Here is a 139348-nt window from a genome sequence, read left to right as displayed (position 1 = left end):
GCAGCAAAATCAATATTGACTAGGTGCAGGAGTGGCCTAAGGGAAGTTAGAGACGAGAGAGTGAGGTGTGGTTCGCACATTGCTGAACCCTTCCCTTGCTGCCCCACCCTGATCCGAGCCCCTCATAAAAAGGCAGCTGGAAGGGAAGTAAGTAGAGTTTTAACCAAAGAGTGACTCACTTTTGCAGTTCCAAGAGATTCTTTTGTTTCCTCAGTCTAATGAGAAATTCTCATGAGATAATTCTCAGTGTGAGGAGACAGTCCTCATTGTGAGTGGATGGTCATCAGTGTGAGGAGCTGGACCTTAGTGTAAGGAGAAGTTCCTTAGTGTGAGGAGATGGTCCTGTATGTGAAGGGATGGTCCTCAGTGGAAGACTTTCTCACTGCAGGGATGGTTCCCAGTGTGGGAACGGTCCTCAGTGTTAGGAGCCTCAGTGTGTGAAGATGGTCTTCAGTGTATGGGGACGATCCTCAATGTAATTAGATGGTCCTCAGTGTGTGAGGATTGTCCTCTATGTGAGGACATGGTCAGCATTGTGAAGGGACAATCCTCAGTGTGAGAAAATGGTGCTCAGTATAAGTTGATCCTGGGTGTAAGGGGATGGTTCACAGTGTAAGGATTCAGTCCTCAGTGTATGGGGACAGTCCTCAGTATAAGGGGTGGTCATCAGTGAGATGAGATGGCCCTAGTGTAAGGAGATGGTCATCAGTGTGAGGAGATGGTCATCTGTGTAGAGACGGTCATCTGTGTGAAGAGACAGTCATCATTGTCAGGGGAAAGTTCTCAGTGTGTGGAATGATCCTCAGTGTGAGGGGAAAGCCATCAGTTGAGGAGATAGTCCTCTGTGTGGAGGAGAAATCTTTAGTGTGTGGGGACGGTCTTCAGTTTGCAGAGACGGTCATCAGAGTGCAGGATCAACATAAGGAGCCTCACTGTGATAAAACAGTTTTCGGTGTGAGAATATGATCCTCAATGTGAGGGGACTGTCTTCAGTATGAGGGGACAGTCTACAGTATGAACAGTCACTCCTCAGTGTGAGGGGATTTTCCTCAGTATAAGGAGACTGGTCCCCAGTCTGAGGGGACGGTCCTCAGTGTGAAAGGACAGTCCTCTGTGACGATTGTCCTCAGTGTGTGATGATGGTCCTTAGCATGAGGGGAAAGTCCTCAGTGTTGAAGAGATGGTCCTCAGTGTGTGGGGACAGTCATCAGTGTGAGGTGATTGTATTCAGGGTGAGGAGACAGTTCTCACTGTGAGGGACAGTGCTCAGTGTGAGGGATCGATCCTCAGTGTAAGGGGAATGTAAGGGGAATGTCCTCAGTGTGAGAAAATGGACCTCAGTCTGAAGGGACTATCCTCAGTGTGAGAAGTTGGTTCTCAGTGTAAGGGAATGGCCTTCGGCGTTAAGGATATGGGCCTATGTGTGAAGGGGTGGGTGGTTCTCAGTGTAGACGATCCTCAGTGTGCAGGAACAATCCTCAGTGTTAAGAGCCTCAGTGTGAGAAGGTGGTGCTCAGTGTGAGGAGACAGTCCTCAGTGTGAGGGGACAGTGCACAGTGTGTGGGAAAGTCACAGTGTAAGGAGACTGTATTCAGAGTGAGGAGACAGTCCTTTCTCTGAGGAGACAGTCCTCAGTGTGAGGGGATGGATCTCACTGGTAAGGGCCTATCCTCAGTATGAAGGGATGATTGTCGGTGTAAGGAGTCGGTCGTTAGTGTAATGGGTGGTCATCAGTGTGATGAGAAGGTCCTTAGTGTGAGGAGACGATCCTCAGTGTGAGGGGATGATCCTCAGTGTGAGGGGACGATCCTCAGTGTGAGGTGGGTGGCCTGTATTGTGAAGGGACGATTCTCAGTGTGAGGGGACAGTCCTCAGAGGATGGTCCTCAGTATGAGGGACCGGTTTTTAGTATGTGGGAGTAGTTCTAAGTGTGAGGGGCTGATCCCCCGTGTGAGGGGCTGGCCCTCTATACAGGGACAGTCCTCGATGTACGTGATGGTCATCAGTGTGAGGAGATTGTCCTCACTTTGAGGGGGCTCCCCTTTGTATAAGGACACTGTCCTCGGTGTAAGGAGGTGGTCATCAGTGTGAGGATTCATTCGTCATTGTGAGGGGACAGTCCTCAGTGTCCAGCAGTGGTCCTCAGTGTGAGGTCCCCGTCCTCGTTGTGAGGGGACAGACCCCTGTGTGAGGGGACGATCTCACTGTGTGTGGGGGGGGGGGGGGTCAGTCCTCATGTCCTGCAGTGGTCCTCGGTGTGAGGACCTCAGTATGTCGGGATGGTTCTCAGTGCAAGGGACAGTCCTAAGTGGCTGGCACAGTGGGGGAGGGGAGCCTCGGGAAGGGGGAGATGGTGGGGGAGGGGACAGGAGCCCTGTGTGCCGCGTTGGCCCCCCGCCCCCACCCTGCGGCCCGTGGCTCCCCAGAGAGTGTCGTGGGTCCCGCCTCACCCCGCCCGCCCGCGCCCTGCAGGGAGCCTGCACCGGACCAGCAGCGTCCCCGAGTTCGTGTACAACCTGCACTTGCTGGACAGTGATGGCGGCGGCTGGCACGTCCCCGGGCCCAGAGTCTATGACACACCGAAGGTGAGGCGGGCGGGGCTCAGCTGGGCTGGGGTGCGGGGGGCTCCGGGGGCCAGCGGGAGTTGGGTCCTGGGGCTCGCCTCACCTGGGACCCCGTGTTCTCCCGCAGATGCAGCAGCTGGGCCCCTGGGACGGACGAGGCAGCCACGGGATGGCCACGTGGGGCTCGGGGCTGGGCTGGCAGCGCCAGGCGGAGGAGCGCGCTTGGCGCCAGCCTCTGCGCCGCCTGGAAGTGTCCCCCGACCGCAGCCCCGAGCGCCCGCCCGGGGAGCCCTGGGGGTCCGTCCGCTACGCGCGCTCCGAGGTCCTGGGCAGCTCGTCCCGCTCGGGCACCTGGCAGCGGCCCCTGCCCCGCCCCGCCTGGGCCCCCGACGGCCTCCCCGGCTGCGCACTCACCTGCCCGCGGCCCCCCACCAGCCGCAGCACCGGGGACCTGCTGGACAAGGAGAACCTGGGGGCCGTGGGGGGCGCGGGCCGCCCGCTGGGGCCGCTGGGCCGGGCCACCCAGAGCAGGGCTGCCCGCGCCTCCTGGCGCCAGAGCTCATTCCACAGTGCTCGCTCCGTGCGCACCACCAGCCCCGGGGACGCGGGGGCCCGGAGGACACACCTGACTGCCGGGCAGGTGGCCGCCGTGGGGGGAGGCCGCGTGCTCCTGGACAGGAGCTCCTTCTCGGGGCCGCAGCCCGGGTGAGTCCCCCTCAGAGCCGGCCGCTGTCCCGTCCTGACCACTGTCCCTGTCCCTTCCGGCCACTGTCCCGTCCCAGCCGCACTCCCCCATCCTGCTGCCCTCTGTGCTGCCCCATAGTGTCCCTGACCCTGCCACGGGGACGGAGAGGAGGGCTGGGGGCTGACCAGGCTGGGCTGGGCTTTAGCTGCTTCCCGTGAGCCTCACTTCCTTCCTGTGGGCCTAGAGGGCACGTCCTCTGCCACGGTGCAGACATACACACAGGCACACGCATGCACACATATGGCATACACGTGCACTTACACTAGTACACACGTGCACACACACTGGCACACATGGGCACACATTGGCACATACGTGCACACACTGGCACACACAGGAACACATACAAGCACATACAAACTCATGCTCACACACACGTAGACTCACACTTGCTCACACACGTAGACTCACACTTGCTCACTCAAGCACACTTACAAAAACACATGCAGACTCATGCTCGTTCATACATGCAGATTCATACCTCGCTCACACATGCAGATTCATGCTTGCCACACACATGCAGAATCATGCTCGCTCTCTCACAGACTCGCACATTGTGGTTGCTCACACGAGGCACACAGACTCACACTCACGCTCACCACACACAGCCATGCACCCATGAACACTCACACCCATGCACACCCCTCTTACAGCCCCTCACGCCCTCCTCACACCCACTCTCCCGCACACACTGGGGCCAGGCTGTTCTTGGCAGACTCCAGGAGCTCCTCCGAGGGTGGAGGTCAGTGCGGGTCTGTCTGTGTCTTGTGTCCTCAGAGCCCCTCCCGGCCTCTGCCCTGCACAGCCGCCCTGGCCTCTGCGTCTCCCGGCTCACAGCCGTGGCTGAGGTGACACGTCGCCGGCTTTCGTGCCTGTGGTACTGAGGTGCCGGGCCACAGCCTGGCCTGCCCTTCTCGCCCCGCGGTGGCACAGTGGCTCCGGGGACAACCAGACCCTTGGTTTCACCCTGTCAGGACGTGGCCTGCCGCCCCTGTGGCAGCAGGGAGGGGCAGGACCCCACCCCCGCCCCTTGGCCGTGGCCAGGTCACAGCGCGGGCCGACCGCCGGGAGGGGGTGCTGAGCGCGTCCGTCTCTCCAGGAGTGGGGGGGACGTGGAGCTGACCCTGGAGCGTGCCGTGGGCATGCTGGACGCCGACTGCCCGCCCGGCCGCCTGTCGGCCGCGGCCACCTTCATCCAGCATGAGAGTTTCCAGAAGGCGGAGGCGCGGAGGAAGGTGAGTGCCCGTCCCCCTGCAGGCTCCGCAGCGCGACCTGCTTCCTGGTGGGGGTCAGCAGGCGCGGGGGCGTGGCCTGAGTGCCCGGGCAGGACGGTGGGTGGAGCGGGACCGGCAGGCTCTCTCTCCTCTCACCGCTTCCTCCGGGGGCCAGAGGGCTAGTCCGGGGGTCAGGACGGGGCTGGCTGCCCGAGCCCCGCGGGAGGGCCCTGCGTCCCCACAAATCCACTCGCGGTACTTGTTCTCCCACTTCTGTTTCCTGGAGCTGCTCAGCGCCGCCGAGTCCGTGCACGGCTCCCGCCGTCTGCTCCCTTTGCAGGGCTGCAAGTGTTTGCGTGTCTCCGGGAAACGGGCGGCCGCGGCTTGCCCACCCCACCCCTGCACACGCCCCCCTCCCCCCAGCCCCGCCGTACCCGCCTGCTGCCCCCGCCCCGGCTCCTGCAGAGTCTGGGCTTGTCTGCCCTGGACGGCCCCTGCTGTCCCTCTCCCCCACAGCGGGGGCTCCTGGGTGGGCCCCTGGGTGGGCTCCTGGGTGGGCCTTCCTGGCTGCCACGGGCATGGAGGTCCCCAATCGGGCCCCGAGCAGGCGTGTCGGGTGCCCCGGGCACCCCGCAGGGCCACAGGGTCCGGGGTAGGCGACGGGGCTCAGCTCACAAGGGCTCCAGGAAGCTGCTCCCGCCGCCAGCCGGCCCAGAGGCCCAGGGCGCCCCCCAGAGGCTGAGGGGGGGGTAGCCGTTCCGTCCGGGACAGAGCCACCAGTGGCAGCACGCGCCAGCGCTGGACTCGTCGTGGGAGTCCTGGCTGGGCGTCAGCCTTGGTCTTTCAAAGTGCTCAGCATTTGCTTGGTTCTTTTGAGGGTGGGGGCCGCCAGGTGCGCAGGGCTGACTCCCGGCTCTGTGCTCAGGGCTGACTCCTGGCTCTGTGCTCAGGGCTGACTCCCGGCTCTGTGCTCAGGGCTCACTCCTGGCTTGGGGGGTGCCGTGGTCTCAGCAGGACCAGCGCGTGCTGGGTGAGCGCTGACCCTGCACAGTCCCTGTTTGTCTGCCATGGCACAGCTCAATACTGTCCCACGTGTCTCTGAACCACCGTCACCACCAAGAGCAGGTGTGCCCGGCTCCCCCCTGGCCTCAGGCCTTTGTCACCTACGCGTGCTCCCTCCAGCCCGCCCGCGCCCAACGGTGCCAGCCCGTGCCCCTGCTGCTCAGACGGCCCTGAAGTCCCTGTCACTGCAGATGAACACGCCGTCTGTCTGCGTGCTCTTTGGTCTGGACTCTCACTCTGCTTAGATCTTATATTGATCCACATTGTGTGTGTATACATGTGGGTGTGGTGTGCTTGGTGTGTGCATGTTGTGGCCAGTGGTTGTGCATGTATGTGCTGTGTGCATATGTGTATTGTGTATGATGTGTGCAGGTGTGTGGTGTGTGCATGAATGGTGTCATATGTGTGTGGTGTTGCAGGTGTGGACATGTGTGATGAATGTATATGTGTGGCATGTGCATGTGTGTGCATATTGCATGGTGTGTTGTGTGGTATGTGCATGTATGGTGTGTGGTGCTGTATGTGGACATGTGTGTGGTGTGTGTGTATGGTGGCATGTGCATGTGTGGCATGTGCATGTTGTACATGTATGGTGTGTGGAGGTGTGGTATGTGTGAACATGTGTGTGGTATAAGTGTAAGGTGGCCTGTGCATGTGTGGCGTGTGCATATTGCGTGTGTTGTGTTGTGTGGTGTGTGTGGACATGTGTGTGGTATATGTGTATGGTGGCGTGTGCATGTGTGGTGTGCACATGTTGTGTGCTGTGTGTTGTGTGGCGTGTGCGGGCTGCACGAGGACACCCTGCGGGTGTTTCCGTTTGCCGTTGGTGGACTTTGGAGTCGGCCGCCTCACACAGTTGGCCCTCTCTCCTGGGAGAGGCGGGGGACGCCTTCATGCCGAGAGGGGCTGCCGGGGTCAGTGCCCCCGACCCTGCCCGCAGCGGCCCGGCCTCCCGGTAAAGCCGAGAGTCACGCTTCCCCCCCGGCCCCTGTCCTGACCGTGGCCGCGCTGCGGGGCCGTGTGCTGGCGTGATGGTCCTGCCCAGCCGTGTGCGAGCGGCTGCTTCCGTGTCCCTGTGTGGTGAGACGTGCTCCGCCGCTCCCTCAGGCACCGCCGCGCGTGCACGCAGCAGCAGGAGGGAGGTGCCCAGCGCCCGCTGCCGCGTCTCCGCAGGGCGTGGACGCCCCGGGCCAAGCCCCCAGGCTGTGTCCAGCCGCCGCAGGCGTCTGTTTGCAGAGCCAGTGTGGGTGCGAGGCCCGCCCAGCAGTGCTCGGGGCCACTCCTGGCAGGGGACCGGACCGGGCTGTGTGCGCGGCGTCCTCCCGCCGTCCTGCCCCGTCCTGCCGCCCTGTCGCTCAGACCCGTGTCTGTCGGCCCAGGCCGGGCGGAATGAACATCGTCCGGGGGAGATGCTGCTTCTGAGACCTGGGGCCCTGTCGGGGGTCCCAGCCTCCCGGGCCCCTCCTGCCGCCCGCCCACACCTTCGCCTTGTCCCGCTTCCCGCCCGTCTCCCGCCCCCCCTCCTCCCCTCCCCTCCCCTCCCCGCCTCTTCCCTGCAGCCTCGCCAGCCCTCAGCGGGTGCCCCCATCCCTGCAGCCTCTCCCAGGCCTTCTGGGGGCCCAGCGTGTGAGCACGCAGCCCCCCCACCCCCGCCCGTCTCCCCAGGAGCCGCCTGACCCCTGCCCCGGCCCGCAGGTGCACCAGCTCCGCGGCATCCCGCGGCTCCTGCAGCTGCTCAAGGTGCCGAGCGAGGACGTGCAGCGGGCCGTGTGCGGGGCCCTGCGCAACCTGGTGTTCGAAGACAACGACAACAAGCTGGAGGTGGCCGAGCTCAACGGGGTCCCCCGGCTGCTGCACGTGCTCCAGCTGACGGGAGACCTGGAGACTAAGAAGCAGATCACAGGTGCCGCTCCCCCCCCCCTCACCCCTGCCTGCTCTCCTCACCCCCCTGCTCTCCTCCTCACCCCTGCCTGCTCTCCTCACCCCTGCCTGCTCTGCTCACCCCTGCCTGCTCTCCTCACCCCCCTGCTCTCCTCCTCACCTCTGCCTGCTCTCCTCCTCACCCCTGCCTGCTCTCCTCGCCCCTGCCTGCTCTCCTCACCCCTCCCTGCTCTCCTCACCCCTGCCTGCTCTCCTCCTCACCCCCTCCTGCTCTCCTCCTCACCCCTGCCTGCTCTCCTCACCCCGCTGTGCTGGCAGGGAGCGCTCAGCAGCCACCAACCTGCACGTTCACATGGGCCCCTCAGGAGAACCTCCAGCCGGGCCCTGCCCTGTGTCCCCTCACACAGCCCAGGGAGACAGAGATGGGACGGCCCCTGTCAGCTCTGGGGCTAACCGGGGGCGGCCCCTGCCCTGTGAACTGCTGTCCTGCACTGGAGCTGCCCTCCCCGCCCCACCCCACCCCCATCCCGTCTACTCCCCCACCCTGTGACTCCCCTCCCCCTCCCTCTCTCCATGTGTGTGCATGTATGTAGATGTGTGTAGATGTGTGCGTGTAGATGTGTGCGTGTAGATGTGTGCGTGTAGATGTGTGTATGTGTGTATAGATGTGTGTGGATGTGTGTGCATGTGTAGGTGTATATGTGTGTATGTGCATGCATGTGTAAACATGTGCTTAGATATGTGCGTGTGTGTGTAAATGTGTGTGTGTATAGATGTGTGTGCATGTGTGTGCATGCATCTGAGTTGCTGGCCGTGCGGCCTGCCCCTCCCTGGCTGGTCCTGCCTGAGCCCCCCACCCCCCGCAGGTCTGCTGTGGAACCTGTCGTCCAGTGACCGGCTGAAGCACCTGCTGGTGTCCGAGGCTCTGGCCACCCTGACCGAGAGCGTGGTGGTGCCCTTCTCGGGCTGGCCCGAGGGCGACTACCCCAAGGCCAACGGGCTGCTGGACCTGGACATTTTCTACAACGTCACGGGCTGCCTGAGGTGAGCCCGCCTGCTGGCACGCCCGGGGCCCTCGGAGACTTGGGAGGGGGGACACCGCCGCGGCCCCTGAGCTCTGTCCCGCGGGGGTGCCGAGACCCTGCCCATGATAGGCCCGAGAGCCGTGTGTGCCTGGTGAGTCCCACAGGCCCGCGTCCAGGGGCACCGTCCTGAGCTGGGCACAGGTCAGCTGCACTCCAGTGGAGGGACCCCTCAGGGATGCCCTGGGAGACACGGGGTCACGGGGACATGGGACACGGGGTCATGGGGGACACGGGGTCACGGGGGACACGGGGACGCAGAGACGTGGGGACATAGACAGGGGGACGCACAGACATGGGGACACGGGGGATGTGGGCGCTCAGGGGAGATGCACAGGGCCTGGGAGGCCTCGGGGCTCACAAGGGGCCATGGGGTCACGGCAGGTCATGGGGCACAAGGGCCGTGGCGGGCTGCAGCCCTGGGCCAGCACTGGCTCCCTGTCCAGCTCTTGGCCCTTCCCTCAGGCCGCAGGACGACCCCGTGACGCCCACTCAGCCGCTCTCACATGGTGTGTGTGCGTGTGTGTGCATATGTGTGTGTGCACGTGTGCGTGAGAGCGTGTGCACATGCGTGTGTGCATGTGTGCATGTGCATGTGTGTGCGTGTGTGTGTGAGCATGTGGACTCAGCACAGTGAGAGCCGGGCTGTGTTGGGGCCAGTGGCCGTAGAACCAGCCGTCCTGCACACAGCATCTTAGTCCCGACCCTCTGGGTCACAGTGGCGACATCCGGCTGTGGTCAGACCCAGACAAGGCCTCTGAGCTTGTGTTCTAGAATATCCATGCGGGTGCAGTGTTGGGGGTTTCAAATGGCAGAGCAGCCGGGGCCCCCGGTGAGCACTGTGGGGGGAGTGGGGGGAGGTTTCAAGGCAGGTGCCCTCCGTGGCCTCTCGGGGACTCTCCCTGACGCCCTCCATCTCCTCAGACACGCCCCCTCTCGTCTGGAGGGCTGAGGCCAGCCCGTGCTGCCAGGCCCCCCTCCCCCTGCCTTCCCCCGCTCTGCCTCTGCTCCTTCCTCGGGCTGAACACGCAGACGGGGGCGCGTGGGTGAGGACTCGGGTCTAAAGAATCAGATCGTTCTCCCCGGTAGCAAATTAGCGTTTCTCCTCTTGGTGGGAACACGGGTCTGAAGGCAGATCAGAGCTTCCGAGCGCGCAACCTCAATCCGGTCATTTACCTCCGGAAAATAACTCGGCCGGCCCGCCAAGGGAGAGGGGTGGGATTTCCCAGGGCCGCATGGTGTCGGGGGTGGGTCGCGGCAGACCCGGCGGGAGCCTGCAGGTGTGGGGCTCAGGCTGCCGGCCAGGACCACACGGTTCCGCGGGGAGCGGCTTTCCAGAAACAGGGACAGCAGCGTCGCCAGCTGGAGCCTGGGGGTCTGTGAATTATTTAAGCGCTCGCTGTTTGGCACGCCGGCAGCCGCGCGTGGGCGCCGCGGATAATGGATCGGCTCTGCTTCCGGCACACGCTCGTGGGCACGGCCACGGCGGGGACCTGGTCTCCCCGCGGCATCGCGGTGGGCACAGATGCTTCATAAGCGCCGAGGGCTGAGGCGTTCTCGCAGCTGTGCGGGCGTGGGGCGGCGGCTTCCTCTGCTCCCCGGGACCCTCGGGTGCTGGCACCCAGCCCGGGACTAAGAAACGGGGTGCTGAGAAACAGTAGGGCCCCCCTGCCTTCCCCCCACCCTCGGCCTGGAAACCAGCAGGGGGTCAGGAGTGTCGGGGCCCCCTCGGCACGCAGGGGCCTGTCCGCCCACACCCTGCTCCAGGCCCTGGAAGGTCCCTTCCGGGAGCAGAGGCGGGGGCCCAGGGGCCGCAGAGCCTTCCCACCGGCTGCAGGACCCGTCTCTGAGCCCACACCCAGCCCCAGCAGCCTGGTGGGGCCCCTGCCCCGGCCCTGAGCACACCAGATGTGGCCACAAGCACAAAACAAGGTCCTGACGTTTCTGGTTCAGGAAGGAGCTGGTGGGAGGCGTGAAGGCAGCCTCGAGGACCCCCGAGTCCCCCCACGTGCTGTGCGTGACCACGTGGGCACCTCGCTCTGGTCGCCCCTGTGTCCTGCGGCTGGAGGGCCTCTCCGACCTGCGGTTCCTATTTCTGGGTGCTGAGTAAGGCGGGAAACATGCCGCTCGGGCCCGCCCTGGCGCTTCCTGTCAGCTGCACCTCCGGGGGGCAGCGCCTGATAAGCCCCTTCCAGCCTGGATAACGCCGCGGCCCCTCGCCCAGAATAAACACCCTGACCCGTGCAGGCATGCGGGCGACGGGCCGGAACGTCCACGTGGCGCGGCTCCAGCAGCTGGAAAGGTCGGAGGGTCACGGGGGACGTGTTGGCTGAGTCGGACACGCCTGCCCCGCTCTCAGGAGGTGCCCGCCCCCACCTCGCCAGCCCCGAGTGACCCCCTGGGCGGGCTCTGTCCTGGGGGCTGGAGGAGCTGCTGTTTGCCCAGGGTTCGAGGGACCGCTTCTGGGGGGAACTGCAGCACATGGGTTTCTCTGCGGCTTGTCAGCCAACTCGCCATCTGTCAGGCAGCAGCCTGCTGGGTCTGAAGAAACGCGAGCAGAAAGGGGCTCTGAGAACTAGACGGAACCAAAACTCGCAGGAGGGACTTTTCTCAGTCTCCGAGGGGCCAGAGGCAGCACAAGGTTCAGGCTCTGCCCCGCACACAGCCCACCCGGACTAACCCCGGCATCTGCCAGGGCCGAGCCCCGAGTGCACAGTCAGCCCTGACCGAGCACGGGCCAGTGAGTGAGGGACGGGTCGGTTGAGCAGCCGTGAATCTGCTCTGCCTTAATCTGGCCCAGGCTGGTGGCGCGTCTAACCCGAGCTGTCTTCCCTGGTGTTGAGGCAGTGGCCTGCCGCTGGCCCTTCCCGCTGCCCTGCGACCTCAGGTGTGATCGGTCATTGTGAACTACCTGTGTGATCAGGTGTGCTGGGTCATCGATGGCTGTGACCGGCAGGTTGCTGAGTTATTGATTACCCATGGCTGTGATCGGCAGGTTGCTGAGTTATTGATTATCGATGGCTGTGATTGGCAGGTTGCTGAGTTATTGATTACTGATGGCTGTGATCGGCAGGTGTGCTGAGTTGTTTATTACTGATGGCTGTGACCGGCAGGTTGCTGAGTTATTGATTACCCATGGCTGTGATCGGCAGGTTGCTGAGTTATTGATTATCGATGGCTGTGATTGGCAGGTTGCTGAGTTATTGATTACTGATGGCTGTGATCGGCAGGTGTGCTGAGTTGTTTATTACTGATGGCTGTGACCGGCAGGTTGCTGAGTTATTGATTACCCATGGCTGTGATCAGCAGGTTGCTGAGTTATTGATTACCGATGGCTGTGATCGGCAGGTTGCTGAGTTATTGATTACCGATGGCTGTGATCGGCAGGTTGCTGAGTTATTGATTACCGATGGCTGTGATCGGCAGGTTGCTGAGTTATTGATTACTGATGGCTGTGATTGGCAGGTTGCTGAGTTATTGATTACTGATGGCTATGATCAGCAGGTTGCTGAGTTATTGATTACTGATGGCTGTGATCGGCAGGTGTGCTGAGTTGTTTATTACTGATGGCTGTGATCAGCAGGTTTACTGAGTTATTGATTATTGATGGCTGTGATTGGCAGGTTGCTGAGTTATTGATTACCGATGGCTGTGATCGGCAGGTTGCTGAGTTATTGATTATCGATGGCTGTGATCGGCGGGTGTGCTGAGTTATTGATTACTGATGGCTGTGATCGGCAGGTTTACTGAGTTATTGATTATTGATGGCTGTGATTGGCAGGTTGCTGAGTCATCGATACCGATGACTGTGGTTGCTTATTGTGACCCATCACTGTCAGATCCGTCCCTGCTCTTGGCAAGTGTGATCTCTGAGCAGGCCGGATGCTGTGTCCATCCCTGGCCCCTCTGGTCCTGTGGGGTGGGGTCCCTTGTGTGTGCACAGTGTGGGCAGGTGTGGGCTGCCTTGTCTGAGGAAGGCGGCAGCTGTGACCTCGATGTCTGTTCCCGCTGATGTTCGGTCATAGAGGCCCCTGGCGGCTCCTCGTCCTGACGCTGACCACGGGACGGCTCTCCCGGCTCCGGCCTCACCAGGCCTGAGTCACTGAGGTGGTTGAGGTGGAGGAAACCTGCAGAGGAAGAAGCGTGAGGGAAGCTGGGGAGAGGGAGGGGCAGTGCCACAGCCAGCGCCCGCGGGCCGTCTGGGGCCCCTCAGGGGCAGGCAGTGGCGGTGGGGCGGTGCCCACGGCCACCCGTGCCGGGCTCAGCCCACGTGTCTCGCAGGAACATGAGCTCGGCGGGGCCGGAAGGCAGGAAGGTGATGAGGAGGAGCGAGGGCCTCATCGACTCCCTGGTCCACTACGTGCGCGGCACCATCGCCGACTACCAGCCCGACGACAAGGTCCTGCCCGCCCGCCCCGCCCCGCCCCGCCCCGCCCCGCCCCGCCCCTGCAGGCGGGGTCCCCCTCTGCCGAGGGACATGTCAGGGGCACCGGGTGCTGCCTCGGCCTGGCCAGGGGCTCACGGCCACTCAGGCGCCGGCTCCAGCCCTGCGCCTTCCTCGGGGGCCCCGGGAGGTCGGAGGGCCCCGCCCGCTGCTCCTGCTCCCGGTCACGCCGCGCCCCGCGTGCCTCGGCAGGCCACGGAGAACTGCGTGTGCGTGCTGCACAACCTCTCGTACCAGCTGGAGGCCGAGCTCCCCGACCCCCACGCCCAGAGCATCTACGCCGCGCAGCGCAGCGCCCCGCCCGACAGCGGCCGCAGCGTGGGCTGCTTCGGGGTCCGCAGCCGGAAGGTGAAGGAGGTAGGCGGGGCGGGGCGCCCACGGAGAGACCCCCGGGCCCGGCGCTGCCTGCAGGCCGCCCTCTCCCTCCGCCCTTCCTCCTGATTTCCCCAGGACTCCTGCTCTTTCGTCCTCCCCTCCCTCCCTCCCTCCCCTCTCCCTCCTCCTCTCACCCTTCTCTCTCCTTTCCTCCTGCTCCTCCCTCTCTTCCCCTCCTCCTCCCCCACCCCCTCCTCCCTCCCTCCCTCTGGCTATTCCTTCTCCTCCCGTCCCTGCCCTCCGCCAGGCAGAGCTGGGCTGAAACCCGCGTCCACGCAGGGCAGGGAGGCGGGGGGGGGGTGGGTTAGTGCTCCATCCCAGGTCCCAGGGTCCTGCGGCGCGGGCCACAGGGGAGACTGGCCTGGCCATGCGTCACCTGCGGTGTGTGTCCAGCAGTGGCAGGCCCTGCCCATGCCGGAGGAGAAGAGCAGCCCCAAGGGCGTGGAGTGGCTGTGGCACTCGATCGTGATCCGCATGTACCTGTCCCTCATCGCCAAGAGCTCCCGCACCTACACGCAGGAGGCGTCCCTGGGGGCCCTCCAGAACCTGACGGCGGGCAGCGGCCCGGTGAGCACGGGGCCCGCCCCGGGGAGCCGAGACCAGGTGTGGGACGCAGCGGGGACACGGCTCGAGCACGGTCCCCGGGCCAGGTGCCATCCGAGGTTCAGACCGAATGTGTCTGCAGAGTGCACTTGGCTTTCCTGTCGCCTTCGGGACGGGCATTCCGTGGATTTGGGATTTGTGCACGGCGAGTGACGGGGTTGAGTTCTCCACCCCGCTGAGGCGAGGCTGTCTTCCCTCACACGTGCAGACGGGGTGCGGTGTGGGCGGAGGGCGAGGTGCAGCCTCCCGAGAGACTCGAGGCCGTGGAGCTGCGGTTCCTGCCACCCGCCACAACCCTGTGTCCGCACAGATGCCGGCAGCCGTGGCACAGCTGGTGGTGCAGAGGGAGAACGGCCTGCAGCATGCCCGCAAGATGCTGCACGTCGGGGAGCCCAGCGTGCGCCGGGCCGCTGTCTCGCTCCTGCGGAACCTCTCACGGAACCTCCCGCTGCAGGACGACATTGGTGAGTCGCGTGCAGCGCCCAGTGGCCGCCACTGCCAGAGCAGACAGGGTCTGTCGGTCAGACCTGAGGGCACACGGGTGTCCTGTCAGACCTGAGGGCACACGGGTGTCCTGTCAGTCGGATCCCAGAGCAGGTGGGTGTCCTGTCAGTCAGATCCCAGAGCAGGTGGGTGTCCTGTCAGTCAGACCCCAGAGCAGACAGGGTTTTCTGTCAGTCGGACCCCAGAGCAGATGGGTGTCCTGTCAGTCAGACCCCAGAGCAGATGGGGTGTCCTGTCAGTCAGACCCCAGAGCAGGTGGGTGTCCTGTCAGTTGGACCCAGAGAAAATGGGGCATCCTGTCAGTCGGACCCCAGAGTAGATGGGTGTCTTGTCAACCCCAGAGCAGACAGGTGTCCTGTCAGATCCGAGAGCAGCCTCTGTCGTCCGGCCTGTGTGCTGACAGGGAGCACTTGGGCAAGAACGAGGCTCTTGGTCTCAGGAGCCAGAGGACAGAGGGCAGAGCCAGTGCCGGGACCAGGGAGGTGGGCGCAGGGTTTAGCAGGGTCGTGTGTGCACACGGCTGGGTCATGTGTGCACACGGCTGCAGCATGACCTGAGGAAACGGGCGTTCCCGCTGCCAGTGAGTGGGTGTCTGGGGAAAGAGCCGACACGGCCGTGGAAAGTCATCGTGTAGAACAAGTCTGCGTTCAGCCTTGAGGCCCCTCCTGAAACTGTCCAGAGCTCAAGGAACCTACGGCAGGGCCACATGCAGTGACACTGTCACTCTGTCCTTCCCCCTTGCGACTATCCCGAGGTGCCGGACGGGGCTGCCACCCCTGTGCCCAGCTGTGCTGCCCCCGACTCCCACCCGCTGGCCTGCCTTCCTGGTGGGGTGACGCGTCCCCCGAGCTGGGCCCGCCGCTCCTCTGTGGCTGTGCCTTGGTTCCCGGCAGCTGTGGGGGCCCCACCAGCTCCCCCGCGCCTCAGCGCTTCTCCCGGTTGCCGTGCGTCTCCTTTCACGCTGGCAGCGACGTGTTCTTCGTACCGGCGAGAACGCCGAGGCCTCTCGTGCGACGCCGGAGATGGTCCTGCCCGCCTGGCAGCATCGGGGCGTGTGACTCTCAGCCCTGTTGGGCCCTGTCGGTCCCGTGTGGCTGTCAGCAGCTCCTGAGTGAACGTCCCTGTACGAAGCGTTTCGTTTTGGAGCGATGCTTTTGGGAGCCAGACGGCAGGAAGCACTGCCCAGCGCTGGCGTGCCCCGTCCGTGGGCCCGCGGCTCCGAGCAGGGCCCCCAGGCCGGGCGTGTGCGCCTGACACTCCGGGATGTCTTGTGGGACGTGTCCTGCGACCCCTCAGGACCCCCAGCATCCCGCTTTGCTTCGCCGCAGCCAAGGAGACGCTGCCCGACCTGGTGTCGGTCCTGCCGGCCGCCGTGCCCAGCACCGAGCTGCTCATCGAGACCACGGCGTCCGCCTGCTACACCCTCAGCAACCTGGTGCAGACCAGCCTGCAGCACGCGCGCGACCTGCTGGGCTCCGGGGCGCTGCCCAAGCTCATGGCCATCAGCGCCGACGACGCGTGAGTCCCGGCCCAGACCGTGCTGAGCCGCCGCCGGGAGCCCGGGCGTGCGGGGGGTCCGGGCGGGCGGGGGGCCGCGGCGGACACACTCTGAGCTCGGCCCTCTGCCCCGGCAGCGCCGTGTCCAACAAGGCCAGCCGGGCGGCCTCGGCCCTGCTGTTCTCCCTGTGGGCGCACACGGAGCTGCACGGCGCCTACAGGAAGGTGAGTGCCGGGTCGCGCCCGCGGGCCCTGGGGGCGGCCCCGAGTGCCCACGGCCGCCCTGTCCGCTTGCAGGCCCAGTTCAAGAAGACGGACTTCGTCAACAGCCGGACCGCCAAAGCGTACCACTCCCTGAAGGACTGAGGGGCAGCACGGCGGGGCCGCGGGGGCCGCCATTGCTCCCGTCCCCGCTGATGACAGCAGCTGTGACCCCCGAGCTCAGCCCCCGCTCCTCTCCCCTTCCCGGCTCCGGTTCAGTGGCCCAGATGCAGGTGTCCCGGCCGGAGCTGCTGCCTGTGGCCCGTCCACAGTGGGACTCTCTGGGCCAACACACAAGGAGCCCGAACCCCAGCGGGCGGGACAGCCCCCTCACCCCTCACCCCTCCAGCCCCCCTCACCCCTCCAGCCCCCCTCACCCCTCCAGCCCCCCTCACCTCTCCAGCCCCTCTCACCTCTCACCCCTCCAACCCCCCTCACCTCTCACCCCTCCAACTCCCTCACCCCTCCCTCACCCCTCCAGCCCCCCTCACCCCTCCAGCCCCCCTCACCCCTCCAGCCCCCCTCACCCCTCCAGCCCCCCTCACCTCTCCAGCCCCCCTCACCTCTCCAGCCCCCCTCACCCCTCCAACCCCCTCACCCCTCACCCCTCCAACCCCCTCACCCCTCACCCCTCCAGCCCCCCTTACCCCTCCAGCCCCCTCAGCTCCTGTCAGCCCCCCACTCCTCACTCCCTCAGCCCTTACCCCCTCGGCTCCTGTCAGGCCCCCTGGCCCCTCACCCCACAGCCCCCCTAGCCCCTCACCCCCTCAGCTCCTGTCAGCCCATCAGCCCCCCTCAGCCCACCCCGCCAAGCGAGTATGACTATACCTGGGGTGGACCGGACCCTCTCCTGGCGCTCAGGGATATCTGGCTCGCGGGGTCCCTGCCTGGCTCCTGGAGGGGGTCCCCCCGGCCCACTTGCGGAGGGGTCTCAGGCCTGGGGCTGCCTCAGCTCGGGGACAGTCTGTGCCCCCAGCCCGAGTCTGCCGGTGTTCGAGGGAGCCCAGGATGCCAGCGAGACGCTCTCCTCAGGCCCTTCCTCACAGCGGGAGCTTGTTAGGCACCAGCTGGCCGCTGGGGTGGGCACTGGGGTGGGCACTGGGGGGGGCACTGGGGTGGCCGCTGGAGCATGGGGGTTCTGAGGAGGCCGCGGGGCCGGGCGCAGGCTCCGTGGGGCTCGGCTGCGGCGTGTCACAGGGCTAGGGCCGGTGCTGTCACGACCCCCCTCGGAGTATTCCTGCTGTGCTTGTCGCAAGGAAGAGGCGAAAGCGCCTTCGTCTACTTTTGACCAGAAACAAGACACGTGATAGAAAATAAATTCTCGTTTCCAACGTGAACGTGTGCGCGGGTCTTTACGGCGCTTGGCGCAGGAAGGGCTCTTCACGGATGTCACTTCCCCCCTGGCCCCGGAACTCTGCACGCACACACGCAGCACGCCCTGGAATCGCCCCGTGACTACCGGAACCCGGGGAACGCGGGGCCGGGTTCCTGCATCTAAGGCCCTGGTGCTCATGGGCTGCACATTTGTATGGCCGAGACAAAGCCACCAAGGCGGGCCACAGCCTCTAGGTCACGTGGCAGAGCGAATCAGGGGAGGACAGTGGTCACGGGGCAGGCACTGTAGGCCCTGCCAGAGCCCCCAGCCCGCAAGTCCCGGCTGAGCCGCCATCAGACCACAGCAGGGGAACGAGGTGGGGCCGGTGCAGCGTCCTGGGGCCGCTTTCCAAACTGACGGCCCCTGTCTGTCGATCCTTGTTTCTTCGGGCCCCTGGACCTTTGCTGCGGCGAGGCCTTCCTCGGGGCCCTTGGGAGACGGCAGAAACCGTCTGCAGAAGCCGCAGAGCGGGAGCTGTGTCGGGCTTGTCAGGGGGCCGGGACACAGCAGCAGCCACCAGGGCTTTGCCTGAAACCAGGCCCGCCGGAGACGCAGCTCGGAGGCCCAGCACGGGCAGGGAGTGACCGCACCGCGGGACGTGTGTCCCCGCTGCAGGCCCGCGACAGGGCCGGGTCGGGTCAGCGTGAAATGGCTCTGAGGCCACAGGAGGGGGCGGGCCGTCTATTTCAGGACCAAGAACAGGCTGGACTCGGCCCAGCAGGGGCAGGTACAGCCACTGGCCGGGCCTCAGAGCAAGAAAGAGGACACAGGACAGACGCTGGGCTGACAGGGACGAGGGGGGACTGAGGGGCACAGAGGGCTCTGCGGGGAGAATCCCCCGGGGCTGACTGGCCCGAGCCGCCTGCCCGCACAGCAGCTTTAAGTGATGAGCGTGTGGTGGGCCGCACCCCTGCACCCCACCCCACACCCCTGCACCCCATCCCACCCCCCCACGGGCCAGCCGATGCTCGGGTGGTGCAGGGGTCGGTTCCTCTGCTGCTGCGCCCAGGTCACTCCCAAAGGTCTGAACTTGGTCCTACAGTTCAGGAGGGGTCTGCGGGGGCCGGGGTGTGTGCGCAGAGGCCCAAAGCCCAGCAGTGCCCTCACCCCGGCGAAGGCTGAGGCGCCCCAAGACCCCTGCAGGGAGTGAGGCGGCCGCGGTATCACGATTCTGAAACCTCGTGGGGGCTCGAGGCACACGCGGCGGGGGGGGGGGACCGGGAGCCCGTGTGTGAGCGGAAGTGTCCGGTCCGCGGCTACACGCATGCTTGGAGGCCCCGTCCGGCCCGGCCGTCCCTCCCCCAGGGCCAGCTTGCGGGTGGGCGGCAGGAGCTCGCAGTGCTCCCGGAGACCACCCTCTCCCGCGCCCTGACGCCCGCTCCGCTCTCCGACCCCGCGGCGAGGCGGGGCGCTGCGAACTGCGGGCATGCGCAGCAGCGCGCCGCCAGGCCGCGTTGCGTCGCCTAGCAACCGGCTCGGCCTCCGCAGCGGGGCGGAAGTGACGCGTCGGCCCCGCTCAGCGTGGCGGAAATGACGCACACGGCCCTCCTCTCCGGTGAGCGTGGCGGAAGTGATGCGCCCGCCCCACTCAGCGTGGCGGAAGTGACGCACCCGGCCCGCCTCTCCGCCGCGCGGCTCCCGTAGCGGGGCGGAAGTGACGCGCGGGCCCGCCTCCCCGTCGCGCCAAGATGGCGGCGCCCGTGCTGCGGGCCCTGCGCCGGGCCGGGCGGGCGCGGGGGGCGCGCGGGGCGGCGACGCAGGCGGGCCGGGGGCTGCTGGCGGAGCAGAGCGCGCGCGGGCTCTTCCAGGAGCTGTTCCCCGCGGGCGGCGCGGGCCCGGAGCTGCCCGCGCTGCTGGCGCGCCCGCAGACCGTGTACTGCGGCTTCGACCCCACGGCCGACGCGCTGCACGTGGGCCACCTGCTGACCCTGCTCGGCCTCTTCCACTTCCAGCGCGCCGGCCACCACGCCATCGCGCTCGTGGGGGGCGCCACGGCGCGCCTGGGCGACCCGAGCGGCCGCACGCGCGAGCGGCCGGCGCTGGACGCGGCGCGCGTGGCCGCGAACGCGCGCGCGCTGCGGGCCGGGCTGGAGGCGCTGGCGGCGCGGCACCGCGAGCTCTTCGCCGACGGCCGCGCCTGGGGCCGCTTCTCCGTGCTGGACAACGCCGCCTGGCTGGACGCGCTGCCGCTCGTGGACTTCCTGGCGGCGGCGGGCGGCCACCTGCGCATGGGCACGCTGCTGTCCCGGCACTCGGCGCGCGCGCGCCTGCAGGGCCCGGGCGGCATGAGCCTGGCCGAGTTCTGCTACCCCGCGCTGCAGGCCTACGACTTCTACCACCTCTTCCGCACCCACGGCTGCCGCGTGCAGCTGGGCGGCGCCGACCAGCTGGGCAACATCGTGTCGGGCTACGAGTTCGTGCGCAGGTGGGCGCCGGCCCCGCCCCGCCCCGCCCCGCCGCGCGTCACGGCTGGGGCTGGGCAGCGCGCGGGGCCACGCGAGGCCAGCGTTCTCACCAGCCCCTTTTCCGCCCCTCCCCTCGCCCCTCCGCCTTCTCACCCCCCGCGGTGCTCGGGGTCACTCGGGTGAGGCTCTGGGGGTCCTGGGTGGTGCCGCATCCTGCGGAGCAAGCGCTTCCCCCGGCCTCTTCCTTGGGCCCACTGAACCCCTCTGCTCTGCCGTGAACTCCCGGTGGGGAGCTGTGGGATGTCGCGGGGGCTGTGGGTGCAGCCAGGGCTGTTGTTCTCGCAGGATGACGGGGGAGGATGTGTTCGGAATCACCGTGCCTCTCATCACCAGCACCACTGGGGCCAAGCTGGGCAAGTCCGCGGGCAACGCCGTCTGGCTGAGCCGGGACAAGACATCCCCCTTCGAGCTGTACCAGTTCTTCGTCAGGCAGCCGGACGACATGGTGGAGAAGTGAGTCCTGGCGCCCCCAGCCCCTGTCTCAGCTAGTTGGGATCAGATGCTCCGTGGGAGGGTGTCTGTCCCTGCGTGAGAAGTGTCCCAGTGGCGGGCACTGAGGCCGCAGAGAGCGAGCGCGTGTGCCCAGCGGCCCTCTGCCGGCCCAGGTACCTGAAGCTCTTCACCTTCCTGCCGCTCGCCGAGATCCAGCACCTGATGGAGCTGCACCGCCAGCAGCCGGAGAGGCGGGAGCCCCAGAAGCGACTCGCCGCCGAGGTCACCAAGCTGGTGCACGGGCAGGAAGGGCTGGACTCTGCCAAAAGGTGAGAGCGGCCCGGTGCTGCCCCCCGGCTCGCGGCGTCTCTGCTCTGTCCCCTGTCCGCTGCCCCGCGGGGCTGTCTGCTCCTGGGCTTGCACCTGACCTCATGGCCAGAGAGGGGCCTGTGGGGGTCGGGCCGGCTTCACCGCTTCCTGTGTGGCTGCTGCCCGCCCCGGCGCCGTGAGGTGCCGTCCTTGCACGGACACTCGCTCTCAGGTTTCCCCCAGTGGCCCCCAGCCGCCCGCTCTGGCTGCCTCTGCTGTCCTCCCTCCGGCTGTGGGGGCTTCAGGGTCACGGCTGACTCCCAGGGTCGGTCATCTTCGGGCTGGGGGGCGGTGCCAGCAGTGCCAGCCGGCTCCTCGCCCGCACGCGCTTGGCTTCTCCGTGTTGGGTGCCGTCATTGGCAAGTCTGTCACGCGTGTGGAGTCTCGTTCTAGCAGGGCTGGCCGGTGGTGGGAGACCTTCAGCTCTGCTCCAGCTGGGGGGGGTTCATGTGCCCCCTGTCAGCAGGCACGTGTGCATCCATGCATGCGTGTCTACATGTGTGCATGTGCGCTCATGTGTGTGTGAGAGACTTGTGCCCTCTGTTAGCAGGTGTTTGACTCTGTGCGTGTATGTGAGGACTGACCTACACCCTGTTGACAGTATTTGTGCGTGCCTGAGGCTGATGTGCGCCCCCTGCTGGCAGGTGCACGAAGGCCCTTTACCACAGCAGCGTGGAGGCCCTGGAGGCCATGTCGGAGGAGGAGCTGAAGGAGCTGTTCAGAGAAGCCTCGTTTTCTGAGCTGGTTCTCGACCCAGGCACCAGCGTCCTGGACACCTGCCGCAAAGCCCAGGCCATCCCCGATGGTCCCCGAGGGTGAGGACAGCCGCCCCCACCCCTGCCTGAGGCCTCTGCGGGGTCTGGAACAGTCCGGCCCCTCGGGGGCCTGCGCCCTCCTGGGTCGCTGTTGGGAGGGGACCCTGTGCTCCCACCTCCTGCTTGCCTTCCCACCAGGCAGTGCGTCCGCCGCCGAGGTGCCGTGCGCTCCTGCTGGTGACCCACGTGTGACATGCAGTCCTGCCCGCCTGTTAGTCCCCATTTGCATCCAGCCCTGAGGCCTGTCGACCAGGGCCCGTCAGACCCAAGAGCGGGGCATGTTCCCAAGTCAGCTTCGTGTTTGTCACAACCCCCGGTCCCGCAGCTCAGGCCCTAGCTGGAGTCTCTCCGCGCAGGTACCGCATGATAACAGAGGGCGGCGTCAGCATCAACCACCAGCCGGTCACCAGCCCCGAGAGCGTGCTGGTCCTGGGCCAGCACATCCTCCGCAACGGGCTGTCCCTGCTGAAGGTGGGCAAGAGGAACGTCTACGTCATCAAGTGGCTGCAGCTCTGACGGACCCCCCCCCCCCCCGCCTCACGGGAAGGGGGGCCCGAGAACCGCCACGCGCTCTGGTTTGTCCTGGAAATGGGGAATGAGCCGCAGAAGTGAGGTGGGAATCGTGTCTGTGTCGGGGTTTCTGAACACGTCCCCGCCCCGCCCACCGTGTCCCCGCCTCACCCACAGAGCCAGGACCGCGCCCTGTGGCCGTGTCAGTGTCCCAGGGAGGCCTGAGCTGTGGGGCAGCTGGAGTGGACGGTCCACAGCTGCCAGGGTGGCCGCCCGGCTACAGTGTCCAAGGGACCCAGGGAGACTCGGTTGTGACACTTGTCACTTCACGGCAGTTTTATTTACACAGCGAGAACATACAGGACCATGACAGTCACGCTCTGGGGGGAGGGGTGGCCACCAGCCCGTGGCCTGGCCTGGAAGCCAGCATTTTCTGCAGCACTGTCAGCGTTGCTGGGGACAGTCCAGCTTCTCCTTCAGACTCAGGCTGAGGCAATCAGCCCCCCAATAAATCTCGGTTCTGGTGTAAAGCTGGCGAGTGTGGTGATGGTGCTGGAGCCTGCGGCCGTGGGTCGGACTGACCCGCCTCGTCCTGCACCTGGTCGGCAGGAGGCTGAGTGCCCACGGGGCGCGTGGGGCGGGACAGACTGGGTGTGTGTGCGGGAACCTTAGAAAGAGCCGTTTATTGGGTTACATGTGACTCGTTGTGCGAACGGAGTAAACCTGGGGGCGGCCAGCGCGGGCCGAGCAGCTCCTCACCGCGGCGCGGAGTCCATAAATACACGCTGCTCGGCGGTGGCGTCACCAGAGGTGGGTCTCTCGGATCTCGGCGATGATCTGGCCGGCTCCCTGCAAGGCCTGCGGGGGGACAGAGGGACGTGTCGGTGGCGCCCCGAGGCGTCTCCCCGGCATGCCGCCCACCGGGAGCAGCCCCGACCGGGCGCCCACCTTCAGCATGTCCGCGGCCTCCTTCCTGCGCTGGGCCATGTCCTCGGACTCGGTGAGCAGGTCGTCCAGCAGCGAGGACTTGTACAGCTGCCCCACCAGCTCGCTCTGCAGCGTGTCCTTCACGTGGTTCACCAGGAAGTGCATGACCGCCTTGGGCACGCTGCGGGCACGGGGGTGGGCACGGTTTGGCCGTGCACGTGGGCCCCGCTGCCCGGCGCCCGGCGCTGCCCCACTCACCTGTCCTGGATGTTCTTCCGGACGATGAGGAAGTAGGACTTGATGAGCCGCTCGATCACCTCGCAGTCACGCTGCTCGCGGGCGGACAGCTTCCGGGCCACGGGGACAGGCTGGCAGAGGATGGGCCGCGGGGTGAGCGGTGCTGGGGGCCTGCCCCCCCCACACACACACACACCGACACCTCACCACGTCCAGCAGGTTCACGGCGTGGCCCTTCTGCGGGCTGGCCGGCATGATGGGGAGCGGCTGGGACTTCTCCTCGGCCAGCAGCTCCTCGGCCTTGGACGTCTTCAGCATGCCTCTCCAGCTGCCGGCCGCGGGCTCCTGCGCTGCATCCCCGACGCCCCCGGCCCCCGGCACCGCCTGGAAGAAAGGGAGTCTGCACTCGGTGCCTGCCAGGAGAGCAGACAGGCAGCCGGCCCCTCGCTCCGTCCTGGCCGGCGTGGCCCCTTCCTGTCCTTCCCAAGCCTGCGGACACACCCAAGATCTGCGCCACCAGAGGAGCTGGGGGCTGGGTCACGCCCATCCCGCCGTGGGGAAGCCAACACACAATGGGCAGAATCTGGGCAAACGACCCTGACCCTACAGTCTCCCACCAGACACTGAATCTGAGCCCCACACAGCTGCCTCTAGGGTCGCAGCGGGGCGGGGAAATCAAGGCAGGCTGCCTTCGGGATGTCCGTGTTACGCTAAAGGCCACTTAGCCAGAAGGGAAGAATCATCCAGTGAAATCGTGAGAGTCCAGCCGTGCTAAGACCCGATAGGCCGTGAGGCAGCCACACCCCATGACAAGAGCTGGGCTCGCAGGCGTGGGGCGGGCGGGGAGCACCGCCACACCCGGCCTTCCCAGAGGCGGCCAGTGACCAGTGGGGACAGCGGACAGGGGAGGCAGACGAGAGGACAGACACGGCCTGCGGGTTCAGGGAGAACCGCAGGGCGACACTGATGTTCCAGACTCACATGTTTAGTCTCTCTCCTGCTGTCCTGAATTAACTGTTAAGAGACGGGTTAAAGCGTGCAGTTTAACAGTGCGGCGGGCGCGGGCGAGCCGCCTCTGGCATGCGCGTCCCAGGGGCGCGTGCTGGCCGGGCCAGCACCCAGGGCGCGGCGGGAGCATGCAGGCGGCGGACGCACAACAGACCTTGCCGTTGGCCTCGGCAGAAGCAGCGGGGGAGGGCTCCTGGGGAGCGGGTGCCAGGGTGCCGGGAGCTTTAGAGGACTGGGGGCAGAAAACGCAGACAGTCACGCGGCCGGGCGCCCGCCGTGACCACGCGCCGCAGTGGCCGGGGCTGTGCCAGGCACCGTCCCTCCCGCATAATGGGCCCTCTGGCCGGGGCGGCTCTGCCACCCCCTGGATGCTGGCTCTCGAGCTGCTCTACCTCCTACGGTGCGTCCTGGCTGGAGCCTGGCGAGGCGCAAACCCCCAGGCCCCCCGTCCCCCCCAGCAGCCCCCCACTGCACGACAGTCTGGAGCCCGCCTGGCCCCGGGCTCACTGCTCACCTTGTCTCGTGACACGGCTGAAGGCAGTTCCCTGGCCAGCCTGTTCCTCCTCTGCTCCTGCCAAACAAACAGTCAGGGCCTGGCCGCGGAAGCCACGGGGCCAGCCCCCGCCCAGGCCTCACCGGTCCCCTCAGGGCCAGTGACCGAGATCTCGAGGGCTGGAGCAGAGAAGCTGGGCAGGCTCAGCGCAGGCCGCTGTCCGGGAAACACCCGTCTCAGCGGCTGAGCGCGGGGGAGGCCGGGGGCTGGCGGCCTTCAGGGTAGGCCGCTGGCCTCTCCAACGTGCCCTGGAGCGCCCAGTTCTCAGCTGAGTGGGTCTCGGCACCGCCCTCCCGCCTGCCGTGTGCCCTGAGTCCCGGGAGCCCCAGGGCCCCAGCAGGACAGTCCACACTGAGGGAGATGCCCTCCCTGCAGGAACGAGGCCGGAGCAGCTGCCTGCACGGGGAAGCCTGGGGTCGACCCTGGGGGCTGGGACACGGGGGTCCCCAAAGGCCGAGACGGAGCCTCCAGACCAGCATCGGCGTCTGACTCAGCTTCAGCCACACGAGTTGCTCGAGCTCAGGCTCAGCTCTGCCGATGCCCACACGTGCCGCCACCTTCCCTGTGCTCGGCCTCCCTGGGGGACACGTCCTGCAGACCCCCGAGGCCACGTTACCTCGATATTATTGTTCATCAGACCGCAGGCGTCTGCGAAGTCGGGGTGCTTTGTGTTGATGTACGCCAGCTCGATGGCCACCAAGTTATGGACCTGGAACAATCCCGGAGTAACCAAACTCGGAACCCACACTCGGTGATGACGTGGCCCAGGGCGGGGCCGACGCGGCTGGCAGAGATGCGGGGACACTCGGTGACTCCCGCAGATGTTACGGCTGATGCACGATGGCAAGAGTGGCCCGAGTGGCCTGAGGGACCGGATCCACCTTTGGAACATGCAGCCCAGTGTTCCTCAGGGGACGGGCCACCGGGAGGGAAAGCGGTTTGGTGCCTTGCGCTAACCCAAGTCCCAGAGCTTTGGCACAGCTCCCCTCTGGCCTCGAGCCAGCTGCTATTCCCCACCAACAGTTGACTCTTGGCTGTGGGGCCACCCCGGCTCCCAGCAGCCCAAGGCAGCATGCAGGCAGGCGAGGGTGGGGCCAGGGGGCGGGGACAGCCCGTCCCGTCGGGACCACTGAGGGCTGGCCGCAGCCTCGTGCGCAGGGACACCCCAGGGAGGCAGCGCCCGGGCGACTGGCCGCACCCCACACTCACCATCTCGTTGGTGACCGGCAGCCGCTTGCGCAGGAGACAGGTCACCACCTCCACGATGGCGTCGTGCAGCTTGGGGAAGCGCAGCAGTTCCTGGCGGCAGACGCAGCGGCCGTCAGCGGGTCGGCCGGCACGGGGGCCCGCCCCGCAGCCCCCCGGAGCTGGGCCTGCGCCCGCGAGCGCACCTGGCCGCGCACCTGCGTGCTGTAGTTGCTGCAGTGCTGGATGATGCGCTGCATCTCCTCGTGCACCAGCTCCACGCAGCGCAGGCTGGGCTCCTCCAGCCGCTTGATCTGCCGCTTCACCAGCAGCTCGAAGGACACCTCAGGCACGAAGAGCGCGGGCCGCGGGCCCTGCAGGGGACGGCGCGTGGCTCAGGGCCCAGGGGGCGGGGGCCGGCGAGGAAGCGCCTCCCCCAACCCGCACCGCACTCACCGTGGCGTTCCTGATGGCCGTCAGGATGTCGATGGTGTTCAGGCCGCCCAGCGGGTCCACGGACTCCAAGGTCCGCCCAAAGGTCTCGTGGAAAATGTAGCAGATCCTGGCACCGCCACACCTGCAGGCAACCAGCTGTGACTGGGCAGGGCTGGGCAGGGGTGCAGGGAGGGGGTACAGGGGTGCAGGGTGGGACGGGCTGAGCCTGGGGCCCTGCAGCTCTGTGCTCTCCAGGGCACCCTCAGGAAGGCCCAGAACAAACAGGTGTCCTTCCCGAAGGCGTCAGGCGCTCCTCGGAGAGGGTCCCTGAGACCCCTGCCCGGTGGCACATGGCTAACAGCCCGACCCACCACCTATCCCGAATCCCCAGCAAGCCGTGTCCCTCCTATGCTGGTCACGGAGGCTGCTCTATGCAGTCACAGACACACGTGATCACATGCACACAAGCTCTCGCACTGTCACACATGCACACATTCACAGACACACACGAGCACACACATATGCACTCACATGCAGACACAGGCACACGCATACACACATGCAGTTACGTATGCACTTACACGTACACACGCACAGACACACATGCCCACACACATGCAGACATGTGCAGAGACACCCTGGCACACATCAGACAGGTAAGCACACCTGCACACACACGGAGGGGGCAGGGGCGGGGGGCCTCCCTGCACGAGTATTTGCTCATCGAGAAGCTTTTTGGAACGGAGAGCAGGGCGACGCAGCCCGAGCACTGCCGGGAGAGCAGGCCCTGCACGGCAGCCCAGGAGGGCCAGGCCCGGAGCACAGGTGGCGGGAAGGGCTGTCTCGGGACCCAGCCTGAGGCTCAGTGTGCGTGAGACCCAGCGGACCTCCGGCACGAGGTGGCCGGAACCAGACTATCCGCAGCACGGCTGGTGCAGACCGTCTAAGGGCAAGCGAGCAGCTGCAGCCGGGCAGAGGCGCCCAGAGGCGAGAGAGAAACGGAGCGACGCAGGCAAGGCACGAAGGCGGCCCTGCTCTCGCGCCCGTCCTCCCATGAGTTGTTACACACCACACGTCAGGAAGCTAAAGGGCGAGATTTTTTCAGATGCTTCCACGTGAAAATGTCGTTTACGGGCTGAAGACCGCGTGGCTGGCCGGGCACGCGCCGTGCACACAGCCAACCCGGGTCTTCCCCCAGCCCGCCCGGACTGATCTGAGCTCAGAGCCGGAGCGCCCTGAGCACCCTGGGGGCACCCCAGGAGCAACAGCGAGGCGGCGGCCCACTCACAGCTCCGACGTCTCGATGTACTTGGCCGTCCCCTCGATGGTGTTGCAGTACTCGGTGGCGAACTTGGTGATGAGCTGCAGCAGGGTGGCGCTCTTGTCGTCCACGGGCTCCCCGTAGCTGTTCAGCAGCGACTGGTACTGGGCGGCCAGGACGTTGATCCTGGTCTTCAGCTCGGGCAGGCAGTCGCGGATGTGGTGCATCAGCAGCCTGCGGGGCAGGCCACTCAGCCGCGCCCACAGCCCGCGGGGGCCATGGGGGCCGCGCTCGGGCTCGCACACGTTCCTGCCACCCCCAAACTGGGGGGGCCAGGAACAGACGGAAACGGCCCGACTCCGTGCTGACCTCGGCCCAGCTGTGACTGCCTCAGTGTGAGACAAGTCACTTCGCCACCCCCATGTCCACCAACCTTCCTTCCTTGTTTTGGAGCCTTTGGGCCACACCCATCGGTGACCAAGGACCGTATGTGAGTTGGGATCGACCCCAGGTCGGCCACATGCAGGACCGACAACCCCCTACCCCCGTCCCTGCTGTGTTATATCCTCTGGTCCCAGCCTTTCGAGTTTAAAGGACAAAACAAAAGGAAGAAGGGACTTTCCCGTTCCTCGGGGGTCACCCACTGACCCCGTGCTTGCCAGGGGCCCGGTCCGGGAGGACGGTCTGAGCACCTTCGCCGGGAGGGCCCAGGATGCCGCCTGCTCGCCGGGCTCACCTGTTCAGGGTGCGGGCGAGGTACTTGGTCCCGTTCCTGGTGGCCAGGGACGGGTACTTCTTCTGCAGGAACGCATACTCGTCTCGGATCGAGTCTGTGACGCTCTTCTTATTGTTGATGTCCAGCTGGCTCCTGCGGCCCACAACACACGGGGCAGCTGAGGGACCCGCGTCCGCCACACGCCCCCGTGCCGTGGGGACAAGCGGGCGGCGTGGGCACTGCGCACTCCCTCGGCTCTGCGGAGACGGCGGACAAGGTCACGGCGTGCTGCCCCGGGGCCTGCAGGGCTGCCGGGCATGGCCAGTGCCCCGACCTCCAGCCTGGCCAACTCTCCCACACGCACAAGGGCCGGTAGGGAGGACCCAAGCGGCCCCGCCCTGCTCACGGTGGCACCAGGACGGCCACACGCACGCCACAGACAGGCCCGCGGAGAGGGGCAGCGGCCAGCAGCGAGCACCCTCCACTGCCCCGTGAGAGGTCTGGCCCCACTTTTGGGGGCTCACAGCGGCAGTGCTCACGAGTCACTGCTGGCGGGGCTCGGGGCAGCCGAGGGGGTGCTGCAGGACCCAGGGCCAACACTCTCCCGCAGTCTGACCACTCCAGCCACGAGGAGCACATCGTTAGCTAGCAAAGAAGATTCTAGAAGGGCCCAGGAAGCGGCTCCAAGGACGGCAGCACACCATGGTGGGCCCCACACGTGCTGCAGACCCTCGGCGCCCCTCCCCCACTGACCTGTTGACGACCCCGATGATGCCCAGCTTGACCGGGATGACCCTCCCCATCAGCACGTCCATGGCATCGGTGCCCGCATCCATGAGGTCGAGCTTGGTGATCACAGCCAGGGTCCTGCGACCTGCAGGGCACAGGGGCCGACAGTGAAGCACGGACCAACGCCGCGCTCAGCCCAAACGCCTCCCCTGCCCCGCCAGACGCCCCTAACCGTGTTTGAACCTTACACTTGACTTTCAAGCTCGTCACGTACTGCTGTCTCTCTGGACGCACTGAGCACGTCTCGACCGACTCTTACCAGACAGTTTCTGGGCCCGACAACTGCGGACCACCTGGCACAGGACCCAGAGACGGACGGTCCATCCCTGGCCTCCCTGACCCTGACTTCCTGTGCTGCTCAACACGTCGGTCGGGAGCCTCGTCTTTTCGAGAATATCACTGAAGTGGACCACGAGCCCGAGCTCGTGGGCTCTGTCCACCCGCCTCTCGGGTGGAGTGGCCGGTCACCTCCCTGGTCATCAGTGCACGGGCAACCCGGTCTCCCAGGAGGCAGAGCAGAGCTGTCTCCAGTGAGAGGCCACAGGGAGGCGCTGGCCTTGCACTCGGCTGAGCCCCAGCGGGAGTGGGCCCCGAGGCCCCGCACGGCCCCACACGGTCCCGCACGGCCCCGCACGGCCCCGCACCAGATGGACCAAATCATGAAAGGAACCTCAGACACCCACACGTGGATCTTGCCGCTCAAAGCACCGGGCACATGGGCACCCTGCCGTAAAGCAGGGGCGCCCCGGGCGGGAGACCGGCCTGGGTCCCATCCCCGAGGCCACAGAAGACAAACTGTGCGTGTGTGAGAGTGTGTGTGCAGGCATGTGCATGTGTGTGCACACGAGTCTATGAACACATGCACATTACGTAGTGCAGTTGCCTCTGCACTCCCTTTTCATACCAACATCATTCCTCCACACGGAAGCAGGCGGTGACCCTGGCTGTCCTCTGCAAGAGGGGGCTGGCCGTGGGTGCCCTGGCCCTGCCCGGCCCTGCCTGGCTCTGCCCGCCCCTATCAAGCCCTGCCCAGCCCTGCCCGGCCCTGCCCGGCCCTGCCCAGCCCTGCGGGCACACAGTGGCCCGAAGCAGGAGCAAAGCTGGACATTCACGTGGCTACTTCGAGGACACGCCTCCGTCTCTGCGCCCTTCTGCCCATGCGTAAGTGGACACGTCCACTCCGCACGGCCGAGACTTCCTGGGCAGTGAACAGGTGAATGACCATCTCCAGAGCCGCTGACACCGGGACACGGAGGGACTCGGCGCTGGCCAGCCTGGAGCCCCACCCACCCGCCACTCACCGTCCGGGTCCACCTCCCTAGAGATCTTGAGCGCCTCGGAGGTGGCCATGTCCGTGTTGGCGGCCGTGACGGCGAGGATGATGGAGTTGGGGTTGCTGATGAAGCGGAGGATGAGCTCCCGGATCTGGAGCTCGATGTCCTTCGGCTGGTCCCCCACAGGCACCTAAAGGGACACACGAGCTCGAGCCCTGGGCCCCGCCTGGGCTGAGGGACCAGGAACAGGCAAGTGGTCTGTGCAATGGCCCCGCAGCGCGGCCCAGACACTGGGATTCCGTGAGGAAGGGCGGACGCGGGCAGGAGGCGGCTAGGCCCGGCAGGGGTCTGGGCTGGGCCATGCTCATCCGAGTCATCGGGGAGGCCCGAGGACAGAGCTGAAGGGAGCTGGGGGCATACACTGGCCCAGGGAGGAGCCAGCCAAGGTGCTCCCTGGCAGTGCTCCCAGGGCAGTACTGGGCAGAGTCGCTGAGAATGGGGCCACCAGGAGGGCAGCGGCGGCTGACACAGACCATCTGCAGACGGAGAGTACAGCTCTGGGGTCCCAGTGACACCCTGGCCACCCCCACTGCCGGCCTGAGGAGCGCCCACCTTGGTCATTCCCGGCAAGTCCACAAGTGTCAGGTTGACGACGTTGGGTGAGAAGATCTTCAGGTGGATGGGCTCGGGGCTCACGCCCTGGGGGTCCAAATCAGACGCGTGAGACACCAACCGAGCCTCGCGTGGCCGGCGCCCCGCAGCTCTGACACGCGCGAGCCACACGAGAGGGCCCCCCGCTGGCCGTGCGTGGACGCCGACACCAAGCCCCGGGGAGCCACCCCGGCTCCCAGCCACGGCCCCGTCACACCAGCCTTGGCCCCGGGGTGCTGGCTCAGAGCCCACCTCGGGCGACACGGTGCGCTGCGGGGCAGACCCCCGCTCCGAGGAGACGCCTACCTTATTATTCCCCGAAATCCTTTCTGTCTCATTTTCAATTTCTTGTCGAATTTCATCGAAATCTGTGTAAAGCTAAAGACCACAGACACCGAGTCAGGACGTCCAGCCTGAGGAGAGTTCCCGGTCAGCCCCGACGGCCACACCGCGGCCGGCTCCCCGCTCACTCGTTACCTTGTTCTTGGTGTGGAGGAACTTCCCCCATTCTTCCGCCTCGACCCCTGGAAGAAGAGAAACCCGTGAGCGGGAGGAGGGACACGGCGGTCGGCCCGGCCGCGTCAGGCCCAGACAGGCGCGGGGCCGCGGGGGGCCCCAGCATCTGACCCCCACGAACACCTCAGGCACAGAAGCAGCGGGGCGGGGGCAAGCTCAGGAGCACAGGACAGAGAGCCGAGACAGGGCGAGGCGACAGCAGGGCTGAGGCGGCAGCGAGGGGAGGGAGGGTCTGGGGGCCGTGAGGCCGTCCTGGCCCAGCCCACGCCCGGGTTCCTCCCTCGGCAGCTGGGCCTGGCCGGGCCCCTTCCCATCTCCTGCCTGCAGCCCCCTCCCCCTCAGGCCTGCAGCTGCCCATCTCCCTCCCCCCTGCGGTGCCCCCTGCCCTCCGTCTCCTGCACCCTGGTGCCCTCTGGAGAGGAGCGCGCAGGGGAGGGCGGGGTGCAGGCCGGGCTGTGTCCAGCGGGAGAAGCTCCGCGGACCTGCCCTGGGCTGTCCCAGACCCTGGACCCAGGCCGGAAGGACAGACGCAGCCCCGAGCGCCCCGCGTGCGGCTGAGTCTTCACGTCTGTGCGCTCTGCACCGCACTCACGCCAGGACCCCTGCCAGCCGGACTGGGCGGGCCGTGTGCAGACAGGCGGCCACACAGAAGCCCCCGCCCGCCCGGCCCCTCCTGCTGGCCGGCCAGGCCCCACCCTGAGCCCGCCCCGCCAGGCCGGAGCAGGGCGGCCCAGCGCCCAGAGGGCCGAGAAGCAGAGGGAGCAGGAGCAGGAGGCATGCGGCCGGCCGGGCCCGCGGGGAGACCTTTGCTGGGGGGTCTTGAGTGTTTCCCGGCGGCAGGGTCTGCGTCAGAGAGAAGCACAGAGCAGAGTTCAGAGCCCGCCCGCCCGGCCGGCAGAGACCCGCAGCGCCCGACCCGCTGCCACGGGCGACGGGGCTCGGGGGAGGGAGCAGTCGTGACAGTGACCCAGACAGGTCCCAGGAGCACCGGCCCTCACGTGGGCGAGCCCTGGGTGCACCCCTCCCCTCCCCCGCAGAGCCCCCAGGGCCCTGGTGTGGCCCCCGGAAGTTCCTTTCCCCTTTCAGCTCTCCCCGCACTCTGCCAGGGGGTCTAGGGGCCAGGGGGCATCACGGAGCTCCAGGTCCAGCTATGCTGCCCAGAGTGTGACTCGGCCTCAGGGAGACCCTGGCCGGGGGGAAAGCTGTGCCCCGCCGGGACAGGCCAGCAGTTCCCGAGGACCCGCCTCCCTCAGCCACGGGAGGGGCCTTGGGAGGGGCCGGCCGCGTGCCCAGTGCCCAGGGGTGAGCCAGCCCCGGGCAGGACAACAGCCCCGGGCAGGCCCCGCCCCAGGTCCCTCCTCCTGGGGCTGGACGGGGCAGGTCGACGCCCTCAGCGCCAGGGGCAGCTCCCAAACCCCCAACAAACATCCAGGCCATGGACGCTCCGGACAGCTGTCCCGGCCCCGGAGTCAGGGCAGACCAGGGGACAGTGCCCGCTGGCCGGAAGGGCCTAGCCTCCACTGGACACTAGGCACCTAGCGCCAGGCAATCGCGAGCGGGGACAAGCCGCAGACGCCACAGGAGCCGCTCCAACGGGCAGCTGCTGTCTCTCACAGCCCACATGGGCACGCCCGCACTGACCACTCCCGCACACTGACTGCTCCCGCACTGACCGCTCCCACACTGACCACTCCCGCACTGACCACTCCCGCACACTGACCGCTCCCGCACACTGACTGCTCCTGCACACTGACCACTCCCACACACTGACCGCTCCCGCACTGACCACTCCCGCACACTGACCGCTCCCGCACACTGACCGCTTCCGCACTGACCACTCCCACACACTGACCGCTCCCACACTGACCACTCCCGCACACTGACCGCTCCCGAACACTGACCGCTCCCACACTGACCACTCCCGCACACTGACCGCTCCCACACTGACCACTCCCGCACACTGACCGCTCCCACACTGACCACTCCCGCACTAACCACTCCCGCACACTGACCGCTCCCACACTGACCACTCCCGCACACTGACCGCTCCCGCACACTGACCACTCCCGAACACTGACCGCTCCCACACTGACCGCTCCCACACTGACCACTCCCGCACACTGACCACTCCCGAACACTGACCGCTCCCACACTGACCACTCCCGCACACTGACCGCTCCCACACTGACCACTCCCGCACACTGACCGCTCCCGCACTAACCACTCCCGCACACTGACCGCTCCCACACTGACCACTCCCGCACACTGACCGCTCCCGAACACTGACCGCTCCCACACTGACCACTCCCGCACACTGACCGCTCCCACACTGACCACTCCCGCACTAACCACTCCCGCACACTGACCGCTCCCACACTGACCACTCCCGCACACTGACCGCTCCCGCACACTGACCGCTCCCGCACACTGACCACTCCCGAACACTGACCGCTCCCACACTGACCGCTCCCACACTGACCACTCCCGCACACTGACCACTCCCGCACACTGACCGCTCCCGCACTAACCACTCCCTCACACTGACCGCTCCCGCACTGACCACTCCCGCACACTGACCGCTCCCGCACACTGACCACTCCCGAACACTGACCGCTCCCACACTGACCACTCCCGCACACTGACCGCTCCCGCACTAACCACTCCCGCACACTGACCACTCCCGAACACTGACCGCTCCCACACTGACCACTCCCGCACACTGACCGCTCCCACACTGACCACTCCCGCACACTGACCGCTCCCGCACTAACCACTCCCGCACACTGACCGCTCCCACACTGACCACTCCCGCACACTGACCGCTCCCGCACACTGACCACTCCCGAACACTGACCGCTCCCACACTGACCACTCCCGCACACTGACCGCTCCCGCACTAACCACTCCCGCACACTGACCACTCCCGCACACTGACCGCTCCCGCACTGACCACTCCCGAACACTGACCGCTCCTACACTGACCACTCCCGCACACTGACCGCTCCCGCACTAACCACTCCCGCACACTGACCGCTCCCGCACTGACCACTCCCGCACACTGACCGCTCCCGCACACTGACCACTCCCGAACACTGACCGCTCCCGCACTGACCACTCCCGCACACTGACCACTCCCGCACACTGACCACTCCCGCACACTGACCGCTCCCACACTGACCACTCCCGCACACTGACCGCTCCCGCACACTGACCACTCCCGAACACTGACCGCTCCCACACTGACCACTCCCGCACACTGACCGCTCCCGCACTAACCACTCCCGCACACTGACCACTCCCGCACACTGACCACTCCCGAACACTGACCACTCCTACACTGACCACTCCCGCACACTGACCGCTCCCACACTGACCGCTCCCGCACACTGACCGCTCCTGCACTGACCACTCCCGCACACTGACTGCTCCCGCACTGACCACTCCCACACTGACCGCTCCCGCACACTGACCGCTCCCGCACACTGCTCCCTGGCCCTCGGCTCTGAGGGGAGGGTCTGGGCAGGGAGCCGTGTCCCAGCGAGACACAAAGCTGCACCCGGGCGGGCGCAGGGCCGCCAACAGGGGGAGGGGCTGGCCCTGACTCGGCCAAGAGAAGAGCAGAAGCGGCTCCGGCCCGGGCAGCCCGCCGGACGCACCGTTGTCCTCGCCGGCTGTCTTGCGCTTGTCCTCGGGCGCCACATGCACGAGCTGCAGGATGAGGGGCCTCCGGGTGACGATGCCGGTGCCCCGCGGAAGCAGGTCCCTGCCCACCAGGCTCTCCAGCACCGAGCTCTTCCCGCTGCTCTGGAGGGGAAGGACACGGTCAGTACCCCCAGGGAGCCTCGGCCGGCCGGGGGGACGCCCAGCGCAGGGAAGACCCGCCACAGCCCGGGCCCCCAGCACCCACGCGAGCAGCAAGCAGGGACCGCTGGCCACCCCATGCGGGGACCCGCTGTCCACCCTCAGGGGGACCCGCTGTCCACCCCACACGGGGACCCACTGACCACACAACATGGGGACCCGCTGTCCACCCCACAGGGACCCGCTGTCCACCCCACACAGGGACCTGCTGTCCACCCCACAGGGACCCGCTGTCCACCCCACAGGGACCCGCTGTCCACCCCACAGGGACCCGCTGTCCATCCCAAGCAGGTAGCAGTGTCCACCCCACAGGGACCTGCTATCCACCCCACAGGGACCTGCTGTCCACCCCACACAGGGACCCACTGTCCACCCCAAGCAGGTAGCAGTGTCCACCCCACACAGGGACCTGCTATCCACAGGCCAGCGTCCTTGGTGTGTGCTCACGCCCCAGCACACCCTCTTGCTGCCGTGTCCACACGTGTGGCCGTGCCCGCCAGGCCGAGGGACCTCACTGGGCCCGGAGCTGGACCCGAGCCCCCGCCCACACACCCACTGCCCGCTGACGGCTCACTGGGCTGCTCTGAGGCTTTGCTCCCGGCATTTTCTGAATTAAAAAGTGGCGGGTGCAGAATCACCGACCAAACTCTGGTGCACACGCAGTGACACGTCAGAGGAGAGAGAAACGAGGAGGATGAGCCCGTTGGCAGCTCATCAAGGAGGTGAGGTGCCGGGCGCGGCGCGGGCGAGACACAGCGGGCGGGCACCTGCCTCCTGCGCGCTCCCTCCCGACACCCTGCAGGGCCCCTGAGTGCTGTGCCTCAAGCCCCCCGTCCCGGAACAAACTCGGGGTCTCTGGTCAGAGGGGCGGCGCTGCTGAGAGCACGGGTCTGTCCCGGGCGCGGCACGCAGCAGGGGGCAGCCCCCCCCACGTGCAGACGAGCCATGAGGCCGGAGGGCTCAGAGGACTCTGGGAGGAAGAAAAGCGGAGACAGGATCCTTCCGGAAAGCGACAGCGGTCAGGCCAGGCAGGAAGGGGCGACCCAGAAATAAACACAGGCGGGGACACCTAATCTAGACCACGGGCAGCCGGCCGCGCAGCAAAGGCCGGGACAGCCGGGAGCCAGGACAGAAAAACAACCCGACCCGCCCCCTGGCCAGACCCGGAGGACGCGCGTGGGCCTGCTCGGACCCGATGGGACGGCTGGCCCCACACCGCAGCCCCCAGCACACATTTCCTAATGAACTCGGGTGCCTAGGAAGCTGGCACACGCCTCCCACATGCCTGGCACACGCCTGGCGCTCGCCAGCACCCTCCAGCCGCCAAGCAGCCCTGGAGGGGCCCGGGGCCGAGCACTGCTGAGAGGACAGCCCTGAGCTGCAGTGACACGGGTCGCGCACTCCTCAGCCCCAGCTGTGGCGGCAGAGCACAGCCCTGCCCGGCGGCCACGCGCACTCCGGGCCCACTCGCCAGCACCCTGCACGGGGCAGGGGGTGCCAGGCGCAGGGAGGGCCCCGGGAGAGCCGCCACCAGCCAGGAGCAGGGGGAAGTGCCACCCTGCTCGCTCCTGCACTCACCCCTGCACAGAGAAGTCCCCACTCCCCCCAACCCTGAGTGCCCCACTCACCCATGCAGAGACCCCCCTTACCACTGTTAGAGACCCCCACTCACCCATGCAGACACCCACTACTCACCCCAGCAGAGACCCCTCCTTACTTACCACTGCAGAGACCCCTCACTCACCCCTGTGCAAAGAACCCCACTACCCCATCCACAGACACCTCCTGACCCCTGCAAAGTTCCCCCACTCACCCCTGCAGGCTCCTCACTCACCCCTGCAGAGTCCCCCACTCATCCTGCCTGTGACCCTCCACGCCTCCTCCCTCCTCGGTCCTAAGCCCACAGCCATCAGATGGCCCGGGGCGCCTTCCACCAGGCAGGTTGGCTGCTGGCCCCCGACCTAGCGGGAGCTTAGGGTTTGTGGACAGATGTTCCACCAGGATTCCTGTAAATTCCTGTACACTGTTGCTGTAGATAATATCTCGGGTTAGGGCTGGAGTGATAGCACAGCGGGTAGGGCGTTTGCCTTGCACGAGGCCGACCCGGGTTCGAATCCCAGCATCCCATATGGTCCCCTGAGCACTGCCAGGAGTAATTTCTGAGTTCAGAGCCAGGACTAACCCCTGAGCATCGCCAAGTGTGACCCAAAAAGCAAATAATAATAATAATAATAATATCTCGTGTTATTTTCCTATTCTACATATTCTGGGACTGGAGCGAGAGCACAGTGGGGAGGGCATTTGCCTTGCACGCGGCTGACCCAGGTTCGATTCCTCCATCCCTCTCAGAGAGCCGGCAAGCTACCGAGAGTATCCCGCCCGCATGGCAGAGCCTGGCAAGCTCCCTGTGGCATATTCGATATGCCAAAAACAGTAACAACAAGTCTCACGATGGAGACGTTACTGGTGCCCACTCGAGCAAATCGATGAGTAACAGGACGACAGTGCTCCAGAGCTACGTGTCTGGGAGACTACGGAGAGATGAGGAAACTACTTCAGAGGCTGGGGTGGCAGTACAGCGGGCACTCGCCTTGCATGTGGCCACCCAGGTCCCATCCCAACAACCCGCACGGTCCCCAAGCTCGCCTGGGAGCCGAGCCAGGAGTGAGCCCTGAGCACAGCCGAGTCACCCAAAGCCAGGAAACGAGCACCCTGCCCTCGTCCCCTCTCTGGACTCCCTCCCAGGTATTGAGCCCCGGGGGCCGGTGCAGGCGCACGAATCTTCCGTCACTCACGAGCAGAGGGAAAGAACCTCTGGCAGATGCCGCAGTGAGAGACGCTCACTGTGCTGCGGGGGACGGGCCGCGGGGGCCACAGCCCGTGGGGGTGACAGAGCCCCGACAGGGAGCAGACGGGGCGCGCGCAGGGGGCAGGACCACCCCGACGCCCAGACACGCCAGCAGAGGGAGGAGAGACGCTCGGGACTGGCCAGGGAGGCCCTCAGGCAGCAGCAGCGCAGGCTGGTGCCGCGGACACGGGTCCTGGGGAAGGGCCCGGAGCAGAGAGACGGCGGCGGTGCTGGCTCGGGGACGGGCTCAAGCACGTGTGTGGACACGTCCATGCAGCGATGAATGCGCCCGTGAATGGCCGTGCGCAGTGTGAGGCCGGGAGCAGCAGGGCTGGCAGCGTGGGGGACGGACGGGACGGGACGGGGACGCCCCTTCTCCACCCATCAGGCCCGGGTCGGGCATTCTCGGGCCCGAGCACCAGCAGGGAGGCCCTGGGAGAAGCCAAGAAACACAGTGAGAGGCGGGCACGGCAGGGCCGAGGGGGCGGGGGGGCGGGAGGGGGAGGCGCCCACAGGCCACAGCAGACCTGAAGTCCTCACAGGATGACAGGGGGTCCCCAAGTCGGGAACAGCCCTCGGCGAGGGGGGCTGGAAGGCTCAGGGTCCCGGTCCCAGAGCTCGCTCCCGACTGTGGCGGCAGCCGGCAGACCCGGGGGCTGAGAGGGACCAGGAAGAAGCTCCCGAGACAGCCGCCTCTGCAGGAGCCAGGAGAGGCCGGACGGTGCGGGAAGCGGAGGGCAGAGCGGCCTCGGCCCTGGACGCACCAGAGACTCAGGGAACTGCACCCCCCAAGCCCAAGGCCCGGGCGCCACGTGATGGGGGAGTCTGTGCAGGCTGCGGGGAGGGGGCCAGGAGCGGCTCTGGGCACAGAGCCAACGGCAGGCCCCTCCCCACCCCCAAAAGCCAAAGAATTAATCTCATTTAAGCACAAAGCAACTGTCCACCACGACTCCCCAGGAACACGCCAACCAGGCTGCCGTGGCCGGGCCCTGCAGGAGTCAGACCCAGAGTCCGTGGAGGACCCACCCTCTCCGCCCCAAAGGGCTGGGCAGCGGCCAGGCCCCGGGCCGAGTCCCAGGAGGGCCGTGGGTGCTGCAGGCACCACCGGAGGAGCCCGGGACAGACAGGACAGACACCGGCCTGTGGGCCCGCGTCGGCACTTGGGCACGAGCCTTTCCCCAGGCTGCAGGGGATTCCAGGATGATTCAGCACTTGCAGCCCCCCGGCATGGGACTGGGGAGGGGGTGCGGGAACACGGGCCTGAGCCGGGAGCCCTCACCACACCCAGCCACGGCGCCCCCAGGAGCCCGGGCAGAGCAAGGCCCAGAGCCCAGCACAGCACGCAGCCGGGACCCGCGGGCAGGACCCCACCCAGAGCTGGAGGCACCGAAACAGCCAGATGGGAGGTGGCGACACAGGCGACATCACGGGTGTGGCTACAAGAAATAAGAGAAACGTGGAATGCTGGGAGTGAGCCTGCAGCCCACCACGACGCATGCCTGCAGCAGTGAGCTGTTGAGAGCTGTGTGTAGGGGTGAGCCCGATAAAGGGGTGAGACGTATGCACGGGTGAGCTGTGTGTGGAGGTGAGCCGTTTGTGCACGGGTGAGGTGTATGCAGGGATGTGTGCAGGGGTAAGCCATGTGTATGAGGTGAGCTGTGTGTACAAGGATGAGCCATGTGTGTACAGGTAAGCTGTGTGCAGGGGTGAGGTATATGCAAGGGTGAGGTGTGTACAGCAGTGAGCTGTGAGTGAGATGAACTGCATGCACAGTGAGGTGCGTGCAGGGGTGAGCTGCGTGTGCAGGGGTGAGGTGTGCAAAGATAAGGTGTGTGCAGGGGTAAGGTGTGTGCAGGGGTGAGCCATGTGTGTGGGGTGAGCTGTATGCAAGGGTGAGCCATGTGTGTACAGGTAAGCTGTGTGCAGGGGTGAGGGATATACAGGAGTGAGCTGTGTGTGAGATGAACTGTATGCAATGAAGTGCTTGCAGGGGTAAGCTGCGTGTGCAGGGGTGAGGTGTATGCAGGGGTGAGCTGTGTGTGCAGGGGTGAGGTGTGTGCAGAGATAAGGTGTGTGCAGGGATGAGGTGTGTGCAGGGGTGAGCTGTGTGTGCAGGGGTGAGGTGTGTGCAGAGATATGGTGTGTGCAGGGATGAGGTGTGTGCAGGGGTGAGCTGTGTGTGCAGGGGTGAGGTGTGTGCAGAGATAAGGTGTGTGCAGGGATGAGGTGTGTGCAGGGGTGAGCTGTGTGTGCAGGGGTGAGGTGTGTGCAGAGATAAGGTGTGTGCAGGGGTGAGCCACGTGTGCAGGGGTGAGCCGTGTGCATGGTTTATTCATGTGCAGAGTGAGCCGTGTGCGTGACAGCCTGTGACTGTCTGTGACAGCCGTGAGCAGTGAGCGGGGCCCGAGGAGCCCGGCCTGTGGTGAGACATCACCTCCTTCCCCGAGGACAGGGAAGGTGCCTCGTCTGACCAGACCAGACCGGGGGGCCAGCAGGATTCCAGCAGAACCGACTCCAGACGCCGAGCAGGCTCACGTGGGCAATTTGGGAAATCACCGAGGCTGCCGGGAGCTGACCTCGGGGCAGGACAGTCACCAAGACCCCTGAGGTCCTCAGTGCCGCGTGTGACCTCACGGTCACCTCCGTGCTTTCGACTTTTGAAGCCTCCGACCCACCGAGTGCCGGGCCCGCCGACCTCGGGCTGTCGCTCACGCAGCCACGGGGCCCACTGGGGAGCGTGAGGGCTGGCACCAGGCAGGAGCTGCTGAAGACGCGAGTGTGAGTGTGTGCGTGTGCGTGTGCGTGAGACGCGCAGGGCCACGCCGAGCAGGGACACGGGGTCCGGCCCGACCCGAGAGCAGGGCCTGGGGCTTTGCCCCTGGGGCTCTGCGGTCAGCCCACGCCCCAGCCCGTGCCCTGCCGGCCCCAACATGCGCCAGTGTGTGGGGACACGGACAGACGGTTCTGTCCTGGCGCGAGTCTTCACGTCTCAGCTAATCAGTGACTGCGCTGAGGCCTGTGCCCAGGGCAGCGCCGGGCGCAGGACAGGGCGGCCAGCACGGCAAAGCCCCTGAGTGTGCTGGAGAGCACTGTGCTGAGGGAAGTGAGTCAGAGACGGCAGAAAGCTGACCACAGAGCTGGGGGACACGACACCCGACCACCAGGCCGTAAGCAGAGCTTTGCACAGACGAAACCCCTGCGGGCTGCGAGTGCGGCTGTCAGCACACTCCGCCCGCTCCCTCGCGCTCCGTACAGGAGGGGCCCTGGACGCAGACACTTCCCGCCAGCCCAAGGGCTCACCTCAGGCTCTTCCCTAGTCTAGTCAGAGCCGGGCCCGTGTTTCACGACAGAACCTTCTAGAGCGAGCAACAATCGCCCTTTCAGAGCGCTTACGGGTCAACACTCAGACCCCAGAGCGGCCCAGAGGCAGAGCGGAGGGAGCGCCGAGGCCGGTCCATACTCTGCCGCTGGAGCCCCAGGTTCCGTCCCCAGCACCCAGGACGGGCTCCCAAAGCAGAGCCACAAGTAGCTGCTGAGCGCGCGGGAGTGGCCCCAAAACAAAGGCTCGAGTGACGGGGGAGGGGGGCAGCGGTGTGGGCACCCCAATGAAGAAGGGCAGGCAGTCGGGAGCCGCAGGGAGCACGGCTGGGCCCAGCCGCCACCAGGGGCAACGGGTGGGAGGGGCGTGCAGGGCTGAGGGGTCGTCTCCAGTCCCCAGCGGTGAGTGACCAGAACTCCGCCGAGCCTGGCAGAGCCAGGGACGCTGTCGGTGACGCCCGTTGCTCTAAGGGCTCAGCGCGGATGCCCACTGGACAGAAGCAGAAGCGGCCGCGGGCCGTGGTCACGTGCTGGGGAGCCCCAGAGCCCGGGAGGCCGGTCTGCCCAGAAAGGGCAGGGGGGCAACGCGCGCCGGGACCCGCACCTGCACCTGAACCGGGCGGGTACCTGCGCCTGTACCCAGACCAGGACCTGCACCCGCATCTGCACCCGGACCCGCATCTACACCAGGGCCTGGACCCGCATCCCACACCCGCACCCGCATCCACACCCACACTCGGACCCGGACCTGCACCTGCACCCAAACCCCACACTTGCGCTTGCACCCGGACCCGCGCCTGCACCCGGACCCGCACCCGCACCCGGACTCGCACCCGCACCTGCGCCCGCACCTGCACCCGCGCCCGCGCCCGCCCCCCGCCCGCCGCCTCGCGGGCGCCCCCCTCCGGCGGCGCGGGCGGCCCAGCGGCGGCGGCGCCAGGGCGAGCCCGAGGCGGGGGGGGGGGGGGGGCCCGCGGTCCGCGTCCCCCAGGTGCCCTTGGCAGCCCCGGCCCGGCCCGGCCGCCCCGCCCCGCCCCGGCCCGGTCCGGCCCGCCCCGCCGCCCCGGCCCGCCCCGGCCCGGCCCGGCCCGCCCCGGCCGCCCGCCCGGCCCCGGCCCGCCCCGGCCGCCCGCCCGCCCGCCCGCGGGGGTCGGGCCGCGGCGCCGCGGGCCGCGCGCTCACCTGCGTGCCCACCACCACGATCTGCGGCAGCTGGATGATGTCGGCGCCCACCGTGTTGAACACGTCCTGCAGCTTGTTGATGACCGGGATGAGCGCCTCCATGGTGGCCGACCCCGCCCGCCGCAATGAATGGGGCGGCCCGCCCGCCGCGCCCGCCCCGCCGGCGCCGCCGCCCATTGGCCCGCCGCCCTCCCGGCAGGCCCCGCGCGCCGCACGGCCCGCCGGGAGATGGAGTCCGGCGCCGCCCGGGCGGGGGCCCTGCGGGCAGCGCGCGGCCTGCCGGGAGACGAGGCCGGGCGCCCCGCCCCCCGGCCGGTCGCTAGGGAGGGGCGGCGCGCAGCCTGCCGGGAGATGGAGTCCTGAGCGGCGCCCAGGCTGGTCGCTAGGGAGGGGCGGCGCGCAGCCTGCCGGGAGGTGGAGTCCTGAGCGGCGCCCAGGCCGGTCGCTAGGGAGGGGCGGCGCGCAGCCTGCCGGGAGACGAGGCCGGGCGCCCCTCCCCCCGGCCGGTCGCTAGGGAGGGGCGGCGCGCAGCCTGCCGGGAGGTGGAGTCCTGAGCGGCGCCCAGGCCGGTCGCTAGGGAGGGGCGGCGCGCAGCCTGCCGGGAGACGAGGCCGGGCGCCCCTCCCCCCGGCCGGTCGCTAGGGAGGGGCGGCGCGCAGCCTGCCGGGAGATGGAGTCCTGAGCGGCGCCCAGGCGGGGGTCCGGGCGGGCGGCGCGCAGCCTGCCGGGAGACGAGGCCGGGCACCGCCCCAGGCCGGTTGCTAGGGAGGGGCGGCGCGCAGCCTGCCGGGAGTTGTAGTCCAGGAGCGGCCCTGTGGGGGGAGGGGTCCGGGAGGGCGGCGCACAGCCTGCCGGGAGATGGAGTCCTAACCGGCGCCCCGGCGCCGAGGCTGGCCCGGCAGTGCGCGGGTCCGGGTGCGGGGTCGCTCCCGGGGCTGCTGTCGGGTCCCCGCGGCCGGCCGGGGTGCCCTTGGCGCCGGCCCAGGCCCCGGGCGGCCAGGAAGGACGCGCGGCCCGTGCCCGGGGCAGCGCGCGCCCAGCCTGCCCGGACCTGGCCAGCCCGCAAGGCGGGTCCGAGGGCCGGGCCGGGAGCGGTGACCGCCGGCCAGCGGGCGGGGCGAGCGACGGCCTCGCTGGCCCCGGGCCCCCGCCTGCGGTCGGAGCAGACAGCGCGAAGGTGCGGGCCCGCCTGGGGCTTCCCCGAGCCCACCCGCGGCGCCCGGGCTCCGGCAGGGACCCGGGGTGCAGCGGCCGCGCCCCCGCGACCCGGTCACCCGACGACGTATGCGCTGGCCCCTCCCGCGGGGTATAGGCCGTCCCGCGTGGGAAACGCTGGGCCTGAGCAGGCCCGGCCCCGCCCGGCCCCAGCAGGCCGAGCCCGGACCCGAGGGAAGGGCCGGGCTGCAGGGCGGCTCTGGCGGGTCTGAGCTTGCCCCAGGTGTAAGCAGGGTCCTGCCTGCGGTGTCACTGGGAGCCGAGCCTTGGACACTCCGGCTGCTGCTGGGCAGGAGGAAGCTGTCACCGGCCCTGTCGGAAAGCCCCTCCCAGCCGCCCGAGCACTTGGTGGGTGTAGCCAACGTTGGGATGTAGCCAAGTTAGAGTGTAGCCGAGGTTAGGGTGTAGCCAGGTTAGGGTATAACCGAGGTTGGGGTGTAGCCAGGCTAGGGTGTAACCGAAGTTGGGGTGTAGCCAGGTTAGGGTGTAACCGAAGTTGGGGTGTAGCCAGGTTAGGGTGTAACCGAGGTTGGGGTGTAACCGAGATTGGGGGTATAGTCAGGTTAGGGTGTAACCGAGGTTGGGGTATAGCCAAGTTAGGGTGTAACCGAGGTTGGGGTGTAGCCAGGTTAGGGTGTAACCGAGGTTGGGGGTATAGTCAGGTTAGGGTGTAACCAAGGTTGGGGTATAGCCAGGTTAGGGTGTAACCAAGGTTGGGGGGTATAGTCAGGTTAGGGTGTAACCGAGGTTGGGGTATAGTCAGGTTAGGGTGTAACCGAGGTTGGGGTATAGCCAAGTTAGGGTGTAACCGAGGTCGGGGTGTAGCCAGGTTAGGGTGTAACCGAGGTTGGAGTGTAGCCAGGTTAGGGTGTAGCCAGGTTAGGGTGTGGCCCAGGTTAAGATGCAGCCAGATTAAGGTGTAGCCCAGGTTAGGGTGTAGTCAGGTTAGGGTGTAACCGAGGTTGGGGTGTAGACAGGTTAGGGTGTCTCCAGGTTGGGGTGTCACCAGGTTAGGGTGTAGCTGGGTTAGGGTGTGGCCAGGTTAGGGTGTGGCCCAGGTTAGGGTGTGGCCCAGGTTAGGGTGTGGCCCAGGTTAAGGTGTGGCCCAGGTTAGGGTGTAGCCCAGGTTAGGGTGTAGCCCAGGTTAGGATGTAGGCAGCTCACTCGCACCTCGCAGAAACAGAACTCTGCCCGCCCCACCCTGTCCAGAGAGGACTCAACCCAAGGTGGAACACCACCACCCCCCCCCCCCCCCCGCAGGGGCCTTCGTGACCAGACCTCAGGCGGCTGAGGCTCAGCACCACAAGGGTCTGCTCGTGTCTGCTCCGGTCACGGTGCCAAGGCCGCCCTGGGCCACTTTGCTCGCACTTGGCACCTTCTACAGCGGGAAGGGCTGCCAAACGTTGGCGCTGAGGCCGCCCCCACTCCCCCAGAGAGGGAGGAAGAGAGGAGGGGGAGGAGGAGGAGGGAGGGAGGGAGGGGGAGGGGCAGAGGGAGAGGGGGTGGTTGGGCTTCAGGGGGGTGGCACTCCCAGCTGGACAATGGCCAAGGGTGGCGTCCAGGGCACAGGTGCCTCTCCGCTGTGCCCCATGCCCGCTCCCAGTCCTCTCCTCTCTGACCGCGCACAGTGGGGCAGGGTGGGGGTGCAGGACCCCACATCTGGCCGGCACCCAGAGCTGGGGCCTGGCTCGGGCTGTGGGCTCAGCCCTGGGGTTCAGGAGGCAGCTGGGAAGTCGGGTCCTCAGTGCCAGAAACATACTGCGTGTGTGACCACAGCAGCCCGTGTAGCCGGGCACACACACGGTGGGGACCAGCAGCAGGGGCAGCTGCGCCTGCCTGTGCAGGTGTGTCCCCGTGGCCGTGTCCCCACGGCTGTGTCACTAGTTAGTGTGTCACGCGCTGCTGGAGGCTGGTAGGGTGGCTGCTGGGTGCCCTGGGGCTCGCCTGTCCCCAGGAGCCTCGCTGCATGGCGGGCAGCTTCCTCTTCTCTGCCAGCAGTGCTTCAGGCCTCAGGAAACAGGAAGCCTCGCGAAGGCTCAGGGCTGCTCTCCGCGGCCTCTGCTGACGGCCCGAGGCGCCTGCCCCCTGCCCGAGGTCCTGTTGTGCTGCTATTTTTGTCTGAAAGGTGTGCGGAGTTACAGGCCCTGGGAGAGAAGCCCCGAGACGGGCTCCCTGTGCCCCCACGGCCCCCTCCCCCGGGCCCCTGCCCGCGGGCCACCACAGCAGCACAGCCTCTCCGCGCTGAGGAGTGCCCGGCCAGCCCTGGCGCCTGCACTGCGGCTGCGGGACGGGGCGGGGCCGGTGTCTTAGCTTTAGAGGGACCCCGAGTATCTTGTTCACAAGGAAGTGACTTTGGTCAGGCTTGAGGAACCTGGGGAGAGACAGAGTGGGAGTCGTACCCGGCTTCTCCGGGCACGGCCACTCTCCCGGGCCCCCCAGGCTGCGTTTCTTTACATATCTTTGGCTCGGGCCACACGTGGGCGTGCTCGGGGCACCCTGGGAAACTGCGGGGTGCTAGGGAGTGACCACGGGCCGCCCACGGTAAGGCAAGCGCCAGAGCCTGGACTACCTCCGGCTCCTTCCTCTTGAGGAAACAATTTTTACTCTTTACCCATATAAAAAAGGAAAGTTGTAATAGGGAGGCTTGTAAGCAACTCAAAAATATCCAAAAACTAGGTAAGACTTGATGGAAGTGTGAAGCAAAACAGTAACTTCTCGCGGACGTGCAGGGTCAGCTGACTGCCCGGGAACCCCTGCAGACGCCTCTCGGTACACCAGGGCAGTGTCCACCCCGCCCAGGGCACTGCAGGGCGGCACAAGGGCCACGAGGGCCAGGGAGGCCCGCCTGTGTGGGGGTGGCTGGTCCGCTGCACAGTGTGGAGTGAAGACAGAGCTGGGGACCCCTCCACACACACCAACTCTATCTTTGAGCTGTTTCTGCTAACGGACCCCAGGACTCAGCCCTGTGAGCCACGAGCTCGCCGAGCCATGCCTGCCTTGCCAGCTCTACATCTGAGCACTAGAGACAGCATGAAGTATCATGACTCCACCTCACCTAGAGCGTTGGAGCACTTTTTCTGAGCCCACCAGTGAGTGGAGCACTTCTTTCTGAGACTGCCAACATTTGCAACAACCCAAACCATTAGAATTTGCGCCTCTTCCTGCCCGTGGTGCTGGAGACGGACTCTGGGTCCTCTTGGGGGAGACGTGCAGCCACCCCCAGCTTCTTCCCACTCCCCCGCCCCCCGAATTGTGAACCAAACAGACACACTCAGTGAAATGACATCACAGCCGCGGAATTGGTGAAGGGTGACATGTTTATTTACAAGGTACAAGTGCTTACTATTAAAGTGCTTGGTTTCACAACATCTCTGATCTCTGCCGTGTGAGCAAATATCGAATATCGCACAATATACACCGACTGCAAGGGTTCTACATTCACAGCTAGAGCAGAGGGGGGGCTTGCTGTGGAGACGGTCACATTGGAACCACACGTGTTCCCACAAGATACTTATCCCACAGATGAGTCAACGATCAGAAACTCTAACACTCCAAAGTTCCGCCAACGGTCACTGGCAGGTGAATGCTCGCTGGGGACGGACACGGCCCTGTGCCGACAGGGCTGAGGCGAGGGCACTCCCCCAGGCACACTCCACACCCAGGGAACTCCACGCTGTCTGCCACAGAACCGGCCGGCTCGGTGCTCAGTCTCCCACGGTGGAGCTCGGGCGGGGGGTCAGTCCCGCACTGCTCCCCTCCAGGGCAGGCCGTGCCGGGAGCAACCGCCCTGGCCACAGGCAGGCCCGCGCCGCCCGCTCCCCAGCCGCCGCCTCCAGGACGGCACTGGTTCCTTCATGTGGCAGAAGAGAACTTGTCTGCCTCCGGCTGGACCCTCACAGCACGGGCCTGTGGCCACCACCGAAACCCCGCACGTGTGCAGGGTCGTCACGTGGCCTGGTGGGGGGCACAGGCGCTGTGCGTGAGCAGGACAGTGCCACAAGCGGGAGAGGGCGACCCGGGGCCCACAGGGCACAGCAGCCCAGAGTGGCGGAGCGTGGGCAGCTTCTCCGCAGTCCACTCTGGGAGGGACACGCATGACGGCCAGACGGCCACGCCCTGAGTACTGTGTGCTTTGTGCAGGAGCCAGACAGGCAGCCCTGGGCTCTGGGGGAAGGGGGTACCCTGTTTCCATACAGCAGCCACGGACGGGCCATCAGGAAGGCGGTTCCCGTGAGATTCTGGCACAACTAGGACACTTTTGCCTACTGGCCAGCTCAGCGTCCAGCCTGCCCGCCCTCTGGAGCTTCCTGGGCCCCCGCGCCCACAGCTCTGCCAGGGGCCCATCTCCTCTGAAGCAAGCTGGAGCCCTGGGTGGGACCCTCAGCTCACACCCAAAGAAATAAAATCAGAGCAGCATCGAGAGCAGAGGGCACAACAGGCACACCGCACCCTCACCCCCAGGCAGGCTCCACACACACACATACACACACACACACACACATTCACACACGCACACTCATGCACACTCACACACATTCTCACACACATGCACACAATATTACGACATTACCACTCACGCACACACATTCCCACTCACACACACACAAACATTCCCACTTTCACACACATGCATACACTCCCACACGCACACATGCACTCACACGTACACACCTAGTCACACGAACACACATGCACTCACTCCCACTCATTCATGTGCATTCACTCCCACACTCATACACATACACTCCCACGCACTCACATACTCCCACTCATGTACACTGTCATACACACACCATGCACACACTCCTACACACATGTACACATACAACTCACTCCCACATCCACAAGTACATGCATACATGTACACTCACATACACACACTTGTACACTCACACTCTCATGCACACATGTATACTCACACACTCCTATTCCCACCCATACACACTCCCTCTCACATACACACTCATGTACGCTCACACTCACACTCCTGCTCACATAGTTCATACACTCACATAGTTCATATACTCCCCCCAACTCTCTCTCTCACACACACACACTCACACATACACACGTGGCAAGTAGGAGCAAGAGGCAGTGGCACGTTCCCTCCAGTCTCCTGACCCAGAGCGCCAGGAGCCTCACCAGGCTGAGGTGACTCCTGCTTTCACAGAGGAGGGGACCCCAACCGTGTGGCTGACCATGGCCACCGCCTCCTGTGGGGTGGGGGGAGAGAGAGGCTGCGACGGTGTCTTAGCACCACGGGCTGCCTCAGTGTCCCAGTCTTGGGGCAGAGGGAGCCCAGGCTGTGTGGAGGCAGAGCCCAAGCTGAGGGTGTGGGCACAGCGGGTTTGGGAAGGGCGCCCTGTGCAGCGGTCCCCGGGGGGGAGGAAGCGCATGACCTCGGCTCTGCATCTCCACAGGAGCCTCTCGTCCACCTGAAACTCCCAGTGGCGGGGGGTGGAGAGTCCTCACGGCCCCCGGTGCCGTCCACTGAGGGCCGCTTCTCCAGAAGCCCCCGGATGGTCCCTGTCCTGCTCGGGAACGGCCACCCGCCTAGGGGACTTTGGCTTCTCGGGTCCCGGAGAAAGGCGTCCCCGGGAGTGTCCGTGTAGAGAGCAGGCGAGAGGACACGGGTGCCCACGCACGTGGGCTGAGGAGAGGGGATGCTCGGGCACGGGGGAGAGTTTCCGGACCCGTCTGGTTCAAGTTTGGGCGAATGTTTCTGTGCATGTGTTACCAGAGGTCAGCGAGGGGGCAGGGTCCCAGGGCCCCAGTGCACCAGACCCCACAGCCCCTGGACAGAGCTGGACGTCACTGCGGCCGGTCCTGCCTGGGATGTTAGCACCGTGAGAGAGGCACTGCTGAGAGGCACCGGCCGCACACGGCTGACACGCTGTGGGGAGGTCACAGACAGGAGGACAGACGTTCCCGTTACAAAGATACCAACGCCCCTGACGGCAGTCCGTTATATACCATCACCCCACATCCCCGTGAAGAACACTGTTCATCCAAGGTAATCATGCTTTGTATTTGAAAATAAATTAGAGGCAGATAGGAACCTAGCGCTGGGGAGCACGGAGAGTCTGTACATATATTTATATGTGATACAACGTACACGCAATCGCTCTATGCCCAGGCAGCTCAGGCTTCCTGTGACAACAAGCATCGCCTCCTGGCGCAGACCTGACACAGCCCACCCTCACCCTCCGCCTCGCCTGGGAGGGTGGACGGCGCCTGCGTCAGCACCGGGTCTCGGAGCCCCGCACCGCCCAAGGCGCGACGGCCGGTGGAGCGCCTGCGCCCCGCGCCAGGCTCCCTCCCTGGTGCTCACCCTGGCCCAGCGCAGGCCCCACGGACCGACCCGGGATCTGTGCTTCCAATGTAAAGTGCTCGGAGGCGAGGGGGCCCGGCCGTGTTGGGGCTCAGCATTCCGGTCTCTGGCGCGGCTCGGGCGGCTCCTCCCCGGCATCCGGCTGCTCGCCCGGCCCCTCCGGCATCTCCCCACGGACCGCCAGGGCAATGACCTGCAGCCACCTCTGCTTCAGCTCCTCGCTGTCCGCGGCAAAGCTGTGCACGGACTTGGACTGCGTCAGCTTGAAGGCGTGTGGCAGGTCGGCGCAGCCCGGCAGGTTGGCGACCATGTAGCCCAGCAGTGGGATGGTGGCCTGGGCCCTCACATCCTGGGGACAGGGACGGGGAGGAGGGCCGTGAGGACCCAGCACCCCCTTCCGGCACAAACCACACACACAGGCACGCACACAAACACGCCTGCACGCCCACACATATGTTCACATGCACACACGTACACCCACTCTCACATGCATGCACACTGGTACCCATGCACATCCACACTGGTACCCATGCACATCCACACACAAGCACACCCACAAAGGCACACCCCCACACAGGCATACCCACAAAGGCACACCCACATAAGGCACACCCACATAGGCACACCCACACACAGGCACACCCACAAAGGCACACCCACATACAGGCACACCCCCACACAGGCACACCCCCACACAGGCACACCCACACAGGCATACACACACAGGCACACCCCCACACAGGCACACCCCCACACAGGCACACCCACACAGGCATACACACAGGCACACCCACACATAGGCACACCCATACTCTCACACACAGGCACACCCACATACAGGCACACCCACATAAGGCACACCCCCACACAGGCACACCCACACAAAGGCACACCCATACTCTCACACACAGGCACACCTACACAGGGGCACACACACAGGCATACACACACAGGCACACCCACACATAGGCACACCCATACTCTCACACACAGGCACACCCACACACAGGCACACCCACACAGGTACACCCATACTCTCACACACAGGCACACCCACACAGGGGCACTCTCACATGGGCATGCACCCACACTCACATACAGGCACCCACATTCACACACAGGCACGCACATTCGCACATGCAGACACGCCATGCCAGGGAGCAACACTGTGGAAGCTGTCTGAGGGGGTTCACTCCTGGTACCGTGAGGGGGAAGCTCAGGGCATGGACGCGCGGGGCCCCAAGTCCATCCTTGAGTACTGGGTACAGCCCCCCGTGGCCCGAGCATGCTCTGTCTGGCCTGGTTCACCAAGTATCACTGGGACTGGGCCAGTCGCCGAGCACTGCGTGGGAGCCCCTAAAAGGGGCGGGGCCATTCGGCCTGGAGGAGGGTTGAAAGGCCCTGATTAGAGCAGTTGATCCTTCCCTACAGCCACCGCCAAGCTAACTACGGGCAAACAGGGCTCCAGGCAAGTGCCAAAGGGTCTCAACAGTCCCTGGACACCCGCACTGTCCTCCGGCCGACGGGTGCCACAGCTCGGGGACACGGTGTGCGCTCGGCTGGACACTGCTGCCCATCCCCTGCTTCCTGCTGTCTCCCCTGGCCCTCCCCCCTGTGCAGCCCCCCACCCCCGCCCAGCCCTTCCCACTGAGCCCCGACAGGGAACGACGCAGGGGGCCCCGGGGACGAGCCTTCCCCTGGATGCTGCATTCCAGACACCCTGCGGCCACGCTGATGCCACGGAAGGTCCCGGCCGTGCCCCTACCTGGGGGGCGCCGTACATGTACAGCACCAGGGGGTCCTGCTTGGGGATCACACACCACGCTTTCTGCCACGGCTTCGACTTCTCCATGTACTGCAGGAAGCTGCACACCACGCTGTTTCCGGAGACTTCCGCAGACTCGATCTGGGGGCACGGAGGGATACAGGCGTGAGACGGGGCGTCTGTGCACGGCTGCTGTCCTGCACAGCCTGGCGAGACCACACAGACACCAAGACGCTGGGTCTCCTGCCGTGTCTGCAGACCCCGCTACAGGGAGCGCAGACCTTCCGTGTGGACCACGGCCAGCGCCCGCTTCTCTCTTGCTGCTGCCCGGCCTTCTGCCGTGGAGGCCCCGACGAGACTGACTCCACACGAGAGTGTCTTGGGACGCCAAAGCCGTGGTCACAGTCCCAGGCTGGGCTAATCCCGAATAGGCGTCAGAGCGCCGTGAGCCGCCCCCATGCAGCTGCACTTCCCGCCCACGGCGGCCGGGGCCAGCGGCGGGGACTGGCACAGCGCCTTCCCCAGCACGCGAGGGACACGGGTGGCAGCTTTCAACACCGGCAGGGTGAGCCAGGGAGCAGCTTTCCCGTTCACGACGGTGGGGGCCTCAGCACCGCCAAGCCCTGACCCAGGGGCGGCTGGCCCGGCCCCAGAAGCCTCTGCTCTCCCCGCCCACCTCCAGGATGCCTCTCCTCTTCCTGCCCTCGCCGTCCGAGCAGCCGCTGATGAGCAGGAAGCAGTCCCGGCAGACCTTGCTGAGCTTCCCGCCGTCGTACTCCAGCTGCGCCTTGTAGTCTGAGCACCGCCAGCAGACCACCTGGGAGGGGCGGGAGGGGGCCAGCGCCGCCTCTCAGGGACCGTCCGCACGGCCCCGCGTGTGGGTCCTGAGAGCGGCCCTGAGTGGCCAGCGGGGCCGGGGCTGATGCAGGGACGAGACTCTCGGTGCTGCCCCACGTGTCCCTGGAAAACCATCTCACGCTCTTCTAGTCCAAAGAGCGGCCTCTTGCCTCTGGGGCGTCCCGGCCCCGTGTTGCTGAGACCCTCCGCCCTGGTCAACGTCTCGTGGCTTGTCCACAAGACGGGCACCGCCCTGTGCTGCAGACCCACAAAATGGCCTGCATAGCCCTGTCCACACACAGGCCAGGGGCTCACGTGCCAGACTTAAACCGATGACCTGTGTGCACTCATGGACAGCGACTGTGCCCGGGTGACCACGAGAGCACTCAGGGCCGAGTCTAGAGTCATGGAACAAGAGCCTCACAGTCCATCAAGTCCCTCTGCACTGCAGAGGCCAGCGCTGCGCCTGCAGGATACTCAGCAGCTGCCCTTCCTGAGGCCCTGAGGCCCACGCGTGCTGGGCGGCCCACAGCTCCGTCCCTCCGCGTGAACACCGGCCCTCCTGCCCCGCCCACGCCCTGCTGGTCTCCACTCAAATGACAGCCAGGCAGGTCACAGCTTTCTAACTACAGCTGGTCCCTGGCTCTCCTGGTCCTCACCACTGTGAGTGCTGCCCTGTCCCTCTGCAGTGACCACAGGGAGTACAGCAACAAGAACAGTTATACTGACCAGCAGGGGAATACTCACCAGCACAGGCTATACTGATCGGCACGGGCTATACTGACCAGCATACTGTATACTGACCGCATGGGCTATACTGACCGGCACGGGCTATACTGACCAGCATACTGTATACTGACCGCATGGGCTATACTGACTGGCACGGGCTATACTGACCAGCATACTGTATACTGACCGCATGTGCTATACTGACCACACGGGCTATACTGACAGGCACGGGCTATACTGACCAGCATACTGTATACTGACCGTATGGGCTATACTGACCGGCACGGGCTATACTGACCGGCACGGGCTATACTGACCAGCATACTGCATACTCACCGCATGGGCTATACTGACCGGCACGGGCTATACTGACCGGCACAGGCTATACTGACCAGCATACTGTATACTGACCGCATGGGCTATACTGACCGGCACGAGCTATACTGACAGGCACGGGCTATACTGACCAGCATACTGCATACTCACCGCATGGGCTATACTGACCGGCACGGGCTATACTGACCGGCACAGGCTATACTGACCAGCATACTGTATACTGACCGCATGGGCTATACTGACCGGCACGAGCTATACTGATAGGCACGGGCTATACTGACCAGCATACTGTATACTGACCGCATGGGCTATACTGACCGGCACGAGCTATATTGACAGGCACGGGCTATACTGACCAGCATACCATATACTGACCACATGGGCTATACTGACCAGCACGGGCTATACTGACCAGCATACCATATACTGACCACATGGGCTATATTGACCGGCACGGGCTATACTGACCAGCATACCATATACTGACCGCATGGGCTATACTGACTGGCACGGGCTATACTGACCGGCATGGGCTATACTGACTAGCATACTGTATACTGACCGCATGGGCTATACTGATTGGCACGGGCTATACTGACAGGCACGGGCTATACTGACCAACATGTGCTATACTGACCAGCATGGGCTATACTGACCAGCACGGGCTATACTGACCAGCACGGGCTATACTGACCAGCACAGGCTATAATGGCCAACATGGACTATACTGACAAGCACGGGCTATACTGACCAGCATACTGTATACTGACCGCATGGGCTATACTGACCAGCATACTGTATACTGACCGCATGGACTATACTGACCAGCACGGGCTATACTGACCGGCACGGGCTATACTGACAAGCATGGGCTATACTGACCAGCATACTGTATACTGACCGCATAGGCTATACTGACTGGCACGGGTTATACTGACCAACATGGGCTATACTGACCAGCACAGGCTATACTGGCCAGCACAGGCTATAATGGCCAACACGGGCTATACTGACCAGCATGGACTATACTGACCGACATGGGCTATATGACCAGCAAGGGCTATACTGACCATCAGAGGTTATACTGACCAGCATGGTTTCTGCTGACCAACATGGGCTGTACTGACCAGCACAGACTACACTGACCAGCACTGTTGCCCTTTCAGACTGGCCATGTTCATCAGTTTGATCAGTCAGTGATGAAACGGTCGGTTCTGATCACCATCTCCTGGCTGGGGGCTGGTTTCCGTCTGCTCGTGTCCCCCCTCCCCGCTCCCCACCTAACCCAGAGGCCGGGCCCCCCCGGGACAGCAGGACTCACGTGTCCACACGCCCGGCAGTGGTGCCTGCGCCGCGTGAGTGCGTTGAAAGGTTCCCGGCACTTCATGCACATGGTGACCTCGTTGTCGCGGATCCAGCGTGGGGCTCTCTTCCCCAGCTCGGCGTGCTGCAGGGCACCACAGCTCAGCACCGCCCACTGGGCACGAGCCCAGGGCAGGGCAGGCACACACGGGCACAGTGCGAGGGCACAGGGGGCTGACCCGGGCACCTGGGCACAGGGGGCTGACCCGGGCATCTGGACACAGGGGGCTGGCCCGGGCATCTGGACACAGGGGGTCGGCCCGGGCACCTGGGCACAGGGGGCTGACCCGGGCACCTGGACACAGGGGGTCGGCCCGGGCACCTGGGCACAGGGGGCTGGCCCGGGCATCTGGACACAGGGGGCTGACCCGGGCACCTGGGCACAGGGGGCCAACCTGGGCATCTGGATACAGGGGGTCGGCCCGGGCACCTGAGCACAGGGGGCCGGCCTGGGCACCTGGGCACAGGGAAGAGTGACTGGGCACGTGGGCACAGGGAAGAGTAACTGTGCACCTGGGCACAGGGAAGAGTGACTGGGCACGTGGGCAGAGCTGTCCTGCAGCACGCGGCCTTGTGTGGGGAGAGGCAAAGCTTCGCAGAGGGCGGGTCCGACTCACCGAGACCTCGGTGGGGCCGTCACTGTCCTTGGCGATGGCACTCCGGAAGGTCTCGTGCCTCTGCTGGAAAGTGTCGATGGTCTCCTGCAGGGCCTGCGTGGACAGGGGGCAGGACGGCGCTGCAGGCTCATCTCAAGGAGGGCCAGTGCACGCACCGAGGACAGGGCCTGCAGGCGTCACAGGTGAGACACGCATGTGCCAAGTGAGCAGCACACGGAAGGGACAATATATGCCCCTTGTGTGCACAGGGAGGGACCAAACATGTGCCATGTGCACACAGGAGGGGGACACACATGTTCCATATGTACACATGGAGGGGAACACACATGTCCTATGTACACACATGGAAGTGAGCATACATGTCCTGTGTGCACATGGGGAGGGACCACACATATGCCAAGTACACACAGGGAGGGAGCACACATATGCCATGTGCACACAGGGAGGGGAGAACACATGTGCCCATGTAAGCACAGTGAGGGAGCACACATGTGCCATGTGAACACAGTGAGGGAACACTGGCGAGGGAGCATACATGTGCCGTGTGAGCACGGCGAGGGAACACACATGTGCCGTGTGGGCACAGGGAGGGGACCGAGTACCGCGAATGCAGAACAGGCAGCAGCTCACCTTGATCCACTCCTCTTTGTCCTGCTCGGAGCTGAAACAAAGGGATCCCAGTGAGCACAGACACCAGAGCCACGTCACCGCATGAACACGAGGTGACAGGCCTGGCTTGGGGGAGCACGGGGAGTGCGGGGAGAGCGAGCGTCAGAATAGCACAGGCTGGCACCGCGTGGCCGTGCCCAAGGCAGAGGCGTGGGCACACTGCACTGGGCCTTGTGTGGCTCCCTGAGGGCGGGGGTGGAGCCAGGTCCCCCCGCCAGGTGGGGCGCCCACGCCCGGGCTGTTATGAGCACCTGCTGCATGTGCCCTCGCTGTCACAGCCACGTCAGGGTCGTTCCCCACCGTCAGGGCCGGCACGCGGGTCTGCGGGCACTGAACACCGAGACCACGAAGTCTCGGCTGCAGCCACAGAACTCTAGGATGTGCCAAGGTGGCAGGTGGGAGGGGGAAGTGGACAGTGGGGGGACAGAGGGGGGCTGGTGCCTAAATCTCGTGTGCCTAAAACCAATCATCAGTAACTGTAAATCACAGTTCTTTAGTGAGCCGTATGTCAGGCCATGGGCAGCTGTACAGTTTCACCGCGTGTGCGGGGAGGCTCCGTGAGGCGGGGGCAGGGAGACCCTCTCAGGCGTGGGGCTGCGCTTCCTGCTGCCCCCGGTCCCCTCACGATTCTCCCGAGCACCCGAGTCAGGACCCCTCCCTGCCCGGGGGGGGGGCAGCAGGGCCCCCTCGAGGGGACGCTCACCTGGCCTGCAGCTCCAGGGTCCTCTCCTTGCCGGACACCTGGAAGGTGTGTGGGTACTCCTCATTGTGCGTCTCCACCACGGTCATGCCGTCGACGCCCACCCGCGTCCGCACGGTGAACTTGGAGCCCACCAGGGTGAACTTGGGCACGCAGTAGAGAAGCATGTTGTTGAACTGCAGGGACATGTCGGGGCCAGTCAGGGGACAGCCAAGGGACAGCCAGAGGACGTCAAGGACTGTCAGGGGCAGTCAAGGACTGTCAGGGGCAGTCAGGGGTGGTCAGGGGCGGTCAGGGATGGTCAGGGGTGGTTAGGGATGGTCAGGGACAGTTAGGGATGGTCAGGGAGGGCCAGGGAGGGTCAGGACACAGGGATAGTCAGGGATGGTCAGGGATGGTCAGGACACAGTCAGGACACAGTCAGGGACAGTTAGAGATGGTCAGGGACAGTCAGGGATGGTCAGGACAGAGTGAGGGAGAGTCAGGGATGGTCAGGGGACAGTCAGGGATAGTCAGGGAGGGTCAGGACACAGGGATAGTCAGGGATAGTCAGGGATGGTCAAGGGACAGGCAGACACAGTCAGGGACAGTGAGGACACAGGACACATGTCAGGACACATATAGGACACAGCACACATCAGAGCACATGTCAGTACACACGTGTGCGGGAGCAGAGGGGCTGCAGCTGCGGGCACGGCAGGTGGAGCCTTTGCCCATGTGCACACACAAGGTCAGCAGGCCGTGTGTCCCTCTCCTTGAGAGCAGGCGCGGCCCAAACTCTGGCCCCACTTTGCAGGGCGCCGTAGGCACATGGCAACAGTGTCTCCGCGGCCCCTCTGCCCCCAGCGATTGGCTGGGCGACCACATCAATTATCACTCAGATTCTGTCTGACGGTCAGCGCGGGCCGGCACTGGTCACTCTGACTCTGTCTGACGGACAGCATGGGCTGGCACTGGTCACTCTGACTCTGACGGACAGCGCAGGCCGCACTGGTCACTCTGACTCTGACGGACACGTGTGCGTGCTGAGTGACTCGCACTCAGTCTGGCCCGGGAGAGAGCCTGCTCTTCTGCCTGGATCCTTGGTTGTCTGGGGCTTGGCCAGACCCGCAGTGCTCAGGGCTCGCTCCTGGTGGTGCCAGGGGACCCTCCACGTGCCGGGGACTGAAGTGGGGTCGGCCACAGAAGGCAAGTGCCCTCCCCCCAGCAGGGTCTCTCGGGCCCCTCCCCACTCTTGAGAACGGGCCTGCCCTGGGTGCGGCCATGGGCCGAGCCCTGCAGAACAGCGGCAGTGAGCAGCCATCCCTGGGCACGCGACTGTGTTCCCCTTCCAGAGGAGACGTTGGGCCAAGAGAGTGACACCGAATCTGGGGGACACGGGGCAGGAGGAGCCGCCGTGACAGGGCTGCATGCTAGCTCACGACACGCGACGGTGGCCTGGCGCCGGGACTGTGCAGACAGCCCTTCCAGCAGGTGGAGCCATGGGCTGCCACGAACACGCACGTCACGCAGACACCAGGGCACAGGCAGAGCGGAGACGCGGGGAGAGAGATGATGGAGAGACGGCAGGACAGAGATAAGGGAGAGACAGTGGGACAGAGACAGGGAGAGACAGCGGGACAGAGATGAGGGAGAGACAGCAGGGCAGAGACAGGGAGAGACAACAGGACAGAAACGGGGAGAGATGGCGGGACAGAGACAGGGAGAGACAGCGGGACAGAGATGAGGGAGAGACAGTGGGACAGAGACAGGGAGAGACAGCGGGACAGAGATGAGGGAGAGACAGCGGGACAGAGACAGGGAGAGAAAGCGGGGCAGAGACAGGGAGAGACAGCAGGACAGAGACGGCGGGACAGAGACAGGGAGAGACAGCGGGTCAGAGACAGGGAGAGACAGCGAGACAGAGACAAGGGCAGGACAGGTGCAGACAGCAGCACCTGTGACAGCTCTGACTCGTGTGGCTGAAAGGGATGAAGCAGCAGCTACAGAGCTCACACATGTGTGCATATGCACACGCACAGACACAGGCAGGCAAACATGCCCACACACATACATCTGAACACGAATGCACAGACCTGTCCACACGTGTACCCACGCGGGTCGCCCCGTGGAGGGTGAGGACAGGACCACGCGGTGGCTGAGCGCGGCCCACACACTCACCAGGAAGAGGTGGCGCTCCTGAGCGGACGTGTTCCGCGCCGCCAGTTTGAGGATCTGCCCCTCCTTGATGAGCTCGTTGGTGGGGTTCACGATGTCCTCTTCCTCGCCCAGCATCTCGTACACCTCCATCAGCTTCTTCAGCTTCTCCTGGGAGAGGCAGGGCACAGCGGCTGGGGACAGGCTTCCCCTGGGCAGCGGGCCCTGGGAGGAGCACGGTGCTCTGTGACCCCCTGCGGACAGGCCGGCCCAGGCCAGGACTCACCATCTTCCGGATGGCACTGTTGGAGTGACTCGCTGCCGTGGAGATGATCTCCAGCGACTCTGAAGGGAGAGAGCGGAGAAGAGTGTCCACGCTACAGAGCCGGGCAGTGGAGAACAGTGACCAGCGGCAGAGCCGGGCAGCAGACTCAAGAGCAGAGGCCGGATCCCTTCTAACCGGCACCTTGGGAAGCACCTGTGCGTGACCCGTGGGACAAGCATGTTGTCCCCCATCAGATTCACGGACACCGGGCCCCAGGGTCCCTGGGCTGGGAGGGCTCCACACACACGCTGCTGGGAGTTCTCCTGCCCATCACAACAAGAAATCCCCCCAGAACCAAGAACAGGCGTCAGCTCTGCAGGCTGGGGACAGGAGAGGGATGCTCTGGCTAAGCCCTGACCTCGTGGGTCACATCTTACCACCGGCCCTGGACTCTGGCCTGACATATGTCAGAGTCAGGTCTGAGAGTTTGCAGGCAAGTGACCAGCCAGGTACAGCCACCTCCAGGGTACCCTGCCAGGTCAGTGTGGGCCACCAAAGGAGGCTCCGGATGCCAGGCTGTGGCAGGCTGGCGCTGGGCAAGGGACAGGCAGAGGGCACGGCGAGAAGGTGACACGGCAAGAGAGGCCTGACCGGGGCGGGTGTGGCCCCTCCCTCCAGGCACAAGTGCAGGGTTCGGGGGCTGGAGGAACTGTCGGGGGGCTCCGGGCACTGGGTGGGGGTGCAGGGAGACTGTCTGGGGTTCCAGGCACCAGGGGAGGGTGGGGCCCAGGGAGGACTGTCCGGGTTGCGGGCGGGCGCAGGGGCTCACTCTTGGCGTCGGCCCAGTCGGGGGCGTCGGGAGGCAGCTTGCGCAGGTAGTCCTTCAGGAGCAGCTCGTAGCGGGGCACGCGCTGCACGGGCTCCAGCATGTGGTGCTGCAGACTCAGGCTCCCGCACACCTTCTGGCTCTGCGGAGAGAGAGGGGCGCGCGGGAGGCTCAGCCCAGGGCAGCCAGCCCTGACCAAGGGCGGACAGGAAGCACATAAGCGAGTGCGTAGATGCGGCCGGGACACAGGCAAAGGGCTGGTGCACAGGCTCCGCGTGTTGCCAGCAGTGGCGGCTGTGGTGCCCAGTCCCCCAGAAAGCGAGAGTGCGGACGAGGGACAGCAGAGGCCCCCCAGAACCTCCTTGGACACAGGGAAGAGCTTTGCAGTGCTCGGACCTTATCAGAGGCTAGACCCTCAGCACTGGGCCTCTCCCGGCCCTCAGCTGAGCGGGGTGGTGTGTGGGAGGAGGTGAGGTTCCGGGGACCCAGTGAAGGCCAGGGACATGCAGGGCAGCACCCCAAGGCCTGTACTATGTCCCCGGCCCAGTGTGAGCACTGTTGATGGGAGTAGATCAGAAACCACTGTGGCCATGTCAAATGCATGATCTAGATTTGGGGACACTCTCGGGCATGAGGAAAGAAAAGAAAAGAGGAGCATCACTGCAGCGCCTCCTCAGAGCCACTCAGGGCCCGCCCACCCAGGCCGCCCACTGCACCTGGATGTCGTCCACCACCGCCTTGAACTGGGGGCTGCGCTCCATCGTGCTCTTGACCAGCTCTGTGGCGTGGTCGAAGCCCTTCACGTACTCCCCGTACATCTTCAGGAAGGGCGCCAGCTTCTGCAGGATGTCGCCGATTCTCGGGGTGGTCTCCCTGGAGTCAGTGCAGAAACATGCCGCTGAGATTCTTCTAGAAAGAGTGTTGCCAGACTCGAGACGCACAGGCCACTTCCCCAGCCCCCTCCATCCCGGAGCGTGGGCATGGCCATGCAGGCTGGTGCTCCGGGCAGCCACACGTGCTCCGGCCCTGTGAGCCGGCACCTGGGGCCCAGCCCGTGAGGCTCCGGATCACCTGGTTTGTGTCTGCTCACAGAGAGCAGACCTGTGCCTTTCCCGACAGCCTTTGGACCCCGCAACACTGTTGCGGGGCTGGGAGGGCCCGAGAAGCAGGGCCTGCAGGGACGTCCCAGCCCTCCCAGAACCTTACCACTCCTGCATTCGCTTCTCCAGTTCAGGAAGGAGGAATTTACTGTGGAAGGCATTGATGGACGAGATATTAGAGAAGATTTTATTCACCACCTCGACGGGAAACGAGCCTCGGTTTGCTTCATCCAACAGTCTGCAGTAAAATACCTGAGAAAGAGGAACAGTCTGCAGTGAAACACCCGAGCAAGGGGAACAGTCTGCAGGGAAACACACAAGCAAGGGAAACAGTCTGCAGGGAAACACATGAGCAAGGGGAACAGTCTGCAGGGAAACACACAAGCAAGGGAAACAGTCTGCAGGGAGACACATGAGCAAGGGGAACAGTCTGCAGGGAGACACCCGAGCAAGGGGAACAGTCTGCAGGGAAACACACAAGCAAGGGAAACAGTCTGCAGGGAGACACACGAGCAAGGGGAACAGTCTGCAGGGAAACACAAAAGCAAGGGGAACACTCTGCAGGGAAATACACAAGCAAGGGGAACAGTCTGCAGGGAGACACACGAGCAAGGGGCAACAGTCTGCAGGGAAACACACAAGCAAGGGCAACAGTCTGCAGGGAAATACACAAGCAAGGGGAACAGTCTGCAGGGAAACACATGAGCAAGGGGAACAGTCTGCAGGGAGACACCCGAGCAAGGGGAACAGTCTGCAGGGAAACACACAAGCAAGGGCAACAGTCTGCAGGGAAATACACAAGCAAGGGGAACAGTCTGCAGGGAGACACACGAGCAAGGGCAACAGTCTGCAGGGAAACACACAAGCAAGGGCAACAGTCTGCAGGGAAACACACAAGCAAGGGCAACAGTCTGCAGGGAAATACACAAGCAAGGGGAACAGTCTGCAGGGAGACACACGAGCAAGGGCAACAGTCTGCAGGGAAACACACAAGCAAGGGGAACACTCTGCAGGGAAACACACAAGCAAGGGCAACAGTCTGCAGGGAGACACACGAGCAAGGGGCAACAGTCTGCAGGGAAACACACGAGCAAGGGGAACAGTCTGCAGGGAGACACCCAAGCAAGGGGAACAGTCTGCAGGGAGACACATGAGCAAGGGGAACAGTCTGCAGGGAAACACACGAGCAAGGGGAACAGTCTGCAGGGAGACACCCAAGCAAGGGGAACAGTCTGCAGGGAGACACCCGAGCAAGGGGAACAGTCTGCAGGGAAACACATGAGCAAGGGGAACAGTCTGCAGGGAGACACATGAGCAAGGGGAACAGTCTGCAGGGAGACACACGAGCAAGGGGCAACAGTCTGCAGCTAAACACATGAGCAAGGGGAACAGTCTGCAGGGAGACACCCGAGCAAGGGGAAACAGTCTGCAGGGAGACACCCGAGCAAGGGGAACAGTCTGCAGGGAAACACATGAGCAAGGGGAACAGTCTGCAGGGAGACACATGAGCAAGGGGAACAGTCTGCAGGGAGACACATGAGCAAGGGGAACAGTCTGCAGGGAGACACCCAAGCAAGGGGAACAGTCTGCAGGGAGACACATGAGCAAGGGGAACAGTCTGCAGGGAAACACACAAGCAAGGGCAACAGTCTGCAGGGAGACACACGAGCAAGGGGCAACAGTCTGCAGCTAAACACACGAGCAAGGGGAACAGTCTGCAGGGAGACACCCGAGCAAGGGGAAACAGTCTGCAGGGAGACACCCGAGCAAGGGGAACAGTCTGCAGGGAAACACATGAGCAAGGGGAACAGTCTGCAGGGAGACACATGAGCAAGGGGAACAGTCTGCAGGGAGACACATGAGCAAGGGGAACAGTCTGCAGGGAGACACCCAAGCAAGGGGAACAGTCTGCAGGGAGACACATGAGCAAGGGGAACAGTCTGCAGGGAAACACACGAGCAAGAGGAACAGTCTGCAGGGAAACACCCAAGAGGTACAGTCTGCAGGGAAACACCCAAGAGGTACAGTCTGCAGGGAGACACCCGAGCAAGGGGAACAGTCTGTAGGGAAACACCCGAGCAAGGGGAACACTCTGCAGGGAAACACCTGACATCCACGCGCCCCAAGCGAGTAAGGGCAAGTGAGCGTCTGCATCCCGTGTCCAGAACTCTGGCCAGAATGCCCACACAGTGCCCCCAGAGGGTGGGGGTGGTCCCCCCTCCACTGGGGTTTCTTTGCGGGTCCTCAGTGGTGTCGGAGCTGGAGCCCGCTGGGCACCCTGCTTGCCTGGCTCCTGCTGCGGTGCTGCACGCTGAAGAGCCCTTCTCACCAACACTTGGACCCACACTTCTCCAGTGAGAAGCAGCTTCCAGCCAAGTATCTCACAGGCAGCAGGCAGGCCCACCGGAGCTGGACTGTGCCACCCGCCCAACTCCGGGTTTTCCCGCCTGTGACAGGGCAGGGACCACGCTGCCCACACGCCTCTCGCTTTCCCCGTGGTGGGTAGGACAAGGAGAGCTGGGTGCCTAGGGCCGGGAGATGCATTCTTTGTCCTTTGGAGGGCCTGTCTCACCAGCTCCTGCGTCAGTCGGCTGAGCGCTGACCCATGCCAGTCAGAGGTGCAGAGGCAGCTCTGGGGTGAACTTCATCACCCTCTGGTCTCCGGACAGGGTTCGGGACACAGGACGCTGCCTTCCCAACCAAGAAGGGACCCCAGACTGCCCGGTCCACATGCAGCCCAGGTACTCAGAGTCACAAACAGTGGGAAGGGGAAGCGTTACCTGGTCCAGGAGGTTGAGTCGGCTGACATAAGCTCTCTCGGTGAGCAGAAGTTCGGTGGCTATCTTGTGAAGCTTTTGCTCATCCGTCTCCTAAAAGCAGAATATTCACACGTGGGGAACTAGCGCACGGGCCTGCCTCTCAGGTGACAAACATCCCAGCCTGGGCTGGACCAAGACAGTGTGCTCTAGTTTCTCAGGCACCTGAGTGCTTCAGACCTGAAGGACAGCAGTGAGGGCCGTGCGGAGCTGTCCTCACCCCCGCTGCCTCTGCTCTGTCCATGCCTAGACCCTCAGGCTGCCCCCGAGACTGGGCCAGTGTGCCGCCAGCACAACCCACAGGACACCCTCTCGTCCCAGCACCCACCTGCCTCCACCCTCCCTCCATGTTGCAAAACCCAAACCTAAACATTTACTTGGGGAGGGGCGTGTTTGGGCCACACCTGGCTGTGCTCAGGGCTGGATCACACCTGCCTGGAGACCACGTGGGCTGCTGGAGATGGAACCTGTGTCGGCCGCATGGAGAGCAAGCAGGCTGCCCGCCGTGCTCCGGCTCCAGGCCCAAACCTAACCATGAGGGTTTCCCAGCATGTACTGACCCTCCCAGCTCGCGCCCCCACAACGCCCCAAGGCTCTGCTGGGATGGAGGGCTTCAGGGAGGAGGCAGCTCACACCACACAGATGTCTGCTGGGCGTTTGTCACCTTCTCATGTACCATGAACTGCGCTGCCTCTGCCCCACTCGCTGAGCGCGAAGTCCTGCTGGCTCTCTTTTTCCCCCTCCAAGAGGTTTTTTATTGACTCACTGTGAGAGACCCTCACAGAGCTGTTCATGGTTGCCTTTCAGTCACACAGTGTTCCAACACCATCCCTCCACCAGTGTGTTTCCCAGCACCAGTGTCCCCAGGTCCCCTCCCATCACCCCACCCCACCCCACCCCCGCTGCCTCTCTCTCTCTCTCTCTCTCCCCCCCCCCCGTTTGGGCATTGTGGTTTGCAATATGGATACTGAAAGGTTACCATGTGTATCCCTTTACCTACTTTTAACACTCAGATCTTGTCCAGCGTGACCATTTCCAACTATTATTGTCACACTGGTCTCTTCTCTATCTTACCTACCCTCCACCCCACACACACTTGTGGTAGATTCCAACCACTGACCAGTCCTTATAGCCTTTGTTTTCCCTGGCCTTGGATATTAATCGTGTGTGTGTGTGTGTGTGTGTGTGTATGTTCATATCCCACAAGTGAATGCATTCTGTATCTGTCCCCCTCCTTCTAACTCATTTCACTCAGTCAGCATAATGTTCTCCATGTGCATCCATTTATATGCAAATGTCATGACTCCATTTTTCCTAACAGCTTCCTAGTGTTTCATTGTGTAGATATGCCATAGTTTCTTTGTCCATTTGTCTGTTCTTGGGCACTCAGGTTGTTTGCAGATTCTGGCTATGGTGAATAGTGCTGCAATGAACAGAGAAGTGCAGATGGTGTTTCTGCTGTGTGGTTTTGGGCCCCCAGGGTATATTCCCAGAAGTGGTATTGCTGGGTCATATGGGAGCTCAATTTCTAGTTTTTTGAGGAAAAAAAATTGTTTTCCAAAAAAGGCGGTAACAGTTGACATTCCCACCAATAATGAAGGAGAGTCCCTTTCTCCCCACATCCACGCCAACACCGGTTGCTTTTGTTCTTTTGGATGTGGGTCAGTTCTCTGTGGTGTGAGATGGTATCTCATTGTTGTTTTGATCTGCATCTCTCTGATGATTAATCATGAAGAGCATTTTTTTCATGTGCCTTTGGCCATTAGGATTTCTTCTTTGAAGAAGTTTCTGTTCATTTAATCGCCCCATTTTTTGATGGGATTGGATGACTTTTTTTCTTGTAAAGTTTACACCAGTGCCTTGTATACCTTTGATATTAACCCCTTATCATAAGGGCATTAGGTGAATATCCTTTCCCATTCCGTGGGCTGACTTTGTATCATGGTCACTGTTCCTTTGACGGGCAGAAGCTTCTTAGTTTAAGATAGCCCCATTTGTTTATCTTTGCTTCCATTGCTTGGTCAGTGGTGTTTCATCTTTGAAGATGTCTTTACCTTCGATACCGTGGAGGGTTTTGCCTACATTTTCTTCCATGTACCTTATGGATTCGGGTCTGAGGCTGAGGTCTCTGAGTCATTTTGATCTGATTTTTGTGCATGGTGTTAAGGGCCTGTTGGTTCTAACCCAGAATCCCAAATGACTGAACATTTGATTCTGTGGGACCCATCTGAGTGATGTGTGGTCTCAGCAACACTGAAAGGAGGAACATGCAGGCATCGAGCCCCAAGGTTCCCCAAGGTTTGCGGCTGACCTGGCCCCCTCCCGCCATTTTCAGCCTCAGGACTGGTTTGACCCAGCCCAGTCACGGGCCTCTCCTCCAAGCATCCTCTAGACACATTCCATGTCAGCTCTGGGCCCATCTGGGTTCACAGAGACAGACACCGGCCTTTCTGTGTGGGTCCCAGATGGCTGACAAACACGCCATGCTCTGGCTACCAGCACCCCGACCCTGACACCGACGAGTAGACAGAATATTTCCGAGGAGCTTTGTCTGGGGGGACCCATTTCTGCTTCCATCTGTTCCACTGCAGAAAGTCCGCCCCAGACTCATATCCGGTGGCTTCCCCGGTCTCCAGCACACAGGTGGGGCCCAGCAGTCCTGACTGGCCATGGGCAAGTATCATGACGCACATCCCCTCAGATCCTTGCTCTGGTGAGCACCTTCCAATAGCCCAGAGCATCCGCAATAGAGTTATACCCATCTCTCAGTACGGCGCCTGTGACAGCATCATGCCCACACACTCCTCAGTCACCACAGCACTGTCAGTTGTGTCCACACACCCCTCAGTCACCACAGCGCTATCACAGTCGTGTCCACACACCCCTCAGTCACCACAGCACTGTGATAGTCATGTCCATACACCCCTCAGTCACCACAGCACCGTGATAGTTATGTCCACACACCCCTCAGTCACCACAGCGCTGTGACAGTTGTGTCCACACACCCCTCAGTCACCACAGTGCTGTGACAGTCATGTCCACACACCCCTCAGTACAGCACCCGTGATAGAGTCATGCCCACACACCCCTCAGTCACCACAGGGCTGTAAGAGTCATGCCCACATACCCCTCAGCATAGCACCCGTGATAGAGTCATGCCCACACACCCCTCAGTCACCACAGAGCTGTAAGAGTCATACCCACACACCCCTCAGTCACCAGAGCACTGTAATGGAGTCGTGCCCACACAGCCCTGAGTCACCAGAGCACCATGATAGAGTCGTGCCCACACAGCCCTGAGTCACCAGAGCACCATGATAGAGTCGTGCCTACACAGTCCTGAGTCAGCATAGCACTATGAGAGAGTCATGCCCACAACCCCTCAGTCACCACAGCACGGTGACAGAGTCGTGTCCACATACCTCTCAATTAGTATAGCACCCACGACAGAGTCATGCCTACACAACCCCAGTCACCACAGAGCTAGAACAGAGTTGTGTCCACATGCCCCTGTCATCACAGCACCTGTGACAGTTGTGCCCACACGGCCATTAGTCATGGTAGCACTTGACAGAGTCATGTCCACATACCCCTCAGTCATCATAACACTATGACGGAGTCTTTCCCACACACCCCTCAGTCACCACAGCACTATGACAGCGTCGTGTCTACATGCCCCTCAGCCACCACAGAGCTGTGACAGAGTCACATCCACACACCCCTCAGTCACCACAGAGCTAGAACAGTTGTGTCCACATGCCCCTGTCAGCACAGCACCTGTGACAGCCGTGCCCACATGGCTGTATAGTCATCACTGTGACAGAGCCGCGGCCATATACCCCTTAGTCATCAGAGCACTGTGACAGACTTGTGTCCACACACCCCTCAGTCACCACAGAGTCTGCAAGAGTCGTGCCACATGGCCCTTAGTCATCATGGCACTATGAGAGTCTATCCACACACCCCTCGGCCACCACAGCACTATGACAGTTGTGTCCACACACCCCTCAGTCACCACAGTGCCTATGACAGAGACACGTCCACACACCCCTCAGTTAGTACAGCACTCACGACAGAGTTGTCCCTACACACCCCTCAGTCACCACAGTGCCTATGACAGAGACATGTCCACACACCCCTCAGTCACCACAGTGCCTATGACAGAGACATGTCCACACACCCCTCAGTCACCACAGTGCCTATGACAGAGACACGTCCACACACCCCTCAGTCACCACAGTGCCTATGACAGAGACACGTCCACACACCCCTCAGTTAGTACAGCACTCACGACAGAGTTGTCCCTACACACCCCTCAGTCACCACAGTGCCTATGACAGAGACATGTCCACACACCCCTCAGTTAGTACAGCACTCACGACAGAGTTGTCCCTACACACCCCTCAGTCACCACAGTGCCTATGACAGAGACATGTCCACACACCCCTCAGTTAGTACAGCACTCATGACACAGTTGTCCCTACACACCCCTCAGTCACCACAGATCTATAACAGAGTCGTGTCCACATACACCGCAGTCACCACAGAGCTGTAACAGGGTCATGTATACACACCGTTCGTTTAATACAGCACCTGTGACAGTCGTGCCTACACACCCCTCAGTCACCACAGAGCTGTGACAGTCAATACCGTGCCTGAGATGGAGTCATGCTCACACACCCCTCAGTCACCATCGTACCCACGACAGAGTTGTGCCCCCATGCCCCTCAGACAACACAGTACCTGTGACAGTTGTTCTCACATGCCCCAGTCATCACAACGTCCATGACAGTCATGCTCACATACCCCTCAGTCACCACAGCATTTGTGACACAGACCCCACGACAGACTCATGCCCACACACCCATCACCACAGCCCACCAGGTCTGAGGACAAGTTTGAGAAGAAACAAGCTTCTGCCTGCTGAGTGTCAGGCCTTTGCTACTTGGAACGCACAGTGGGCGCTTGGTCAGGGCACAAACTCAGGAGTTCCTTCCAATGGCCCCACTGCCCCACAAATGGCCCTCTGGAACAGGGCTCTTGCCAGGCCACATCACCACAGGTGAACAAAAGTGAGCTCTGCGTCACCAGACCAGCCACTCATGCTTCAAAGCTCCGCAGGCTCCAGTGGGCGCTGTTGGAGGGTGATCCAACACCAGCATGTCGGCCCTCCTGCACTCCTGTAAATTCACCAGTCCTACAACTCTGTAGGACAGGTGCCACCATCACACTCTCACACATTCACACACAGCCATACTCTCACACATTCACACAGACACATTTACATTCTCACACTACGCACATTCACATTTACACAGTCATATACACACACTCCCCTTCATATACCACATTCACACTTACACACTCACACTCATCCACAACCCGAAGCTCACAGAGCCCAGGTCTTCTGAGTGTCAAGTCCCCAGAGCAGTACAGCAGTAGCGGCCGGTAGGATGTTCACAGGGAACCAATTCTTACTCTTCCCCACCACATACTCAGCGTTTCCAGCCCAGTGCAGACGTCAGGCCACTCTGTCCTGGGAATGTCAGTGGGATGAACGAGCAGGAACCCAGGAAGTGTAAGATGCAGCAGCAGCTCCCTTCTGGCCCCTTTCTCTCTCGCCAGGGTGCTGGGGGTGGGTCCCAGGCCTCACACAAATGAGGCGCCAGTTGTCAGCCGCACGCCCACAGCTTGGACAGTCCCTAACGAACTGTCACCACAGTCATCTGACAGGTGCTGCGTGCGCCACATGTGATCATGACCAGGACTGGCCACCTCGACACCAGCCCCATGTGGGGGACACAGCTGGGGGTCATTCTTCTCCCCTGCTCCCTGCCCACTGGCTGTCCACCACCCAGAGGGGTGGAGCCGGGATGGGTCGTGGACGTGACGGGAGAGATGGAACCCAGGTGAGGCAGGGAGCCAAAGCGCCTTGTCCCGGGTGCCACCTGACATGGGCTGACAAAGGCGCTGCAGGCTCTGGGAGAAGCCGAGCGAACTCCCGAGATAGGCCCTCGGCCACCGGCCTACACGCTGTCCTCTCTGCCAGGACGCATGGCTCCTCGCCGGGGCAAGGCTCCCTGAGACACAGGCTAGAAGCTCTTACCATGGTGCTCCGAGACGTCGCGTGGGCCACAGTCAGCGGGTCTCGCGGGATGAGCGAGTCTGATGCTTGGCCGCTCTCGCCCGCGGAGCAGAAGCTGTCTGCCTGGGCCGTCTCCCGCCGGGGCTGGCTCTGCCCTCTCAGGGGCCACCGTGGCAGCTGGAATGTCCTCTTCCAGGCGCCAGGAAGGCCACGTGCTCCCGGAGCAATTTAAACCACCATCACAAAGCTGTCAGGACGAGTCACCTCAGGCGGCATCGTCCCCTCCCTGCTGGCCTCCTGCTGCACCCACGAAGCGGGCCCTGCACTGGGTGGCGACGCTGCTCAGGCCTCTCTGAGCACCTCAGACAGGGTCGAGGGTCGCTGGCTTTTTAAAGTCTCCCTGGTGACGCTCAGGGGACCAGATATGGTGCAGGGGATGGACCGGGAGGTCGGCCGCGTGCAGGACACCCCAGCCCCTAAGTCAGTGTTTCCCCAGCAACAGGCGATGGCTCCCGTGTCTGGGAGGACACTGCTCCCGCACATGATGGCGGTCCTTGAAGATCAGAATTCATTCCTGCATGTCCTGGGCCTCAGCCACCTGCAGAACCACCCCCCACCGCCGTGCGCACAGAGCCCCCTGCAGGCCGTTGCCGTTGCAGACAGGAGCCCCCAGAGAACCCCCTCCCCCACTGCACATACGACCCCCCTGCAGGCTGCCCCCCAGCCCACACCCTGACCTCACCTTAGCACACAGCTGCCTCCCGCCCGCCTGCCCCCTGCCCCAGAGTGCCCCGGGGCCTCCCCCCGGCCACCTCTCAGTTCCCCTCTCGGAGCTGCACAGTCCCCAGCTGCACGCCCCGCCACCCAGCCTGAGGCCCTGCTGCAGGCCACAGCCGCCTGCCCCTCCACAGCTCTTCCTCCCGGGACTGCCGCAGGTTCCTCTTTGGTGGGTGCTCAGCTCACAGGCGCAAATTCATCAAGATCTCAGCGGCTGGCTGTGTTTTCCGGAAGCGAACAGCAGAAGATCCAAGGCCTCGAGGGGAAGGTTCGGGCAGACGGGTCAGCACCACAGTCCCCCCCCCCCCCCGGATCTCGACGGAGTGCAGTGGGCCCTGGGTGGGCCCCGTGCCCTGCGTGGTGAGTGGCACCTGCCACGGCCACAAGCCCCCACGCCCAGAAGCAAGAAGTGGCTGGGAATCACGGAAGAGGAAACACGAAGTTCCAAAACAATGACCCCGTGGACGCCTCCGCTTCAGGATGTAATCCCTGTATTTCTGGTGAAACTAAATCTGTTTTATTGAGGAAATCGCTATTCCCGAGGTTCTGATCGTTATCGGAGCTGGTACCACCGATGGTAGAGACGGGCCATGGGTAACCCGAGTTCTGGAAAGCTGCATGTCTGTGTGGACGTGCAGAGGAAGGTCAGAGGGAACGGCCAGACCAGGAGCAGCCAGGTTCACAACAAAAGCCTGGGCACGGGCACTGCCGGTGAGCGCCTGCCACAGCCGCCAGTGCCACGAAAGTTGCTCCACAAAGCTGCACACCAAGACAGGCCACGGCTCTCACGGGGCCTCGGCTCTGCTGGACCTCGTCACTGCTGGGGCCTCGGCTCTGCTGGGGCCGCAGGTGCTGGACATCAGTCCAGTCTCGGCCAGGCAAAGCCCCCGTGGTAACCCAAGTCATCAGACAGATGCTGTGGCAGTGCAGGGTCCCGTGAGGGCCCCCAGCCCTTCCTGTGCACAACCCCCATCGCCATCCCCCTGCTCTGCACACCCCTCCCTGTCTATCCCCTCTCTCTTCTGCACACCCTCCTCCTCCCCTCTCCTCCGCATGCCTCTTCCTGTACCCTCTCTCCTGTCCAGACCTGGGAGAACCCTGCTGGCCTGTCCCCACCTTCTGAAGCAGCAGATTTCCATTTCACCAACTGACCATCACCACACCGGACACTGCTGCCAACTGACCATCACCACACCAGCCACTGCTGCCAAATGACCATCACCACACCAGCCACTGCTGCCAAATGACCATCACCATGCCAGCCACTGCGACCAACTGACATCACCACGCCGGCCACTGAGACCAAGCACCATCACCCCCAGTCTTGCCATGGCCCGAGGTCACGCTAGTTCACGGCTCATGCAGAGCGACTCCCACTTGGCTGCCCCTGACTTGAGATGCTGTAACCGTGGATCTCTCCTTTGTCTCTTCCGCTTGTTCACTTCTGTGTACAGTTTCCCAGGCAGTGCTCAGGGGACCATCGGGGCCACGCCTGGTGCCATGTGCTGGGTCCCTGCAGCCCCGGCCAGTGCTCCAGCCCGTCTTCTCCAGTTTGGGACTTCCTCCTGTTTCTAAGGTGTAGAGCTCACGGGGCTGGAGCGATAGCACAGCGGGTAGGGCGTTTGCCCTGCATGTGGCCGACCCGGGTTCGAATCCCAGCATCCCATATGGTCCCCTGAGCACCGCCAGGAATAATTCCTGAGTGAAGAGCCAGGAGTAACCCCTGTGCATCGCCGGGTGTGACCCAAAAACCAAAAATAAATAAATAAATAAATAAGGTGTAGAGCTCACGTCTCCATGTTAGCACCGCCAGGACCGCCAGCTCAGCTCTGTGGAGGGGGGGCCTGCCTTCCTCTGGGCCCCCGTCCTCTTTCTGTGCCCCCGGCGGGGCAGAGGAAGGATGTGGCAGGCCTGGCCAGGCCCTCTCCAATGTGCCACTCAGTGTGAGCCAGAGACACACAAGGACCGGCGAGCCCAGGCCGGACCTATGCCACGGCCATCCCACAGCCTGGCAGACACAGTACTGGCCCCCCCAGCAGCCCTCCACTTCCCGGGGGTGGGGGGAGACTCTTACTGGCTGACCAGTGTCTGAGGAAGGCCACATCCCAGAAGTCACGGGCGCAGCCAGTCCCGGCTCCCACTTCTGACTTTCTCTTTTGCTGGCCAGCCCCTGCAGAGCCCCCAGCACCCACCTCGTGGTGCTGGCGGACGGGCACTGGGCAGTGTCCTGTTGCTGTTTCACAGCGGTTGCCAAGCATGATTCACTCTCACCACCCACTTCCTCCTCGGCACTTTCCCTGCCTGTGAGCGGCTCAGCCTTTAAGGCAGATTCACTGACTACAGGGACGCGGGCCTGAGCCAGGCAGAGGGAAGTTGGTCAGACACAGCGAGAACTGCAGGGTCGGGCGATTTCACTTCCAGCTCCAAATGCATGCATCCATCCATCCACCACTCACCTACCCATTCACCCACTCACCCACCCAACCGTCTACCTGCCCACTCACCCACCCACCCATCCATTCATCCATCATCCATTCATCCATTCATCCATCCACGCACCATCCATCTACCACTCCTCCATTCATCCTCCGTTCACCAATCTACTCGTCTACCCACCCGCCCATCCATCCTTCCTCCACTCACCCATCCACCCATCCGCCCACCCACCATCCGCCCACCCATCCATCCATCCACCCACACACCTACCACCCACACACATCTACCATCCGCCATTCAACCATCTATCCTTTTCTGCTCTATTCTATCCGTTTGATTTTCCATTCAGGGTAATGTGACATTGTAAGAAAATATTAAAAAGACTTAGGAATTGGATGGCATTTACCCATGTCCCCCAAACTGTCACAATTTTCAATTCTCAGGTCTCCCACATAGATTTCTATTTAAATGACGAGGGAGACTAAACCACGGCTAGTTCCCATCTTCAGAGACGAGGTGGATTTCTGCTCTAGGGAAACATGACGGGCACATATTCTGCCTTTGCAACCAGCAACTCCGCAACCCTGAGAACACCCAGTCACTGGCACTCCGGGCATCATGTGGAGAGCCGAGGGCTTCTGGGATTCCTCCCGGCCCGGCTCGCTCAGCTCTGGCTAAGGGCTTAGATCCTGCACGCGGCAGAACTGTGCCAAGCGGGTCCAGCCACGAACTTCCTCCCCAGGACCTGCCCAGCACTCGGGGGCTGGTGCACTCAGTGGCATTTCCTACATATGACTTCCTGCGTGGGCCTGGCCCTGGGCCGGGCCCTCGCTCACACTTTCTGGGCAGTTCCTTCCGCTGGACTCTGCTGGTGCGGGGGCCACCCCCTCACAGGCTCAGGCAGAGGTTTCTGCACCAGCTGCCGCCCAGCTCTGAGATGCCCTGGACCACAGCGCGCGCTCCGGAGCACACAGGCTCCCCGCCGCCTGGGGTGTCAGGGAGGAGGTCCACACAGCAGGACCCCTCCAGCGATCCCCTGAACTCTCTGAGCACTGTCGGGGGAAACCTGGGAGCACACATGAAGCATGAGGGGTCTCCTGCATACCTTCAGCTCTAGGGGCTGCTCAGGCTGGTGGGGCTGGTCCTGCTGGTCCTGCTGGTTCTGCTGGTTCTGCTGGTCCCGGGGTTCTAGCTGCTGCTGCTGCTGCTGCTGCTGCTGCTGCTGCTGCTGCTCTTCTTCCTCCTCCTCCTTCTCCTCCTGTTGGTCCTGCTGGTCTAGCTGGTCGGGCTGGTTCTGTTGGTTCTGCTGGTCCAGCTGGTCGGGCTGGTTATGCTGGTTATGCTGGTTCTGCTGGTCCTGCTGGTCCTGCTGGTTCTGCTGGTCCTGCTGGTTCTGCTTGCTTGGCTGCACTGGGCTCTCCCCCTGGGGTCTCCCTGTCTGGGGCTCCGCACAGGCCTCCTTCTTGGGGGGCAGCCCTGGGTCTCCGCGGAAAGCACCAGTGTCCTCGTGGACCTTGGGGGACACGGGACTGGCCGCCATCTGTCCCCTCTCTCCGTTCATCACGTTCCCCCGGGCCAAGGCTTCAGCCCCCGGGCCCGGCACCGCGGGGCAGGGCAGGGCAGTCCTCTGCACCTCCCACTGCGCTGGGCCGGGCGCCGCCATCACCCCATTGGCCATGCAAGTCTGTGCCGCCGCCGCGGGCTCCACGTCATGTCCCTGCTTAGGAGGCGGGAACTGGACGGGGGCCTTGTGTGGGGGTGCTATCACCCCCCGCCTGCCCGGAGTCCTGGGGGAGCTGAGCGTCACCGCCGAGTCCTTCCTCACGTCACTGTAACTCGACAATGAGCTGAAAGAGACAACACAGGAGGCGGTGGGGCATGGGAGAGCGTGGGGGCATGGGGCACAGGGGCGCACTGCGGCCCGGGGGTGCAGGAGACCAGGGGGGGACACGGTGGGGCCGTGGGGTCCGGTGGGGGTGGGGGATACGGTGGGGCATGGGGGTGCAGGCACAGCCGAGCAGGGCCTCTGCCCTGTGCTGGAGGCCTGGTCGGGGCCACGCAGACCTGCCCGGGACCCCAAGCCGCCCTATGAGGGTCTGGGCATGTCCTGCGGTCGTGGGCGAGCTGGCGAGACACCCCAAATGGGGACAACACTGGCGGTGAGGGGGACCATCTCGAGACAGACACGGCCACTGGACCCCCTGTGGGAGCACCTGAGGGTCACTGCTGGGCCAATACTGGTTCTCCACAGCCTGGCCAGGGGCAGCTCTGGGTGTGGCCTCCCAAGTGGCCAGAGGCACGTGTGTCGGGGGCAGCAGCCCCTCGAGTCTCCTCAGGCCCTTCCTGGCGACACTTGGCCTTGGGTGGGGTTCCCGGGAGCTGGCAGGGGAGAGAACGTCCGCCCAGTGCTGCGCCTGAGATCCAGTCACAGACCCCTGGGGACAGATGGTAGTAAGACCTTTCTGGGGGAAACCGTATGTAATGGGTGACAGAAGTTCCAAGACAAAGCAACTGAGGGTCACTGAGGACAAAAGCAGCGGGGGCTGGGGGGGCGGCTCCTCTTCCATGGAGACCACGGCACGGTCCTGCCTCGTGAGCACACAGCACCCCAGTGACACTGCTGAGCTCGGCGAGCTCAGAGAAGGGACACGGGGCCCACGGTGGGGCCAGGAGCACCATCAGCGGAGGGGACAGTGCGAACGTCCCCCGGGTTAGTCCTCAGGAGACGCCGACCTCCCGGGAATCACGTCAGGGGAGGCACTGGGGGCTGCCCCGGGAGCTCGCTCCTTCTCCGGTTTGGGGACACGCATCTGACTGGGTGCCAGCCCCAGCCAGCCTCGCCCACTGCAGCTCTGCCCTCCCGAGCACCTGGCACCAGCGACGGCGCAGCACTGACCGGGCTCGGAACAGCACGAGAAGAGGCACCACATGGCGAGAGAAGCAAAGTCCAGTCTGGCCAGTCCACACTAGGGCAGCAAAGGACCAGCCGAGAGAGAGGGACTCGGGGACGCAAGGGAGTGCAGGCACAGAACCAGGGGGATTGACAGACGGGGAGAGTGGACAGAGCAGGGAGAGTGGACACAGACCAGGGAGAGTGGACACAAACCAGGCAGAGTGGACAGACTAGGGAGAGTGGACAGACCAGGGAGAGTGGACAGACCAGGGGGAGTGGACACAGACCAGGGAGAGTGGACACAGAGCAGGGAGAGTGGAAAGACCAGGGGGAGTGGACACAGACCAGGGGGAGTGGACACAGACCAGGGAGAGTGGACACAGAGCAGGGAGAGTGGACACAGACCAGGGAGAGTGGACAGACCAGGGAGGGTGGACACACAGAGCAGGGAGAGTGGACAGACCAGGGAGAGTGGACACAGACCCAGGAGAGTGGACAGACCAGGGGGAGTGGACAGACCAGGGAGAGTGGACACAGATTAAAGAGTACAAAGGCCCAGGAAGAGTAGACATAGACCCATGAAGCACGGACACAGAGCCGGGGAGCGTGGACACAGACCAGGGTGTGCAGACACACTCCCTGAGGACGCAAGGGAGCGGGGGTTGAGCGAGGAGCTTGGGGAGACACCAGCACCCGAGAGTGGAGGCCGCAAAGGTCGCCACATGGCCACCACGCAGAGGGACCGTGGGGCGAGCACGGGGCTCAGCGGTGGCCGATCGCCCCCCCTCACCGCACCGGCCAGTGCGTCTCTGCCTGCAGGGCCTCCGAGCCTTCATGTCCCCCACCGGCCCTTGTACCTGCCGCCCTCGAAGTGGCTGATGAGATCCGACACCTTGCTGGGCTTGTCCTGCGGCACGCGGACCGGGCTGGGCCGCAGCTGCTCCATGCCGGGCGCGGCTCTGGGCGGGGCTGTGCGCGCAGAGCGGAGAGGACTCTGCAGGTGCAAAGGCTTTGGAGGCACTGCCCAAGAGAAGGACGCGGACTCAGGTGGCGCCACACGGGCACCTTGGGAGGAGCCTGCTGAGCTCGTGTGGAGCTGACCCGGGGCCGTGGCCAGGGGCCTTTGCTCCGTCCCGGTGGGAACACGCCTGTAAGATGCACATGGGCTCTTCACAGGGCCCAGTTACAGGCGGGGGTGGGGGGGTGGGTGGGCATCAGAGACCCAGGCCCCGCCTCTCTGCCTAGGTGCTATCCCACCACGCAAGACAAAGTGGGCCCGCCACACTGCCCGCCACTCCAGCAGAACAATGAGGCTGGGTGAGAGTCAGACTCGAGAGCCAGCGCCTTCCCCCAGATGTCTGGCAGCATGGCCGAGCACGCCGGACATCTCACAGGCCCTCGGATCCCTGCGTGGTGTCCTGACAGAGGGACACGGGCATCACCAGGCCTCTGGGTGGACCTGTGCCGGAACCCAGGCTCTGCTCCTTCCCTCGTGCCAGCCAGACCCAGCGAGGGGAGCGAGCTCTCGAGCAGTTTCCCAGCAAGTCTGGCTGCATGCACACCCCGGGCTGTGGGCAAGAACTGGGGGGCTGCTGCAGACCCGGGGCACAGGGGATCACCTGAGAGTCAAATGGGGATCTACTGTGACTCACACGGGGCACACGGGGATCTCCTGAGAGGCAAATGGGGATATACTGAGACTCACACAGGACACACAGGGATCTTTTGAGACTCACACACAGGATCTACTGAGTCTCACATGGGGCACACAGGGATCTACTGAGACTCAAATGGGGATCCCCTGAGACACACACAGGGATCTACTGAGACACACACAGGGCACATGGGGATCTCCTGAGACTCAAACGGGGATCTACTGAGCCTCACACGGGGCACATGGGGATCCCCTGAGACACACACAGGGATCTACTGAGACACACACAGGGCACATGGGGATCTCCTGAGACTCAAACGGGGATCTACTGAGACTCACATGGGGCACATGGGGATCTCCTGAGACACACGGGGCACACAAGGATCTGAGGCTCACAGGGAGCACACGGGTATGTACTGAGACTCATACAGAGGGCACATGGGGATCTACTGAGTCTCACGCAGGGGGCACATGGGGATCTACCGAGCTTCACTTGCACAGAGCTTGCAGGGACCCTCCGTGGCCCCCGCACACGGTGCTGTACTCGCCGAGCCGCCTCCCGAGAGCATCAGCTCACCCCTGCAAGCAGCCTGGGTAGGTGCTGCTGTCACGGCTCGTCCCCCTCAACCTCAGGCACAGTGACTTAGGGTAATTCTCTTCTTCCAACAGGCTTTAAACTAATGAGATCCCAACCTTTCGGATCTGGGTAATGGCATCAAAAGTTGTGTGTGTTTTTTAATAAACAAACATGCTTTCTGCAGGTCTTTGCCAGTTCAGTTGTAATAAGCAAAGACAGAATCTTGTATTTATAAGTAAAAATGCTTAAGTCACCCTCAGTGGGCGTCTTTGCTCACATTCTTGCCAACGTCAGAGGGAGGACACACATCGGGGCAGACAGCAGAAGTTCAGGTAGTCTGTGTGAGCCTCAGTGACGTGGCTGGCCCAGACACCACCACACCTTCAGCAGGAAGGGAAGGAAGCATTCCTCCCATCTGGAAGATTCCAATGCACGCTGCCTTCTATTTCTTCCAGAAACCCTGACCACACAGGACTGAGGTGGAGCCCATGCTTTCCTCCAGCACTTTCTTGGCAGGAAAAGGTGGAGACCGAAAGAAACGCAAGGCAGAGGGGACAGAAATGGACTTTCCCCGAGTCCGGGGGCCGAGAATGCCCGAGCTGGGATTGCGCTGGAGGCCCGGAGTTTGGAGCAAATGACCTCACAGCCACAGTGTGGCAGCAGCAGAGCAGGGTATTTGAGGCTCTGCAGACAGAGGCAGGCCCCTGGCCCCAACCAGGACCCCTCTGTCCCTCCTGGGCGAGCCCACGCACGCCCATTCTGCAGGGGTCTCCCTGGGAATGTGCTCCGAGCACGCCCCTGTACCTTGTGGCTTTGGGCTCGCCGCGGGGAGTCTTGCTGGTGGGTTTCCATTTAGCCTCTGAGCCTGCTGCCCCGCTGCATTCCGGTTAACGAGAGCAGGGATGCCGCCTCTCAGGCACGGGGGCTCGACAGTGAGCTGTGGACACGAACTGCTGCCTGCAGAGCAAGAAGGCGGTGAGTGGCCGGGTCTCCCGGCCCCACACGGGCAGCGGCTGCGGCTGCAGGGAACGTGCTCCAGGCCTGGGTAGGGCGGGGTCGAGCATCCTGATGGGAAGGTGGTGCCCCGAGGGCTCGGAACACGGTCACACACACACACACAGACACAGACACACACACACACAGACACAGACACACACACACACACACACACGCACGCATGGACAAGAAAGCCGAGGACAAGTGCACACGGGCACTGCTCACACGCACAAGCGTGCACACAGGCAGTGTCCACACCTGTGCACACATGCAGGCCTGTGTGTGCACAGGTACAGGCATGCACATATGTGAGTGCACCCCTGTCCAGCCTGCTAGTCTCCCAGCCCCCCTTACACACATTAACACACACTCTCCGTCTTTCTGTCTTTGTCTGTCTCTCCCTCCCCCCACACCCCCCCTCTCTCTCTCTCTCACACACACACACACACACACACGTATACACACACACACACACACACACACGCTGGTCAGACCCACTTCCCGGAGGATGTCTCCGTCACATCTGCACTCGGCCCTTGCGAGTCCCCCCGAGCTGCCCTGGCGTGAGGCCGACGGCCAGGGTGGCCTCTGACACAGCCACCACTGCGTGTCAGAGTTTCAGCTCCCATTTCTCTGGGTGTCACTAGGAATGGAGCCCAGAGGCTCACACACACTGGTCCGCACACTCCACTGAGCCGATGCTGGCCGAAGTGGACAGCCCCAAGGATGCGCAGCCAGTGCTTCCTCTGCTCGCCCGGAGCCTTCCCTCTCCTGCTGCTGGGAGGAAGCCCAGCCACTGTTTCCTCTGCTCCCCATAAGGTAACTCACAACCACTCAGCAAGTCTGCCTGTTGTTTAAGGAAACAACACTTGCTAATAAACAGTTTCCACTGGGGCCAGAGTACAGCGGGGAGGTGCCTTGCACGCACCTGGCCCCGGGTTCAATCCCCGGCTGCCCCTGTGGAGTCCCAAGCCCCACCTGGAGTGATTCCCTGAGAACAGAGCCAGGAGTAACCCCTGAACATCACCGCATATGGCCCCCAAGCTAAAAACAAATCCAAAAAAATTGCTAATAGTAAGGGATATACATGATAACCTTTCAGCACCTGTGTTGCAAACCATAATGCCCAAGAGGAAAGAGAGAGAAGAAAAGTCTGTAGAAGCAGGCCTGGGGGAGGGAAGCCGGGTGGGAGGGAACCGGGGCATCTGTCTGGGAAAGTGCACCTGAAGGGAGGGGTGCTGGAAACCCAGACACTAACACCTTTGTAACTGTGTATCAGTGATTTAATTGTTTTTTTTTTTTTTAAAGGAAGTAGTTTCCATTTTAGCTAACCAAAACATCATCAACAAGAAGCAGCAGAGCTAAAAAGCAGCCAATGTTTTATTTAAGGCTTTACTAAACAAGATAAGCCCAAGCAATGTCAGGTGAAGGTGAGCTGGGCTCGGTGGAGAGACGCCCTCAGCCCCAGGCTGACGTCCAGGCCTCCTGCCCAGGGCATGGGGTGGGGTGTGTGTTGGGGGGGGGGGCGGCACTCACATTAGGGAGTCCTAGGGGGCGCTGGGGAAACGCTTAGGAGCTCCAGCTGTGTCTTGGTGACCCTGTCACCTTCTCAGGAAACCCACAAGAGGTGGCAGACGGTTCTGCAACTCCCCCACACCCCCAGGCAGCTGCCAGGGGCTGAGTCTGTCCCTCAGAACCGGTGGGGGTGCAGGAGAGGCAGCGGCAGTGGGACGTCACGGCCACTGTGGGCCGGGAAGGGCTCGCCTGTGACCGTGTGACCGCGGGGCTGCAGCTGCCCCCAGCACTCGAAGCAGCCCGGTAAGGGGGGGGCATCGACCTTGTGTGCACTCAAGGGCGGGCACACCCTGTTACTCAGATAACGCAGCCTGATTCCATCGTCCAGAATAAAGAACAAGGCGCCTGTTTCCCGGGGCCTCACAAGTCGGGGTCTACAGGCTGCCCAGGAACCCCCAATCCCACATCAGCACTCCTGGCACTGGGCCCCCATTGGTGAAATAGGCCTCAAGCCAGACTCTGGACTGGAGCCCAGCGGACAGGGACATGCAGAGGACACGCGAAGGACACAGGCACAGAACCAAAGCTCCATCTCACTGCCCGGCGGGAAGGGCCTGGCCACGGGAGAGGAAGCCCTTGACGGGCCAGTGTGACAGAGCTTCCTGCTCACAGCGTCCACCCACCTGTCAGATGCAGAACTGTCGTTTGCTACCCACCTGCACTCCCCACATTTGGAGTCAGGGCTGACTTGGGCGCCAACAGCACAGTGGGGAACCGAGACCCAGATCTGGTCCTGATGTGGTGCCTACTCAGAAAACGCTTGGGAAACGCTTAGGAAGCGCTCAGGAAACGTTCAGAAAACACTTGGAAAGGCTCAAGAAATGCCCGGGAAATGCTCGGGAAACACTCAGGGAATGCCCAGAAAAGGCTCAGGAAAGGATCGGGAAATGCTCAGGCAATCTTGGGAAATGCCCAGGAAAGGTTCAGGAAATGCCCAGGAAAGGCTCAGGAAATGCCCAGGAAAGGCTCAGGAAATGCCCAGGAAAGGTTCAGGAAATGTCCAGGAAAGGCTCAGGAAACGCCCAGGAGAGGCTCAGGAAAGGATCGGGAAATGCTCAGGAAATCTCGGGAAATGCCCAGGAAAGGTTCAGGAAATGCCCAGGAAAGGTTCAGGAAATGTCCAGGAAAGGCTCAGGAAACGCCCAGGAGAGGCTCAGGAAACGCCCATCAGCACAGGAATGTCTTTGCCCTGGGCCACCCTGGGCCCCTCCCCTCAGGACAGGTGAGAGGAGCAGTGTTCGCCCTTCCCCTGGACTGTGTACGCCCCTCCCAGTCCCACGCAGTCCCATGCCAGCACCTATGAGCAGCAGCTGGAGCTGTGGACGGTGACACTTGTCGCTGGAGGGTTGGCCAGGCGACCACATTGCCCCTGATCAGCCCACCCAACATGTACGTGTGGAGGGTCTTTCCGTTGGCCCCCAGCCTGAACTGACGCACTGGCCTGCCCTCCTGCCTGCCTGAGCGCATCAGGGGCACCCGCGGGACCAAGGAAGGGGCCAGCCCAGACCTGCACGGCACGTGCTGCAACCGAGAGAGAAAAACCAGGGAACACCCCGGCCCCGTCCCATACACAGCTCTGCTCTCGGGGGCCACCCCCACGCCCAAGCCCGCACACTCAGGCCACAGCCTCCGTGGCCCTGAGGCTGGACAGCCCCTTAGAAGTGCAGGACGGCCCCTTAGAAGTGCAGGACACCCCATGCGCCCTGGCCCTCAGACAAGGGCCTGGTCGCACCCCCCACTCCCACCCCCAGGGGGCACTAGGCGCCTCCGTGCTGGGACCCTCCACAGGGCACAGTGGAGCCCTCCAGGTGACCTTCAGAAGGTCCTCTGAGGCCCCGAGGGCACCGCTGTCTCGGTCTGTGACTCTGGCACAAAGGGTCACCGCACACATGCGCGGCCGTGTGACCCCTGTCACGCCCACAGTCCGGACATTTGGAACATCCTGTCCCCGGACAGATGTCCTCCAGCACTGACCATGGCGCCCCCACCCCCAGCAGGCCCCGTGGGGACGAGGGAAGATGCTGGGGTCACAACCCTGGCGCAGGTGACAAGAGTCTCATTCTCTGAGGGTCCCATCAGGGCCGGAGCAAGCTGAGATTCAGCAAAAGCAGGTGCTCCAGAGCAGAGGCCGGGAAGAGGGGATGAGGGGGAGGGAAGGGGTGAGAGAGGGGAGGGGGGGGTGGGGGAGGGGATCGAGGGAGGTGTGAAAGGAAGGGGGTGGGGGAGGGGAGGAAGCACATGCAGCGGCCTCCCCTGGGTGCCTCCCTTTGAGGTCTGAGCTCTGGGGACACTGGGCACCTATGACCATCCCCCTCGGTAAGGGTGACCTGTGTCCCCGCCGGGCCACCAGGAAAGCAGGGAAATGCAGGGGCCAGGCTGCAGGGAAGGACATGGGGAGGCTCCACTGTCCCAGACCCCCCCCCCCCCGAGTCCCCCAGCAGCCGATTCTAGCCCCAGGGCTCCAGGAGAAAATGCTGCCCTCCCCTCCCCTCCCCTCCCCTTCCCTCCTCTCGACCCAGTTCTCCTTGGTCAGCAGCAGGGACAGGCAGTGGGGGCGCGGGGCACTTACTGGGCGTGGGGCCTCCTGCTCTGGCCTTCTGCAGGGTCCTCCAAGTGTCCCACACTTGCTGGCAACAGGCGTCCTGCCACCCCACGCCTGTCACAGCCAATGGGCAGAAACTAGGGCCACCAACCAGCTCCTTCCCAGCTGGGCCTGTACCCAGGTGCCACGGGGCACCCTGGCGAGAAAAACCGGTTCCCCTTGGTGCAGCCACCCACATGGCCAGGCTGCAGTGGGGCTGGGGCCGCCTGTCCATGCCGGCAGCCCTGCCGTGTTCCCCTGGCGCCAACCGCCCAGTCAGGCCTCATGCGGACACCTCCACTGTGGGGTAGCTGGGGGCAGCCAGGGCCTCTCAGAGCCTCGTCCCTCCACCTGCACATCTGGGCCCCCAGTGCAGCCCTGTCCACTCGGAGAGTGGCTGAGGGTAGAGCAAGCAGTGGTCACAGTGGGCTGGACACGCCAAACACAGCAGCCCTGAGCTCACCACCAGAGGGACCCCGACACCACGACTACCACAGCCCGAGAGACCCCCGCACTCAGGGGACCCCGACACCACGACTACCACAGCCCGAGAGACCCCCGCACTCAGGGGACCCCGACACCACGACTACCACAGCCCGAGAGACCCCCGCACTCAGGGGACCCCAACATCACGACTATCACAGCCCGAGAGACCCCCGTGTTCAGGGGACCCCAACACCACGACTACCACAGCCTGAGACCCCGCTCCTGGAATCATCCACATGCACAGTGCCCCCTCTCTGGTGGCTGACACCCCTCCCTCACGTCCCAATGGTCCGACCCCTCACTGGAGCTGGGCACACAACACGCTGACCCCAGCGTCCCCTTCCAAGGGACCTGGATTGGGGGTCACTAAAGGAGCCAGGCCAGGGCTGACTCCACTGCCCCGTCCCAGTGCGAGGCCAGAGGCTGGTCCTGAGGGGGAGCCTAAGGCCAAACGGCCTGGAGGAAGCCCCTGAGAGGGCAGAGAGCCGCAGCCTCGCCAGGGCGGGGCAGGGACAGACGCGGCCCAGCATGCAGAGGGGACGGCAGCCCCCAAGGGGGCCTTGTGGGGCGGCACGGTGGGCTGCTGGCCAGGCACCCTGCAGAGGGCTCCGTCCCGCTCCTGGTCAGCACCCACCCGGGCCCAGGGGAGCCCCAGCCCCCTGGGGGGGGGCACCCTCCAAACCAGGCTGAGCCCACCCACCTCAGGTTTCTCACCGAGGCAGCTCCCTGCCCTCCCCATCCTCCCACTCAGGGGGACTCGTCCCCCAGCACCCAAGGCCCACAGAGCCAGCACTGGGTACGGAGCAGCAAGAGCCCAACTCCACAACCTGCCCAACCGTGCCCGCCCCCTTCCCGAGGGCCGTCCCCGGCTGTGTCCCCCCTTCCCGAGGGCCATCCCCGGCCGTGCTCCTCCCTTCCCGAGGGCCGTCCCCAGCCGTGACCCCCCTTCCCAAGGGCCGTCCCCGGCCGTGCTCCCCCCTTCCCGAGGGCCATCCCCGGCCGTGCTCCCACCTTCCCGAGGGCTGTCCCCGTCCGTGCTCCCATCTTCCTGAGGGCCGTCCCCGGCCATGCTCCCCCCTTCCCGAGGGCCGTCCCGGGCCAGCTCCATGACCCGGCCAAGGGGTGTCTGCCTTGGGCCGCGGGTCAGCGCAGAGTGGAAGTCACGGCACTCATGGGCGTGGGCGGGGGCTGTGGGACCCAGCGGGCCTGTGGCCTGCTCCGGTTTATGACCCCACTGGGTATTTTTAGCTTAACTCTGCCCCCCAACCACCCATGCTCCGTGGGCCAATAAGCCAAAAGCTCGTGGTTCTGGGTTAGCAGCTTGTACTACATATCACCGGTCACTTAAAAAAGGAAACCGGGGTCTGTGGAGCCAGCAGGGGAAAGGACTAATTTGATCCCCAGCACCACAGAGACCCAGCACCCTGAACAGGCGTGGGACATCCAGCACCCTGATATAGGCCTGGGAGCACCCAGCACCCCAATACAGGCCTAGGATTACCCAGCACCCCATACACGCCTGAAAACACCCAGTACCCTGAACAGGCATGGGAACACCCAGCACCCCAATACAGGCCTGGGAGTACCCAGCACCCCGATACAGGCCTGGGAGCACCCAGCACCCTGATACAGGCCTGGGAGCACCCAGCACCCTGATACAGGCCTGGGAGCACCCAGCACCCTAATACAGGCCTGGGAGTACCCAGCACCCCAATACAGGCCTGGGAGTACCCAGCACCCCGATACAGGCCTGGGAGCACCCAGCACCCCGATACAGGCCTGGGAGTACCCAGCACCCCAATACAGGCCTGGGAGCACCCAGTACCCTGAACAGGCCTGGGAACACTCAGCACCCTAATACACGCCTGGGAGCACCCAGTACCCTGACATAGGTCTGGGAGCACCCAGTACCCTGAACAGGCGTGGGAACACCCAGCACCCCGATACAGGCCTAGGATTACCCAGCACTCTGATAGACCTGGGAGCACCCAGTACCCTGACATAGGTCTGGGAGCACCCAGCACCCTGAACAGGTGTGGGAACACCCAGCACCCCAATACAGGCTTGGGAGTACCCAGCACCCAGATACAGGCCTGGGGGCACCCAGCACCCAGATACAGGCCTGGGGGCTAAGAGTTCAGCCTCCCACAGCAACAGCCAGGCTCCGCCATGGGCAATGGCGACACTGTCTCCCCAGTGTCACTATCGTGCCCCCTAGGTCACCGTGTGTCCCCCCAGTGTCACCATCGAGCCCCCTAAGTCACCGTGTGTCCCCCCAGTGTCACCATGTGCCCCCTAAGTCACCGTGTGTACCCCCAGTGTCACTATCGTGCCCCTAAGTCACCGTGTGTCCCCCCAGTGTCACCATGTGCCCCCTAAGTCACCATGTGTCCCCCCAGTGTCACTATCGAGCCCCCAGGTCACCGTGTGTCCCCCCAGTGTCACTATCGTGCCCCCTAAGTCACCGTGTGTCCCCCCAGTGTCACTATAGAGCCCCCCAGGTCACCGTGTGTCCCTCCAGTGTCACCATCGAGCCCCCTAAGTCACCGTGTGTCCCCCCAGTGTCACCATGTGCCCCTAAGTCACCGTGTGTACCCCCAGTGTCACTATTGTGCCCCTAAGTCACCGTGTGTCCCCCCAGTGTCACTATCGAGCCCCCTAGGTCACCGTGTGTCCCCCCAGTGTCACCATGTGCCCCCTAAGTCACCATGTGTCCCCCCAGTGTCACTATCGAGCCCCCAGGTCACCGTGTGTCCCCCCAGTGTCACTATCGTGCCCCCTAAGTCACCGTGTGTCCCCCCAGTGTCACTATAGATCCCCCCAGGTCACCATGTGTCCCTCCAGTGTCACCATCGAGCCCCCTAAGTCACCGTGTGTCCCCCCAGTGTCACCATGTGCCCCCTAAGTCACCATGTGTCCCCCCAGTGTCACTATCGAGCCCCCTAGGTCACCATGTATCCCCCCAGTGTCACTATCGAGCCCCCTAGGTCACCATGTGTCCCCCCAGTGTCACTATCGAGCCCCCAGGTCACCATGTGTCCCCCCAGTGTCACCATCGTGCCCCCAGGTCACTGTGTGTCCCCCCAGTGTCACCATGTGCCCCCTAAGTCACCATGTGTCCCCCCAGTGTCACTATCGAGCCCCCTAGGTCACCATGTGTCCCCCCAGTGTCACTATCGAGCCCCCTAGGTCACCATGTGTCCCCCCAGTGTCACTATCGAGCCCCCTAGGTCACCATGTGTCCCCCCAGTGTCACTATCGAGCCCCCAGGTCACCATGTGTCCCCCCAGTGTCACATCGTGCCCCCAGGTCACTGTGTGTCCCCCCAGTGTCACCATGTGCCCCCTAAGTCACCATGTGTCCCCCCAGTGTCACTATCGAGCCCCCTAGGTCACCATGTGTCCCCCCAGTGTCACTATCGAGCCCCCTAGGTCACCATGTGTCCCCCCAGTGTCACTATCGAGCCCCCAGGTCACCATGTGTCCCCCCAGTGTCACCATCATGCCCCCAGGTCACTGTGTGTCCCCCCAGTGTCACTATCAAGCCCCCTAGGTCACCGTGTGTCCCTGTGTGTCACCATCATGCCCAAGTCACCGTGTGTCCCCCCCTGGCAGGGCTCACAGAGGGCAGAGCCGCATGGGGAAGTGCCCCCACCTGGGCCGCTTGGGGGGGTCTCCTCTCCTCACTTCCTGTGGGGCTCGGGGCTGCTCCAGAGTCTCTCCAAGCAGCCCAGTGGCTAGTGCTCAGCCCAGAGCTGTTCAGGGGCTCCTACCTGAGTCCAAGGGAGAGGACCGTAACCACTCAGGGCGGGACTCGGCCGTGACAGATACTGACACAGGAACATCACAGCTTTGTGCTGACTTTAAACCACTGGAATAAAGACTGACAGGAAGGAACGAGAAGCGCAGAGGCTGGCTTTGTCCTGAGCACCCAGCGACGCTTCGACTACTCCGTGTCATCTGCTGTATGAGTTATTCACGACGCCTGCCCCCTGCACTGCCCAACCGTTTCCACTCATCCACACTGTCTAGACACAGTCCCAGAGGCAGGGCAAATGGCCCCTTGTCACAGGGCCGGGAGAGGCCACTGTTTGCAGCGAGGCGGCCAGAGGCCTGGAGCAGCTTATCTGTCCTCTCACACCCGGACACGGCATCCCTGCGGTGGCCTGCCCCAAGCCTCCGCAATAGTCACATCCCCACCCCTCCCCGGGATGCTTTTCTGACCCTCCCAGCCTCCCTCTGAGCTGCTGCCACAGACATTCCTGCACAGCTCCTGGCCCGCCTGGCCCTCCCCGGCACGCTGGTTGTTTTGCCAAAAAGTGCATTTGAGGATAAAGCAGGCAGGACTGGTAAGACTGGGGGCCAGAAGATGGAAGTTCTGACGCTTATTTACGTGGGGGACACCGTGGAACGTTGTCTGACATGCACAGTGTCTGAGGGCGTGTGAGGCCTGAGGAACTGTAACCCCCAAGGGTCTCCAGTGGAAATGTCAGCCTGTGACAAGGGTGGGGCAATGCCGTGTCTCGTGGCTCTGCTTCACTGGCTGCATTCAGAGAGAAGGAACAGACCTTGGCACAAGCCCCCCCACCCCCCACAGCAAACTCACAGAGACAACGTGGCTGCTAGGTCAGCCACCGTTTCTGAGCTGAGGACAGAGTGGAAAAGGGAGCTTCAAACACAAGCCAGGAGCCAGGTAAGCTCATCTCTAGTTCTCCCAATGCTGTGTGGGTCTCTGCTAGTCCCTAGGAAAGTAAGGATTCACCCACGATGGCAGCACCCTTCCTGTTCCTCCACAGCCTTCCCACAGCACTGCATGCGCACAGGAGGATGCAACAGCAGAACATGCCTTTGAATCTGCATCTGCAACATCAGCATCAACGTCGGCATCAACATCAACGTTAGGATCATCAGGATCAGCATCAACGTCAGCATCAGTATCAACATTAGCATCAACGTCAGCTTCAGCATCAATGTCAGGATCAACGTTAACATCAGCATTAATGTCAGCATCAACATCAGCATCAACATCAGCATCAACATCAGCATCAACATCAGCATCAGCATCAACATCAGCATCAACATCAGCATCAGCATCAACATCAGCATCAATATCAGCATCAGTATCAACATCAGCATCATCGTCAGCATCATCGTCAGCATCAATGTCAGCATCAGCATCAACATCAACATCAGTGTCATCAACATCGCATCAATGTAAGCATCAGTGACACTGTCAGCATCAATATCAACATCAACATCAGCATCAACATCATCATCAGCATCAGTATCGACATCAGCATCAGCATCAGCATCAACATCAGCATCAGGATCAGAGTCAGCATCAGCACTGGCATCAACATCAACCTACCTATGCCCACATACCCTCCTGCTCTGCCCCCCAAATCCAGATACCCCTCTGACTGTATCCCCCAAATCCACGTACCCCTCTTTCACATCCCCTCCAGGATGTGGGTCCCTGGTGCGTGGGTCTCTAGAAGTCCTGGTACATGTCACCCCTGCCTCCCTCACCTTGCCTCACACACATTCATCTGAACTTGGAGAAACTCGGCTCAACCAAGCTTGGGTCCCCCTCGACACTGTCCTGCCATGGCTGCAGAGGGCCGAGACAACACAGCCCTAACTTGGGTGCAAGCATAGAACAGTTAGGGCTGTAGGGACAGAAGGTGGCTGTCGGCCTGCACGCCAGCACCAGCACGGCACCCATAGAAGGGCCACTGTGTTCCTTCTCAACAGCACTGCTGTTCCACTCTGGATCAGCAACTCTTGTGGAGCACCAGAAAGAGGGTGTGCCGGGCTGGAGACAGCACAGTAGGGGAAGGTGTGCTGGTCTGGTTCAACCCCGCACCTGTGGAGAGATCCTGAGCCCCCGGGGAGTGAGCCCTAGGCCAGGTGGCCCCAAGCCAGTAAGGAAAAGCAAAGGGCGTGCTGTGCCACATCAGAGGTCAGTGGCCCTCCAGCTCATCCACGCGCCGTGCTCGTGAGGCACCTGAGACCACAGCCCATAATCATCTGGAGGTTCAGTGTCACCTTCCACTCTATGGTGAAGCACAGCCAACTTTGGCGAAGTCGTGTGAGCAAACAAGGCACGGAGTGGCCATGGCTCAGCTGCCGGAGGTCACGTCCGTCACAGGAGTGCAGAGGGCGGGGCTGTCTCCCGCGCTCGGCCACACGGGCAGGAAGCAGGTGCAGCCACACAGGGAGCCCCGGGAGCTCTGACACTGCGTCCTCTCCTCTCTCTATGACCCGAGAGCAGGACAGAGACAGAGGGAGGACGGGGAGGCAAGGCTGCACCCCCACAGCCTGTACCCCCTCTGCCCTCTCTCGCCCCACCCTCGCTGGACTCCGCACATCTGCGAAGGCCAGGCCAGGAGTGACAGAGCTCGTGCTGCGGCTGGGGTCCCGGAGCATGCGGGCTCCAGTGGGGGCGGGGGGCAGTCAGGACGGGTATTGGGGGACTCCCCTGAACTCCTGGCCTGGTCACTCCTATGATGCGCAGCCACCAGCTGCAGGGGGCAGTGCTGGGCCTGGAGACGCTGCCCACGACCCCACCTGCCCTGGAAAGCAGGACTCAGGGCACAGGTGGCCTCCCGAGCACCCGGGAAGGGTGGACACCTGCCCCCACGTGACTCCCCAGACACGCCCCCTGCCCTCGGCTCTCAGGGGCATCTCACAGGCCTTCAGACACAGACGCAATTCTGGCTCTCAGGACAGAGCCGTTTCCCCTCACAGCGTGGCACAGAGGGTCAGGCCTGTCACGGGGGACCCCGACCCCAGGTCCTCCCGGACTGACCGTCTGAGGTGGGAAGGGCCAGCAGGGATGGAGAAAGGAGACAGTTTCTTCTGCCCTTAAATATCTTCATGACGTGGCAGTGGAGAGATCACCCCAAGCCTGAACTTCCCCCAGGGAGAAACACCCCTGCAAGGTGCAGGCCAGGGGCCGCCGGTTGCTGAGACTCTGGCCGGACAGGACGGGGAGCGCAGACTCAGAGCCAGTGGCAGAACCCCACCCCCACCCCGGCCCCAGCCCCAGGGACAGTGCAGGCTGCCGGTCCGTGCCTGCAGAGCAGAAACTGCAGAGGATGGAGGCTGCGGCCCCGGCCTCTTTCAGCACACTTCCTGTCACGTGGGTCCAGACTGCCCAGCAGCTTCCCTGCAACACCCATCCCACCCCGAGCCTCCAGCCAGCTCTGAGCCCACCGTCGCCCACATAGCCGCAGCCTCTGGGAAACACACAGCCGACCCTGCCCGAGCCAGACCCTGAGCCTCAGACTGAGTGGGACCCTCACCTGACCCTCAGCCCGAGCCAGACCCTGTCCCTGACACTCACCCTGACCCTCACCCTGACCCCCAGCCCGAGCCAGACCCTCACCCTGACACTCAGCCTATCCCTCAGCCCGAGCCAGACCCTGACCCTCAGCCCGAGCCAGACCCTGTCCCTGACACTCAGCCTGTCCCTCAGACCCTGACCCTCAGCCCGAGTCTGACCCTGAGCCTCAGACTGTCCCTCTGCCCCAGCCGAGTGCCCACTGCCGGGTGAGCGAGCAGCCTGGGGAGGCCCCGGAGCCCCTCAGGCCTGTCTGCATGTCTCCGCCCCAATGCACTCTCACTCTGTCCCCAGCCAGGGAAGGGGGACCCAGGACAACCACGGGCTTCTGGGAGAGCCGAGACAGGACTGGCCAGGCCCCTGCAGCACAGCCCCCAGCAGGACCCACACCCTGCACATACCTGGCTGAGGGCCCCGCTCCGCAGCCCTGTTCAGTCTCTGGGCCACACCCCCGAGGGCGGGGAAGGAGCCACAAAGCCACTTCCAGCCGAGAGCAGCTCTAGTCCGGCCTGGTTCCTCTCTCCGGCCCCTCCGCCGCCTGTGCAGCTCCCGCGAGGGCTCCAAGGGGCCAGCAGCCAGGGCTTTTCCTTCCAGCCTCCAACTGCCCACGGTTCCAGGGCGCGGCCCTCACAGACTGCCCAGGGCTACAGCTAAGACCTGGCCAGGGCGCAGGCTGAGAGCCACTGACCCTCCCGCATGTCTGCATGGGGTCATAGATGGGACGTGTCCACGGCTCACCCTCCTGCGTGTCTGCACGGGGACCTGCTCCCAGCTCCCCACAGGCCCACGGGAGCCCAGTCCTGGCCTGGGGTCAGCCGGCTGGAGAGATTCCGGCTCTTGCTCTGCCCAGCTCGCCCCGGGCTGCCAGGAGAAGCTCTAAATGTTTCCGACGGACCCACCTGCAGCCTGGCCAAGCCCTGCTTAGCTCTGGACACTGCACATGAGTCTCCATGTGGTCATCCCCTGCTGGGGAGCACCTGCCCCCACCTGATTGTCAGCGAGGCCGCGACTACCTGGGTGCTTGCATATGAGGGATATGTGAGCCTGACAGAACCCATGAGAACAGAGAGAGGGTTCCTGGGAGAGGGGGCCCCCGGGGAGAGGGGGTCCCGGGGAGAAGGGCCCCCTGGGAGAGGGGGTCCCAGGGAGAGAGGCCCAAGGGAGAGGGGTCCCGGGGAGAGAGGGTCTTGGGGAGAGCAGTCCCGGTGAGAGGGTGCTCCTTGGGATAGGGGGTCCCAGGAAAGGGGGTTCCGGCGAGAGAGGGTCCCAGGGAGACGGAGTTCGAGAGGGTCCCAACTCCCACACAGCCCTCACAGGCAGCGCGTCTGTGGCCAGGAGAGCAGAACCCCGAGCCGAGTTCCCTGCAGACCCCATCCACATGCGTGAACCCCACCGAGGCAGAGTTTGCTTTTCACTCCAAGGCCATCGGCCCCAACCAAGCTCCGTGAACAGGAGGCAGGTGTAGCCCTAGGCCAGCCTGCAGCCCCCCAGGCGCTGCGGTCAGCACGGAGCTCGCTCACTCCCGTGCAAACGTTGCCTGAGAACAGGGACACTGACTAGAGGGAGAACCGGGACCTGTGGGTAGACGGGGAGGGAGGTACGCGGGGGCTCCCCCGGCCATGCTGGTCCTCACTGGCCTCTGGTTGCCCCACATCCACACGTACTTCCTGACGTCACCCACATCTGAGTTTCGGGAACTGCCATCTCCTCAGGGAGATGAAAGGAAGTGAAACCTGCATTCGCCATGCGTTCTAGCCCCGAGGGACTAATTCATAGGGTTTTCAAGAGGTGGGAGGGATAAGTTGTCAGCCCAGCATTTTTATTTAAAGCTCCTGGCACATCGATGAGTAGGATTGAAAGTTTCCCTGTTCTAAGGGGAAAGCTGGCTTTGGGAATGTTCTCGAAACAAGCCCAATAAAACGATAGGCCAGCCATACCGAGGCAATGTCAGCATCTGACTTCGTTCAGTGGAGCAGGAATAGGAAAAATAACCAAACTCTCTGATTTTTTTGCTACCAATTATGGAGTAAAGATCAATGTTTTTTTTCTACCAAGGAGTTAATTCCTGTCTTCACAAGATGAAGCAAAAGTGACCTTAAATGATCTCACACTCTTCATTCTTCTAATAAGAATCTAAAAATCAATGAACAACTTGGAATTAAATTAATTCCCCTGTTAGCTTAGAAGAACACTTTTCAGGGCCAGGGATGGCTCAGTGGCGAACAGCACCTGCCTCGCAAGCCCAAGACTGACAGTTTGATCCCTGATGCTGCCCAGCACCTGCTGGCCACCACAGAGTGCGTGTGAACTGGTGCGTGGCCAAGTGTGTGCAGATCAGGTGTGAGCACGGCCACGTGTGAGCATGCTGGGTATGCCGGGTGTGAGCGTGTCACAGATGCAGATACCGGGTGTGGGCATGAACAGGAGTGAGCACCCAGGTGTTCATGCAGGTGGGAGCAAGCGCCCCCGTGATGCCCCCATCCATGTGTGTGGACATCCACCCAACCTGTGCTCTCAGCAACGTTGTCGAGGTGGAGCAGCAGGTGGGGGAGAGTAAGGGTGAAAACCAAGTTCTACTTGACGAATGTCACCGACGGGTCCTGATTCCTGAGTTCCCCGCCGTGGCCTTCTTGGGGGAGGGGAGCCGGACATTCCTGAACACAGGCCAGGCCCAGGCTGGGCCTGAATGTTTTTGTACCAAACTATTTTTACACACATCTTCAAAGCAAGCCTCTTCTCCCCCAACCTCTCCTTTTAGCCCAGTGTTAAAAGTTCCCTTTACTTGGGTCCGGGGGGCACATACTGTGGAGTTCAGGACTTGCTCCTGGCTCTGCACGCAGAAATGGATCAGGGACCATATGGGGTGCTGGGGATCAAACCCCGGTTGGCCGTGGGTATGGAGGGCCATAGTTCAGGAGTTCAGGGTTTGTTTGTCACCGTGACGTTACAAAGTTGTTCCTGATTGGGCTTCAGGGATGCAGTGCTTCGACATGTATCCTTCGCCAGTGTCCCTGTCCCTCCACCACTGCCCCACTTGCTCCCACCCACAGTCTGCGTGAGAGGGTTTCATACAAGACACTTTACCCCATCAGTGCCACCTCCTCCTCCCGGTTGAACACTCCCGTCCACCAGAGGCATTGCCCAGCCTCCCCTGATCTTGACCTATCCGCAGCCTTCTCCAGGGGCCCTTCCCCTGAATCCCAGAGTTCATGTTCTTTGCTTCCATTGTCTCCGGGTGTTTGTTATTCCGCTGTTATGTTTCCTTTCACTTCGTATGCGTCTCTCTCCCTCTGGCTAACCTCACCCACGGTGCTCTCTAGGTCCCTCCACGTAGCAGCAAATTTCATGACTTTATCTTATGGCCGAGTAATATTCCGTTGTGTACAATGCACCATAGTTTCTTTAGCAATCATCTATTCTTGGACACTTGGGTTATTTCCAGATTTTGGCTATTATGGGTAGTGTGGCTAGGAATGGTGCAAATGTCTTTTGTACATTGTGTTTCTTGGCCTTTGGAGTTTATTCCAAGAAGTGAAGTTGCTGGGTCAAACGGAAGCTCAATTCCTAGATTTCTTAGGAATGTCCACATTGTTTTACAGAAAGGCTGGACCAGTCCACATCCCTACCAGCAGTGAATGAGAGTCCCTTTCTCCCCATATCTGTGCCAGCACTGGTTGTTCTTTTTATTCTTGATGCCAGTGTCAGTCTTCGTGGTGTGAGACAATATCTCACTGTTGCTTGATTTACATCTCTGTGATGACTAGTGATACAGAGCATTTTTTTCATGTGCCTTTTGGCCACCTGTATTACTTCTTAGGGAAGTTCCTGTTTATTGCCTCTCCCATTTTTTGATGGGGTTGGTTATTTTTTCTTGTTAAGTTCTACCAGTGCCTTATATAGAGTAGTAACCCCTTATCAGATGAGTATTGAATAATTTCTCCCATTCGTGGGCTGTCTTTGTATCCTGGCCATCATTTCCTGTGAGGTGCAGGCACTTATTAGTTTAATGTAGTTCTGTTCATTTATTTTTGCTTCCACCTTGGTCAGTGAATTTCATCCTTGAAGATGCCTTTAGCATCAATGTCATGGATAGTTCTGCCTACCTTCCTCTATGTATATCATGGGTTCAGGTCTAATATGGAGGTCTTTAATTCATTTTTATTTGACTTTTGTGCCTAGTGTTAGAAAGGTCTGAGGGTTTGTTGGTTGTTTGTTTTTGCATATAGCTGACCAGTTTTCCCAGCACAACTTATTAAAGACACTTTCCCTGATCCACTTCATACATTTTACTCTTTTTCAAAGATTAAATAATCACATACTTAAGGGTCTGTCTCAAGATATTCAACTCTATTCACTGGACTGGGGGTGTGCTTTATTCCAATACCATGCTGTTTTAATTACTACTGCTTTGTAGTACAGTTTGAAGTCGGGGAAAGTGATGCCTCCCATCTTCTTTTTCCCAAGGATTGCTTTAGCTATTGTTCTATATGAATCTCAAGAGTCTTTGATCTATTTCTTTGGAAAATATCATGGGTGTCCTTATAGGGACTGCAGTGAATCTGTACAATACTTTGGAGAGTGTTGCCATCTTAATAATATTAATCCAACCCATGAGTAGGGGATGTGTCTCCGTTTCCTAGGGTCCTCTTTTATTTCTTTAAGTAGTCTTTTGTAGCTTTCTTTGTGTAGGTCTTTCACCTCTTTAGTTAAGCTGATTCTGAGGTACTTGGTTTTCTGAGGCACAATTGTGAACAAAATTGCTTTTTAAATACCTCTTCCTTTTCTGTCACTATTTGCATATAGGAAAGCCATGGACTTTTGTGTATTAATTTTGTGGCCTGCCACTTTACTATACAAATACACTGTTTCTAGGAGCTTTTGTGCAATGTCTTTAATATATTTTCTAAATATTATATCATGTGATCTGCAAATAGGGAGACTAAATCTTCCTCTCCTGTTTGGATGCCCTTTTCTTGCCTAACTGCTATGGCAAGTACTTCCAATACTATATTGAATAGATGTGGCAAGAGTGGTCAACCTTGTCTTGGGCCTAATTGTAGACAGAAGGCTTTTAGTTTTTTTCCTCATTGATTATAATGTTTCCTTCAGGCTTATGGTTTCCTTCAGGCTTTGACTATGTTGAGGAAAGTCCCTTCAATTCCCATTTTGTTGAGATTTTTTATCATAAATGGGTGCTGGGTTTTGTCAAATGCTTTCTCTGTCTATTGATATGATCATATGATTTTTTCTTTTATTGATATGATGTGCTACATTGATCAACTTGCATGTCTTAAACCATTCTTGCATCCCCAGTATGCAAGGTCATGATATATAATACTTGGTCAGGGTATATAATCTTTTTGATGAGTTGTTGTATTCTATTTACTATCTGTGAGGATCTTTGCATCTGTGTTAATCAGGAGTATTGGCCTATAATTCTCTTTTTTTGCATGGAGTCTGCTTTTGATATCAGTGATCTTGCTTCATCAAAACTGTTTGGGAAGGTTTATGTTTCTTCAATTTGCTGAAAAAGCCTGTAAAGCTTGGCAGTGGGTCCTCTTTAAAGGTTTGGAGGAATACACTCGTGAATCCATCTGGACCTGGGCTTTTGTTTTGGGGAAGATTTGTTTACCATTTCTATTTCCTCAATAGTGATAGGTATGTTCAGGTATTCCAAATCACCTTGGTTCAGTCTTGGGAAGTTCTAGGAGTCCAGAAATTTATCCATTTATCCTAGATTCTCTCATTTTGTGGCATAAAGATTCTCAAAGTAATCTCTGATGATCCTTTGAATTTCTGTGGTGTCTGCTCTGATGTCCCCCACTCCCACTTTCATTTCTGAACTGGGGTATTAGGGCTCACTCCCTCTCTTTCTTTGTGACTCCTGCTAGTGGTTTATTGATCTTGTTTTTTTTTTTCCAAGAACCAGCTCTTTTGGATTTTTTCCCAGTTCATTAATTTCTGCTCTTTTATTATTTCCTTTCTCCTGCCTACTTTGGGTTCCTTTTGTGTTCATTTTCCAGTTTCTTAAGTTGTGCAGTCAAGTTATTTATGTGGGTCCTTTCTTCTAATGAATATCTGCAAAATTACAAACTTTTTTCTTAACACTGCTTTTCTGTGTCCTACAAGTTCTAGTAGGTTGTGTCCTGATTCTCATTTCTTCCCAGGAATCTTTTGATTTCCTCCCGGATTTCTTCTCTGACCCACTGGTTATTCAATAGTGAGCTGTTTAATTCCCAGGAGTTAGAGTTATTTCTCCATTTTTGTTTGCGATTAACTCTGTTTTCAGTGCATCATGGTCTAATAGCCTCCGGACTTTGTGGAGATAAGTTTTGTGGCCCAGCATGCGGTCTGTCTTGGAGAATGTCCATGTGCATTGGAGAAGAATGTATATTCAGTTTGGGGGGATGAAAAGCCCTATATCTTTTCCATTTCTTCCTTCAAAGCAGTATTTCCTTATTGAGTTTAGTCTAGTTGATCTAGCAAGAGGTGACAGCAACTACTATTTGTGTTGCTAGCAATGTCCTCCTTGAAATCTATTAGCAGTTGTTTTAAATATTTTGCTGTCACTCATTAGATGCATATACATTTAGGAGTATGAGTTCTTCCTAATGTACATATTCCTTGAGCATTAAGAAACTGGGGGCTGGAGTGATAGCACAGTGGGTAGGGCATTTGCCTTGCAAGTGGCCGACCTGGGTTCGATTCCCAGCATCCCATATGGTCCCCTGAGCACCGCCAGGGGTAATTCCTGAGTGCAGAGCCAGGAGTGACCCCTGTACATCGCCAGGTGTGACCCAAAAAGAAAAAAAAAAAAGAAAGAAACGACCTTCACTGTTTCTTATAACCGTTTTCAGCCTAAAGTCTGTCACATAATACTAGGATGGCCACCCCAGCCTTTTTGAGGGGGTTGTTTGCTTGATGAATTGTCTTCCAACTTTGACTGTGAGTCTATGTTTGCTCTGACTATTCAAATGTGTTTCTTGCAGCAGCATATTCAGGTTTTTAATTCATCCTGACACTCTGTGTCTCTTAACTGGTGTATTTAGCCCACTGACATTGAGAGATAATATTGTCATGGAGTTTTGTGCCATCTGTTTGTAGGAGTTTGGCATGTTTGGGGGACTCATTTTGTCTTACAATAGCCCCTTTCGTTCTTCTTGGAAAGATGTTTTTGAGTCTATGAAGTTCCTAAGTTGTTGTTTATCTGTGAATTTGTGTATTATTCCTTCAGATCTGAATGAAAGTATGGCTGGCTAAAGTATTTCTGGCGAGATGTTCATTTCATTGAATTTTTTCACTATACCCCACCACTGTTTTCAGGTCCAAAAGGTATCACTTAGTAAATGTTCTGCAAGTCTTAGGGATTCTCCATTGGATATAATTTCCTTTGATCTTGTTGCTTTCAGTATTCTACCTCTATCTATGGTTCTTGTCATTCTGATTAGGGCATGTCCTGTATTTTTACTTGGAGCTCTTTTTAGACCCTTCAGGCCTCCTGGGTGCCTGCACTTTCCAGCTCTGGGAGCTTCTCAGTAACGATGTTTTAACTGTTCCTTCTGCATCAGGTCCCTCTGGGACTCTTATGATTATTAATTTGTTCCTTTTGAATTCACCCAAAGTTCTCTGTTAGCTGCTCCCTTATTTTGAGGCTCTTTTACATCTTCTGCTATTGTCTGGAGGTTTTCTGCATCTCATTTGGAGCTCTCTGATTCCGCTCTCAAAGGCTGTTACTCTGTTGGCGAGGCCTTCCAGTGAGTTTCTCGTTTTGCCCACCAAATTCTGTCATTTCTATTTGTAGTTTTCTCATTTCTGCTATCATATCCTCACGTGGCTGACTGGTCCATTGTTTCTCTAAGCTCGTTAAATACCCTAAGCATTTCCACTCTTAAGTCCTTTTCAGAAAAACTGTACGTAGATGTTACTGAGTCCTCAGGATCACAATCTTCACCCACTACCCGTGGCGGGGCTCTGTGCTCTGTAATGTGGCTCCTTTTGTAGTCTGGGGGTGCGTCTGCTCTGCTGCCAGGGAAATCTCTGGAGTTCTATCTAGGGGTGGAGGACGAGATTAACTTGTGCCGAATTAGATAGCGTGGGCTCAGGGCACACAAGCACTGGGACCAGCTATGGGGACCATGGAGCTGCCTTCTGACTGTTGTTTGGAACAGCTTACCCAGACTGACTGCTGGGCATTTGGGGGCCTCTCCTGTATGGCAGGGAGTAGCACGGGCCAGAGCATGCAAGTACTGGTACCTGCTATGGGACTAGTGTTTAGGCACAGTCCACACACCCGGTGCTGACAAGTAGACAGTACTCCCCCTGCCCCCAACACACACATACACTCTCTCCCAAACCAGGTTTCTGGATGACAGAAGCGCACAGTGTCCACTCTGAGTCTCCACTCCAGTTTTCTCATGCTCACCGGACCACACACTTCAGCACCAGCATCAGAAGGGCCTGGCACCAGCAAAGTCCTCACTCAGGTTATTCTGCAGGGGTGGGATCTGGCTAGACCTGGTGGTATTCAAATTCTACTCCTGACTCTGTGCTTAGTGCTTGTCTCTGGCAGTGTCCATGGGACATGTGGTTCCAGGATGGAACCAAGATCAGTCACATGCAAAGCAAGTTCCTTATCCCATGCATTATCTCTCTAATCTGTATCTTACTTTAAAAAAAAAAAAAAAAGGAAACCTCTCTATTAAAAAACAAGCATTGCTAGGGGGCTGGAGAGATAGCACAGTGGGTAGGGCGTTTGCCTTGCAAGCGGCCGACCCGGGTTCAAATCCCAGCATCCCATATGGTCCCCTGAGCACGGCCAGGGGTAATTCCTGAGTGCAGAGCCAGGAGTAACCCCTGTGCATCGCCAGGTGTGACCCAAAAAAGAAAAAAAAAAAACAAGCATTGCTAGAGAATGAACACACTTTTCCTCACCTGAATGGTGGAATGACTCCTGATGTTTTTAATAAGATGCACACTTTTGAGAGGCCTGGGACAGCCTCACCAGCCCCCACTCCAACTCATGTAAGGCAGCTGCCCGGGCAGTGTGAGGCAAGGTGCCTGGTCTTGCTACGTGGGCAGTGGAGGAGGTCAGTGCCCCCCAGAACTGGCAGGACCATGCCCAGCCCCATCCTTATGCCCCAGAACCAGCAGAACTACCCAGTCCCATTTCTGTGCCTCCAGAACCACAGGACCATGCCCAGTTTCATCCCTGTGTTCCCCAGAACTGGCAGGACCAGCTGGCTCTGGGGGCATTGCCCCTGACTTTCTCCACAGCCTCATCACAGCCCCTTTCCTCACTACTACCTTCCCAGACTGTGTTTTTGCCGAGGGTCACTGGGAAGGAAGAAGAGAAAACAAACCCTTTCCATAAATTTCCACAGGAACCAAACTATTGTTCCCATCTCTGAATGACTACGTGGTTTGCAGAAGGACTTTCTGAGGCCCGAAGGAAGGAGCTGCCTTGATGGGGCGGGGCTGGGCCAAGCTCACCACCCCACAGACATGACCGCATGCAGCCTGGGGCCCCACAGCAGATGCCGACTTCCGTGCTGGGGCCAGGTTGGGTTTCAGCTGTGGGCAGCAGCGGGGGCGGGGGGGCCCTCATGGTGCAGAGGGTGGGCTCCAGAGTCCAGCATGCAGAGCCTGTGTAAACCTGACCACCTGACCCTCTCCCAGACCCAGAATGACTGTCCTTTATTTTACAGTTAAAACTGGAGATGAGCAAAGTGGGGTGGCATGGGGAGCTGGAGGTTCCCTTTCTGGTTCTCAGCCAATCCTGGGATGCCCCAACTCGGCAGGGATGGAAGCAGCAGAAGGTGAACATTCCTGGACACTGCGGCATCCAAGGCCAGTTCCAGCCCACGCACCGGCCCGTGTGCCCCAACAGAAACAAAGTTCTCACCACAAGAAAAGGCTGCACAGCGCAGGGTCAGATGCTGACCAATCCACTCCACAGTTGGCACAGGTGCTGTGACCACTGGGGCATCAGGCTGTGCCCCATGTCCAGTGTACCAGGTCAGACAGGCAGAACTAGGAGCTTCTGTGCAGAGTCCCAGGTGCCCCCCAGCCCCCAGGTCCCCAGCAGACTCAAATAAATCAACAAGACCCAGAAGCACTACGTGGGTTACAGGGGACAGCTCAGAAACCTCTGAGATCCCCAAACCCATCTCAGACACTGACTGATGAGGAACAGCCCTGAGGCGGGGGTAGGGGTAGGGGATGGGAGGGGGTCTCAGTACAGAGGCCTGGGGACAGGGTGACAGGTACTCAGAGGGGGTCGGGAAGTGTTCTGGAGCGACCTACAAATCATGAAGTGATATTCCTCCTGGCGTGAAAGGCAGAAGTATATGTGTGTGTGTGTGTGTGTGTGTGTGTGTGTGTGTGTGCGCATGTGTGCGCACGAGTGCGTGCATGGGCATATATATGCCTGGGTATACATGCATGTGCGTGGGCAGGTGTCCACACTTGCATGCAGTCTGTAAACACAAACAGCTGAGGATGACAGCATGTGCACACAATGATGCTTTTGAAGAATGTGACTCAATCTACCCCTTCCCATAGGGCCCAGGTGACGAATTTCAGACTTGAGCTGGAAGGGTAGGGAGTCAGTTTGCTGGCTCAGCCCTTGGCCGCCAAGGGGACGCAGGTACTGTGGCTGTTCAATCCCACCCAGCGAAGGTACACCCTAAAGTCCTTCCCATGTTCACATCTGCCGTGATGCCTTGGAAAGTGTCACTTCACTTATTTTTTAGTGTTAGGCCTAAAGTGAGTTCAGAAGCTTAGAAACTTAGCACTGAACAGAGGTGTGTGGGCTTGGAGTACAGGACTATTTTACAACAGAAGTGCAAACGCCAACTCCTGATGCTGCCAGGGGTCTTGGGAAAGATTCCAACACTGATCCCAGCCTGGTCCCCCCCCTGCTAAGAGTCTGCTTCCAGGGGTGCCTGGCTCACACCCCTCAGATGCCCTCTCTCTGGAGTCCCAGGGGCGATGCAGACTCTGGCCCTGGGTCACCATTCACAGGCCCCTGTGCAGTCCCTCAGACGGCCCCTGATCTCTCTACAGGTAGCGAACGTCAGCCCTGCTGCTGGGCATGGGGGCAACATGCCGATGCATCATGAGCTGTCTCCGAACCCAGTACCCACCCCAGCCTGCAGATTCCAGCCCTGATCCCAGCCCCTGATCCCAGCCTGCAGATTCCAGCCTGCAGATCCCAGCCCTGATCCAGCCTGCAGATCCCAGGCCCTGATCCTAGAGGAAGTTGTGTGCTCCTTTAAGAGTGACAGCCAGTGCCGGGGCACAGGTCCTGCAGGACGTTTGGTCCCGACACCACCCTCCTGTGAGGCACCAGCACAGTTGGGCAGTTGGGGCCTCCAGAACAGCAGAGCAACAGAATGATATCGTGAGGAAACAGCTGTGACAGTCACTGACTGTAAAAGCTCTCACCAAAACAAGCCTGAGATTAGAATCGCCTTTTAAGAGAAAAGATCAAATGCTAAAGAAACTGTGACCTCGAGGTCCCCACCCGAGTTCCCCATCCCCACCATCTGCCTGTGGTGGGTCATTTCCCACAGTGGTGAGCAGTCAGATCCTAAAAACTCCATCTGTCACACCCCACCACGTAGTGGGCAGTGGACCATGGTACCCTAAGAAGACGCCATCCGCCGGGAGAGGCCAGGCCAGTGGCCCAGTCCAGCCAGGTTCTCCCCAGGGTGACTCTGACCTTGGACAAGGTCACTCCATGGACACAGAAACTGGCCTCGTTGCCTGTGTGAGTAGGCTCAGAAGGTTCTGGGGTCCACACCCCAATAGTGGATTGTGCATGGGTCCCCGAAGGGTGGTCTAGAGGTACATGCTCAGGCACGGGGACTTCTGAGATCAGGCACATGTGACTTTGAACATGAATTGTCCCCTTGATAATTCCAGGGGTCAGGAGAGGTGCCACGGAGAGCGTGTGTGTGTGCTGGGCCCCACCCCTATCCTGAGCACAGCGCAGAGTGAATAATATCACAAAACAACAAATGAAATCAACTGTGGTCCCAGCAACACACAGTTCCTGATACAGGAGTGACCATGCACCAAGCCAGGGCAGGCCCTAAGCCCCTCAGGCTGTGGCCCAGGAACCAGAATAATGACGATGATGGTAATGAGGATCTAGACACCTGACCCAGCCAGGGGGAGAGCAGGAGGCCTTGGAGCGGCCACACTCGTGACTCCTGAGCAGCCATAGAACTACCTCCGCCCTATCCACTTCCTTCTTGTTCCTCCCTGGGGGCTTCCTTGGACACGTCCTGCCAGCAGAGCCCAGAGCAGGCCAGCAAGGTGGATCTCAAGTGGGGGGGGTCTCCTGCAGTGATCATATGTCCAAGTGGCCACATAGCCACTGCCTCCAGCTGGGTTGGTGTCTCTCACATTGCATCAGTGCAGGTGGCCACGTGGCTGCATGTGCACCTGTGGGCATGCAGCCCCAGGCCCCCCATCCTGCTGGGGAGATGGGAGATGGGTAGCGCTGCCCATGAGAGGCCCGAGAGGGACATGGGGAGCAGAGCAGAGCCGCGGGAGGAGCCCAGCTGGCACAGCTGTGGGGCTCTGCTTCACTAAGATCCGCACCCGTGCCCCTCTGGCCTTACCCTTCCCACTGCCTCAGTGACCTAGAACTGGGGTAAATACGTTGAAGAAAGAGAACAAACACAGACTCCTCTCACTGGAAAGGTTCCGGGTGCTCTGCATGAATATACTTTCCCCAAGCTCCACGGGAGCCCAGAAGCCCGGCTTTCGCTGCACTTTCACCCCTTGGCAAGGCCCAGGCACCCCACGGGCCCCAAAGCTGGGAGAAGGTGGGAAGTACTGAAGCACTTCCCGTGGCAGACCCTCTCCTGACGCAGAACTCTGAACTCGCCTGGCCTCTCGACACTGCGGAGTCCAGAGAATGGGTCCAGCAGCAGTCCGGAGGGCAGCCCACATGCCTCTCTCGCGACCTCCCTGCTCTGGGTCACATCTCTCACAGGCTGGGCACGGCACCTGCCCACCCACGGGGCTGCCAGCTTGCACCTGTCTCAGAAAGACCGACTGGCTTCCAGTGGCAAACAGGACTCCTTCCTGCACGGCCCGGCACGGCAGCACGTGTGGCCCCTGGAGCACCCTCTGCACGCTCTGCAGCCCTGCAGCCCTCGTGGGCCCCTCTGCACTCCCCCCAGTCCTGCCACCTTCGGGACCCTGGACGGGCAAGGCTGCCAACACGCCTTCTGAGCTCACTCCTCGTGGCTTCCTGGAGCCTGGCACCTGCCGCTCGGGGCACAGAGCGTCTGGAGAGCGAGCACCATCCCTCATGCTCGGGCATGTGCAGAGAGCAAACGGGGAACATCCGTGCGTGCAGTCAGCCCGTCCATGGCAGCAGAGGCCTGAGGTCTGTTTGCCAGTCTACTGCCCCACCTGCCCGCGCACGTGCCCGCCACAACCACGGCGGGCAAGCAAGAGGCACTGCAGGGGCCGAGGGCAGAGCCGCCACCGCCTGCCCCCTCCTGTCCAGTACAAGGGGCTGCTCTTTTCTCCTAGGAGAAGGTGCATGGGGTGGGGAGCCGCGGCAAAGACGCTGAGTCTCAGTGCTGGTGCTCCCCGACTGGAGAAAATGGGGTGCTCTGAGTGGTGAGACGTGTGTGTGAGAAAGAAAAGCAGACGGTTTAAGTGGAAGAGAAACATGTGAATAGACAGAAAAGTGGGCAGTGTGGGTGGAGAGTGAAACGTGAACACTGCAAGTGAAGAAGTGAAATACGGACAGTAAAATGTGGACAATGTTAGTTTTTGGTTCACAAGTGGAGAATGAACTGTGAACAGTGAGCTGTGGACTGTGTGTGGACAGTATGAGTACATGGGATGGCCAATCCCCAGGGAGAAAGGGAGCAGGTGTCAGTAGTGGACAGGGGCGAGTGCGTTGCCTGGGTGGGCCTGACCCCGGCGACCAGGCCTCGGACCCCGCAGCCACACCTGTTGTATAAGGATGTGGCTGGCCTCCCATGGCCAGCGACTGCAGGTGGGTGCCTCAGCGGGCCGGCGGGCAGGAGGGGGTGAGCTGTCCAGCAGGGCTGCAAGGTTCGAGGCCCTCGCCTGGAGGTCGCACTGTCCCATGCTCCTTTTCTCTGCTGAGACAGGAGTGATTCATTGACAGAGGGCCTGTCTGGGCCCGCATGGAGCACACCCAGCCACCCAGGGGTGCCCACCCAGGCACCCAGCACTGGGCGTCTCGGGAGAGCCCCTGTGTGTGTCCAGCCGCAGGCGGACAGGTGCGGCTGCTTTGTCACACTGGCCTCAGGTTTCTCCTGGCCGGGGCCACACCCGGTGGTGCTCAGGGCCCACTCCTGGCTCTGTGCTCAGGGATCCCCCGATATTGTCGGGGACTTGGGTCAGGCATGTGCAGGGCAGATACCCGCCCCGCTGGACGGAGGCCAAGGCTCTTGCTCATGCTCCTGGCCCACTCCTGGCTGGCCTGGGCTTCTAGAGACAGCTACTCATTACCTCTCGCTTCAGCCACCACAAAACCTATCATTTCCATGCTCCCTTCTGTGACTGCAATGTGTAAGTCGCATGTCTAAAATGTCTATTTGCTGGGCTAATGCCATGACTTTCCAGCAAAAGGACACAAACATCTAAGCCAGAACGAAGAGCAAAGGTGGGGGATCAGAGTGCTAAGCCCAGTTAATGGCTCGGTCACACGTGAACTTTACCGGTTCAATGTGGATGAGTTCTGTTTGCCTCAGAATGTGTTAAAGATTAAGTGACACGAATGTCCTTTGCTTTGTCTGACACTCAGGAAACTCGCCATGTTGGTCTCTGCTGCAACCTGGCAGCTGGGCAGAGTGCCTGGAGAGCTGAGCTGCCCCTGGGGTCAGGTACCCTCACCGCACTGCCGGGCATTGTGGGAGAAAACTGAGTCACAAGTCTGCTGTGCCCACACTTCTTACAGTGTTTCTCAAAACACAACAAAGGCTCACACAGCTCCCGGCCACACTCGCAGGCGCCACATCCAGGACCCTGTGCCCGGCCCAGCCATGCCCAGGATGCTGTGTCCAGCCACACCGGGACCCTGTGCCCAGCCATACCCTGGCCCCCGCACCCAGCCACACCTGGGACAGACCAGCAGTGGTTAGTGGTGCGCTGAACAGAGGTGGGGATGGGAGGGGACAGAGCCTCAGAGGGAAAGGCCAGTCCTGGGTGGGCAGGACATCCGTGCCCTCCAGGCTGGTTGGCCCCTCTGCCCTTGCAGGAACCTGCAAGCTCTGAGGGGGGCCACGGGAGCCGAGTCCTCCAGGTGAGCTGACTGCACACTTGGCCCAGCCCTGCTCTGCGCCACAGGAAAGGGGGCAGACCCCAACTCCCATGGCACCCCACCCCTGGAGCCCTCCTATCCCTCCCTGTCCTCCGAGCATCAGAGTGCAAAGCCATGGCCACTTCTCCAGGTGTGACCTGTTCCAGTTCCACTGTGTCCCTGGAGGCCTGTTGGGGTGTCCCTGCCCCCTCAGAGGGCACAGGCAAGGTGACACCAGGGGCAGAAATACAGCCAGGAAGGAGGGTCTGATGGGCAGGGGCGGTCAGCTCACATGCTGCCTGCAGGGACACACTGTCCATCCTTCCCTTCCCTCCTGTCTGTCCATCCATCTGTCCACCTCCTCCTGGGAGTATCAACCAGCCACCTCTGGCCACCTCTCAACAGGAGGCGCCTGCCCCGGCCTCGGCGTGGACAGGCCCTGCAGCCACCCACGGCCTTCCTCACGTCTCTCAGGAAAGCGCTCACACACGGGCTCAGACCCACACCCTGACGAGGACCCTCCAGCCAGGCCTAAGCATTTGCCTTCCACGCAGCCAACTGGGGTTCAATCGCCGGCATCCCATATGGTCCCCCGAGCACCACCGGGAGTAATTCCTGAGTGCAGAAACAGGAGTAACCCCTCAATATCACCAGGTGTGACCCAAAAGACAAACAAACCAAAGACCCAGAAGGTCCCATGTGTATTCCCCAGGAAAACGTGTCTCATCTCCCAAGTGTCTGTCTGGGCCAGAATCAGAAAAGAAACAGGAATGAGGACAGCATGAAATATGGACACCAGAAAGCAAGGGACTGAGGGGGATGGAGGGAAGGAAGAAAGGAAGGGAGGGAAGGCAGGAAGGGAGGGAGGGAATAGAAGCAGGAAGAGAGGGAGGGAAGGGAAACAGGGAGGGCAGGAAGAAAGGAAGGGGGGGCGGGAGGAAAGAAGGAAGGAAGGAAGGAAGGAAGGAAGGAAGGAAGGAAGGAAGGAAGGAAGGAAGGAAGGAAGGAAGGAAGGAAGGGAGGGAGGGAGGAAGGGAAGGTGGGGGGAGGGAGGGAGGGAGGGAGGGAGGGAAGGTGGGGGGAGGGAGGGAGGGAGGGAGGGAGGGAGGGAGGGAGGGAGGGAGGGAGGGAGGGAGGGAGGGAAGCAGGGAGGGAGGGAGGGAGGGAGCCGGGGCACACCTGCAGAGTTGGGGAGGGTGGGCAGGAGTGCCCGTGCCCTGCAAAGAGAAGGACATCTGTTGGACACCAGGGCAGAGGGCAGGAGCAGGTGTGGCGCTGGCCTGGGCGCATCTACACCACTGACCCACACTGCGCCTCACAGCAGGCCAGTCTGACTTGTGTCCAGAGGTGTGGCCATGGAGGGCAGCAGTGCCCACACACCCCCACGGCCATGCAGAGCACAGCAGGGCTTGATCCTGAGGCTTCTGCAGCCCCCATAGGCCCAGTTCTGCGGCCGCTGAGCCCCCAAGGCCGAGGCAGAGTCAAAAACGGCAGAGCCCATCTGCTCCGTCTGGGTGCCAACCGAGGGCTCACAGGGATAGGAGCACAGGTCTCAGAGATCACCTGAGGGTGCTGGGCTCCAACCATCGTTCATCCGGGCTGGGGATGTCGGAGGAAGCCCAGACACCCCGAGATCCAGCATCGGTACCATGGCGGGGAGGGGGGATACAGTCCTGACACAGCAGGGCCACGGCCGCCCACCCCAGTCCCACCAGAGTCCAGGTCCAGCACTCCTGCCCCCATCTCCAGCAGGTGGATGGAGCAAAGGTTCGTGCAAGCACCTTAGGATCGGGGTTAGGGTCACACAACCCCTTGGGAGCGGGGTTAGGGTCACACATCCCCTGGGAGCAGAATTGGGGTCACACACCCCCCGGGAGCGGGATTAGGGTCACACGCCCCCCAGGAGTGGGATTAGGGTCACAAGTCCCCGGGGAGCGGGATTGGGGTCACATGCACCCCGGGATCGGGATTAGGGTCACATGTGTACCCCCAAGTGCTCCCTGCCCCTCTCACAAAGCAGAACCCCCGGCGCCCTGCAGCACGCCCCTGACGTATCCCCATAGCCCACGGCTGGCTACACCAGAAGCTCCCACAGAACAGTGAGTCCTGGGCCAGCAGCCCCTGGGCACCTCTGCCAGGGCAGGGCAGAGCAGGGCCCACCACCCCGCACCCAGCCTCCACACTCAGGAACCCTGCGCCCCGCCTGCCTGCTTGCTCCCTTCCTCCCAGCTTCCTTCCTGCCAACAACTGGCATTCCTGTGGAAATGTCACCCGCCGGACGCGCAAGGAGGGTCACCGCAGCCCAGACCAGATGCTCGAGAACAGGCGGGGGCGCCCGGAGCTCTCGGGGCTGAGTCTGGTCCTGCCCTGATCTGCGACCGGCTTCCGACACGCCCACACCAGCACACACCAAGGAACCAGGTGGGAGCTGCCCCGGGCTGGCCCTGCGGGCTCGGGTGGGCAGGACGCGGCCATCCCGGTGCCAGCTATGGCTGTGACCTTGCCGGTACTGTGTGCAGCTTCCGGTGCAGGAAGATGTCAGAACGGCGTGGCCGGCGGGCGGAGCGCGGGGCTGGGGCAGGGCAGCGGCAGGGCCAGGCCAGCTCTTCCTGCCTCTCACCATCTGCCCGGGCTCCCTCCGTCTGGGGGTGAAGGACGCACTGGCTCACAAAGGACACGACGGCCTTGTTCCGGGACCCACCTCGGGGCCAGGAGCCACACCTCCTCCCTGCTCCCAGCAGCCGCGCGCTCGGCAGAGCCCCGGAGAAGGAGACAAAGGGCACCCTTGACCCTGGTCCTCCTCCGGGCAGCTGAGCATGTGGACGCGGCGTGTGGCCAGCATCCTGAGCTCGGCTGGAAACTTGGGCAGAGGCGTGGGCAGCGGCCGGCGGCAGACGCCTCCCACCTGGACGAGGCACAGCTAGGGGCGGGCCAGCCTGGGGTGACAGCGCCCACCGCAGCTTCCCCGAGACCCCATCAGGGCTGGCAGGGCTGTGGCCATGGGCAGATTTCCGAGAGAACGTGGGTACAGCCCTGACCCCACGCCCCACTACCCTGCCAGGGGCCGGCTCGGACCTGCAGCCACGTGCAGCACTGCGGAGAACCTTCCGTTCCTCAGACCCCACATGCCACGGGGGTGCGGCCAACAGGGCTGCTGCCAACGGCTCCCAGAGCTGGGGGGCCGGGCCCCCTCCCCACAGGGCCAGCCACCCCTCTCCTTGCCCCCAAGGAGAAAAGCCCCACACCCAGGACCCCACACGGGGGCACTCACCGTGGACCAGCTGGACGAGCCCCTCTTGGCAGCGCCTTTCAGGAGGGCAGAGGAGGAGTGCCCTCGCTGGTGCCCGGAGCCGGCCCGGCCAGCGCCCAGGGGCCCGGCCCACGGCAGCCGTCCCCGCCCGCCCCGCGCCCCGGCCCCAGCCCGGAATCACATTCCGCGGGGAGTGAGCAGATGGTGGCTGCCATGGCAACCAGCCTGGCAGGCGATTGGTGGGGGCAACTGCCATTCATTGGACAACAATTCCAGTCTTTGTGCCGCCTGCAAATCCCGCGGGCGCCGCTGAGCACGCACGGGAGCAGGTGTCAGCCGGCAGCAGGCCCACCACAGGCCGGCTCCACCCCAAGCACAAAGCCCATGGCTCCCGGCGACAAAGGTCACCAGATACCTACTGGCCGCACGGGGTCCAGCCAGCAGCCCGGAAGGCCACAGACACAGTGCAGGGTCTGGACCCTCAGCTTCCCACGGCGCCAGGCCCCCATGGGAGTCTTCCGAGCCCGAGGAGGGTCCCTTCCCCAGGGAGACACGTTCTCGGAAGCAGCTGCTCCAGCCACGTCCCACATCTCCATCCCAAGCCTGTGTGGCTCCGTTCCCACCGTGTCTGCCGGCTCGGACGGTGGGGGAGGCGCAGACAGATACAGTTCCCCAGAGGCGTAACTGACCTCGCACTAGCAACCTCCAGGCCCGGTTCCCCTGGGGTTACAGTTCCTGCTGACTCGGCAGGAAGTTGCGCTTCCCACCCTGTCTGTGCAAGACAGCAGCCATGGGGAGGGGGAAGGGGGCACAGAGCAGCCACCCTCAGTCAGACCCTGCCGGGCTGCCGCTCTGCCCCCGGGGCCGAAGGGTCGCCGGCCACCACTGTCACGCCGCCGTGGAAACAGAACCGAGATGCAGATGAAAGGCCAGAACTGCCGTCTCGTTGCAGATAACACGGTTCTATTCCCGGGCGGAAGAATGAAGAAGTGGAGTGGCGCGTCCCGGCACCTAGCGAGGTGGCCACACACAGCCCTGTGCTGGCGTCTGTGGGGCCGATGGGGAGGAGGCTGGCACGAGGCCGCCGCCCTGCTGGGACCAGGTCCCTCTGGCTCCAAGTCTGACCACCCAGCAGCACCACACACAGTGACGCTTACGGGACCAACTCCAGATCCTCCACTGACACCCCCAGACCGTGATGCCCCCAACCCGCCGCCGAAAGTTCCTCCCTCTCCTCAGGAGCCCCTGGGAACCCACAGCAGTCCTGCTCCCGGGCCCTGGGAATCCAGGGCCCAGTGCTGAGCCCTAGCACCCCCTCCTGGACCCCTCAATGCCCCAGGGCCCTCAGAGGGAAACGGTCTCCCTGCCGAAGATGTCACACCCAGGACAGCACCCCCAGCCAGCCCAGCCCTCCCACCACCTTGACCCCCAGCCCAGCTCCCTGTCTCTGTCCACAGGTGGGGACCAAGGCCAAACCCTGTTCACACAACCAGCAGGCACAGGTGGGCCGACCCTGAGTGACCGCCCCCAGGTCACCTAAGGCTCACACAGGTGGGCCGACCCTCAGTGACTGCCCCCAGGTCACCTAAGTCTGAGTGGGGGGGCTTTGCACCCTCATGAAGCAGCCCCACAGGGAGCGTGAGCTAGACCCCTGAAACACTCTGGGTGTCTCACTTAAACTCGGTGTAGGGGGCCGGGACTGGGACCCCCTTGCACACAGACCCACAGGCTGAGCCTCATTCAATCCCGAGGAGCCTGAGGTGGGGCTCGAGACAAGGGGGCAAGCACAGGCCCCCCCACGTCGTGTCCCCAAAGCCGTCCTGAGGCTCTGTTCGGCTGACCCGCACACACATGCTTGGGTGCTGGGCACACAGAGGCCACTGTGGGGCTCCCAGGGCGCCTGCAGAGTTGAGGGCCATGGTGGCACCCAGAGTCACGTCCAAGAGTTGCAACATGGTGTCCACAGCCTCCGTGTCAGGCACCAGATGTGACTCATGGTCACGGGACCCCACAGGACAGGTCCGCAAACATTCCCGAGACAAGGAGGTGCCAGGCGCGGAGAGAAAGGTCACTTATCGCCTCACCCCTGGGCAGTGGGTGTGGTGGGCCTAGTGCGAAGCCAAGGGCAGACGTATCCCTGCCCCACCTGTGCTGAGACTGTCAGGGGGTGCTGGGAGGCTGGAGCGGGCGCCCCCATTCCTCCTGCCACGACTCAGCTGAGCAAGGCCGGGGCCGAAGAGTAAGAACCATCCGGGGCCACGCGTGCAGGGAGCACTCACCTCTGCCCCCTCCCAGCTGCTCCCCACAGTGCCACATCCAGAGGGAGACTCAGGCTCGCACCCAGGGACCCACGCTAAACCCTCCTCAGGGTGCCTGAGACACAGGATGCTGTCCCAGGGGAGGCTGTGTGTAAGTGTGTGGGTGCTGAGGGGTTGTGTGTGTGTGTTGTGGGGTTGTGTGTATGCAGTGGGGTTTGTGAGTGTGTGTTGTGGGGTTGTGTGTCTTCTGTGCAGTTGTGTATGTCTGCTGTGGGGTTGTGTGTGAATGTGTGTGTGCTGTGGGGTGGTGTATGAGTGTGTGTACTATGCATTGTGTATGCGCGTATGGGGTTGTATTGTTTACTGTGCAGTTGTGAATATGTGTGCTGTGAGGTTGTGTGTGTGTGCTGTGTGTTGTGTGTGTTGCGGGGTTGTGTGTGAATGTGTGCAATTGAGAGTATGTGTGCTGTGAGGTTGTGTGTGTGTGCTATGGGGTTGCGTGTGAGTGTGTGTGTGCTGTGGGGTTGTGTGTGAGCGTGTGTGTTGTACGGTTGCGTGTGTGCATGCTGCTCCTGGTGAGGTGTCTGGGTTGGGGATGGAGCCCTGGGCCCTCTGGCTCCCAGGTCCACATTCCCACAGCCTTCAGTCTACCACAGCTGGGACAAGCCCTCTGAGGACTCCTTCCTCGGTGCCCACTGGGAAATCAGCTGCTGCTTGAGATGTGCCAAGTGGGCACCCCGGGAGATGGGGTGCAGCTGTGGGCACCCACCAATCTCTGTCCCACTCCCAACCGCTGTCTGGGTCCATGGAGATGGGCAGAAAGGAGACAAGGGTGGAGGGGCCAGACCCACCCTCCTCCCAGCTATGGGGTCCCCCAGGCCCCCCACAAACGGAGGGGCACGCATGGGCCCTGGGGCAGAACTGAGCGGTGGCTTTTGTGGATACGGGCAAGCCGGGGACTGAGGTGGTTCAGGAAGAACAAGGCAGACTGAGAGAGTGGCCACAACTGTGATCCCCGAGAACACATGGCACCACGCCCTCCCATGGGTACAGAACTGAGCCCTGCACCTGCCCCCCAGATGTAAAGGTGAGGAGAAACAAAGCTTGTGGGGATGCTCTGGAAATGCTCTCAGGGCCTGTGTGGGTTAAGGGGTCTCAGGCGAGCAGAGCTCAGTCAGTGCCAGTGGGCATGGGCATTTATGGGAGGTCAGCGGGCAGAAGGGAGGGACCCCATGTGTGGCCAGACAGGGCCTTTTTTTTTTTTATCCCACCTGGCAATGCCCAGGGGTTACTCCTGGCTCTGCACTCAGGAACCACTCCTGGTGGTGCTCAGGAGACCAGATGGGAAGCTGAGAATCGAACCCGGGTCGGCAAACGCCCTACCCGCTGTGCTATCACTCCAGCCTCCAGCCAGGGCCTCTTCCCGACCAAGGGCAGCACCCTGCCACGTAAGAAGCCGGGAAGCGTGGAGCCACTGGTGTGGGAGTGCACGGAGCAGAGGAAGATCACAGGGAAACACAGGACCCGCCTCGGCCCCCAGCACGCAGTCAAATGTCTGAAAAAAAAACGGCAAGGGGTGAGTTCAAACAGATACCGTCTGGAATGCTGAGGGCACTCCCAGGAAGGACTGAGACACAGACGGAGTACCCCCAGAGGTCACGTCTGTCCGCAGTGAAATAGGATCCCGTGCCATGAGAAGACACGGATGGCCAGAGGACGCCTGAGTGGCCTGGTGGGAGGTCTGGCCGCCCGCAGGCCGCCACCTCCACCTGACAGGCACAGCCTGGCCATTCCGCAGACCGGACAGTGGAGCAGGACTTCACATTTCACAGGGCCTGCCTGTGGACGCCGTCCTCCTGCCCCCCTGGATGGTGCCAGCACCGGGCGGCTGGCAGAGCTCTCGAGGCTATGGGCGTGGGGACCCTCCATCCCACGCACGTTCAGTGCCCTGGTGCAGGGGCTGGAAGCAGCAAGGTGGCCAGGGCGCATGCCTGTGCTGAGCCCGGGTCTGATCCCTGGCCCCACACAATCCCCCAGCATCGCGGCGAGCGGCCGGAGGCGCCCAGGGCGGAGGTGCCCAGGGCGGAGGCGCCCAGGGCAGGGCCGCAGGAAGAACGTCCTCCCTCCCTCTCCCACAAATCGAATGAAATGAAACCTGCCTCAGCGCCTGCTTTGACGGTTCTACCAACAGTGTCGGCCAAGGAGGCAGCCCACGGGGCCTCGCCCTCCCGGGCAGGTGCGGAGCACACTCAGGAGCCACACAGTCACGCAGAACCCAAACTCCAGAGCAACCCAAGGCCCCAGACAGACTCAGGGTGAGCGAATGCTCCTTCCTAACGGGCCTCCACGGTGACAAGGACATTTCTGCTCAGAGACCTGCAGCGAAGGGAAGTGAGCGGGGCTGAGAAAGAGACGCTCGCAGGCCCAGAGGCAGAGCAGCCTCGGCGGCGGCCAGGGCTTAGCCGGTGCTGCCCTCCCGCCTTACGGGCACCTGCCGGCAGCCCTCAATAAGTGGGACGGCCTCACGCTGAGTGCCAGCCAGAAGCCACGACTGACCTGCACTGGAACACGTGGGAGCGAAGGGGAGGAGGGTCACACGCACAGGCCGCCTCACACTCGGGGGCTGAAGCGGGAGAGGGGACAGGAGGACAGGGCGGCTCAGGTGAGGGCACGGCAAACCCATGGGGTGCAGGGGTGCCACGCAGCCTCCCAGCTGAGCTGGTGCTGTGGTGCTCGAGAGGGAAGTAACAAGAGCCAGCGTCTGCGCCCAGCCCCTGGCCCCAGGGACGAGCGCGGGTACTCACAGCCCCCCATGCAGGCTTCCTTCCCAGCGGCAGGGAGCGGCGTGCGTCCTCCCGGGAGCGACCATGCTGGCTTCCGTGCAGAGGAACCGCCGACGGCTGCAGCGCGGTCGCCCACGCCCGGGGCAGGCCTGCAGAGAAGTGAGCAGGGGAAGTGCCTGTCGTTTCCTAACTGGCCAAGTGGTTCAGCAGCCTCGAGGCGCCTTTCAAAATGCCGTGGCAGGGTTTCAAAATGGACAGTTCTAGAAAACTGGGGGTGGGGTGGGGGGGACAGGGACCACACAATGGGGGCGGGGCTGGGTCCTGTCCCCATGGAGGACAGGTCCTGGGGGTCTGGGAGGTCTCTTGGACAGTGACAGGAAACGTCCTTGCCCGTTCCCAGGCGTTCCCAGACGCTCCGGCAGAGGGGCCGAGGACGGCCTCTCGCTCACCTGTCTTGGCCCGCACAGTCCCACCAAGGTCAGAGCCACCAGGTGGCAGCGAGCCGACACCTGAGCTGGGGATCAGCAACTGTGTCTCCCCCACCCTCCCCATCCAGATTAGCCTGAGCCAGAATCCCCGCGCCTTGTCACATCCTGGTCCGACTGCGGAGTCTTGCCTGCAGCTCACCTGGGCTGAATTGAGATGGCCACAGCACGGGGCCGGCCAGACGCACGTAGCTGCGGTCACTGCACTCACGGGGAGGCCGGTCGCTGACACCAAAGGGGAACGGGGACCTGCTTGTGGGAGCCCAAACAGTGACAAACAACAGCCGAGCTATGTGCAGGTATATACATGTGTATGGGTGTATGTGTATATAAGTATATGCATATATGTATGGATGTGCGTGGGTGACTATAGGTGTATATATACACACATGTATGTGTACATGAGTACATGGGTGTGTGTATGTTGTGTATGTATGGTCTTGGCCATGAGTCCCAAAATGAGCCATCATGGAACCCTGTGAAGTAGGGTTTCATCAGGATTCCGTCAGGATTCCATCAGATTCCGTCAGGATTCCGTCAGGATTCCGTCTATTTCGTGGGAAAGACTGTTGAGAAGGAGAGAAGACACGCTCTGCATTGAGTATTCTATTTGGAGAGCTCTGATTGGATGAAACCTGTGAAAGTTCGGTTACACGGGTGGCACCCAGTAAGAGTAGGGGCCTGCTGAGGTCTGCAGGAAGCCCGGGCTCAGTCCCTGAATGCTCTGAGCCTGGAGTAGCCTTTGAGCTCGCTGGGACTGGCCCCAAAACCAAAGCATTACAAGAAAAGGAGAAACACGTGGCCACGGGCCCCTGCTACTGTCTCATGGTGGCGTTTCCACCGTGAGACATGTTCAGGTGGTTTCAATGGAACAGTCCTGGGCCGTGAGCTTGGGACAGGGCTCTGACGGTGCTTTGGGATGGGGCGGGAAAGGGGCACGGGACCACCGCGGGGGGAGGGGCGGTGTACAGGGCTCCCTCGGCGTCCTGGCAGTGGTGGTGTCTACAGAAACTATTCGGGGACCCGGCTCCCTGATGCAAATCCACCCAGTGCCCATGTCCACTTCCGGCGCTGTGGCCATGCTGGCCTTATCAGAGCTTAAAGCAGAGCTGGGGGAACTGTGCTGCTCGCTGCTATTTTTGCAACTTCCTGTAAGTGTAACTGTTTCGAAAGAAAGAGAAATGCCTGAACTTTAGACCTGCGCTGGGTAGTAGTCACCGGGTGATTCAATGGACACTTCAAGTACAGCGAAAAGAGTTTTGGCTCCTGACTGCCTGAGCCCTGTCTCAAGTGCTCAGGTGAATGCCTCGTCACGAGTATAGAGGGCACACTGGCCCCGTGGGCCTGCTGGCCACCTGCCCCGTCCTACACGCCAATTCCCAGCATGGGAGGCTGTTTCGAACAAACGGGTGTTGTGCAGCTGCCCAGAGAGAACAAGCCCACTCGGCGACAGGGAAGGTGTCCACGCTCCAGGCACAGCCCGGAAGGCCCAGACTGCGGGCATCACTCAGTGCCGGGCAAGCCCTTGCCCCCACTGAGTTCCTCCATCCTGGGTTCCTCCAGAGACGCTCCACATCCTGGGGGTCAGCTTCCCCCCAGGATGGACGCGGCTCGGCACTCGTCCTGAATCAGGGGGCAGAGCAGCCCACCAGCTAGGGGCACTCCCGTGGGCGCGGAGACCTTCACACCAAGCCTCTGCAGTGCAGACCAAGTGAATCCATCTCCCAGAGCCCAGTCGGGGGGTGGGTGCTGTGCCCAGCTCAGAAGCCCACCCCCAACTGCTCCCCCTCGCCACCAGAAGTGATCCCGAGCACCATGGGCTCCGAGCCAGAGAAACCAAACATACAAGGAAAGGAGGAAGACAGCCGAGTGCGCAGACGGGCCACTCTGACCCACGGGAGCTGCACATACGCACAGTGACGTCAGAAGCCAGTTTTGGTTTCACTGTCCAAAGGGTTCCCCACGGCCTCAGTTCCCCGGCACCACAGGGCACCAACTCCCCCCCTCCCAGCCTCCCTGAGCACTGAGCATGTACACTGGGTGCTCGGGGCTGCACCGGTGGCACCCAGGGTCCCTCCTGGTGGTTGTTAGGGGGAGCCGCGTGTGGTGGCCAGGAAGAAATCTGGGTCGGCTGCAGGAAAGGTGGTGCCTGGCCCCTCACTGTCCCTCCAGTCCTGAAATGCACACTGGTTTTCAGAAGGAACTGAAACCCACTGACCCTGAGCCGTCAGAACCCTCTGGGCCAGCTGCCCACACGGGCCTCAGACATGCCCCGGGACACGCTCAGACCCCCATCCCAGCTGCTCACACAGGGCTGCAGGCCTTCACGGAGGAAGAGCCACAAATGTGGCTGTTCCCCCCATGTGACAAATGAGCCGTGCCGACTTCCGTCCCTGCAGTCCTGTCCCAGAGGGCGAGTGACCCGGGAATCCCTCTGTTACCAGGTCCAGAAGGAGAGGCGCCCTCCAGCCTCAGGCTGTCCGTCTGGGGCAGACCCAAGAGAGCGCCCACAGCGCCCCTCCCACTCACTCGCCATCCTGCCTGGGCACACTGGCACGTGGGAGGAATGAGAATCCAGAGCCGAGAGCACACGGCAGAGTTTATTCGAGCGCAGACTGCTGAGACGTCCTGTGAATGTCCCCGCCCAGTCCCTGCAGGTCCAGGAGCGCGGCTCGGAGATGCTTCTGGAAGAGCTAGGGTTTCCATGCCAGCACCTGGTTCGGGACAGCTATGGGGCCTCCGCCAGGGAGCCAGAAAGCTGCGGCCCAGACCAACTCCAGGGCAAAGGAGTCTGCTGGCCTGTCAGACCCACCTGGCACAGCACCTGCCCACCAGGCCTGGCGTGAGCTGGACTCCGCTGCCCCCTCGTGGCCATGCTGCACATCACACTCTCCTGTCATGTGGGGCTCCTGCGGGCCACCCCTGCCCCAGGGAAAGTGTCTCCTCTCCTGACAGTGCTCGGTGCTTTCGGTTGCAAGACACAGAAACTTGCTGCTCAGGCAGAGGAAGAAATGTAAGCCTCTGGAAGACAATTCCAGGAGCATGCACACACTCACAAAGACTCACACACACACAGACTCACACTCACACACTCATACACACATTCACACACAACACACACTCCCACAGACACACAAATAAGACACACACAACTCGACACACACAGAACACGCACACAAGAGAGACACACATAAATCACGAGACACACATTCACATACGAGACACACAGATACACATGGCACATGCACACGGTCACATGCACACCCACACATGCACACTCCACGCACATACAACATGCAGACACATGCACACAGCCTCACATGTACACTTACATCCTTACACACATACGTGCAATCCTCGCACCCTCATGCACATATGCACATACGCACATGTACTCAAACATGCACACACACGAGACATACAGACACACGCATGCACACCCTCAACACAACCCTCACACCCTCATGCACACCCTCACATGCACACTTTCACATGCATATCCCCACATGCGCGCGCACACACACACATACATGCAGGACAATGCGTCTGAAAGGAGCCCACAGGTCTGCGCGCTCTGCAGGTCTGCAGGACTTCCACAGCGACCGCTGCCCTGCCCAGAGTAAGGGAAGAGAGCCCCTCTCTGAGTAGTATGCACGGGATGTTTCTCCACACAGAACCAGAAGGAGAGCAAGGGGCCTGCGCCGAGCCCCCTGCTCTGATCCCAGTCCCGGGCGCTGCTGCAGGCGGCAGAGAGCAGCAAGAACGAAGGTGAGGTCCAGGCACCCTCCTGCCCTCCTGAGCCTGCGAGAAAACAGAGGTGGGGGTGTGCTCCCTGCTGGCAGCCGGAGTGCCAGCCTCACCAACAAAGAGCAGCTAAGTAGGTCAGGGCAGCCCAGACAGAATCGGGGTCACCAGATCCTTCCTGAAGACTTTAACACCCCGTGACCGCACCCAGGGAGGAAGGGAAACACAAAGACTCACAAGGGCCCTTGTTTTGTGAGGAGAGTGAGGGTGGGCAGAGGCGGCCGCTCAGAAGTTTCCCAGGTCCCGAGACTCGGGCCAACACCACGCGCAGCTCCAGCTGAAGAACGCAAGCGAGACCCGAGAGGCAGAGCAGCCGCGCAGCCCGGCACCGGCGCTGGCACGACAGTGCTGAGGCTCAGTGCTGCTCAGTGCACCGCCAGGAGTGACCAGAAGGCAAGGGTCAGGGAAGGTTCTAGAACAGCAGCCAGTGATGAAAGGACAAGCCCGGGTCCCTCCAATACCCAGAACACGCTGCAGGCAAAGGTAAGAAAAGCAAAGCGTGCATTTATGAAAACCTCCCACCCGGATTCAACACAAATCCGTGGCCTCCCGCAGTCTGGAGAGGGCACAGGACAAGGTCAAAGGTCTGAACGATGGCGCTGCGTGGGGGAGCCCAAGTTCCATCCCCAGCACCCAGGGAGGAAGCCCCACGCACTGAACCACGAGGAGCCCCCAAGGTCTGCTGGGTGTGTGGCAGAGGCAAGAAAGGGGAAAGGATAGGAAATTCTTCCATTATTTCTGTATCTGAGTCTAAATAATCCTGGGAACCATTTCAGTAAAATCAGTAAAAAGAAAGTCGGAGCTTTTTCGTTCTTGTTTTTGACAAGCATTCCAGAGCATAGGGCGGGACATTAGCATTTACTCTCAGGACACAGTCACTTCCCCAGAACCCAATCTCGGGAGATCAGAGCATGAAGGAACCCCACTGCCACCCGATCCCAAGCTGCACACACAAACATACACCAGGTGTGCATGTGCATTCTTACCTTATACACATGCAGGGCACACTCATATACACATGCACATTCACACACGCATGCACACACCCACACCAGGCACACATGCACACTCACACGTGCACAGGCTCACATGCACACTCATATTCACTCACACACATGCATACACACACCAGGAACACACATGCACTCACACATATCCATGCACACACATACGTGCACATGTACTCCAGGCCCACTGCTCCAGCATCTGTCTGTTCAGAGGCTTCTCCTCCGCTCTCCTCGGCACGGCTGTTTTTTTCTGGGACCCCCACACCCACTGCCTGGAGGGTCTCACGGCGACAGCACCTGCAAGAAGGGGCCACCTCACATTTGCCACGGCCCAAGGTCACTGTCCCCACACCCTACTCCCAGGTCTGGTTTCAGATGGCAGGGCAGGAGGTACCGAGGGAGGCCGGTCACGGCAGACACCCCTTCCCTGCTCCTGCCCCCCCAACCCTCTCGCAGAGGACGGATGAGTGGACACAGCAGTCACCACCACCCACACAGCACCTCTACCTCACTCTGTTCAATAGATGGGTCGTGGTGTGTGGCGCATTCTAGAACCTTCTGGGCATGGAGAGAGCAGGTGGTCTCGGAAAGGGAGTAGACACCCCCATGGCCTTGTTCTGAGCACTGAGGGATGGAGGCCCCCCTGGGACCGCTCACGCCTTCACTTTGCCACTGAACTGGAAGCATTTTCCATTCATAACCGCATGGGCCCCTCCCGAGTCTCTACCCTCCGTGCACAGGCCCGGACCGAGAGGCCACGGGGGTCTCTCCGAGTCGCATCCCCCGAGAGCTGCTTCCTCCGGCAGCCAGGACAGCGCCAGACTCCACTATCAGGCCCACATAACCCTGGTGGCTGGTCACACTGTGTCCTGGCTGACAGGCTGGCTGCAAGCAGGGGGCTGGGGTGTGACCCCCCGGAATGAGCAGCAAAGCTGGAGGGGGTCCGCGGGCCAGAGGAGCCCCTTACCTGAGTCCACCAGAGGGATGGGAAGTGGGGGACAGGAACTGGCTTGGAGGGACACTGGGATGTCAGAGCGTCCTGCGCCTCAAGTCCGCCTCTGTGTGGATCAGTGACAGCACAGCCATGCCCACGACGTACCCCTCTTTCTCTGGGTAAGCTGACGTCACAGCTGTGCACACACCTGCCTCTGGGTGGCCCTGGCTCCCTAGGGCCATTTGGCCAGGGGGTGCAGCCGTCAGAGGTTCCTGCCGCCCACTGACAGGATGCTCGGTCTCCAGGCCTGAGGCTCCAACAACGCTGCTCTAAGGCAGTCCAGGGGGCGCAGATGCACAATCTGGGGCTGTTGGGAACAGTCTGGGGAGAATGTCGGGACAAGCTGCCCGCCACCACGCCCCCATCCAGTGCCCACAGACTCTCTCGGCAGCTCGTGTGGCCCACCCTGCCGTCTGCCGGCCTACGGTGGTGTGTTGGGAGCAGGCGCAGTGCGGGCTGGAGGTGGGGCCTGTGGGGCCCCCGGAACCCACACACACTCCTGCCAGCCCAGCTCTTCCCACTTGCAGGGCTGGGGAGCCCGCAGCTGTGGGGTTCAGCACACCTGGGGGTGTTGGGACTCCGGTGCAAAGAGCAGCGCAGGGGGCCAGGGGTCAGCACATCACAGGAGCAAGCAGGCATGTCGCAGGCATTGTGAGGCGTGTGTGAGGCATGTCACAGACCTGTTGTCTGTTGAGCCATGCCATGGCCCCGGGGGCAGAACAGAGATAATGCATCACCCCCTTTGGCCTGCCAAAGGTCTTTCTGGTTTGTTTGTTTGTTTGTTTGTTTGTTTTGCTTTTTGGGTCACACCCAGCGATGCACAGGGGTTACTCCTGGCTCTGCACTCAGGAATTACTCCTGGTGGTGCTCAGGGGACCATATAGAATGCTGGGAATTGAACCCAGGTCAACCTCATACAAGGCAAACACCCTCCCCACTGTGCTATCAATCCAACTCCAGATCTTGCTTTTTTTGGCAGGGGTGTCACATCTGGCGATGCTCAGGGGTTACTCCTGGCTCTGCATTCAGGAATTACTCCTGGCGGGGCTCAGGGGACCAGAGGGGATAATGGGGATCAAACCCAGGTCAGCTGTGTATAAGGCAAACGCCCTCCCTGCTGTACTATGGCTCTGGCCCCAAAGAGCTTTGAGAGGACCAGACAGCACCCGTGTGAAGAGCCTTAGAGGAGTGTCCAGAAGCGGAGGCAAGTCGTGTATAGCCAAGAATAGAGCCTTGGTACCCCTGGCCTCTTGTAAGCCCTGACACAGCTCCCTGGCCTCTCTCTGTCTGTCAGACCCTGCATCTGACACGGCTCAACAGCTCCCGGGTCTCTCCCTGTCCTGTCAGACTCTGCATCTGACACAGCTCACGGGCCTCTCTCTGGTGGACAATGGGGGAGAATGCTGGAGAGAGCTGGGGAGTAGGGGAGAGTTGGGAAGAGGGGGGTGAGTAAGGGAGAGTGGGGGAGAGTGGGGAGAGTAGGGGCGAGTAGGGAGAGCAGGGGCAAGTGGAGAGTGGGGAGAGTAGGGGTGAGTGGGGAGAATAGGGCCGAGTAGAGAGTGGGGAGAGTAGGGGCAAGTGGAGAGTGGGGAGAATAGGGGCAAGTAGAGAGTGGGGAGAGTAGGGGTGAATGGAGAGTGGGAAGAGTAGGGGTGAGTGAGGAGAATAGGGGCGAGTGGAGAGTGGGGAGAGTAGGGGCGAGTGGAGAGAGTAGGGAGAGTAGGGGTGAGTGGAGAGTGGGGAGAGTAGGGGTGCGTGGAGAGCGGGAAGAGTAGGGGTGAGTGGGGAGACTAGGGGTGAGTGGAAAGTGGGGAGAGTAGGGGTGAGTGGGGAGAGTAGGGGCAAGTGGAGAGAGTGGGGAAAGTAGGAGCAAGTGGAGAGTGGGGAGAGCAGGGGTGAGTGGAGAGTGAGGAGAGTAGGGGTGAGTGGGGGAGGGTGCAACTCTGACCTGCTGCAGAGACAGTGGGAGCCATTGTGACGGGAACTGCAGAGCTCGAGGCTCTCCCTGGAACCTGTGCCCAGTGTGGAGGACAGACAGCTGTCTGCCATTGGCCCGCGACTGCTTCCGGAAAGCCCTTTCACCAACGGCTGGCCACACTGGCCTGGGTGTCCCTGGGCCCACACTCCGTTTATGAAGGGAAAAATGGGAGTTACTCTTGATGGGAAGTAAAGAAATGAATTGTCTTACTGTGGATCTACATGTCGCCCTGCTCCCCGCCAGCCACCAAGTGCATGCGATGGCACCACGAAGCTGTCTGGTGCTAGACAGGACAGCACAGCCACTGGGCGAGCCCTGGAAACACCGCAACCTGCCTGCTGTCCGGTCTAGCAGTGGCCAGAGAGAGATGGAGGACGAGCCAGTGAACAAACATATTAGTGGACACAATAGCACACACGTCACCAACAACACGGGGCAGAGGCAAACGGTTACTGGTCACCTAATGGTGAAAAAGACACAGTACAGGGGCTGGAGTGATAGCAGAGCGGGTAGGGCGTTTGCCTTGCACGCGGTGGACCCGGGTTCGATTCCCAGCATCCCATATGGTCCCCCAAGCACCGCCAGGAGTAATTCCTGAGTGCAGAGCCAGGAGTAACCCCTGAGCATCGCCAGGTGTGACCCAAAAAGAAAAAAAAAACAGTACAAAAGTCAACATCCTTTCATGGTACCAATGACAACCACAGCAGCTTGTCAGCAGCAGGTATACAGACAACAGACAACAGCCTGAGCCACAGGGAAGTTCGGACACTCCATGAGGTCAGCAGCGAGCCAGCTCACTGGCCTTGGTGGGCAACAAGGCTCCAGTGGGAGCAACACAGCGGAAATAAATATTCGAAATGGATGAACCAAACTCAGCTGTCTGCAGATGGTGAGAAGCTACACATGGAGAAAGCCACAGATTCACACACACACACACACACAGATTACCACACACACAAATACAGATTACCACACACACAGATTACCACACAAACACACACACAAATACAGATAACCACACACAATACAGATTACCACACACAGGTTACCATGCACACATACAAGTACAGATAACCCACACAAATACAGATTATCACACACAAATACAGATTCACACACACAGATTACCACACACAAATACAGATTCACACACACAGATTACCACACACAAATACAAATTACCACACAAAATACAAATTACCATATATAAATACAGACTACCACACATACAAATACAGATTACCACACACACAAATACAGATTACCACATACAAAGATTACCACACACACACACACAAATACAGATTATCACACACAAATACAGATTCACACACATAAACACACACACAAAGGTGTGGAAACTGCCAGAATCTGGAAATGCAGGGCACAAAGGCAGCTGCATTTCTGTACAGTGAGTCACAAGGAAGGAGTTGGAAGACTGACTTTATTTACAATACCACAAAACTAACATACTAAGGAGGTAGTCGAGGATAAACAGAGTATGATCTAATAGAACTGAGGGGCTGCTATGTCGTTTCACTTAGCTCAGTAAAAACAAGACATCACTGAAGGAAATGACAGAAAGCGTAAGTAAATGGAAGCACAGTCCCATCCCGGCTGAGACAGAGCTGCTAGCAAGCCACCAGCCGAGAGACCGAAGAAGCCAGGCAATCCCTATTGACAGCCAATGGTGTTTTCCCACAGAAATCTTTAAAACGTGCTGCAATTCACGAGAACTTTAAAGAGAGCCCCGAATAGCTGGAATAACCCTGAACCACAACGAAACGAACACTTCACTTTCAGATTCTAAGCTGAGGACAGAGCTGAGGTATGAGAACTGCGTCTTCGAGCACCTATTCCTGGGGGAATAGTCCAGCTCCCATATGGGGCTGGGAAACTGGATCCCACAGGAGAAAGCGATATCAGATCCAACTGACCAAACCAGATGCGAAAGTTAAATCAAAGATCCACAATCCACTACGATGTGGTACAATAAAAAATGCAAACGGAAAAGGCCAGGGAACCCCAGCAGCAGGTCTAGTCAGTGCTAGGCCACCACAGGAAAGGTTGGTAACAAACGCAGCAAACCGATGGTCCACGTTACAGAAACAGAGTTTCACATGTCAAGAAATAGACATGTGTGTTTAGAATAGTAGCTCACAACCACAGTCAAATGTTGTGAACTATTTTATAGAATTATAAAGAATCCACAGGATCGGGTCTAAGACACAACCACAGGTGAAATGGCAAACGGAAGGCGGGTAGGACGGATGGGCACCTGCCACACTGTTGACAAAGGACACCACTATCTGCGGGGTGCTGGACGCAGAGGAGGCTGGGATGAAAGAGGGTCGGAGGAGGCACAGCCCCGCAAAGGAGCCAGCCGTGCTTCCCAGAAAGTGACAATGATCACTCCAAAACCAAGGGCCGAGAAAATCAACTTCCCCCAGCCACGGCGGGGGGCGGATCCGAATCTGCCGCCTCAGGGACACACCAAGGTTACTCCGGGGAGACCAGAGACAAATTTCAGTCCTGAGACGGGGCAGAGCTCTAAGCAAGCCCCGTTTCCTCAGACCGAGTTTCTTTTTTTTTTTTTTTTAATTTATTTATTTTTAATTAGAGAATCACCGTGAGGGTACAGTTACAGATTTATACACTTTTGTGCTTATACTTCCTCATACAAAGTTTGGGAACCCATCCCTTCACCAGTGCCCATTCTCCACCCCCAGTAAACCCAGTGTCCCTCCCACCCTCCCCAATCCCATCTCCCCCCCACCCCACCCTGCCACTGTGGCAAGGCATTCCCTTCTGTTTTCTCTCTCTAATTAGCTGTTGTGGTTTGCAATAAAGGTGTTGAGTGGCCGCTGTGCTCAGTCTCTAGCCCTCATTCAGCCCGCAACTCTCTTCCCCCACATGGCCTTCGACTACAATGTAGTTGGTGATCGCTTCTCTGAGTTGACCTTTCCCCGGAACGTGAGGCCAGCCTCGAAGCCATGGAGTCAACCTCCTGGTACTTATTTCTACAGTTCTTGGGTGTTAGTCTCCCACTCTGTTATTCTATATACCATAGATGAGTGCAATCTTTCTATGTCTGTCTCTCTCTTTCTGACTCATTTCACTCAGCATGAAACTTTTCATGCCCATCCACTTAACTACAAAATTCTTGACCTCCTTTTTTCTAACAGCTGCATAGTATTCCATTGTATAGATGTACCAAAGTTTCCTCAACCAGTCATCCGTTCTGGGGCATTCGGGTTTTTTCCAGATTCTGGCTATTGTAAACAGTGCTGCGATGAACATACATGTGCAGATGTTGTTTCGATTGTACTTTTTTGCCTCTCTGGGATATATTCCCAGCAGTGGTATTGCTGGGTCAAATGGGAATTCAATATCTAATTTTTTGAGAGTCGTCCAAATTGTTTTCCAGAAGGGCTGAACCAGTCGGCATTCCCACCAGCAGTGAAGAAGGGTCCCTTTCTCCCCACATCCTCTCCAACAGCAGTTGCTTTTGTTCTTTTGGATGTGTGCTAGTCTCTGTGGTGTGAGGTGGTATCTCGTGGTTGTTTTGATCTGCATCTCTCTGATGATTAGTGATGTAGAGCACTTTTTCATGTGCCTTTTGGCCATTCGTATTTCTTCCTTGGTAAAGTTTCTGTTCATTTCTTTGCCCCATTTTTTGATGGGGTTGGATGTTTTCTTCTTGTAGAGCTCAACCAGTGCTTTATATACCATTGATATCAACCCCTTATCTGATGGGTATTGTGTAAATATCCTTTCCCATTCTGTGGATAGTCTTTGTATTCTGGTCACTGTATCTCTTGCGGTGCAGAAGCTTTTTAGTTTAATGTAGTCCCATTTGTTGATCTCTGTTTTTACTAGATTGCTTAGTTCCGTGTCACCTTTGAAGATACCTTTATCTTCAATATCGTGGAGGGTTTTGCCGACCTTGTCTTCAATGTACCTTATGGTTTGTGGTCTAATGTTGAGGTCTTTAATCCATTTTGATCTGACTTTTGTGCATGGTGTCAGGTCAAGGTCTAAACCCATTTTTTTGCATGTGGTTGTCCAGTTGTGCCAGCACCATTTGTTAAAGAGGCTTTCCTTGCTCCACTTCACATCTCTTGCTCCCTTATCAAAGATTAGATGGTCATACATTTGGGGTTGTGTGTAGGGATATTCCACCCTGTTCCATTGGCCTGCGGCTATGCCTTTTTTCCAGTACCATGCTGTTTTAATTGTTACTGCTTTGTAGTAAAGTTTGAGGTTGGGGATGGTGATGCCTCCCATCATCTTTTTCCCAAGAATTGTTTTAGCTATCCTTGGACGTTTGTTATTCCATATGAATTTTAGGATTGCTTGATCCATTTCTTTGAAGAATGTCAGACCGAGTTTCTTAATGTTCTCACTCAGCTCCTGGCCAGTGGCACTCTCTGCTCCTGGGGACAGAGCGGGAGGCCACACACTCTGCTGAGTCCCTGCAGTCGAGCCGCACAGAATCATCTCTCTGGGCCCCAGACACGCCCGGGCGAGAACCCACTACCACGATGGACCAAGTCCAAAGCAAGAGCACCTGAATGGAGAGGGCGCCAGGACCAGAGTCTAACGCTCTCCTGTCTGGCCGCACAGCGTACAAAGAGCCGAGACTACAGCTGGAGGTATTCCTTTGCAGTGTATGATGAGCTGAGAGCACAGTCGGTGGTGTTATCCTGCAGTGTATGACAAGCTGAGAGCAGTCAGTGGTATTATCCTGCAGTGTATGACAAGCTGAGAGCACAGTCAGTGGTGTTATCCTGCAGTGTATCATGAGCCAAGAGCATAGCCGGTGGTGTTACTCCACATTGTACGACAAGCCAAGAGCCCACATTGTACGACGAGTCGAGAACAGAGCCAGTGGTGTTACTCTGCGTTGTACAACAAGCAAGAGCACAGTCAGTGACAGCCTACAATGTATGAGCCAAGAGCAGAGTCAGTGGTGTTACTCCACAGTATATGATGAGCCAAGAGCACAGCTGGTGGTGTTACTCCGCATTGTACAACGAGCCAAGAGCACAGCCAGTCGTGATAGTCCATAGTGTAGGAGCCGAGAACACAGCTGGTGGTGTTACTCTGCAGTGTATGATGAGCCGAGAGCACAGCTGGTGGTGTTACTCTGCAGTGTATGATGAGCCGAGAGCACAGCTGGTGGTGTTACTCTGCAGTGTATGATGAGCCAAGAGCATAGCTGGTGGTGTTACTCTGCAGTGTATGATGAGCCGAGAGACAGCTGGTGGTGTTACTCTGCAGTGTATGATGAGCCGAGAGACAGCTGGTGGTGTTACTCTGCAGTATATGATGAGCCGAGAGACAGCTGGTGGTGTTACTCTGCAGTGTATGATGAGCCGAGAGACAGCTGGTGGTGTTACTCTGCAGTGTATGATGAGCCAAGAGCATAGCTGGTGGTGTTACTCTGCAGTGTATGATGAGCCGAGAGACAGCTGGTGGTGTTACTCTGCAGTATATGATGAGCCGAGAGACAGCTGGTGGTGTTACTCTGCAGTGTATGATGAGCCGAGAGACAGCTGGTGGTGTTACTCTGCAGTGTATGATGAGCCGAGAGACAGCTGGTGGTGTTACTCTGCAGTGTATGATGAGCCCTGCGGTGCCTGCTCACCTGCAGGTGGGTGCACCAGACCTGCCAGGCCGCCCGGGACCCCAGCACCCAGCCCAGGTGTGGACCCTTCGCAAGGAAGTGGCCAACCAGCATGAGAGCAGGACACTGAGGTTAGAGGCAAAGTGTCGCTCCCCTCGCTAGACACCCTGGACCTCAGTGTGGACTGGCCACCCCGGCTGGACACGGGAATCTAAGTGAAGGAGCAGTCACAGGGGGTGAGGAGGGGAGGGGTCCAGGACAGCGCAGAGCACCTCCTCAGTCTCCCCAGGGGAGCACCCCACAGGCTCCCCCTGGGAGCACCCCACAGCTCCTCCTCCAGAGCATCCCACAGGATCCTCTCCCTGTGAGCACCCCACAGATTCCTCCCCTGTGAGCACCCCCATAGGCATAGGCTCCTCCAGAGCACCCCATAGGCTCCCCCCGGAGCACCCCAGAGGCTCCTCCCCATGAGCACCCACAGGCTCCTCCCCTGGAGCATCCCACAAGATCCTCTCCCTGTGAGCACCCCACAGGCTCCTCCCCATGAGCACCCTACAGGCTCTTCCCCTGAGAGCACTGTACAGGCTCCTCCCTGGGAGCACCCCCTCAGGCTCCTCCCCCTCCACAAACTGGCTCCTCCACACCAGCTTCAGGCTACAAATGCTGAGGACTGCAGTCGCTCTCAGTGGGGTCCAGGCCCCTCACAGCAAGTCTCCAGAGGAAGTAAAGTGAGTCCCTCAGGGACAGCCACCTCCACGCTGGTTGTCCACGCACCGTAACCAGACACTCAGGCCCTGCTGTGGTCTCCAACGGGGAGGATGGAGACGTGGCGGGAGACGGGGCCTCTGCCAGCTTCATGTGGGAGGCCAGCGGCCCCGGGACTGTCCCCCGAGAAACGCCAGAGGAGCAGAGCCGGAACTGCAGGAGGGACACAACAGCCACTTCCTGCCCTGCCCATGTGGTGGGCACTGGGCTCCCTCCCCAGTCCAGCCTGGGTCTCCCCAGAGGGAAACAGGGTACACGGAATGCTGCCCTGCGCCGGCCCAAGCTCAGGGAGCCATCTCTGGGGCAGGGCTCGAGTCCGTGCCTTCTCCCGAGTTCCAAGCCGCCCCCCACAGCCCGCTGGGGTCTCTGCAGACCACGGACTGACGGAGTCACTGAGCCACACGCTTATGTCCCAGGACGTTTGCTCCGGAAACCTGAGAACATTCACATTCACTGTGGCCTGGGGACTCTCGGCCTCTCGAGCCGAGCAGCGCGTGACCTGGACGCGGCAGCAACAGGCCTCCCAGGGGGCCTCCTGCTCAGGGACAAAGGCTCGACCTGCTCAGAAAAGACCCTGGCAAGCCCGCAGACACGCCGCACAGCACCCGTCACTGTCCACCCCTGCAGTGTAATTCAGCCGAGAGCAGGAAATGGGCACCAGTGGGTCAGAGCTCTCCGCAGCAGTGCTCCTTCCTGGGGGCAGTGGGCAGGAAAGTCCTTGCCCACCTGGCATCCTGGGGTCCGGACTGGTGGCAGAGAGGGAGAGAGGGAGAGGGGGAGATGGAGAGGGGAAGAGAGAGGGGGAGAGAGAGGGAGCGGGAGAAAGACAGAGGCAGAGACACGGAGAGAAAGACAGAGGGAGAGAGAGAGGGAGAGAGAGAGACAGGGAGAGGGAGAGAGAAAAGGGGAGAGAGAGGGAGGAGGAGAGGAGCCAGAGAGGGAGAGAGGCAGAGTGTGAACACACTGGCCCCTTCAGGGCCTAGCGGCCACATGGACACCACCAGGTTTCCGCTCTCAGAGGCAGCCTGGCACTTGGCTGGGAGCTCTGGGCGTCCACCCTGCATGCCAATGAAGCCGGCTGGTAAAACACACATTGTGCGCCCTCGCGCCAGTTCCTGCTGCTCGTCCAAACTCGGGATGCGCGTCCTACGGGTCCGAGCTGGCCCCACGCAGGGCCTGTGCAGGCCAAGGCTGCAGCGCCCTTGCTGCGGGCAAGGGACGGTGACACAGAGGGCAAGAGGTCAGGAGTGCCCGCCCCGCCCTGAGCTCTCCCAGGGGAGGCCTGGAGAGTCCTGTCCCAGGGCTCGGGGGCTGACACCACCTGCGTGAAGCCCTCCAGCACGCAGCGCCTGCTCTAGCCCTGACATGTCGAACCCCGCTCCCCACCCCCCACCATGCCCACCACGGGCCACAGGCCCAGCACAGCCAGAGATGCTGGCGGGCCCGGAGCTTCCTTCCTGGAGGGAGCTGAGGGATGCACTTAGCCTTGGATCCAGAACATTCATCACCTCTACGTACGGGTACTGTGTTACTTGGACATTCATCACCTCTACGTACGGGTACTGTGTTACTTGAACATTCATCACCTCTACGTACGGGTACTGTGTTACTTGGACATTCATCACCTCTACGTACGGGTACTGTGTTACTTGGACATTCATCACCTCTACGTACGGGTACTGTGTTACTTGTTTCCTTGTGTGTGTTAGGAGCCAGTCCCGTGTTTATGGCCTTCACAGTGGCCACTGCTGGCCTGAGCCTCTGGACTGACAGCCTTTCTGGGCCCAGGGGTGGTCAAGGCAGTGCTCAGAGGAGTGTTCTGAGACGCAGTCAAGAGCAGACAGCCGGAAAGGCACCACTCAGCTGCCAGAGCCTCAGGCCCTGCTGTCCCTGACTCCAGAGGGACCCCCCACCACTCACTCTAGGGGAGCCGCTTCCTCAGCTCAGCAGGGCTTCAGCAGGGAGGACAGAGCTGGGGGGGAGAGAGGAGAACTGATCCAGCGCAGAGACAGCATGCAGGGCCCACTCACACCACACGGGGCCTCCCGCACCTGGTGCCCAGGCCCGGAGAGCTGGGGGAAACCCAACAGAGGGGCCAGGGGTGAGTGCAACACCCCCCCAACACAGCAACACAGCGTGCACACACACCACACACAAACCCACACTCAATCACACACCACGCAGATGCACACTACACAGATACACACACATTCTACACAGATACATACACTCCACACACCACACAGATGCACACTACACAGATACACACACATTCTACACAGATACATACACTCCACACACCACACAGATACACTCACTCCACACAGATACTCACATACAGTTCACACACCACACATATACTCACACATCACAGATACACACACACACCACACACATACAGATACCGTACACATACATATACTCTCCACATATACCACACATACACTCATATACACCACACATATACTCATACACACACCACAGATATTCACACACACACATGCACACACCACACAGATATTCACACACATATACCTGCATACCACACATATACTCGCACATAGCACACATATACTCACATATACATAGTTTCACACACATACCCTCCAAACCACACATATACCATACCATACATGTGCCACACACACACTCACACACCCACACTCTCACACACCACACAAATACATTTACATACTCATATATTCCACACACAAACCACATATACACACATATCACACTTATGGTTACACACATACACTCCATGCACACTACATATATACATATAACCACTTCACACAAATACCGCATACATTCAAGCACAAACACGCTCACACACAAACACACACACACACACACTTTCCCTCTCCTAGTTTACTGCACTGGGAGCAGCCCTATGGCCTTGGCAGGGGCAAAGGGTGCTTATCCCAGGTGTGTCCTCAGCATGTGCCGGCTAGCAGGGAGGTGGGGCAGGTGCCAAGGCCCAAGTGGTGGCTCCACCCAACCTCTCTGGAAGGGCCGCACTGGACAAGGCTGCCTCCCACATCCTGGGGCTGGCCAGGGCAGGAAGTCCAAGCACACAGCGACGGTGGGGGCCACTCTGGCCAGAGGAGACGGGGGAGCTTTCGGTCAAATGAGGGCTACAGGCCTTGGGAATGTGTGCTGCAAGTCAGGGTTCCCGGGCCCAGGCTTCTTGGTGTCAAGGTTCCAGGCCTACAATAAAAAGCTGCTTCAACACCAGCAGAGGGAAAACAGAGTAAACAGTAAGGAAGGGGTGCTTCCCCTCCACCTCTTTGTGGGGGCATGTTTTTGGAAAAGTGAAGACAAACCCTTAAACTTTTCCAGAAATCCCTCATTTTCTTCAATCAGCCTCTTGAACTTTTCAGAAACTAGGGGGAGGGGCCGGTGATGGATGGAAACAAAGCGTGAGAAAAAACGCTCTTCCAGAAGATTCCAAAGGCAGATCAGCCAAACACGCAGCAAAAGCTCCCTGAGGTCGGGGCACCCTCTGGAAGGCAAACCTCCACAGGGCACCCCACCCCAATACACACACCAAACACACACACATGCCAATGTATACTCACACACACACATACACCAATATATACACACACCAACACTCACATACACCCAATGTATACATATACTCACACACACCCCAATACATACTCCAACATAAAACCCCCAAATACCCCAACACACACTCCTACACACCCAACATATGCACACACCCAGCACACACACCCAACTAACACACCAACACACTCATGCATCCCAGTTCACATACCCCCAACTACACTCACATACACCCAACACCCCACCCTCTAGGCCACTCTGTGGGACTCTGCAGAGGCCCCATCCCTCACCCCTGAGGGTGTACATTGCCCTGGGAGCCTCTGACCGCACCCAAGAGGGAAGATGCCCCTGACACGTGCTGGTCCCCTTCTCCTGGTAGGGGTGTGGCCAGAGGTGAGGAGAAGGAAGGGCACACTTCCAGGCCCTGAGCAAAGTCCCAGACTGCCCGGCGCCCAGAGAGAAGTTATTCTGCCACGCACACCAGGAAGCAAATCACAGGACTGAGAGAAGAAAGGGGGTTCCCAAGGATGAGATAAGGGGGCGCACGGCCCAAGCCCCCAGTAGCAAACAGGAATCTGTGACAGATGCCGCTCGAGTGGGGCAGCTCCATGCCCAGGACCCAGAGCCCAGCCAATCTGAAGGGTGCAGGGCAGGGCAGGGCTCGGGGCAGGGCCCTGGGAAATAGCCAGGGACTGCAGGCCACACCAACCCCAGGTCAGAGAGACCCAGGCCCCGGAATACAGCCAGCCTCACCCCAAATTGTCAGGCCAGGACCTCAGAGTAACCCAACTCACCATCAAGTCGGGGAGAGAAAAATGGTCTCGGGCCAGAGGCTGAGCAAACATTTGTTCAGGAATTAAGGACTGAGGGGAAGCAGCTCCTGTGAGTGGCAGGAGCAAAGCCCTCAGGAGATCAGACGCCCCCCTCAGTAAGTCAGACACCCCCTCAGTAGGCCAGACCCCCTCAGTAAGCCAGACGCCCCCTCAGTAGGTCAGACCCCCTCAGTAAGCCAGACTCCCTCAGTAAGTCAGACCCCCTCAGTAAGCCAGACCCCCTCAGTAGGTCAGACCCCCTCAGTAAGCCAGATGCCCCTCAGTGGGTCAGACCCCCTTAGTGAGCCAGACCCCCTCAGTAGGTCAGACCCCCTCAGTAAGCCAGATGCCCCTCAGTAGGTCAGACCCCCTCAGTAAGCCAGAAGCCCCTCAGTGGGTCAGACCCCCTCAATAAGCTCAATAGGTCAGACTCCCCTCAGTAAGCCAGACCCCCTCAGTAAGCCAGACCCCCTCAGTAAGCCAGACCCCCTCAGTAGGTCAGACCCCCTCAGTAAGCCAGAAACCCCTCAGTAGGTCAGACACCCCTCAGTAGCTAGGTGCCCCTCAGTAGACCAGATACCCCTCAGTAGGTCAGACGCCCCCTCAGTAAGTCAGACCCCCTCAGTAGTCCAGATTTCCCTCAGTAGGTCAGACCCTCCCTCAATATATCAGACTCCCCCCCAAGTAGGTCAGACCCCTCAGCAGGTCAGACCCTCTCAGTAGGTCAGACACCCCCCTCAGTAGGTCAGATGCCCAGATCAGCTTTCCACACCAGGAAGAAGCAAGTGAAAGGTAAAGGCTGGTGAGAGGGAACCAGGATGCCACCATGCTTCATGCCAGTGGGCCCTTAGAGCCATCACCACCTCTGACGCCTGGGCCATCCCACCACCTCCCTGCGAGCTCTTGCAAGAGACAAAACCTCTGCGGCTCCATTTCCTCAGCTGCAAATAGGTGTGATGCGGACTGTCAGATGGCACTGCGACGAGGCTTGGTTCCACAGACCAGAACACACAGGCGGTCCCCGGGTCACAGACTGCCCCTGTGTCCCACACAGACTGTCCCCATGTCAGACCGTCCCCCGTGTCCCACAGACTGTCCCCATGTCACACGAAGACTCCCCATGTCCCACACAGACTGTCTCCGTGTCCCACAGAGACTGTCCCCATGTCACACACACAGACTGTGCCCATGTCAGACTGTCCCCGTGTCCCACAGACTGTCCCCGTGTCCCACACAGACCGCCCCCGTGTCACACACAGACTGTGCCCATGTCAGACTGTCCCCATGTCCCACAGACTGTCCCTGTGTCCCACACAGACCATCCCCGTGTCACACACACAGACTGTGCCCATGTCAGACTGTCCCCGTGTCCCACAGACTGTGCCCGTGTCCCACACAGACACGTGTCACACACACAGACTATGCCCATGTCAGACTGTCCCCGTGTCCCACAGAGACCATCCCCGTGTCACACGCAGACTCCCCATGTCCCACAGACTGCCCGTGTCCCACAGGGACCGTCCCGTGTCCCACACACACTGTCCCGGGCCACTCTCTGCTCCTGTCACACTGTTCCTGCGCAGCTGCGCGGCGCCCTGGCGAGTGCGGTCACCTGAGCCCTCGGCCAGCCCCCCGAGGTGACCCTGCTGCTCGGTCGGAGGCAGCGCCCGGACGCGGCCCCCAGAGGCGGACTCAGGAGCGCGCGTGTCCGGCCGCCCCCACGGGCGAGGCGGGACGGCGGGGCCGCCTCGCGGCCGGAGAAGGGCCGGGAAGCCCGGCGCGCAGCGCCGCCGCCGCTTACCTGCGGGGCCCGGGCGGACGCGTCCGACACTCGCCGCGGGGCTGCGCGGGGGCCGCCGGGTGCGCAGGTCCATCGCCTGCATCTCGGCGCCGCGCGTCCTGCCGAAGCGTCCGCGGGAACTCGGCGCCCGCCGGGGAGCGCCTGGAGAGGGCGCCGGGCCTGCCTCCAGCGCGCAGGCCCCGCCCCGCCGGCCCGGCCCCAAGACAGGCCACGCCCCTGAGCCCGGGCCCCGCCCCAAGACAGGCCCCGCCCCTGGGTCCGGGCCCCGCCCACTGAGCCCCAACCCTGCTCAGTGAGTCCTTGCCCCGGGTCCTGAGCCCACGCCCCGCCCCGTGAGCCCCATCTCCACCCCGAGAGTTGAGGCCCCGCCCCTGAATCCCGGCCCCGCCCCGTGCATCCACGCCCCGCCCCATGAGGTCCAGACCCGCCCCCGCCCAGATCCAGCTCTGCCCCGCCCACCCTCGGGCCCACGCCCCTCAGGCTCTGGCGTCTCCCAGCCTTGGGGTGCTGCTCGCTCAGCTGCAGCCCAGCCCTGCGCAGGTCACACCAGCTCTGCACACCCGCCTCCTGCGCTCACCTGCCCTTCAGCCCTTCTGGAGCGAGCGGTCAGCTGCTCGGGCTGGGGACTGCGGGGAAAGCGCAGTTTATTCTGCGTCAGCTGAGAACACACGAGCAGTTCCTAGCACAGGGGCTTAAAGAACCGTCGCCTCACTCAGGAGTCCGCGGGCTGCGCTGGGTGCAAGCAGTGACGGGGCCACCCGACCCACACTGGCACTGCCAGGCCCGCGCCGAGTCCCTTTCCCTGGCAGCCGCACGAGACCACGGGGAAAGGCGCCACAGCACTATGGCAGTCAGTGCGGGCTGCTTCCGGGCCCTCATCCCCCCCGCAGGGAGCCAGCCCAGTGACCCCTCCTGGGGACAGCCACGGGCCCATTCATAGCCACATGCCCCCGCTCTAGACTCTGCAACGTGTCCGGGGGCGTCCGCGCTGGCTGTCCTCGGCTCCTCCCCTGCAGGCCAGGCCCCGAGAAACACCACAGCCAGGAGAATCTGGACGGCGACCCCACACGCCGGACACTGCGGGCAGAGGAGCCCCACTCCACGCAGACTGCTCGCTCCCGCCTCACCGGGGAGAGGCAGAGCTCGCCTCCCGTTCACGGCAAGCTGTCTTCTTTCCTCAGCCAAGTCAATAGTCAACGAGCTCTGCGTGGCCGCGAAGGAGGGATTCAGTGTCCCGCGGCAGTGGAGGTCGGTGACGGGCAGGCAGTGCCTCTGACGTGCCTTCAGAGGACCCAGAGCAGGGGCTTCCGCAGGCCTCATGGGGGGCTGGACTCCACACCTCTTCGTCCACGTGGCTGCATTTGGTCACCCCCGGAGGTGCAGGACGTGGTGCCAGGGCCGGACCCGGAGCTCCCCCAGCCCTCGGAGCCACCGGTAGCCCCCAGGATGGACGCTGGGGCCTGTGGCTGCCTCAGGAAAGCCCAGGAGGGTGAGCTCGGGCGCCATCGGCCCACACAGCACCCGAGTGTGGCTCCCGGGGTGCCTCAGGAAGGCATCTGGCCCTGAGCGGGAGTGACTGAAGGGGGTGTGAGCTCCTGGGCGGCCCTGGGTTCAGGCCTGACCCCTAATGGTTTCCAGAAGGACGTGGTCAGTCGGTATCCCCTTCAGCCCCGGGAAACCAGGGAGGAAGCAGCTTCCTCCTGAGGCCAGCCCTCTGGTGCCTCAGGGCGCCCCGTGGCCCCGGGAAACTGGCTGCGGGACAGAGGGGCCAGGAGAGAGGCAGGGAAGAGAGGAGCTGAGGGAGAGGCCGGCAGCCCTCCGCCGGCACAGTTCACATCAGAGGATGCCCCCGTGGCGGGCTCGGCCCCCTGGCGCCGTCAGGAATCAACTTCCAGACCCCCCCTGGCCTGGTTTCTGGCCTGCAGAGCCTCAGCAGTCAGCCTGGACACCCACGAGCGGGCACTGGTGGGCCGTCCCACCCCGCCCCCAGGCAGGTGTCTGGGGGTCGCTGCCGCCCGGCCCTCCGACACTGGAGGCCCTCCGACACTGGAGGCCCACCCACTGTCCGGCCCGCCGACTGCCCCCGCGGCTCCTTGTGTGGAGGGAGCTCGTGACTGTGCACGGAGAGTGTGGCCAAGAGCTTGCCCTGCTGCAGGAAAGTCGCTCGCTCCACGGAGGGCATCTTCTCGGTGCCAGGGCTGCGGCTCTGGGAGGAGAGGGAGAGCGACTCTCCTGGGGCGGGAACACCTGCGCACAGGAAGCAGCTCCTGCGACACCCCCCCCCCCCCCCCCGCGCGCGCACTCCCGCCTCTGCACCACCAGGAGATTGTGGTCTTCTTCCTTTTTGGGGTGGGATCTTCCCAGGCCACGTACATGCACGGAGGCCACATGCACTCAGGGACACATACCCCGTGCGCCCTAAAGCCGCCCTCATGAAACAGCAGTGCGGGAGGGACTGTGGCAGTTCAGCTCCTCAGGGAGGGTTCGAGGGCTGTTCATACGCTGCACTGCACGCCGAGGGGTCGGGTGGAAAGCGTCACTGTGCTTTCACAGTTCCCAGAGGTCTGAGACACAGCCCGGGAGCCTGCGCCTGCAGGTGTGATCTGACACATCCTTACTGCGGAAACTGAGTTTAGGAAGTTAAAAAAGGACAGGGCTGGGGAGATAGTACTCGGGGGAGGGCACTGGCCTTGCACCCGGCCAACCCAGTTCGATTCTCAGAATCCCAAATGGTCCCCTGAGTCTGCCAGGAGTGGTCCCTGGGCACAGAGCCCGGAATAAATCCTGAGCACTGCTGGGTGTGGCCCCAAAACAAACAGATAAAAGGGAACTGCACCTTTGG

General features: G+C 61.4%; 4 protein-coding genes across 18 annotated transcripts in view; 2 read left to right on the top strand and 2 right to left on the bottom strand.

Annotated features, from left to right (window-relative positions):
• The window catches only part of PKP2 (plakophilin 2), a 21950-nt gene extending 5177 nt beyond the window's left edge, over window positions 1–16773 (top strand). Inside the window, exons 2-13 of one of the 2 annotated variants that reach the window (XM_055117958.1) lie at window positions 2473–2585; window positions 2692–3269; window positions 4409–4544; window positions 7281–7488; window positions 8333–8510; window positions 12830–12947; window positions 13185–13349; window positions 13764–13934; window positions 14281–14434; window positions 15803–15992; window positions 16109–16196; window positions 16269–16773. In XM_055117958.1, the coding sequence (XP_054973933.1) occupies window positions 2473–2585; window positions 2692–3269; window positions 4409–4544; window positions 7281–7488; window positions 8333–8510; window positions 12830–12947; window positions 13185–13349; window positions 13764–13934; window positions 14281–14434; window positions 15803–15992; window positions 16109–16196; window positions 16269–16337 (2168 nt within the window). In that variant the 3' untranslated portion in view covers window positions 16338–16773. Of the gene's footprint in view, window positions 1–2472; window positions 2586–2691; window positions 3270–4408; window positions 4545–7280; window positions 7489–8332; window positions 8511–12829; window positions 12948–13184; window positions 13350–13760; window positions 13935–14280; window positions 14435–15802; window positions 15993–16108; window positions 16197–16268 lie in introns of both variants that reach the window. The other variant, XM_055117957.1, reaches the window with a different exon arrangement.
• Window positions 16774–19295: 2522 nt separating this feature from the next.
• Window positions 19296–22728, top strand: YARS2 (tyrosyl-tRNA synthetase 2). The gene is made up of 5 exons (XM_055117993.1): window positions 19296–20032; window positions 20358–20525; window positions 20678–20833; window positions 21518–21688; window positions 22045–22728. Exons 1-5 carry the CDS (start codon window positions 19296–19298, stop codon window positions 22202–22204), a joined length of 1392 nt encoding a protein of 463 aa, XP_054973968.1. The 3' UTR covers window positions 22205–22728.
• Window positions 22246–43117, bottom strand: DNM1L (dynamin 1 like). 13 transcript variants are annotated; one of them, XM_055117959.1, is made up of 21 exons: window positions 42959–43117; window positions 35406–35553; window positions 32554–32592; window positions 31711–31757; window positions 31540–31611; window positions 31195–31281; window positions 30610–30772; window positions 29273–29393; window positions 28541–28672; window positions 27832–28038; window positions 26565–26685; window positions 26315–26482; window positions 26133–26222; window positions 25540–25632; window positions 24885–24941; window positions 24525–24602; window positions 24344–24376; window positions 23570–23746; window positions 23384–23493; window positions 23147–23306; window positions 22246–23056 (listed from the first exon to the last, which is right to left on the bottom strand). In XM_055117959.1, exons 1-21 carry the CDS (start codon window positions 43058–43060, stop codon window positions 23000–23002), a joined length of 2262 nt encoding a protein of 753 aa, XP_054973934.1. In that variant the 5' UTR covers window positions 43061–43117; the 3' UTR covers window positions 22246–22999. The 13 variants fall into 13 exon arrangements, with proteins under 13 accessions (XP_054973934.1, XP_054973935.1, XP_054973939.1 ...); XM_055117960.1 differs by having other exon boundaries at window positions 24885–24935; XM_055117961.1 differs by having other exon boundaries at window positions 22248–23056; window positions 26327–26482.
• A 7063-nt stretch (window positions 43118–50180) lies between these two features.
• On the bottom strand, window positions 50181–136657 carry FGD4 (FYVE, RhoGEF and PH domain containing 4). 2 transcript variants are annotated; one of them, XM_055118151.1, is made up of 17 exons: window positions 136507–136657; window positions 79889–80041; window positions 77711–77873; window positions 75066–75807; window positions 64627–64716; window positions 61953–62098; window positions 61463–61619; window positions 60750–60888; window positions 59942–60000; window positions 59680–59826; window positions 57523–57695; window positions 56781–56811; window positions 56151–56243; window positions 55493–55618; window positions 52946–53086; window positions 52270–52410; window positions 50181–50853 (listed from the first exon to the last, which is right to left on the bottom strand). In XM_055118151.1, exons 1-17 carry the CDS (start codon window positions 136586–136588, stop codon window positions 50596–50598), a joined length of 2841 nt encoding a protein of 946 aa, XP_054974126.1. In that variant the 5' UTR covers window positions 136589–136657; the 3' UTR covers window positions 50181–50595. The 2 variants fall into 2 exon arrangements, with proteins under 2 accessions (XP_054974126.1, XP_054974127.1); XM_055118152.1 differs by lacking the exon at window positions 136507–136657 and adding an exon at window positions 110639–110787.
• Window positions 136658–139348: the final 2691 nt, after the last annotated feature.

This window comes from Sorex araneus, chromosome 10, assembly GCF_027595985.1.
Source record: "Sorex araneus isolate mSorAra2 chromosome 10, mSorAra2.pri, whole genome shotgun sequence".
Lineage (NCBI taxonomy): Eukaryota > Metazoa > Chordata > Mammalia > Eulipotyphla > Soricidae > Sorex > Sorex araneus.
The sequence above is the reverse complement of the archived record's forward strand: the minus strand, read 5'-3'. Positions and strand labels throughout refer to the sequence as shown.

Coding starts and splice junctions, on each gene's coding strand:
- DNM1L (XM_055117959.1), bottom strand. CDS start 43,060: ATGGAGGCGCTCATCCCGGTCATCAACAAGCTGCAGGACGTGTTCAAC. Junction 31,282..31,539: donor GGATTTCGGGGAATAATAAG/GTAGGCGTCTCC, acceptor TTGGACCCCCAG/GGCGTGAGCCCCGAGCCCAT. Junction 25,633..26,132: donor TGCCGGTCACCAACGAGATG/GTGAGTGTGGGG, acceptor GGATTGTTCCAG/GTCCATAACTTGGTGGCCAT.
- YARS2 (XM_055117993.1), top strand. CDS start 19,296: ATGGCGGCGCCCGTGCTGCGGGCCCTGCGCCGGGCCGGGCGGGCGCGG. Junction 20,526..20,677: donor CCGGACGACATGGTGGAGAA/GTGAGTCCTGGC, acceptor CTGCCGGCCCAG/GTACCTGAAGCTCTTCACCT. Junction 20,834..21,517: donor GGGCTGGACTCTGCCAAAAG/GTGAGAGCGGCC, acceptor CCCTGCTGGCAG/GTGCACGAAGGCCCTTTACC.
- FGD4 (XM_055118151.1), bottom strand. CDS start 136,588: ATGCAGGCGATGGACCTGCGCACCCGGCGGCCCCCGCGCAGCCCCGCG. Junction 77,874..79,888: donor GGCGAGCCCAAAGCCACAAG/GTACAGGGGCGT, acceptor TCTCTTGGGCAG/TGCCTCCAAAGCCTTTGCAC. Junction 64,717..75,065: donor AGCAGCCCCTAGAGCTGAAG/GTATGCAGGAGA, acceptor TTCTGCTTTTAG/GAGACGGATGAGCAAAAGCT.